General features: G+C 39.4%; 3 protein-coding genes across 8 annotated transcripts in view; 1 reads left to right on the top strand and 2 right to left on the bottom strand.

Annotated features, from left to right (window-relative positions):
- The window catches only part of LOC309700513 (protein shisa-like-2A), an 18,538-nt gene extending 10,667 nt beyond the window's left edge, over nt 1–7,871 (bottom strand). The window contains exon 1 of one of the 2 annotated variants that reach the window (XM_082524088.1): nt 7,657–7,871. In XM_082524088.1, coding sequence (XP_082380214.1) covers nt 7,657–7,742 — 86 coding nt within the window. In that variant the 5' untranslated portion in view covers nt 7,743–7,871. Of the gene's footprint in view, nt 1–7,206 lie in introns of both variants that reach the window. The other variant, XM_082524087.1, reaches the window with a different exon arrangement.
- Nucleotides 7,872–29,425: 21,554 nt separating this feature from the next.
- Nucleotides 29,426–87,799, top strand: slc1a7b (solute carrier family 1 member 7b). Of its 5 annotated transcripts, XM_082524080.1 has the most exons (12): nt 50,652–50,861; nt 50,983–51,002; nt 51,144–51,223; nt 54,851–55,066; nt 66,599–66,641; nt 66,742–66,973; nt 67,089–67,188; nt 76,335–76,568; nt 77,431–77,625; nt 80,576–80,710; nt 80,826–80,925; nt 82,517–87,799. In XM_082524080.1, the coding sequence occupies exons 3-12, from the start codon at nt 51,180–51,182 to the stop codon at nt 82,775–82,777; spliced, it is 1,560 nt and encodes a 519-aa protein (XP_082380206.1). In that variant the 5' UTR covers nt 50,652–50,861; nt 50,983–51,002; nt 51,144–51,179; the 3' UTR covers nt 82,778–87,799. The 5 variants fall into 5 exon arrangements, with proteins under 5 accessions (XP_082380205.1, XP_082380208.1, XP_082380207.1 ...); XM_082524079.1 differs by lacking the exons at nt 50,652–50,861; nt 50,983–51,002 and adding an exon at nt 29,426–29,784; XM_082524082.1 differs by lacking the exons at nt 50,652–50,861; nt 50,983–51,002 and adding an exon at nt 49,287–49,325.
- A 108-nt stretch (nt 87,800–87,907) lies between these two features.
- Nucleotides 87,908–105,108, bottom strand: podn (podocan). Its single transcript, XM_082524085.1, is given in 12 exon segments — nt 87,908–88,489; nt 95,134–95,282; nt 95,952–96,395; nt 96,533–96,746; nt 96,894–97,009; nt 99,692–99,848; nt 99,934–100,043; nt 100,984–101,048; nt 103,259–103,352; nt 103,440–103,720; nt 105,061–105,088; nt 105,091–105,108. Coding segments are annotated over 12 exon segments (1,797 nt in total). The 5' UTR covers nt 105,094–105,108; the 3' UTR covers nt 87,908–88,353.
- Nucleotides 105,109–115,771: the final 10,663 nt, after the last annotated feature.

Genomic DNA, 115,771 nt, shown 5'->3' with positions numbered 1-115,771 from the left:
CTTATGTGCTGCACAATAATGTTTAATATTTAGTATTTACTGTCATATTCCCATATATCATTGTGATGTTGTTTATTCTATTACTCTTGTTCTCTTCTGCTTATTTTCTTTTTTCTTTCTCAACAGGTGATCCAGGTGATTGATATATGCATTTTTTATTTCTTTTTTTTTTTCCTGCTCATTCTGTTGGTTTTTGTCTTTTGCCCTTCTCCCCCGTCCCTCTTCTCAGCTGTTTCTCTTTCCCTCTTTCTTTCTCCCCTTCTTTCCCCCAGTCAAGTCTGTCCCGTATTCAGCAAGTGAAAATAAAATAAACAATAAAAGGTGAATCAAATGGACCATTACGGCAAGGCTGGGATGGTCAATTTGGTAAAGTACAGTGGGGCAAAAAAGTATTTAGTCAGCCACCGATTGTGCAAGTTCCCCCACCTAAAATGATGACAGAGGTCAGTAATTTGCACCAGAGGTACACTTCAACTGTGAGAGACAGACTGTGAAAAAAAAAATCCATGAATCCACATGGTAGGATTTGTAAAGAATTTATTCATAAATCAGGGTGGAAAATAAGTATTTGGTCAATAACAAAAATACAACTCAATACTTTGTAACATAACCTTTGTTGGCAATAACAGAGGTCAAACGTTTACTATAGGTCTTTACCAGGTTTGCACACACAGTAGCTGGTATTTTGGCCCATTCCTCCATGCAGATCTTCTCGAGAGCAGTGATGTTTTGGGCTGTCGCCGAGCAACACGGACTTTCAACTCCCGCCACAGATTTTCTATGGGGTTGAGGTCTGGAGACTGGCTAGGCCACTCCAGGACTTTCAAATGCTTCTTACGGAGCCACTCCTTTGTTGCCCGGGCGGTGTGTTTTGGATCATTGTCATGTTGGAAGACCCAGCCTCGTTTCATCTTCAAAGTTCTCACTGATGGAAGGAGGTTTTGGCTCAAAATCTCACGATACATGGCCCCATTCATTCTGTCCTTAACACGGATCAGTCGTCCTGTCCCCTTGGCAGAAAAACAGCCCCATAGCATGATGTTTCCACCCCCATGCTTCACAGTAGGTATGGTGTTCTTGGGATGCAACTCAGTATTCTTCTTCCTCCAAACACGACGAGTTGAGTTTATACCAAAAAGTTCTACTTTGGTTTCATCTGACCACATGACATTCTCCCAATCCTCTGCTGTATCATCCATGTGCTCTCTGGCAAACTTCAGACGGGCCTGGACATGCACTGGCTTCAGCAGCGGAACACGTCTGGCACTGCGGGATTTGATTCCCTGCCGTTGTAGTGTGTTACTGATGGTGACCTTTGTTACTTTGGTCCCAGCTCTCTGCAGGTCATTCACCAGGTCCCCCCGTGTGGTTCTGGGATCTTTGCTCACCGTTCTCATGGTCATTTTGACCCCACGGGATGAGATCTTGCGTGGAGCCCCAGATCGAGGGAGATTATCAGTGGTCTTGTATGTCTTCCATTTTCTGATGATTGCTCCCACAGTTGATTTTTTCACACCAAGCTGCTTGCCTATTGTAGATTCACTCTTCCCAGTCTGGTGCAGGTCTACAATACTTTTCCTGGTGTCCTTCGAAAGCTCTTTGGTCTTGGCCATGGCGGAGTTTGGAGTCTGACTGTTTGAGGCTGTGGACAGGTGTCTTTTATACAGATGATGAGTTCAAACAGGTGCCATTCATACAAGTAACGAGTGGGGGACAGAAAACCTTCTTACAGAAGACGTTACAGGTCTGTGAGAGCCAGAGATCTTCCTTGTTTGAGGTGACCAAATACTTATTTTCCACCCTGATTTACGTATAAATTCTTTACAAATCCTACCATGTGGATTCATGGATTTTTTTTTCACATTCTGTCTCTCACAGTTGAAGTGTACCTCTGGTGCAAATTACTGACCTCTGTCATCATTTTAAGTGGGGGAACTTGCACAATCGGTGGCTGACTAAATACTTTTTTGCCCCACTGTAAATCTGTTGGGCATCTTTCTTTGCCTTTAGACAACAATTCTGATGGCAAAAGAGCCAAACGGGACAGGCAAAAAAAAAGAAAAAAAAGAAAAGAAAAACCAATAATAGCCTCCCCATGTCATGACTGAGGGTCTAAGACCCTGAGTTTTACATTTTTAGACTTCTTATCTTGCACTCCAGTGGACTTCAGGTAGCATGAATGAATCATTTGGCTTCAATGCTATGGTTCATAACTCTTACACTACTGACATATCCCATAATTTTTTTCAATGCTCCTTAAGTAAATCAATGTTGTCCCTTTTGTCTTTTCTATTTGTGCTCTACTTCCAGTAGTACAGGATGTTTTTCTTTTCCTTCTTCTTAATGCATTCTGTTAAGGACTTATTGAACCTATTATTAAACCTATTGCATTAAACCTATGAGACACAAGCAGAGTGAAAAAAGGACTAATTCTGAGAAACAGCAAATGCAATAAAATTCACTAATTCAGAATACATGTAGCCTCTGCTTATGCACGCTATAAAGCAGTGACTCTGAATCTCAAACTTAACCTCACAGCACTGTTAATATCAGTACCATGGTTAATAATAATGGATTGGATTTCTATAGCAGTTTTTAAGGCACCCAAAGCACTTTACAATGCCACTATTCATTCACTCTCACACACTGGTGGAGGCGAGCTACAGTTGTAGCCACAGCTGCCCTGGGGCAGACTGACAGAAGTGAGGCTGCCATATTGCGCCTCACACCAGTAGGCGGTAGGGTAAAGTGTCTTGCCCAAGAACACAACGACCAGGACACAGAGCCCAGGGATCCAACCGGCGACCTTCCGGTTAAGGATGCGCGTCCCAACCCCCTGAGCCACGGTCGCCCCTGGTTAAAACCAGTTATGAGGTTACTGAGGTCTGGACCTCACAATTAAAGTTTCTGCAGTAAAAACTGCCGTGAGGCGTTGACTTTGATGGAAAATATGACCTTATAGCTCATGAAAATCAGAAATACAATGTCTTAAATTATGAGAATAATTCCTTAAGATCATAAGACCAAAATGTCCAACATCAGAAATGTATATGCATTTATACAGGCAATACTTCGCTTGGGCTTCTTTTTCACAAATTATTTGTGGCAGTTCTGAGGTGTTACTGAACCTCAGGTTAAATTGATAAGGTACCAGCCTTCAGCTCGTCTACATTTATGAGTCAGGTGTTTTTCATCTTCCTTTTAACAATACCCCACAGAGAATCTGTCACGGCTGCACAGCAGTCGTGTGGTGAATTGAGAAAAGGATCCAAGATGCAGGTACCGGCTGGGGTGCGAGTGAAAATTTATTTGCAGAGGTGATAAAGTGACAAAACAGGAAGAGCAGAGCGGGGAGTAAACAAACCTAAACTGGGAAAACTAAAGAACAAAACTTAAACCAGACACTCACGGGAGGAGGAGCGAAATGCACAAAGAGAGACGCAGAATGAATACCAGGTAACAGAATAATGCAGACTGACATGGCGTTAAACAGACAACGCGACAGAGAGCACAGGAAAACACAGGGCTTAAATACACGGGGAGTAATCAGGGAATGGGCCACAGGAGGGAGACACAGCTGGGAGCAATTAGGCTAACGAGACAGGGGAGAGGTAAAACTGAACACACTGACATGAGACATGAACTTTCAGAATAAAACAGGAAACTAACAGACACAGAGAACCAGACCGGACACTGAACTTGACAGGCAGACTCATGAGCAGACACAATAACACCATGGACAGACAGAGGGAACACAGAGAAGTGGAAGCAGGCAGGCAAAGAACAGAAACCTAACAAATGGCAAAATCACAACAGAATACACACTCTGAATGAACAAAAGCATAAGGAACACAAAACACTGAGTCCTCAGACTCAGGACCATGACAGAATCGAAAGGGTTCAGGTCCTGCTACTTGGCTGGCCATGCACAAGCACAGTAATAACATGGTCAGCAATGGCTGGAAATGTCACACTGGACTTCAAACAGCTTAGATTCAGTGCCTTTTCCTCCAGACTCTAGGATTTCCAAATTTAATCAGCCTGCCCAAATTCTTGAATAGATTTTTCTTGACAATTCTCAAGGCTGCGGCCTTTCCTGTAGCTTTTGTACATTTTCCTACCAACGTTCCATTAATGTGTTTCAATACAGCACTCCACAAACAGCTAGCCTTTTCAGCAATGACCTTCTGTGGCTTACCCCCCGCCCCCACCCCTGTAGAGCGTGTCAGTGAGCATTAAATAATTAACTGAAAGATTCTAATGTTTACCTCTGCCGATCCATAGAAGCCTCACCCACCTTTTGTCCAAACTGTCTGTTTATTAGTAGCAGCCAGTCAGAGTAAGGCCTTAAAGGGGGGAGGAGCTAAAATGGCTCATTGCAGACAAACGTCGAACGGAAAGGCAGCATCAAACCCAAGAGTGCAAGAAGGAAAATGTGGAGTTGAAAATTAGCATCATATGTCCCCTTTAAGTTTGTTTTTATTTATGTTAGTTAATGGCGTAGCAGGAACTCACAAAATGTGTGGGATTGCACGTGTTGCCCACCCACCAGGCTCTAGCAGCAAATCACCACTGGAAGGTGGCAGTGACATTTTATTTAATATTTGGGAGATGCATTTTCCATGTTAATGTAAAATGTATTAATGCAAAATCCACATGTTAAACCCGGTTTTGATGCAGAGTCAAATAGAAATAATAATTTTTTTTAAAAAAGAGCTGCCTCTAACGCAAGGATGTCAAACTCTTTTTGCACAGTGGCCCACATACAGCTCACTTTGATCTTAGGTGGGCTGGACTTAAGATCAAAGGGAAACTCCCCTTTCTCTCGGTGTACGGAGGTTTAACTGCACTTTAATCTCTGAGACATCGCAATATAAGAAAAAGAAGTCAACAGAAGTGCGGTGTCAACTGTATGATAAAGAAATGCTGTTTTAGTTGATAAAATTAATCTGTCTGTGCAACTCTTTGGGCTTCAACTGAAATCAATGTGTAGAGAAAAGGTTCTGGTAGTTCATTTATTGAAGCAAATGATTTATGTAAATATTTATATATTTTATTTATTTATTTGTTTCAATTTGAATACACTGTAAACAATGTCTATTGTTTTTTGTTAATTGTTAATCTATTACTTTATTACTGTTGGTGTGTATAAATGGAAAGTGTTTGTCAGCAGAACAAGCTGTAAAATTTATGAAAATATTGTTAAAAATGTATGCCCTCCTTCACGTTTTCCAAAGATGTCCAGCGGGCATCTTGCCCAGGCTTTTTCTGGCCCCCAGGCCTTTACGTTTGACACCTCTTCTCAAAACTTTTCTTTTTCAACTGAAACACGTCTTTAAAAAACACCTTTGGATGTGCCCCTCGAAACCTGAAAAGGTGCCTCTCAGTTGGAAACACTGTTTATGCAGAACATTTATAGTTAATTAACACATTACATAATTAATTGCAGCATCATGAAAATGCCAGTATATGTATATATGCAGTGTATGCAGGCAGAATGTGAGAACTGATGAAAACCACCATCTTTCCTAATTAACATTTTACTTTACTGTCTGAGAATCCAGAGTATAGAATGTACTTGAAGTAAAAAATAAAAATAAAAAAAATCACAGAATAGAAGCCTGATTATTATTCTCTGTTCTCTCCCCCACACTAAAGACTACAAGAACATTTACTACATTCTCATATGAAGGAACAAGATGTCCTAAACATTCGATTTTTGCACCTGAGCAGCAGAGTATGCGAGTTATGCTCTCTGTTTCCTGCATGATGATATGAATGCATACTCTGTGGCTTAAAAGTGTTAAAGCACCAGTGTTTCACTGAAATTCTTATTACATATAATGACATATAATGATGCAGAGTAGCCATATGGTGTCCGCTGTTGGCTAGTTTCACTGACCTTAACTCCCACAGACATGAAAGCATGGATAGATTTTACACATACACAGCTACTGAGATTTTTGTGCGGAACAGGTGATGTTGCACTCTCTTTTGATGATGTTCTTTTCCAAGGTTTAGGTATGTGAATCTCCCCACTGTTGAACAATGGAGGATAATGTAATATTTTACTGTCAAATATTTTAAAAAAGGAAATAGAAAAATAATGGGCTATGAAATATGTTACATTAATTTTGAGAACAAAATAAGAACATAATCACAAATCTTAAATACCCAAAATAGGAAAACTGAAACATGACAATATGGCCCCTCTACATCCCTACTGGCATTGCAAGAGTGTCTAGGTGCTTGGGCTTAATTGACAATTGTCCACAACTTGAATTGCCTATGGCAACTTAATATGGCCACCATGCCATGCCAGTCATGCTCTCTTGGTTGCAGTTGACACAAAGCCCCTGTTTTCCTCCGGGGTCAGCATCCATTTTATGTTGTGGCTTATGAGTCATAACACAAATTGCAGAAATGATCCAATTATGTATAATAACCCTGGGGGCAAATTTTGGTTTAACCATATCTCTTGAACATCAAGCATAGAGGGGCCCCTGAGCACAAAAAACAAAACAAACAAACAAACAAACTCAACAGTTCTAATTTACTGTTTTAGAAGTTACATCAGATTTGAACATTTACACTTTTTTTTCTTATATTTTTATTTCCGTGTTTCTGATTTCAGTTTCAATTTATTTACTTTAAATGATTAATTACAGTATGCGCGTGCATGCCTGAGAGCAGCGCATAAGTCATTAATTTATCTTCCATCATTTGCTTGCTTGTTTGTGGTACACCTTCATAATTTCCTCTGCACCGTATTGCAGTTAAAACTTCAGATTCATTGAAATTCGTCTCTGCGCTATTAAATTGTTCTAAAGGTTACCCGTGTTCTCTGTCTCAAAACTCCCTCTAGTCTATAGTCTCTCATTATAACAGCCAATTACCATGATTGGAGTTAAACAGACACGAGACGCAAAATGTCATCAGCAAGTTGGCTCTTAAATACAAAGCACTAATAGGAACACTAAATGATTCTGCGCTTTACAACCCATCCACGCGTTTACCTTATATTTCCCTCTGCTGTTCTGTTTAATCCAAGAGATGCCAGAAAACTGGCATCGCATGCTTCCTGCTCTCACTGCGCTCTGGAGATTGCCTGATACATGTTGATTTACATCAATGTCATGTACCATCTATAAATCGGAAAATTCTATGAAACACTCATCAGTGATTTAAGAGTTTACATGCTCTTACCTCAGCCACCACATGTATCCATATTCGTAAGGGAAAAAGCTGTTGGGGTCAGCGCAGCAGTACTTCAAGTCACTGAACCCGCAGCAGTAGAGTGCCGTGGTGTCACCGTCCGCTTTCGGACACGTGAAGTTCTCCACGAGCACGTTTTCTTCGGTGTAGTAACTCTCGCAGTCCGAACTCATGTCAGACGTAAACTGCGCGCACTCGGAGAGCCAGATGCGCGGTGATTAAAACCCGGTTTCATTCCGTCCATTTCCCACTGCCGCAACTTCTCATCACCGTCAAACAGTGTGATCCAGAAGCTGTACCGCACTCACACTCCCTCTCTATCTCCCCCACCCTGTCGTCATGGTACACAGTACATTCGTATAATCCGATCCCCGATATCTTTAACTAATCTATGTTAATGATCAACTACATTACCTAAATGATACATTTGGATAGATTTACCTAATTAAGTTGCAGTATGCATTCAGGAAGCAGGCAGCTGTTGACCACATATAAAGACAATTCAAAGCTGAGGGCTCTGCCCTCATGGCACAGGTGACAATCAAGTGCGCCAAGCACGTGCCAGATGCATGTCTCTTGTCATCTTGCGACCATAAGCACAGTGGTGGGCTAGGTGAATTGGAAACAATGCATTAATGTGGCAATCATGACCAATCTCCTTCTTACGGCTTTCCTGGTCTGGAAATGCCGTGTGAAAGCGTTTTACATCAAATTAAATCTATCGTTTAATCATTTTAACATGAAAGTAAAGCACGATAGCGCTACGATACCAAAACTCTTCTGTAAAAGTGCTAAAGAGACCAAGGTCACAGGGGCGCCTCCAGAATTTTGTTTATAGGCGTGCAGATATGGGGGCCCCTACAAATATTATGGTGGTTTAATAAAAATGGAATTTCCAGTTTTATTATGCTGCTGTCAAATATAGGTTACTTGAAAAATGTGGAAAAAAAGAGAAAAATAAAATAATTATCCATCTAGTTTATTTCCTGCTATTAAAATTGATATCATTATAAAAGTCACCTTTAATAATGCAAAATTGTATCGAACATTTAATATTTTAAAACTGAAGTGCTGACTTGTGTGTTACCCAGCTGGAAGCAGCCATTATGAGCTGGTAAACTGTGGTCATAATAGGATGCACATGGTTACAACAACACTGAGACTGTGCCCTTCAAACCATGATTAATTGCAATTAAGGGACGTCAAAGTGTGCAGAAAAAAAAAATTCCCCACATCACAATCAGCGGCCTGGATTGTTGACCCCGGGCGGGTCCATGGATTGATGCTGTTGTCTGTGTTGTCAAGCCTACTATCTGCAGCAGTCTTTAAAAGTCCATTTTTATTTAGCCTCTGCCCACTGCAGACTCAGGCTTCTGTTTGTGGCTGACATAGTCTTTTGTTTTTTAAGCCCATGCTTCACAAGACTGGATGGATTTTGCATGTGGAGAACCTTTTCTGTTCAGCACTTTTGTAAAGTGAACTTACCTTTCTGTCAGCTCCAACCAGTCTGGGCATATCTCCAATGACCTCTGTCACCTTTTCTTTTCTTGACAATCCACAAAACTGATGATTTTAGGCATAACACACCATACAAAATTGTCACTGTTACGTCATTGCTTCCCAGTGGTCTCTTGTTTTACTATGTGTTATATTTGAACCTGCCTTTTGTCTCACTTTTTGTCTCTTCAAATTTCAGCAGATCTGTATGAGCCATGACTAAAATGTTGGTTCATTCTGTCACACTGATGATCCCTTATAAAAATCTCCATGACTTGAAAAAAAATGGAAGGACTGCAGTCCCACTCTACATCTTGAGTTGATTTAAATGCTGTTACTATCTATCCTCTTCACTTCTTCACTCTGAATGGAGACATGAGAGACAGCAAGTGATTTCTTTCACAGCTACAAGCTTCTTTACCTGGCATTCAGAGGGCACTTGGTGCACTCATCCTAATCATCAAGCCCTCACATTGTTCTGAATTGACATGACACACATGTCACACATCAGTCCATTTACTCCATTATTTATCTAATTCAGAGTCATGGGAGCCGTAATTGGACTTAAGACAGAAATGCTCTCACATACACATCTATGGTCAATTTAGAAAAATCACAAATTAGCGTAACAAGCATATCTTTGGAGAGTGGGAAGAAGCCGAAGACAGAGCACATGCCGGCACAGGGACAACATGCAAACTCAACACAGCAACGTCCAAGCTAGATTCAAACCCAAGACCTGCTGATGTAAGGCAACTGTCACATCTGCACTGAATAAAAAAGGAAAACCACTCCAATGCTCCAGCTCAGTCACTTTAGTCTGTTTTTCCTCCTCGTCGAGCAGAACAATCCTTTAGAAATCAAGTCAAACGCTTCACCTTTAAATACATTTGACTGATTAAATTAATCATTAATACACATTGTAAAGTTTATTTGTACAATTTCCTGAAGCCTGGTATCAGATCTAGGAAATAATATTTTATAGGTACACTTCTAGATGAGTTACCAGACCATTGGACAGTGTTTTGGAAAAATTATAGGAATAGAACTTTATGTAAGCTTCATATTTTTGTGATCAACATTTTTTGTTTGTTTTTTTAACATTAGTGACCAAATGCTAAATGAACACTCCTGTGATAAACCTTTAATACAGTAAAACTCACATTATCTTGAGGCGTTTGCCTTCAAAATGATTGGAAAGGCACGAACATGGTCAAGAGGTGCATTTATTTGTTTTACCCTCAGACTTTTATACAAGCCAACTGATTTTGGGAGAGGACTCATCCACTCTTTGCCATTAGAAAGACTGCAGTTTTATGAAACTTCTCCATTGGCTTTATTTTTAAACAGAATTTCTAAATCCATCTTTTGTGTTGAGTCTTTTCTATGAACCCAGCAGTTATTGAAGATCTCTGTAGGGAGAACCTGTTGTATGGGCGACCAACTCAGCTGCACTTATCAATTAATGGGCAGACAGAAGGTTGACAAGAAAAAGTATATAAAACCCACTCAAAGTCTGCCAAACATTATTTCAAGGACTCAAAACACAGACACACACACAAAGAACTATGCGCGTCAAGCACAGCATACTGGCAACATGTGTTATGGGGGCTTTTCTCTGTGGTAGGTACAGACAGATTGTTCAGAATTAAGAGACAAATACTGGAAGAAAACTAACTTTAAAAACATGCTCCAAAACAGCAAGGTTCACTCTTTATCACAACAGAGACAGGTCTCTGTTTCTACTTGTTAAGATGTGCATGGAATTAAATCCAGATATAAAACTAAAAAAGAAGAAGCAGGAGGACAGAAAAAGCACATCTTTTTAAGATTGATATGAAATCTACTATGAGGAGTCCGTAAGGATAAAGACAAACTAAATCCAACTAAGTTCTTAATCATTTAACAAACACAAAAGAGGGCTTAACAAAAAGCTAACAGGAGTGAGGAGAAGAACAGGATGATTTATACATATGAGAGTAATCAGGGAAATAGAGACAGCAGGGTAAGGAGACAGCTGCATTTAATCAAGACCACTTGTTTGCAAAAGAGTGAGCCCCCTGGTGGGCTGCGAAGTTACTGTAGGTGGGCCACAGTACTAACAGGAATTCAGTTTAAAATGACTCACATGTACGTACAGTGAGATATTTATCTACTATTAATATATGTATTGATTGATATAAAACTTAAACAAAAACTGTTAAAATTTGTGATATTACTCATTACTCCGATTCTAAATTTGCTGCTGTTATATTGAGGTTTGTGTGTAGTAACAGATGGGTCACATAGTGGCCTGGGTAGCATTAGCAATTTATAGCCAACAGCCTGTGTTGTTTATGTTTTTTGAATAAAAAAGGCAAAACATCAGTTTCACTTGTCTTTTAATTAGAGTGAAGATTTAAGACTGGGTGGGCCGCTTGGGACTTTCTGGTTCTTGAGTGGCCCACAGCACTCTTGACTTTGGGGATGGCTGATCTAAACAATGGGACAGGAAGCAAAACACATAAAATTCAAAGAGAAATGATTGATAATACTGATTGCTTCTTTTATATCACATTTCTTCTCTGCTTGAGCACCCAAAGTGATTCATACTAAAAGCCATTTTCACTCATACAAATACTTTCTTCCATTCCCAAGTGTTTTCTATCTAACATTACCACTGTGATGAGAAACTAGGCATTCAGTGCTCGAGGATACTTGAGCAACACCTGTGGTAGGTACAGACTGGAACAGACTGGCATAGAACCACTAACCTTCTGATTAGTGACTCTACCTTCTGAGCCACGGCCACGCTGATACCAAATAAGGAAATGCTGAAACATCAAATTTACATACAGGATAATGCTCAAACTGAACAGAGGGCAAAGAATACTATAGAACTACTGAAAAAATCTGAACCTAACAAAAAGCAAAACTGTGAACAAAGAATTTTGAAGCATTTTGAACAGCTTGCAGGTGTCATATTAGATCACAGCCAACTTATAAAGACATGCAATAGTCTAAACGAGAGGAAATAAAAGTGTGTATTACTCTCAAAGTCATGTGGTAGGAGGAAGGCTCTGACCTTAGTGAGGAGCCTTAGTTGAAAGAAGTTTGTCTTAACTACAGAGCTAATCTGTTTATTAAATTTTAAAGCACGGTCAAAAATCACGATTCCTTGCAACTGGATGACAGAAAGAGGCTAAGAGACTGTTTTGATGAGAGTTGTTATACAAATGTGTCTAGCCTACATTACAATAGAAGATCTCTTAAGATTTTTTGGACCTAAATAAAAGGAAAGATCCTGTCAAATTCAAGAGCACTGCATTCCTGAATATATGCTCCTCTGAAGTAACAATCTCAGTGAAACACTCATTAAATGACTTTTAACTCGATCAACTGGTCAAACTTTATGGATTTTTCTATATTTTCTTTTACTGACATAGTGTGATAATTAGCTTTAAGAGTTTTAAATAATGAGTCAGCACATGTACAAGTAATGCCTTTGAGCCAAAATGGGTTTGGTTTTTTTGCTACTCTTGGCACACAGCAGCCCAGTTTCCTAGCGTTTAAGTCTTTTGTTTTCAAGAGGCAGCCAATCAGAAGAAAGCTGAACTAAAAGGAGAGGTGTCATAAAGAAAAATGAGCTGAAGCTACTTGTTTCAAACAGGAGAAGTGTACAGCTTCCCAAAGGTCCATTATAGTACAAACAAGGGCTGCAACTAACTGCAAGAGAACCCCCACAAGACTAAAATATGTAAAGTAAAAAGGAACGGCATGAACTAAACTAACAACAATCAGTCATTATCAAAGACAATGGTTAATAAATAAAAAACAAAAATACATTTTAATTTGAATGATATCAGCACTTGCAGCTTGTAGACAGCTTGTACCTCTCAGAGGGTAAAAGCTACCTCAGCTTCTTGTTCTACACTTGTGAATGACTGCAAAGTTGATTTGAAACATGCCAGACAAGGTAATGAAAGACGGTGAAAGACTAGATCGTCTCAGGGTTTAAAAATAAGTGAAAGAACTTTAAAATCAATTGGCAGCCAACCAACTAACAAAGGACATCGACTGTGTAAATAGTGCTCTCTAGTCTGTTGTGAACCTGTAAATAAAATTTTGCCGCTGTTCTGCTTTATCTGAGAATTTTACTACATCCAAGCTCTGATGTCTAAAATACGTTTGAAAGGGCATTGATTGGTCTTATGTCACGAGGACCCAGGCGCATAAAGCATTGGATCAAAATATGATGTACTGCCAGTGCTAATGGTAAAGGTTCAGAGAAAAGCCAAGGCTTTTAAGCAATGATGACATTTTCTTTATTTATTTTTGTTGTGCATTTGGCTTTATGTATGTAAACTAGTCAGCTACTCTGACCCTGCCACAGCACTCTGTGCAACAGTCTGCTAGTATTATACCATCATTTTGTTTCAAACTTGGTTTCAGTTTGCATTTTCATGCTTTAGCTCATGGAAAATTATTGTGTAAGAGTAGGCAAACAGCATAATTATAGTCTTTGACATAACATCACGTCCTCAGTCTTCAAATAACCTTTGTGAATAGATGAGACCTCAGTAGCGTATAAAAATATTCAGTTTCCTACACTGTTTAGTTCAAATCAGTAACGCTCACCTCAAAATCCTAAAACTGGTTATCATGCAGGAACGTTTACATAAGTCATGGAAATGTGAATAAAGTACTTAATGAATTAATAACGTTACCATATAGAGAGCAAATCAGTGAGAGGGTCGGATAACATTTTGTGGCAGTATTCATAACACTGATCATCCTGATGGGGGCACCATACCTAAAGGGCAAAATTTTGCATCCATGTGCTGACACAGTCGAAGTGGATAAGCTTGATGGTGTTTAGTGTTTTGATGTTAAAGAAATTCACTGTTATAAAAATAAAAGAAAGAGAATCACCGGTTTTGTTATAACGTAAATGAGGATACATGCTGCAGGCTTAGAGCATGTTTCACTTATTTTCAAGCATTCATAGAGTTCTTTTCCTTGCCTTTCTCTTCATGGCAGTCATTAGATGGGTTTGACTTTGAACTGGTTTATTGTGCGCAGTATCAAGCAATGAGGGACTACAAAACTCAGTGAGGGCTTTCTTTGAGAAAATGTTGCAATATTTACATTTTTCACCTTCAAAGGGGATTTTAATTTATTCTGACCTTCCTTCCACAAAGACTATGTTGTTACATTTAGATTTGATAAATTCTGAATTTTTTTTATTATTCTCCTCATAAAACAGTGTTCAAGACAAACTTTAGTTAATTAAGTTCACCAAATAACATCAGAAAACTCTTCTTTGTGTATTTCTCCCCTCAAAATCATGCTCACTCAACTTAGTTTCCCTTCATAGTATCCCCACGGTTGTTCACACCTGACCACCAGTGGTTTTGCTCTCATCAGTGGGATCATTGTTCATTTTAAAAGTGGACAATGACCTGAACCACTTCAACTATCAGTAGTTATCAGTCCCATATACAGTTTCACCCCCCTCCTCATTCTAGCAGGTTCTATGGGCTGTAGTAATTCACTGTAATCAATAATTAGAAAAAGGAGCAGCACAGTGGCTGTGTGAAGGAGTGCAAGCGGAAGTTTATGACGAGCTAAATAACCAGGGCTGCACATAAGTGGTCCGCAGGTGCGCATTTGCTGTCAAAATAAAAAAACGCGCACAAGGGTTAGGGTTAAATTTAAAAACTGTACTTTTGAGTTAAAATATATATTTATAATTTTAATAAATGACAAATTAAAAAGGCATGAACATTTTTTTGTATCGAAAAAATATCGAACCGTGACACCAAAGTATCGAACCGAACCGAACCGTGAATTTTGTGTATCGTTGCACCCCTAATATATATATATATATATATATATATATATATATATATATATATATATATATATATATATATATATATATATATATATATTCATTTTGGTGTCACGGTTCGATATTTTTTCGATACAAAAAAATGTTCATGCCTTTTTCATTTGTCATTTATTTGTAATTTAATGTTGCTGAAACAACAAAGTAATAAAAAAAATAAATCTATCTGATCAAGAAATCACTCATCTTTGGAAAAGAGAGTTTATTACAGAGAAATGGCTCTTTCCAAAATAAAAGCTATACTATACGCTTCTTCTGGGCTATATTCTCAGCAGCATATTAAACATATCAGGTCCCCATAAGGAGAATCATGTGCTAATGGCTGTCTAAATGACTCGGGTAAAGTTTGTAGCATGCGTGCTTGTTGTTTTTGTCGGCTTCCACGTGTCTTTGCACTAGGATGATGTCGGTGTAAATGTGCAGTCATATTCGTTGTGTTCCCACTAGTGCTGTCAGCGTTAATCTCGTTGAAATGACCTTAACGCCACAACACGGCAAATCTCCGTTAACGAGCTACCGCGGATCGCCCAGTGCGTGGGGCTGGATGGCCAACACGTTAACGAGCTAACTGCGCTAACGCAGTAGTTCCCACCCATGTAATTGAGCATTGCATGGCACATCCGACATACTGTTTTACTTTTGTCCATGACGCGCTTACCTTCAGGGTCATACGTCACATGAAAACCAAACTAGTTCCAAATGCCAGATCTGAATGAGGGTGGGGGAGGTTCAATTTGCCATGTTGCAAGGAGAGCTTAACTTCTGTCTCCTAGCTTGCCCTGCGCTCAGTGAATGTGCGTTCGACTACTCCGCCTAGGCTGCACTGTCGAGCGCAGATCCACTGAGCGCTCAACACAGACAGCATCGTCAGAAGGAAAGTTGATAAAATAAATTAAAAATTTTGTATTGTTCGATAAATATGCATACCGAACCGAAAGCACTGTATCGAACGGTTCAATATTGATATGAGTATCGTTGCACCCCTAATATATATATATATATATATATATATATATATATATATATATATATATATATATATATAACAAAATAATGAACATTGGAATGTGCACCTACTTGTATAGTACACTACTGAGGAGTATACTATAGACTATAGTATATATACAAGTCTATACAACAGTTTCACATTTCACTCACTGACTGTTTGTTCTGTATGTTCACTCCACAGACTCTATGTACAAGATGGACATTTTAGCCATTATGAGGTAACTAACTGGTTCATGGACATTACCCTCTTTTTTGAGAGGCCAGAAGTGATCAGATTTGGATGTATGAATGGTAGCAAATGTGGAGATTGACTCACTTTTGGAGTCGGCCTTAAGTGGCTGAATAACCCCAAATTTTTTGGCATTTCATTTTTCAGCACCAGCAGTTGCTGCTTGCTTCACTTGTTATGTTACAACACTTAAAGTGGATTATCATGCTCTGCTACACACTTCACCAATGGATGGGAACAAATACAACTTCTTTTTATCTGTGTTTTATGACGACTAAATAACATCATACTTTATTATTTAAAAAAAAAAGCCACAGTACAGATGTCTTCCTGCTCCTCCTCATCATTCCGACAACATCTTGCTCACAAAGTGACTCACTTCTGGTTTCTTGTGGCTTGAGAAGTTCAAGGAATGACACAGTGACACACGAATGCCCCGCTGCTTATAATTATTTTGGAACTTTTGTCTGAATCACATTTTGTTTGTCTTTTTCTGACTTAGTGTTCTGCTTTTTGTGACCTGGCTGTAGCTGTGGTTCTTGTCACAGTCCTGGCTCAAATACTGTGATTAAGTAGTGGAGAGAACAATAAGTTATAAATAAGACAAAAACTAATTTATTTTCAAAGAGATATAATAAAATACACTGTAGTAATTCAGTTTGAGCTTGTATGGATATGTGGCAGTTTATATAAGGAACAGAAGAAACTGAAAATCTTGTTGCTGAGTGAAAAGGAGACTGCAGGAATACAGGAGTTTTTACAGCTGAGCATGCAGGTGCAAAGGTGTAGTTCATGTAACACTCTGATGAACAGCTGCAGAATAAAGCACAGCAATAGAAAGACATGGACGATAGCTATGGGGTGTTGTATTCTACATTGTAATTCATCTCTGATCCTCCTTTGTCTGCAACTAGAAGCTGTATTTAGCTGTCGTCTTTGAGTATTTCACATGATATTTTATGTGTCACAGTAATTGTTACATAATGTTTAATGTGCTGTAAAAATGTGGAGGAGGAACATATGTGTCATTCCTTTTTGACTGTATGTTAACATTTACATCACAGCTTCTTTCGTTTTAAAAAGATTATATGACAGTGGCATTCACGAGGACATTGTGTCATTTAGTGGAAAAAATAAATTAATGCACTTGCAGTGGTATCAGATCTGTATGTGCACACACCTTATCTGAGCACACTGTTCTTCAGGCGTATTATCTTCTTTGTTCTCAGTGACCATTATTTGGTGCTTCTAAAGTGCTGTTCGTAATCATCCTGGCAAGCAGAAGGATGATGCACCATTTCTTGACAGATTAGTGTGGAAACTGTTTACAGCTACTGAAAAGCAAAGCCCATGTGTCCAGTGTTGGTCAAGTGACTTGAAAAAAGTAATCAGTAACTAATTACGATTACTCCCCCAAAAAAGTAATCCCGTTACTTTACTGATTACTTATTTTTGAAAGTAATTAATTACTTAGTTACTTAGTTACTTTTTAAAAACACGATTTACAACCTGAATAGGTGATAAAGCGATAGATCTTTCAGCCCAATTCTACTTTTTCTACATAATCCATCATACAAAATGTAATCAAATGGAAAAGTCTCTTTTTAAAACTTGTTTTATTAGTTTTAACTTTATGCATCAAGCAAAAATGTAATTATATGCAACATTTTCTGACTTGAAGAAATTTGTTTAACATTTAAACTTATTTTCTGCACATTCCAGCAAAAAATATTTTTTTGTGTGTATTTACAATCACTCTTTCAAATAGATGCAAGTAAAACAGCAGAAAATAAATAACATCAAAGACTAGCGGTCCTGTTGCTCTATTTTCACCTGTAAAGCAGGAGTAGGGTAGGCGGAGGTGTGCTCTGGTGCAGGTGTGCCGCAGCGGTCAGTTGAAGAATCTGCGAGTTTCTCTGTGAGTTTCCCATTATGTGGTAGTGCACTCCCGGTGCTTGCTTGGAAGTTTAGGGGGTTTTTTCGCTTTAAAAAGAAGTTTTATTCCCACGCACAACAGACACTAATGTTTTTGTCACTTTTTATGGAATCAAACTCAAAGTAAGGTCAGTACTTCCAAGCTTTAAACGTTGCACGCTCATACTCTCTCCCGCACTCGATATATTATCCATTGTTGATCTGCACACAGCTGTTGTCACGAACGTCGCACTCGCTTACGTCATTGTCATGAGACATTCTCGCAAAAAAATCACGGTTTTAGTAACACAGTAACGCAGCGTTCCTACGGGAAAGTAACGGTAATCTAATTACCGTTTTTGCAATAGTAAAACTTGTTACCTGAAAAAAGTAATCAGATTACAGTAACGCGTTACTGCCCATCTCTGCATGTGTCTTAAAACTACATTTTTTCTAATGGCAAAAAGGAAGTTCAATTTTATAGTTTAGGTGAAAATGACCCTACTTCACGCTTGATTTAAGACTTTCCAGGTCAGTTCAAGCTCTCAGTCGCTACAGTAGGGCCGAGTTTTACTGGACACAACATGATGTAAGTCATAGTCCCATTAGAGTCAGAGAACACAAAAAGCAGAGGACGATTTAGAATGGGGATACTTAGTGATTACCAAGTCACTAGTCTGGTTTCTGAGTCAGATTAACTCAGTAGTCAACACATCCCATTTCAAAACACTAAGGTGGAAACGACAGATGACAAACATGGTGTCAATTATTTGTATACAGTTCATGTTGGATGACAAACAAGAAGAGACAGCTAAAGAGGACGTTTTTGACTTACAGACCCTTAGAAAACAATAGAAGAAAAAGTGGAAAACTGAACTAAGCAACAAAAAAAGGGCTTTTCCCTTTCCCTGCGTACAATAAACCTATCTGTACGCAGCAATAACATTACAGAGGATTTTGAAGCAGGTTCAGGTGTTTTTACTGGTTTGGTTAGTATGAAATGGTAAATGGCCTGTATTTGTATAGCACTTTACTAGTCCCTAAGGACCCCAAAGCGCTTTACACATTCAGTCATCCACCCATTCAAACACTGGTGATGGCAAGCTACATTGTAGGCACAGCCACCCTGGGGCACACTGACAGAGGCGAGGCTGCCGAACACTGGTGCCACCGGGCCCTCTGACCACCATCAGTAGGCAACAGATGAAGTGTCTTGCCCAAACCAAGGACACAACGACTGAGACTATCCCAGCCGGGGCTCGAACCAGCAACCTTCCGATTACAAGGCGAACTCCCAACTCTTAAGCCACGATGCAATACTGTATATGCTAGTTAAAAAAAAAAAAAAACTCAAATTTTACCTTGTGCAATACATTTTCAGACTTTGCGTTAAATCCATTTCTCAGTACATCATTTTAATCTCTTCGAAAACTTCTATCAGATGCAAGAAGGGAACGGGAGATCGACAGATGGATTGGTGCTGCGACTGCAGTGATGCAGACGCTGTACGGGTCCATTGTGGTGAACAAAGAGCTGAGTGTAAAAGCGATCTATGTCCCTCACCTATGGTCACAAGCTGTGGGTAGTGACCGAAAGTACAAGATCATGGATACAAGTGGCAGAAAAGAACTTCCTCCAAAGGGTGGCTGTCTTCTCCCGCAGAGATAGGGTGAGGAGTTCTGCCATCTGGGAGGGGCTCAGAGTGGAGCCGCTGCTCCTCCACATCAAAAGAAGCCAGTTGAGGTGGTTCGGGCATCTGACAAGGATGCCTCCTGGGCGCCTCCTGGGTGAGGTGTTCTGGGCATGTCCCACCAGGAGGAGACCCTGAGGCAGACCCAGGACACGCTGGAGAGATTATATCTCTCAGCTGGCCTGAGAATGCCTTGGTGTTCCCCAAGACAAGCTGGAGGAGGTGGCCGGGGAGAGGGAGGTCTGGTCTTCTCAGCTTAGGCTGCTGCCCCTGTGACCTGGCCCCAAATAAGTGGAAAAGGATGGATATGTTTTCATTTGATTTAACTCATTGTTCATCTCAGAATTTTTGCTTTCTGTTTACTGCGTTCTCAAGCTAGTGGCTTCATCTACAAAAAGTGTATGCACAACACTCTCATCATTGCTACCTCCATCACAACTCCATCTCTGATCTGTTGTTGGTGATCATCTGACTGAAATGAAGAACTCCAGCCTGTATTTTTGCCATCCTTGCTGCAACACCCTGCCCTGTGACTGTTTCAGATCCAGAGACTTATGCAGTCTATGCACAAAGCTTTCAGAGAGGGCCATACCGTGTATTAAGCATCTTGTATAAACATATGTTATAGTGATGTTGTATAAAATCTCTTTGCAAACTTGGATTTCTCTATTTTTTTTTTTTAAATGGTATTTGTCAAGAGCTTGGGTTCCGGACATAGTGATGACTATTGAGTGAGCATGTCAGCAAGCCAGTGCCAGACTGAGGAGCTCTCAAGAGAAAAAAAAAGCACTCATCCAACACTTTTATTGAGGGTACGTAATATTTGTCATTGTGAAAGTTGCATTTAATAGCGTGCTGATAAATTATGGTCACATTTGAAAGCAGACGTGAACACCTTCTGATAGACAAGTTGCTACCATATAGGACTGCAGGGTCCTTGTTTGGTTTCAAGAGATGGCCGTGGGTTAAAAGGCTCAGCTCAAGCCTTCAAAACAGAGGTTAACAAATGTCTTAGTGGGCATTTTTATATACAGCCACTGGATACATTAAGCTGTTCATCAAAAAAGTCCCTTTGGCATTCAAGGAGAATCTGAAAGTTATCACTAATTTGAAGAAAATGGAAACAGACTGAGAAGGACTCTTTTAGTCTGCAAGCCTGTGAAATGGTGGGGAGGACAGAGCTGTCCATCATCTGGTGTGCAGATGACAGACGCCTAAATGACAGATGCCTAATGAGCCTCAGCAGAGCACAATGGGAGCCTGGCTTAATAAGAAAAAAAATAAAAAAAATCATGACTGAGCCCAGTTTGAATCCAAACTGTGTCACTCTGCCCCCGTCATCAAAATCAAAATGCTCATATAATTTTTGATTGGCTAGAAATGGGCATGCAATCAGAACATTTAAGATTAAAATGTCCTTTTACTGTTTATTGATCCTTGTAAAGCCATTCGGGCATCAAGCATAAATAAATTGTGACCTACAGTCAAAATCTGAGAGTGTCTTCCAGTCTCAGATTATTTCATCTGCACAGAGAAGAAGCCTGCCAGAGGGATAAAGCCCTGCACACTCATTGGCTGCAGCTCTGAGGTAAAGGGCAAGTGAAGGTAGCTAAACTACAACTTCAATACCACCCCCATTCTGGTGACATCATGCTGTCCTCACCGCTATGTTACGTAAACACAGAGCAATCCTGTCAAAGCAGCCACGTCATATAAATTATTTTACAGACATTTTTACAGCAATAAACGCCAGTGGTTGTGTTGTAATTGGTGCATTTTGGTTGAATTAGAGCTGAGTGAGCAATGCCATTTGGGTTTTTAATGAATGAATGCATGTCAGCTTCTGGGAGGTTGTCTAATCCTGTGTAATCCCTGCCTGATGAAACCAGATAGAGTGGAAATATTGGCAAAAAAGGGGGGATTAGTGACCATGGAGTCTGGCAAAACATGTGATTCCAGCATGAGCACATACTTTACTCACACATATGGAGCTCTTCCCTGGCACACATAGACAACACGCCAAATTCATTCATGAGCCTTCATGTGTTCCACAAATAAGAAAGGAGGGGAAATGAGTCTAGTTATGCATAAACACTGCATCTCTTCTCATCTGCAACATTTTTTTCCCATAAGGTTCTTCATCACGGTGTACCCACGAGGAATGTACAGCAAAATAGGGAGAATTCAGCTGGCAGCTGATTCTGTGTGCCCTGACTACCGCACACATGGCCACGTCATGAGGACAGACTGTGACGGACAAAGCGACCTGAATCACTCAAGCTTTGGGCCAACAAAAAAATTAAAACTCCTACCGGGGGGAAATAAATAAATTAAAACAAATCTCTGCAGCAGACAGAAGTTTGGGGCTGGAGTTGTGCAAACACACAGCGGGAGTGTGTCTTCAAAGCGAGAGCAAATTCCATTCAAAGCAATTCCATGCTGCCTTTTAGATACATAACCCAGAAACGGCAGCACTGAGGTCATCCTGAGGTGATTTTTAAAAGAAAGATGTCACATTTTGAAAAAAATATACCAAGACAGAGAAGAAGATACGTTGTTACTGCTCTGTTACGATTACTAAATTACATTTAGACTTTAATACTGTCTTTTTAAGGAATTATGTTTATATAGCATGCTTCTTACAGTGCAACTGATTAAGCAAAAAACAACAATTTGGTTAATTTAGTTGTAAAACAATTGAGACAACAATTATACAAAAATAAGCTAAAATGCTTCTTGTTCGATTACTGCCGGCAGCCTGGATTTCCAACAGCTTTGTAAGAATAATGTTACGAGAGTGGAGGACCTGGAGCCTCAGGTAAACCAACACTATATAACTATCTGAAAATCTATTCTAATAGCGGGCAATGTAATGAAGCCGCAATACATGTATTTTTGTTTTGACTGATGTAAGCAGAGAGGCAAACTAAGCCTTTTAGACTATCACATTATTTTAAATGACTGCACATTCAAAATCATTTATCTGTGAACACTGGCTTGATTTAACTTCTTCGTTTCTCAGTACAAGTATAGGTAAGAAAACTAAGTGGGCTCTTAGCTCAGCGAATAGCTCTGTTAAAAAGCTAATTTATCAGATTGTACCCTTTTCTGTATAAAATACACCAAACCTTGACCAAAGCACTGCACCGTAAAAAAAAAATCCTAAAAAAGCAGTAATATTCCAGCAGCTGGGGCGCCAAAATAATACCATAAAATAACAGAAAATAACTTTCTGAAATACGGTTATTTTCAGTAATGACAATACAGTTTGTTGCCCTAATTTTACATGGGATTTTAAACATTAAATTAGGTACATTTTAATGCGATTAAACAATGAAATTACCTATAATCAAGATCAATGAATGCAGCAATATGAATAATAATACTTAAATGTACAGAAATATACATTTAACAGTTGGTTTAAATAATAACGGATTGCATTCATATCGCGCTTTTTGAGACCCTCAAAGCGCTTTACAATTCCCCTCTGGCCATCGCCAGCAGGTGAAGAGTCTTGCCTAAAGACATAATGACCGAGAGTGTCCGAGCCGGGGCTCGACCCGGCAACCTTCTGATTGCAAGGCGAACTGCCAACACTTGAGCCACGATTGCCCTAAATAACAACAATAATAATAATTATTATTTGATGTAAAAAAAGTTTATAAGAATCATTTTATATATTTTTCCAAAGCATTACATTTGAATTTAACAGTTCAATCTTTCAAATAACGGACAAATATTTGTGAAATTATGATACATTTGTGAAAGTATTTTAACAATCTAAATATGCATATGTACAGACAGATGCATTTAAAAAACAAGAAAATTATGTTTTATTACATTTACAGTGATTTTATGTTAATTTACATTTGAAATGTAAAATCAGTCTATTTATGTGAATTTAATGATATTCTAGAAGAACAGTACAAAACTGTAAAATACACAGCACATTTTACAGTGTGTCGTGCTTGTACATTGTATGCATCATCTATCACTGTTCATGGCTGCCTTCTTATGTGTTTAAATTTTAGCTTTTATTATCACAAAGTTATCAGAGTTCTCCTCTTACTAGAAACGGATGGGTGTGTCACCAAAACCAATAAAAAATAAGGCTTACTGCTCTTCGTTACTTTCAAGTAACGAGACTGCTATTTCACACAGCTGCAGCTTTCTGGATCAACACCAGTTAACAGTAAAAATGTTCTTTACTGGACACCAGAACACTTTTAACATTTAACCTTACTGACAAACTGTCACAATACACCTTAGTCAACCACCTTCTATCTCTAAAAGTGCTTTGTTGTTTGAACAGGAAACAAATTATTTTCAAATTAATCACTTGCACTTCTGAACCAGACACCCAGTGGATTAGCTGTTGCCAGTTTCCCTCCCAAGTGACAAAATAATTAACTAACCAGTGGCCAAAACACTTAATCTCTGCACATACAGTAAACTACATGGAATGAGTTATTATTCCTGAGTGATTTTTGTCATATTCCTTAATCCCAACTCTGTGTTAAAGGTCAGGTGTATTGGGCAGGCATATAGCACCCACAGGTAATGGAAATGGGATACTTACCAAATGTGACAAATGTGACCAGTCCCATATCTTTTCCATACAACGTTCATTATTGGCTAAGATTCCTACCTTTACAGGGTCTTTTGTAAGCTGCAGTCCTCTGAGATAAAACATAATTTTATCACATAATTGAAATTACAGAATATTCTTTGAGAACAAAAGAAGTTTCCGCTCTGTCTGGAATCTGGTACAATTTTGTTTGATTCAGCCTGAGCAGACTACAGAAGGTGAACTGCAGTTTTTGATTATAGAAATAGTTGAATACAGCTTTATATTTTAAGAAAAGCTTGGCAAAAATTTACTATGGAAGAATTGTGCATGTGGCTACCCAGCTCCGTTAAACCTCCACAATAGAGAGTAACATCACTTTAGTGGTACCATACCTTTGTAGGGTAAAGTCCAAAATATCAAAAAATAAGCTTAAGCCCCAAAGCTCATTATCCATGGCCTCTTTGAATGCGCTTTGTTCTGTAGAATAAAATGAAAACACAAACAGGATGCTCGGAAATGAGTCATCCCAAATTATGGGACAGAAGTCAATAGCAATTAACCTGTCACCATAATGTTGTATAAATGCATTAATCCCATTTCATTTCCCACTGAATTATGCTTCCTGACTAGTAATTTTATGCAACTGGTGTTTGACCCACATCACTCACATACATCGATGGATTAACTGAAGTCGACTACATACCCAAAGTTATTTATAAATAGCTTCTTGAGTATGTGATAGACAAACAGAAAATCTATATTTTTATACCTATTTATTTAGAGCCAGATCTATATATATCTAGATCTATATGTAAATAGCAGCATGGTGGTGCAGCTCCATATGACGACATGTTTGACAAAAAAGCATATGACAAAACAATGTTGTAAATTTTGAAATTGTATGTTACAAAAATAAAATACACAGATCAGGCATGTTAACAGTTTATGTTTATTCAGACAAAGACCAAATAAGACAAATCCTGATGTTTATCCCAAACTGTGGAATCACACTTACAATAATTAAAAATGAGACAAACGACTCATTCTGTCATCATCAGTGCATCAAAACATTTCTGGAATCTGAAAAGACGCTTTATTAATTGAATTTTATTCTAGTTCTCTCAAATCTGTCAGCTTTAACGCTGACAGGAAGGACTTCCTGCTGTCAGGTGTGTCACTACCAATCTTTAATGATCTCTTCCTGTCACTTAAAACTCAGATCGTTAATTGTGGCTGATACGAAGCATTCATAGTTTCCAACTTGTTTCTTGAAACTAATTAGTGCCTTGGCTGTATATGCTATACCTTCATTGCTATTAAAGAAAGATAGAATATTTTTTTTATTATGTCTGTGAAGGTTCTCAGTCATCCAGGTCATCGTAGTCAAAGGAGCTTGATTTTTTTAAATTAATTTCTATAATTTCTATTTCTATACATACAGTTACAGTGGTGATTTTATACATCAAACATGGCAGGATTTTAAATGTGAAGTAAAGTAAGTAAAATAATAATAATAACAACAACAACAACAGGTTTGAGGGTGCTCTTAATGCTTTGTTTCCAACAGTTTTTTTCTCATGGCTCTGTGTGATGTAAAGAGACTGGAGATCCTTCAGCCAATTTCAACTTGAAAAGCCAGAGCAAGAGGCATCTGATAAACACCTGTCAAGGTTACTTTTATTCCCCATAACCTTAAAACACACTTAAATACAGAAGAAACACATGCATATAGTTGTGAATATGCAAAACATCAAAGACCTTTATATATTTCTTGACCTTCGTGCTCTCAGAGCAGAACTGGCTAACAAGCTCTTTTACCTTCAGCAAACTGTACTTGGCCTTTTTATGGTACAACAGTTCCACATTGTGTGTTTTTAATCTGCCACCTTGGAAACCTTCAGTCTAGCCTCTGCTACCCTGTACTCAGAAAAACAAAAACACTTCAGTTCTTTTTCCCACTGTAGCAGTGGTACTAAATCTCTAATGTGCTTGTAAATGAGGTTGTATTTGCAACACGAATGCATTCAGTTCCAACAGAGCATAGCAAAACTATTTCTCCTTTTTTGCGGCATGAAATCATGGTGCATTGAACAGACCTTTGTGCCGTGCAAGTGCTAGATCTAGGTGAGCGCCATCCTTTGTGTGCCACCTTTTTAATATGAGCTGACAAAGTAAGTCACATAACCAATGAGAGAAAATGTTCATTCAAAGTGTCATTCAAACCAACATTCGGCAGTAAAACTTTTTATTTTTTAACAAGCCACAGGTGAGCTAAGCTGCAGATTGATTTCCCCCAGCAAGCCTCTGATGAGTCGTTTAAATCCACCTGATTATCATCTCAATGCTGCTTCAGAGGAAATGTATAACTCGTGGAAATGCAGCTGTTAGTAAAATTGACTGAGACATGACCAGTGTCACACATCTGCTTATTGATGGCCTAGAAATGCAGCAGAGAATCAGAAATATTTCTCCTTCTTTTGTTTATGAATCTAAACTTTCTGATTATTTCCAGGTTTACGTAAAAATATGACAGACCTATTTAAATGACAGATATACTATACCATGAAGTACTTCATCTGCAAAGCACGGACACAGTTACATAAACTGCCCTTGGTTTGTCTGCCTGCTAGACCTATTCACCAGTTCTATAGTCATCCTAGTCACTTGTTTTTCTCATTGAATTTTGAATTTGAATGATGACCAGAGAAGCAAACCAACAACACAATAAGCAGCTCTTCAGATTATCACCTTCAGTGAAAGCAGACAGGGCCAAAGTCACAATAGTGTGACTTTTTCAATCAAGTTATCCCTTCAGAGAGGGTTGTATTAAATAGAAATAATCAAAAATATACCCCGATTTTAAAATAGGATAGAAGTGCTCCATGTACTTGCATGAGAAGAGTGAAGATGACAGCCAAGTCGGAAAACTTGAGGAGATAATAGCTGAACATGACCTCTGTATGAACTTGAATTATATGCCTCATTTAACTGTTTCTCACAATTCATTCTGTGCTTCACCAGAAGTTGCCTGGCATGGCTCGAGAGATAAAAAAGAGGTTAGAAATTAATTTCACTTGAATTGTAATTTAATGAGGGGTATATAGTATATATTCAGAATGTATTATATATGAAAGAATGAGATGTGGATTTTAAACAAAATAGTTTCTCTTTGTTCTTAATCATGTCAAAGTAATTTTTTCTAAGAGAAGGTTAAGTAGCAAATCGCAGCTGTTATCCTGAGGATTAGACTATCACACCTGATCCTGCTCCCAAGGTCATCTTCTTCTTTGTTTCATTTCCTTTTTGCTTTCCTTTTACTTTTGTTCTGACTCACTCACCTCACTTGGTTTTGGTAAAGTCTTCACTTCCTGTCCTTGTGTGTTTCACTCCACTGTGATCGCCTGCTTTGCTTTAGGTATCTCTTCTTGGTACAACACCTTCTTTAGTGTGCACGCTTTGTCTATGTTAACATCTCGCTTCAATTTCTACACTTGCTTGCATCTTTTCTTTACTTCTTGTTTCCTTCCAACAGGCAGGTAATGAAGAAATGTCTTTTTATTTTCTTAAATATCCAAACACATATATAATATATAATATGTCAAACACAAGCAATGGTAGAAAAACAAATTAAGTATACCCTCTTTAGAGCTTAAGGTTTTACTTATCAGGACAAGAAAAAAAAATAAAATGAGGTAAATATAACCTCAGATAAGCTACAAAACATGACTTATCACATGATATAATTATTTATTTAACAAAAACTAAGCTAAAAGCAGTGCGTGAAAAACTAATTACACCCCTTCTGCTCTCAGGAAATTAAGTAACTAGCGACAAGAGCTGATAATCAAATGCACTTGATTAAATGCTCATCGGCATCTAAAGTGTGAAACCTCTATAAAAGCAGATGTTTTGGCAGTTTTCTGAGCTCCAGCATTCAGGTGTGCGTTAAAACAATGCCAAGGAGAAAAGAGATCAGTAGTGATTTTAAGAAGCAAGTGCTGCAGCCCATCAGTCTGTGAAGGCCTATAAGATCATTTCCAAACAATTTAGTCCACGATTCTCCAGTGAGAATGATTATTAATAAGTGGAAAACATTCAAGACAAATATGTCTCAACTCTACAGGCCTCATTTAGCATCTTAGAAGTAACATACAGTTAAGAGGAAACTGAATACGTATGATGTGGTATGTTTGGAAAGGTTGCCAGGAGAAAGCCTATTCTCTCTAAAAAGGAACGTGGCAGCATGGCTAAGAGTGGCAAAGCTGTATCTGAAGAAACCAGAAGACATCAGGACAGATGAGATTGGGTGGCTGTGGCTGAGGTGGTAGAGCAGATCAGCTACTGATCGCAAGGTCGGTGGTTCGATCCTTGGCTTCCCCAGTCTGCATGTCAAGTATCCTTGGGCAAGATACTAACCCAAATTGTCCTCCGATGCGTTCATCGGAGTGTGAATGCAGGTTAGTTTGCACTTGTGTATAGAAGTGGGTGTGAATGGGTGAATGAGGCATGTTGTATAGAGGAGAGTAGAAAAGCGCTATATAAGAATCACTCCATTTACCATATGTCCTACCAGCTGCCAAGTAGGGTGTTGGAGGGCTGATGATTTGGGCAGTCGCTGAGTTGAACCATAAACTCCACTGTTTACAAAAGTATTCTAGAGTCGAATATGAGGCCATCTGTCGGTCTGCTAAAACTAGGCCAAAGCTGGGTCATGAAACAGGACAATAATCCAAAGCACAGCAGAACAGAATGACTGAAGAATCAAGATGTTCCAATGGACCAGTCAGACGTCCAGACCTAAACCTGACTGAGATGCTTAAGACCTTAAGAGAGTGGTATATAAATGGATGCCCACAAACCTCAGGGAACTGAAATAACATTGTTAGATGATATGAGAGATTAGTGTAGTTCATTTACTGACACAAATGGCACAAATGCCCAAATAGTGAAAATTGTTAATTAAAACATCTTCATTGAATTTGTTTAAGGTTGAGGAAGATCTTATTTGGGTATAGTAAAATGGTGACAAGGTTTGGAAGCAAATTGTCCAAAATCCTGTATGAGCATTGTTCTTGGTGATACTGGGTTGCAAACCCCAGGATCATCATGAATTCTGCTTTGCTGATTTAGCCAACATAAAGTTTTCAAAAAGCAGTTCTATGACCACTGTGTGTGAGACATATCCCCCTGTTTTCTCAGAGGGTCCGTAAGGTTACTCTGCTAACCTTTGTCAAATTGTTCATGGACTTTTAATCCAGCTTCAGACCTATTTAATACAGTTGCACTATAACAGGATTGGGAATCTTTAACCCCCTGTGACATGGTTGCCAGCTGTTCCCACCCACTCACAGTGGGTCAGCCCACACAGGGATGCTGATGGGTGGGGCAGGATGGGAGGACATGCCTGGAAAGTGAGAGGATCCTCTTAGCTTAGTGCAGATTGCTGCAGCGTAAAGACAAGAGGAATGCTGAGCCCAAAGGTGCTTTAAAACGTCGCAGAGGAGTGGATATTTTGCATAGATTTTCTTCATTCATTTTATATTTTTCCTTCATTCTTACACCTGGAGTTTAAAGCTTTGGTTGGGCCATATTTATGGATTGCTGAGAGGACAGACGACAGGTGACTCACAATGGCCATGGCTTTGGATGCAGTGTGGGTGAGGGTGAAGAATGTTTGCAAGCAGAACGGGCTCCTCATCATGTCAGTGATGGCTGTGGTCATTGGATGTCTTTTGGGTTTCTTCCTGAGGACACGGCGTCTCACGGAGCAGGTCAGTGTGTCTCCTCCCCTTGACCCAGTGTGATGTCATGCAGAGAGAATCCTGTATGTATACTCAGTACAAAGACATAAGGTTGCTGTTTTCATCAAATTGAGAAAATGATGCTTATATTAGCCATGTAAAGCATTATTATTCATACCAATATTTTCCCAGTTTTATTGAAGTTCAGCCTTTAACCCTAAACTGCATATTGGCTAAGTGATAAAGTGCTTACCCTTGTACTGTTTAATAAAGGCTGTCATCAAAAACTAAAAATCGTCTGAATTTTCAGAAAACAGACCTTATTTCCAGGAAACCTACTGCATTCATAACAATATCAAATAATAACAATTTGAAAGCGATCGCAATAATTCCCACAGGAGAATGAAAAACCCTCTGGTTGCATTTGATAAAATTGTACTACACTCTCTGCAATAATGAGGATTATAATGCATTGCAGGAAGTAGTTGTGTGTATTGCTAGAATGGTGAGGAAACAGGCAATAACAAAGCGAGTAAGACTGGCTAGCCAGGAGTTTAGTGTATAGCGAGATAATAACCTGAAACACTGGATGGAAAGACCAGCAGTATCCATATTTAAATTCCTAAGTTTATTGGGGAAGAGCTGGAAAAACATTGTGGAAGCAAATCAGTCAGAGGCTTCAGCAAAAGTGTTATTGTAAAATTTTCAAAAGAAATGATGCGTTTGTTTTTCTGCTAAATGAGTGAAAAGTTATATTAGCACACTCTTGATGGTACTCCTGCTTTAATGTGTCTTTGCACTGATTTTACATTTGCTTCTGTCTGGATAGAGTGTAACTGTTTTGGGTAGAGATGTCTCCTAAACACATGCAGGAGCAATAAAGTTCCTTTTTGAAAAGAGCACAGCAAGAAGAATACACTCACCAAATGGATGGGTGATTGTTCCTGTTCAAAGTGGCTGTGCAAGTTGTGGGTCTTAGCTTTCCTAAGAACTGCTCATTCATACAACACGAGTGACTAAAGTAGTTTTTTTCCACCATAAATTAAAGGTAAAAACATGCATGAAACTGAATAAAAACAAGAAAGAAAAGCACTGTGTACTCATCTAGCTACCTTCCTAAGCAGTACTTTGAGATTTAGACCATTAGTGTTGAAATCTTTTGGATGAATGAATAAAAATTGAATTCTACTGAGCTGTGATTGATAAATTTGGGTGGAAACGCCTTGGGAATGCATTCATGTCTCTGGAGTGTGTGTGTGTGTGTGGGGGGGGGGAGTGATCCACTCCTTGCACACTGCTTTGAAGCTGAAAGTTACCTAATTAGTAGGCAATTGTCTATTCTATATTCAGCATACATGTCAGTCACTGGTACATGGTGATGTTATTGGTAGTCATTTCAAGGTCTCACCTGAAAGTCGAGAAATGTTTATCTTGGATGGCAGCAGTTATTTAACCTGTACCAGGTTCAATCGCCGAACATCATTCAGTTTCTGGTATCTGAGAATACTATTACTGAGAATTGCTTCCAGTGTGGGTGCAGCTTTAATTTGTGTTACAGAACCTTGTTTTTTACTCACTCATTGCCCCTCAGATTTGTCCTGTGAACTATCAGTTCTAGCTTCATCCAGCTATATACGCCTTACACGTGAATATCATCTTTTCATTTCTACCCTGTACTGCAGCTGACTCAGAGAGGAGAGACACACAAAACACAAAACACAAAACACAAAACGATGCACTTAGCTCTGCATCACTTCTACTGAAGGGGAAACTTTTAGCTGCCACTATAATAAAAGGAATAAGTATAGTAAGCAAAATCTGTTTACTTGTTCATATATCAAACCATAGTCGTGTGCATTAAAATTTGCTGATTGCCAGTGACTCCCAAAAGCAAATATGAGCCCTCTGAATTTAACATTTAACAAGTAGCCATAAATGGATAAGAAGCTGCAGTCCAAATATTAGGTAGCAGAAGCTAACTCATAACATAGGGCCAGCTAGATGCCTACAAATAAAATACCAGAAATTCACTAACTGAAGTGCAGCCCTCCTGGTCTGTTGGCACAGTTAACTGCACAGCAGATCATATTATTTTCTCAGATATTTTACTCCTTTCAAGGCTCCAAAGCGCTCCAAAATGAACAAGGTCGAGAGATTTAGTTCAGTGGCTCATATCGCCTGAGGTAAAGCATAGCAGACAGAAAGTGATTGGCCTGCAGTCTCCTGTGTCAGCATCCACCTGCTACTCAAAGTACCATACATATGTATGATTATGTATGATGTATAGCTTAAAGCCATATCAAAATTTAACCTGGTTATATTAATATTCATCTTCGCTCTCAGGAGCTTAGTGCATTCCAGCACGGTACTCTGGTAGGATGCTACTTGTGCAACTTGTGCTCACTACAGACTGCTGACTATTCTATAGTCATCTGTTAGTGTTGAAGCGATTGGGAGCGATCGCAACTCAGCCAAGAAGTGGCAGGCCACGTAAAATCACAGGGCGACCTTCAAACTTCACGTGACCTTCCGATCAGCTCGAGAAGAGTGCGTAGAGAGCTTCATGGAGTGGGCCGAGCAGTTGCATCTAAACCAAACGTCAGTTGCAGTGGTGCGCTCTCAGAGATGTGCTCTCTGAAATGACGAATCACACTTTTCTGTCTGGCAATCCATTGGATTAGTCTGGATTTGGCAGTTGCCAGGAGAATGGTATTTGTCTGACTGCATTGTGCCAAGTCTAAAGTTTGATGGTGGAGGCATTACAGCATTGGCTTGTTTTTCACGAGCTGCCCTCAGTCACCTTAGTTCCAGTAAAAGAAACTCTTAATGCTTCAGCATAACAAGACATTTTTGGCAATTTCATGCTCCCAACTTTGTGGGACCAGTTTGGGGATGGACCCTTCCTGTTCCAACATGACTGCACACCAGTGCACAAAATAATGTCCATAAAGACATGGATGATTATCCAACATCGGTGTCTGACCTCACAAATGTCATTCTGGAAAAATGGACAAAAATTTCAACGCGCTCCTAAACTTGGTGGAAATCCTTTCCCAGAAGAGTTGAAGCTGTTATAGCTGCAAAGGGTGAGCTGACATCATATTAAACCCCATGGATTAAGAATGTGATGTCACTCAAGTTCATATGCATGTGAAGGCAGATAAGCAAATACTTGGCAAAGGCAATACAGTGTCTCTCGCTTACTCTAAATTTCTAAATAACACCACATACTACATAAACACTGGCCATTTGAACCCCTTTACAGTTGTTTTTCTGGTGATGCTGTGCTGTTACTATATAAGAGAATTTAAACCAAAAGAGAAAACAATAACTTAGTTGCTATATTTATTATATCCCTCGTGCAGAGGAAGTATTTGTGTTCCTGTGTGTGTGTATTCATGTTTGTTGTCATTAATTTATTAAAGCATGTACAGGAAACCTAAGCATTCATTTACAGTAAAGTTGCTTCGGTCAACAAGCAGCTTTAATGGGATCCGTAAACAAAATGCAGCCTTTTTCTTTCCCATCAGCCTTCTGTCTAAAGCTCTGTCAAATTCTCAAATAGACCTAAAAATAGCTTGTGGCTCCTTTACTCTCACAATAGGGGATTACAATCCAATCAAATAAATGCTTTCTCTAATTGTACATCAAATAAAAGTGCCTGTCAGTGGGGCTCATCGCAACCTACACAGAAGACATTTATGTTTCAAGGCAGATTATCTGTTTCTGCTCTGAACCCCCAAACACAGATCCTCTCTGTGTTTGGGGGTTCAGGGCATAAACAGGAAGTACAGCTAATCGTTTTAAGTGTGTTTTTGTGTTTGTCTGTGTGTATGTGAGATAAGACTTAGCTTGTTTCGGGGAGCAGGGGGATTGGACTGTGCAGCAGAAAAATGAAAAAAGAAGAAAAAACAAAAACAAAGATAATATTCAAAGGAATTAAAATCTGAAGAGAAGAGACATCCTAACATTTTTTAGCACAGGAATATATGAAGTACAAGTGTAGGACTGGGTACTGGGTGGGTGACTAGATTACAGTATAATGGAAGTCTGTAGAAGCAGCCCATTAGTTGCAAATTTCACAGTTAGACTGACAAAGAATGTAAAAATAACTCAAGATTATTTCTGTGATGAGATCGCAACAGACAGATGCACAAATACCTGGTGGAGCTGGTGATTGTCATCGGGAAAATATTTTGCCACAGGGACACACACACTGGAAATATTTCTCAGAGATTTTGATCCATATTGACATGAAAGCAGAGTTGCTGCAGATTGTATATCAAAGCCATGATGTGAATCCCTTGTTTCACCACATCTCAAAGATGCTCTGGTGACTGCAGAGGCCATTTGAATACAGTGCAGTCATGTTCAAGATTCCAGTTTGAGGTGACTGGAGGTTTGTGATATGGTTCATTATTCTGCTGAAAGCAGCTGTGGTCAGAAAGGGCTGGACATGGTCAGCAACAAGGCTCAGTGCACTATTTGTACTAAAGGGCCCAAAATGTGCCAATAAACACACAACATTACATCATAACCAGCCTGAACCACTGATACGAGGCAGGTTGGATTGAGGCTGTCATGTTGTTTATGCCAAAGTGTGACAATCTTACAATCCAAACGTTGCTGCAGAAAATGAGAATCATTAAACCAGGTGACATTTTCTCTAACTTCCTACTACAAACTTTTGTTGAGCCTGTGTGAATTGTGGTCTCAGTTTCCTGTTCTTGTCTGACACCTGGTGTGGTCTTCAGCTGCTGCAGATGCATAGATAGATAGACTTTATCATTCAGACTTCATTCATACACCATTCAGTGCACATCAAAACTACTCAAACTTCTCAAAAATACTGAGACTAGGCCGTCTGCCAGTAACAGCCGTATTCTAAGTCACTTAAATTATCTTATGCTCTAATGCTTTGTCTGAAGTTCATCAGGTCATCTTGGCCATGCCTGCATTCCTAAATGCACTGAGTCACCGTGATCTGATTGGCTGATTAAATATTTGCATTAATGAGCTTTTGAAGAGGTGTACCTAATAAAGTGGCTCTTGTATATTTTTGACTGAAGCATTGATTACCTACACTTTTTTTTCAGAGTGACTGAAAGCCCCAAGGTGAAGCAGCTAAACTCGAATAGTCTGTTTTCCATACTTTTCAAATTAATTCAGCTCAGTTTTATTTCTATAGCACGATGTTATAAAAGCAGCTGCCTCAAAGCCTTTTATATTGCAGAAGAAAAACAACATTAGAGAAAACCCCTGTTTCATACTGAAAGAGGAAAACTATTTCTGCATATTTGATGTGAGAATGAATTAGTAAAGACCACAAAGTCAGATTCGGGTTTGCGTTTCTCTGGGTTTTTTGCACTTTTGTCTTTCCTCTTTGCTTCATAAACAGCAAAGAGGCAGATTAGAAATTTGAAGGAATGGCAGCACAAGTCACTAGCTGGAATCAAACTGCAGCTGTGGTGCTGGGCATTTTCACATCTCAAGGTGTCAAGGTATTGTCATTTTGTTCAATGAATCTGGTTGCAGCCAGTGTGGTATGTGTATTTTAAAATGACCTTAATGCAAACAGAAGAAGAATATTTATCAAATAAAAAGTATGACCAGTGTAGTTATGATCTTGCTGTCACTCATTTGGTTGCTTCAAAGATGGTAGCCAAGTCTGAGACTGGTCACGGTCACATGCCATCTTCAAAGTAACTTTGTAACTTGTGATAAAGTGGCAATTAGACAGAGTCAGCCTGCTGTTTATTTGTGTTTGAATGGAGTTAGGCAGGCAATTACATGCACTCCTTTGTCTGATTAAGTGTGATAAATCTGTTGCAAGTCTACTGCAAATCTGTTACCCTCTACATACGGATAAAAAAAACCCTCACAATAAAGAACATCACATTGTGTTCTGTAGGAAAGACTAATTCTGATTGGTTGCAATATGTTGGTTATCTTTCTGCAAGTGCAACAAATTAAATTATAAATTGTAACTATTTGCAAGCCTTCAAGTCGCCTCCCACTAGGCAACCTGTGCAATCACTTTGCAACTGAAAGTGCTGGTCCAGAGGGTGAGGGTAAACAAAAGGAAGAGTGAAGTGTAAATAAGACAAACAGACAGAATGAGAGAGAAACAGGACTAAACAAAGAGCAGAACTAATAGGAGCAGGTGAAACTGATGACAGCAATAAGATTTTTGAATTTTTGAAATAAAACTGGGGAAAAAGTGAAGGAAAAACAAGCAGGGAAGCAGACAGGGAAGCACTGAAGGGAAACTGAGGTATTAGAAATACAAGGAGTCCATTATGGTACAAGCACCATGACATAAGATGTCCTTTGGCGCCAGAGATAACAGTTCTATTAAATAAGAAATAATGTTCAGCAGGTCTGACATGATGACATAAGCTGTGGAAATAATATCATTTCTTGGCAGAAAGCTTTACAAGTTCTGGAACCTATATTTTCAGTTATCCCACCAATAATGCCTCTCTTTGAAGCTTCCAGAACCTACAGCTTTCAAACTCACAGCTCACATTTTGTAAAGTAACTTTTCCAATCCCATATACATATATATATATATACACTCAACAAAAATATAAACGCAACACCTTTGTTACTGCTCCCATTCCCCATGGGATGGACGTAGAGACCTAAAATTCATTCCAGATACACAATATAACCATCCCTCCCAAACAGTGGTCACAAATCAGTCCAAATGTGTGGTAGTGGGCACATCTGCTATATTGAGATAATCCATCCCACCTCACAGGTGTGCCACATCAGGATGCTGATCTGACATCATGAGTAGTGCACAGGTGTACCTCAGACTGCCCACAACAAAAGGCCACCCTGGAATGTGCAGTTTTTTGCGCTATTGGGGGTCTGGGGACCCAGAACCGGTCAGTATCTGGTGTGACCACCATTTGCCTCATGCAGTGCAACACATCGTCGCATGGAGTCTATCAGATTGTCAATTGTGGCCTGTGGAATGTTGGTCCACTCCACGTCAATGGCTGTGCGAGGTTGTTGGATATTCGTGGGAACTGGTACACGCTGTCGTATACGCCGGTCAAGCACATCCCGAACATGCTCAATGGGTGACATGTCCGGTGAGTATGCTGGCCATGCAAGAACTGGGACATTCCCAGCTGCCATCTGCCCTGAACAATGTGAACCATGATTCATCTGTGAAGCGCACACCTCTCCAACGTGCCAGACGCCATCGAATGTGAGCATTTTCCCACACAAGTCTGTTACGGCGACGAGCTGGAGTCAGGTCAAGACCCCGATGAGGACGACGGGCATGCAGTTGAGCGTCCCTGAGACGGTTTCTGACAGTTTGTGCAGAAATTGTTTGGTTGTGCAAACCAATTGTTCCAGCAGCTGTCTGGGTGGCTGGTCTCAGACGATCTTGGAGGTGAACCTGCTGGATGTGGAGGTCCTGGGCTGGTGTGGTTACACGAGGTCTGCGGTTGTGAGGCCGGTTGGATGTGCTGCCATATTCTCTGAAACGCCTGTGGAGACGGCTTATGGTTGAGAAATGAACATTCAATGCACGGGCGACAGATCTGGTTGACATTCCTGCTGTCAGCATGCCAATTGCACGCTCCCTCATTGCTTGTGGCATCTGTGGCATTTTGCTGTGAGACAAAACTGCACATTCCAGGGTGGCCTTTTGTTGTGGGCAGTCTGAGGTACACCTGTGCACTACTCATGATGTCAGATCAGCATCCTGATGTGGCACACCTGTGAGGTGGGATGGATTATCTCAATATAGCAGATGTGCCCACTACCACACATTTGGACTGATTTGTGACCACTGTTTGGGAGGGATGGTTATATTGTGTATCTGGAATGAATTTTAGGTCTCTACGTCCATCCCATGGGGAATGGGAGCAGTAACAAAAGTGTTGCGTTTATATTTTTGTTGAGTGTATATATATATATATAAAAACACCCAGCACGCCCCTGCGGGCGGTTTATCCTTCAAGCTCGGGTCCTCTACCAGAGGCCTGGGAGCTTGAGGGTCCTGCGCAGTATCTTAGCTGTTCCCAGGACTGCGCTCTTCTGGACAGAGATCTCCGATGTTGTTCCCGGGATCTGCTGGAGCCACTCGCCTAGCTTGGGAGTCACCGCACCTAGTGCTCCGATTACCACGGGGACCACCGTTACCTTCACCCTCCACATCCTCTCGAGCTCTTCTCTGAGCCCTTGGTATTTCTCCAGCTTCTCGTGTTCCTTCTTCCTGATATTGCTGTCATTCGGAACCGCTACATCGATCACTACGGCCGTCTTCTTCTGTTTGTCTACCACCACTATGTCTGGTTGGTTAGCCACCACCATTTTGTCCGTCTGTATCTGGAAGTCCCACAGGATCTTAGCTCGGTCATTCTCCACCACCCTTGGGGGCATCTCCCATTTTGACCTCGGGACTTCCAGGTTATACTCGGCACAGATGTTCCTGTACACTATGCCGGCCACTTGGTTATGGCGTTCCATGTATGCCTTGCCTGCTAGCATCTTGCACCCTGCTGTTATGTGCTGGATTGTCTCTGGGGCATCTTTACACAGCCTGCACCTGGGGTCTTGCCTGGTGTGATAGACCCCAGCCTCTATGGATCTTGTGCTCAGAGCTTGTTCTTGTGCTGCCATGATTAGTGCCTCTGTGCTGTCTTTCAGTCCAGCTTTGTCCAGCCACTGGTAGGATTTCTGGATATCAGCCACCTCCTCTATCTGCCGGTGGTACATACCGTGCAGGGGCCTGTCCTTCCATGATGGTTCCTCGTCTCCCTCCTCTTTCTTGGGTTTCTGCTGCCTGAGGTATTCACTGAGCACTCGGTCAGTTGGGGCCATCTTCCCAATGTATTCTTGGATGTTCGTTGTCTCATCCTGGACTGTGGTGCTGACACTCACCAGTCCCCGGCCCCCTTCCTTCCGCTTAGCGTACAGCCTCAGGGTGCTGAAGAAGGGACTGCTCTCACAGCTAGAAGGGACTGCTCTCACAGCTAGAGATTGACGAGGTACAACACAAATGCTACGGCAAGGAGGAGTCAGGACGCCAGGTCAGGGGGGAGATATCATCGCCCCCACCCAAGATTGGGTACATAGCCCCAAGTGCGATAGGAGAAGGACCGTTGAGTGCGAGAGGAACTGACCTGAAAAATAGGATCATGGCCAAGCTTGAAACCTGGATCCCCCGTAGCCGGTTACCAAGATTACGTGAAGTACCCTCAGAAGGTCTGCTAGATGATGTTAATGCAGCACTACGGACAATACCTACAACCACGATTACCGACACTAACAAGCTGATCTACAATACGGCAGCAGTGATCAGTGAGATGCTTGGCTACAAGTTGAACAGCCACAAGGGGCAGTACCCTCCATGGAGAAGGAGGCTAGAGGACAAGATCAAAGTAGCACGGAGGGAGGTTAGCCAACTAACGGAGTTGCAGAAAGGTGCGACAAAGAAGGTGCATAAGAAATACAGCAAGCTGTCCATATCTGAGGCCTTGGAAACTGCCAAGCAAAGACTCATAGCCTTGGCCAGCCGCTTGAGGAGGTACACCAGAGAGATAGAAGGCAGGAGAATAAACCAGCTGTTCTCCACAGAACCAGCAATGGTGTACTCTCAGTGGCAAGGGAACAATAAGAGAACAGCACCACCAAGGCTGGAGACGGAGCAATACTGGAAGGGCATATGGGAGAAGGACGCAACCCATAACGGCAATGCTCAGTGGCTAGTGGATCTGAGGGCAGACCACAGCGACCTCCCTGAACAGGGTCCAGTAACCATCACAGTGGCAGATATCCAAGAAAGGGTCTCCAGTATGAAGAGTTGGACAGCACCAGGGCCCGACATGGTTCACGCCTACTGGCTAAAGAAGCTGACTGCACTCCACGAGCGTCTGGCAGCACAAATGAACCAGCTGCTAGTTAACGAGAGACACCCAGAATGGCTAACCGAAGGTCGGACGGTCCTGATCCCCAAGGACCCCAAGAAGGGACCGGTCCCCTCCAACTACCGACCAATAACCTGTCTCAGTACTACATGGAAGCTCCTGTCAGGCATCATATCGGCTAAGATGAACAGGCACATGGGTCAATACATGAGCGGGACACAGAAAGGAATTGGCAAGAATACCAGAGGCGCAAAACACCAGCTACTGGTAGACAGAACAGTCAGCCGAGACTGCAAGACCAGACTGACCAACCTGTGCACTGCCTGGATTGATTACAAGAAGGCCTATGACTTAATGCCCCACAGCTGGATACTGGAATGCCTAGAATTGTACAAGATCAATGGGACCCTAAGAGCCTTCATCAGGAACTCAATAGGGATGTGGCGTACAACACTAGAGGCCAACTCCAAGCCCATAGCACAAGTCACCATCAAGTGCGGGATCTACCAAGGAGATGCTCTGTCCCCACTGCTGTTCTGCATAGGCCTGAACCCCCTCAGTGAGATCATTAACAAGGCTGGCTATGGATACCGACTACGGAACGGAGCAGTTGTCAGCCACCTCCTGTACATGGATGACATCAAGCTGTATGCCAAGAGTGAACGAGACATCGATTCACTGATCCACACTACCAGGCTATACAGCAATGACATTGGAATGTCGTTCGGACTGGAGAAGTGTAGTCGGATGGTAACAAAGAGAGGGAAGGTAGTCAGAACTGAGGGGATTGAACTACCAGAAGGCAACATTGCAGACATAGAGGACAGTTACAAGTACCTGGGGATCCCGCAGGCGAATGGGAACCATGAAGAGACCGCTAGAAAAGCTGCAACCACCAAGTACCTGCAGAGGGTCAGGCAAGTCCTGAGGAGTCAGCTGAATGGTAAGAATAAGATCCGGGCCATCAACACGTACGCCCTGCCTGTGGTCAGGTACCCTGCTGGGGGTAATAGGCTGGCCAAAGGAGGAGATAGAAGCCACTGACATATATATATATATATATATATATATATATATATATATATATATATATATATATATATATATATATATATATATATATGCAACATAGCTGTATTACAAAACATAAACAACATGTTTGGTATATATAACTATAACGAACTTTTCTCAGTGATGCTGTTTATTGTACTCTAATGCTTCATTGTGTCACACTTGGTTGGTGAACCTTGTCAAATTGTACTGCCCAGTTCACTGCACACGCACACACACATGCAGGCATACGCACATTGACCCTTAATGCCTGAGTGCAAGATGAGCAGAGCTGCAACAGACCTTCTCTGCTGGTCGTATGCAAGTGCTAATCCTGCTCTTACACAGCAAACTAAGCTCTCTCTGCTTAACAGAAAAGCGCTTTAGCTATCATAATGCATCCACTTCGCCCTGCAGACCCTCAGTCCACTGTCTGTACACCTCCCCCCTGACACCATCCCTACATTCATCAACTCTGTGCAAAACATGACTTTCATAAGTTGATGGATAGTGTACTGGCATTTTTAGCTTCTTAGCATGCTGGACGCCTCTTGTTCACCACACCTTTGCAGCATTTTCTTTTTTGTGACAACTTAGACAGTTTTTGCTTTTAAAATAATAAGAGACTAACTTTGCACTTTGCACAGCCTGGAAGTATAAATAAGACTGGAACAACATTTACAAGAATCAATCAAGCAAGCAACTGCCAATTTTGTTGCTAAACCAAAATTTAAAAAGAAAAAAAAGTTCGATCTGAAGTAAAAGAAAAAAAAACTGCAGTAACTATGACATTATTACATATCAATGGGTCACCGAACACACATCTGCAAAAACCTTTATTCATGTCAACACCTTTTATGTTTTGTGACAAAATATGAGAAAAAAACTCATATATACAGTAACGGACATTTTGATCGTGCACAAACACAGACACACACACACGGTTACACACACAGCCTTACAAGGTGAAAATTAAACTAACAATGCAATTGTGTTTAGTAACAATACAGTTATTCTGAATGGAAAATCCTTGACCTTCATTAATATTTCAAGGAAGCTTGAATTATTTATGAAAATGTGTCTTTCCAAAAACAATTCTCTAGTTTTGCTCTCTGCTCAGTGTCTTGGGTGTGAGGTGCATCCTCTCTCAGAGTTACAGTTTTATTTTTATTGTTTTGTTTTTTAATGAAAAACTGTTGGTATGAGTTGTGGGTAGAGACCAAAAGCATTATGGGGTCAGGAACTTGGTTATTCAGGAGGGCTTAGAGTGGGGCCATTGCTTCTGATCGAAGAGAGCCAGTGGAGTTAATTCAGGCATCTGATGAGCGTGCCTCCTGGACGCCTCTTAGTTGAGGCTAGGCTCAGACACAGGATGCTGGAGAAATTGCATCTCTCCACTGGTTTGGGAATCCCTCAGTCTGTCCTCAGAAGTGCTGGAAGAGGTAAGCATGGAGAGGGAGGTTTTGGCTAAGACCACTGCCTGTGCGATCTACATCCAGATGAGCATTTTAAAATGGATGAATGGACTTCTGCAGCCAGACTGTTTACTGAACATAACTCACAATGCAGGAATGTCAGAAACAAAAAAAGAAAAAGGAAGATTTTTCCTTTTTGGTCCTTGAAGTCAATAAAACTGCAGCAATTTGTGTCACATAGAGTGACGTCAGCAACTTTCCACAGCAGTTGGTCTGCCAGCTAGAAGCTAATGCTGCTTCATACAACTCAAATAAGGGAATTAAATATATATAGTTAACTACTGCTAATCAATTGCTACACACTGTCTGCATGTACTGTATGAACTCCCAGTTTACCTATGAAAACATATAGAAGTAAAGAATAAATCATTGAGTTTTCCATTCTAAAGGTGACATCACAGTGACTTTCTTATGGTAACGGTTTTCTTCTGTTTGTTTGTTTTTTTCTTTTTGTTACTCCCCCTTTTATTTATGACACATCCGTAGTCCATATAATTATTGCCTCAAAGTTGGACTAATTTAAAATTTTATTATAAGAATGTCCCTTTAGTTCTTTGAAAAACCTCCAGCTGATCCAAAGTGTTGCAGAGGGAAGGTTAACATGAAGTACAAAGAGAGATGGAATGTTTAAGAAATCAGATTTTTTCAGTGCTCATCTTAAGGTATTTTTAAAGCCTCTTTAAAGAAACACCCCACTGTGTAGCACTTCTCTCCTCAGTTCCACACACCAAACAGAAACTGTTTAATCTCATACAAAAAGTGCAGGGACCACATTTTTGTGTGCAATCAATGCGGTAAGATACTTTACTGAAAATGACTAGGTTGGTTTAACAAAATGATAAGCAATGACACCATATCAAGATCAAAACAATAAAGAGCAAGCCCACAGTTGCAAATCAGCAGCAGGAGAGTCTATGACCAGTGAATAGTATGAATAGCATAATGAAGTTGCATTTAGAGGTTGGGACACAGCATGATGGATGACTCAGACAGCACAGCAGTGTGGATTTTGCGACATACCTCAGATGCTAAAAGCAGCGATAAAGTATAGAACAACAACAAAAACAAAGTGAACAATATATTGATATTTATCTTTATAAATTCATAAATGCTGTGATATGGGATTCAGCTGCACTTCCACACTATACTCAGATAGCTTGACTCCTGTCCTCTTTCAGCAATAACCCCCCTCAGTGAACTCCCTCTGTTATCCCTGGAAAACAATATTACACTTCCATGCCAGCGCCATTCATTTCTCTTTTTACTAGTTGTATTTTGGACAGTTTAAAATATTTTCAGACCTTTATTCCTCCAAATATTTTTTAAAAGAAACAAATTAATTCCTTTAACAAACAACTATGATGAATTTCAATCTGGCTAATGGTATTTATAGATCATTAAGACTGACTCTCAGAATTATTATTCTCTACTCAAACTCTTATCTAATAATGTTTGCAAAGAGGCGCTTGATCTAAGTTATATTTTTGAGTTCGACTTGTACCCCTGTTCCCCAAATTACTAAAGAAGTGCTGTTTTACTCAAATGAGACATTAATATGGTGTGTGTTTAATTTGGTTGGTTAGATATCAAGTTGTGTTGCTTTTTGAATGCTTTTAATATAAATAACTTTGTATCTTTGGGTCTGATCATGATTAGGGAATTAGGTGGTGATAAGTCTGGACCAAGGCTAACTCACAAACACAATCATATTGCCAGGGGATCTAGGGGCTCAGATCACTGCAGCGCTGTACTGGAGCCTGTGTATTCCTGTCAATTTGCCTCCCTGTATAAATAATTCCTGTAAAATGCTCTCCTTGTATCATCCCACCAATTTCTAGTGGGATTAGCTCAGGACACCGACTGTTTTTAAAGCCACCACATCTGTTTGCTTGGGGTCACTGCCCTGTTTTCAGCCTATCTGTGAAAATGTGCACCGCCACAGCTCTTCTAGATTTTTTTGTGAGTGACTAAATGTATAACATCCAACAATCAACACAAAAGACCATGATTGCTATTGGCAAGGAGTCTTCACAACTGAACGCTTGCAACCTTTCATTTTATATGGATACCTCGTAAACAAAGAGCTGCATTTTTACACATTGAAAGAAACAAATTATTGTTTAACTGTTTCTGGTCTCTACCAACTCCTAAAGAAAATATGTGGCTGAATGTTAGGCTGAGAGTAGTGAGAATGAATTAAAAGACTAAAGCTATACAAAAAAATGTAAAAACAAAAAAACATAAAAGTAAAATAGTAAACTGAAGTTTTGCAGGGAAGAAAATTGTCTACGCTGTGATTACAGATATTGTGCCTGTAATAAAAATGTGTAATCACCACACTGAAAAGCATTGCTGATTGAGGAAATCATGTTTGGCTGGTTTACGTAATTTATTGATTACAGAGATTGTTTGTCCACGTCAACAGTCTCTCTCACAAAAGGAGCTCCACAAGGTCCTGCACACACGATTTCAGATAAGTGGAGGATAATGAATGGATGGACAGACAGACAAGTCGATTTTGAACAAATAAATACAAATACAATAAAAATAAGCCCATCTCCACACAGTAGTCTAAATAAGGTAGAGAACAGTAACAGATTTTTCACATGTAAATGGCCTGTATTTATATAGCGCTTTACTAGTCCCTAAGGACCCCAAAGCGCTTTACATATCCAGTCATCCACCCATTCACACACACATTCACACACTGGTGATGGCAAGCTACATTGTAGCCACAGCCACCCTGGGGCGCACTGACAGAGGCGAGGCTGCCGGACACTGGCGCCACCGGGCCCTCTGACCACCACCAGTAGGCAACGGGTGAAGTGTCTTGCCCAAGGACACAACGACCGAGACTGTCCAAGCCGGGGCTCGAACCGGCAACCTTCCGATTACAAGGCGAACTCCCAACTCTTGAGCCACGATCGCCCCATGTGACATTTCCAGCAAATTTTGTCAGCTATTGTCACACCCACAAATTGAGTTTTATGCACTTTTTCTAAGCCAACCCCTCTATTTGTACCTGAACTTAATTATTTGTTTAATGGCTACAATATACCATTCACATTTAACTGACCTGGCGGTTGTCATTTGGATAGATGGATGGATGGACTTACATAAACTTAAAGGGCCTTTAATTCATGTTCATATGTGATTAGGTGTCATGTTATTAAAAATTGATATTTATTTGAATTCATGAATTATTATTTATTATTTAGAATAAACATATTTTTATATTATATTATTATTATTTTTCTATTATATCAAATTATTATTTTTAGAAACAGGAGCAAGCAACATAAGACTTCACAGGAACATAACAGAAGCTTTGACAAAGGGAAAAGAGGATTATTATACACAGAGTAAACACTGGGCGAACAAAACAAAGGTGGAAGTATTGACAATCTAACAGACAGAGCTTAAAAGCCAAAAGAAATCCAGATTATACACAGTAAACTCTGTGGTGCTCATGCTCTAATAATACATCCGGTGGTTCTGAATCCAGCACAGCACCTCTAAGGACTCACTTTTTTCAATTACCATTTGTATTTTCTAACTTCAAAATTGAAGCCTCAATCACATGTTTAACATTAAAATAAATAAACGATACACCTTGTTCATCTTGTTTTTAGTATGTGAAAACGTTATAACACCTTCATTATTAATAAAGGGCATTAACCAATTAATTTAACACAAGATAAAACCACCCTCTATTTATGATGGGATGAGAAGAGAATAAAGAAAACGTAAAAAACATAAATACTTTTATGTAAGGTCTTGTGTAGCACATATTCAATTGATCTTTATATTCTGGTGCATGAAGTGTAATTATATTTTAAATTGCATGATCCTGGTTCAGAGCTTTGAAACTGCACTGCGCCCGTAGAGACCACTTGGGAGGAAAGAAGCTTTGTCAAGCAACTGATCCACTGCCAGTTTCATTTTGGAGATATGCGCTCTGGCTGCATGGGATGGAAACAGCACAGCTGATAGAGAACAGCTGTCCGCTGTTGCACTGGACAGAGGCCAGTGTTAAGCCTGGTGGACTCACAAACACACAAAACCCCACAGGATCTGCCGACAAACTCCCCAAAACTTGCATATTAGATTTACCTCTCTGTGCTTAGCCATGACTCTCACCTCTTTTCCTGTTGAAATATTCCTTCCACCTACGCCAGTCTCTATTGAGTAATAGAGTCTGTGAGAGGAATGAACAACAAGGTCTACTTTACACACCAGTGATGTTGCTTTGGGAGTTTCTTAAAGTCAATCAGAAGGGATTTCTTTCCATAAAACTGAGTAATAGTCAGTTGAACTCCACTTTCACAGTAGGTGTTGATTTTGTGATTTGTGAAAGATTTTTAAAAAATGCTTTTTTTGAAATATAAGTGTCTTTGATTAGACACTTAAGTTTAAAACTACTCTTTCTATCGACTCATCAGTCGTACTGTTATTGAAAGTATCTGCATGTAATGATGCATGAGATGGTTATGAATAATTTTTTCTCTATTGGTTATATTTTTATTTGTGAAGAAACTTGTGAGCTCATTACTAGTTAAGGTTCAAGGAAAGTTTGGCTCAGCAGACTGATTCTGGCTACAGTGTTGAAAAGAAAACTGGGGTTGCTCTTATTTTCTTCACTAATGAAAAGTAAGATGTCATTTTAGGAGGGCTTTTATATAGAGCAATAAACTATTTTTCCAGGTTAAATGAAGATCTTCTAAATTAATGAGATACCATTTCCTCTCTAACTTTTGGGTTATCTGCTATAAGGTGCACATTAGAGAGTTATACCAGGAAGTCAAGTACTTGTGATTTGAGGCTTTCTTTTTCAGAAGCGCCACAGTATCCAGAGTCATGCACAATGTCGATGTGACACCATTAACAAGATAATCGACCTCTGTGGGAGTAGCAGCTCTGCACTGTGTTGACACAATAAGTGGAGGAAAAATATGCTTAAATGTAATTACTGCGCTTTCAGAAAGACGTCTACAGTAATGAAATGTATTACCCACTATTGAGTAATCCATTATTGTAAATTTAAGTGTTATTAAGAAGTAATCAGACAAAAGAGGGTTTTCAGGGAACACTGCATAAATGTTCAGTTCCTATGTCACATGTCAGAACAAGATCCAGGGTGTGATTGAAGTGGTGGGTGGGTTCTTTTACATTTTGAGCCAATTAAGTTTAATAATAGGTTAAATGTTTCTTTTGATCTTTCTTGTTGCCATCACTGTGCAGCACTATGATGAGTTGGGCATTTTCTGAATTGAATGAATGAATGATATTAAATCTTATAAAAATACAAAACAAACATGATCTTATTGCTTTCCAGTGTATTGTTTTTGTAAGTGCATTCATTGTAATCATTAAGAAACATGTCAGAGAAATCTCCTGTGATGGGTCCATTACAGTACAGGTTTAAAAAAAACAAAAAAAACACCAAAAACCAAGCTAAATTTATATAGGTAGTCCTGTATTCATCTAGAGAACATGCAGAAAGTAAATTTGGTAGAGTTGAGACATGGGGCAACAATGCAGAGCTGAAATGAAAGGCCTGCTTAAGTGAAAATAAAGGGAAAGCACAAGAGACAGAAGACTTACAAAATAAATCTGGAAGCAACAAAACACAGAAGCAAAACTAATACATGACTGAACATGGAGAAACACAAAGGAGGCTACAATCAACAAGGAAATCCAAATTCAAAAAATAGAGGACAACAAAGGTCAAACAAGAAAGCGACTACATGTTTTCTATTGACCGTTTTCTATTGACCAACTGGGGTAATTTCTGAATAAAATGAAATCTGAACATATGCAGTGAAAAGCAGGGAAATGTAAGCTGTTGTAGGTCAAAAGCTGGTATGTCATCCATGTTAATACACTGTCCATATGTGTAAGCCCGCTCTGCTGCAGCAGTTTTTTTCCATCTGATTTAACAAATCTCTGTTTAATGCTTAACAACTTCTCATGTAAACATCAAAGAAATGCAACACCAGTGAAAGGTAACAGTGAGATTTTTCTTTTTCTGGACCACTTTAACATCACATTTTCCATCCATGCGATAAATTGATAGCCTGGTACTCCCACGACAGGCTTTCAATTTATCGCAGGTCATGAACTTACAGTTGTTCCAGTATGTTATAATAAACTGCCAGTTAGGGGGGAAAATCTGTATATACAAATGAAAGCAATAGAAGATCTGAGGCTTTGTGGGATTTACAACCTTGATAAAATACTCATCACCTACCTTGTTCCAACTGGAATTACAAAATCACTGCTTTTGTGACAGCCAGGGACATAATTTCATCTCAAGGCTAAAGTCAACATCAAAGTCAATCGGCCTTGGCAACACAATTGCCTTTTTTTGCTTTTTAAACACTTTTAACAATTTGTTAATTCACCCTGTTAATTTTTTTCCCACTTATTCAGTCAGGAATGAATCTGAATTAAAAAGAAATGACTAACTGTGTGGCACTCCCTCCTCAATGACGGAGAAATTGTTAGCGATTTTCAATAAGGATTGATACTTTGTTTGTAATTCTAAAGTTCAGTATGTAGCCCACTGAATTGAAACAAAAAAGAAGCAGCACTGCAGTAAATGTCCAAAATGTTTGATATGTCAGTGATGGTAGCTCCAGCTAGCTGGGTTTTAAACGCTAGCATCAGAGCTACCAGGGTTATAGTTTGCCTAGTTGTGGCACAGAGCCAGTTTTATGAATAAGAGAGCTAGCTTTCTGCTACAGCTGTTAATATTAATGTACAGAATTTCTTTATGGATACTTTAATATGATTAGGTTATGATTAGTGTTGTTGTTAGGCCCACCCAGTAAAGTATCTGTGCCCCCTTAGCTGAATTCTATTAATAATAAAAGTTGCATTAATTCATATAGTTTGTTAATGAAAACCTTAAATAGCCATATTAGTAAAAAGTCATAGCTGTGCAAGTTTTTCAGTGCTTCTGTAGCAGTCCTGGTAAAAGAAGAAGACAGAGTGGATAGGCCAATAACAGTCAGACTGCTTCTAATGTCTCTTTGAAACCAAAAATACCTCAGTCGTCAGTTTGTGCAACTACTTTTAAAGCATGGAGGTACTGAAAAACTGCGAAACAAGTAGAAATGTGCTGAGGAGATTCTGTGTTCACAATTAGCTGGTGAGTTCATTGATCCACTTTCAGAAAAAATGTTTCTCCTTTTTGTTTCCTGCTTTCCCATATGGAAAAGAAATAGTAAAAACTTATATGTGACTCATGAAAGTGGCCACTTTCTCATTACTTTCATATATTGTTTTAGTAAGTATCCAAAACATACAAGTTTCATTATATAATTTTTCAAGGGATCTTATATCTGTTTTCACGCTTGTATGCTTTTCATACAAGTTTCACACAAGACAGATACAAACTTTATAAGATTTATATATATCTTTTCCATATGGGTTGCCTCTGCAATCTAAGACAGGTATTTTTAGACTGTTTAAAATTGTGGCTACATTATTTTATGGGTGTACTGTGCATGTATGGTTATAATTGTGCATAGCATGACTTGAGCCAAGTGACCACCTGTCGACTTCATATGGTCTGCTGCTAAACCTGGGTTAAAGTCTAAAGAAGGGAGAAAATATTCACATATTCAAATCTTGGTTTTCAGTTACAACTGCTATGAAATGATCGCATTTGTTACGCTCTCCTCTTTTAGCCAATTACTGAACCTAAAGACAATACCTGAAGAACCCTTTTCTCTATACTGACATAAGCTTGTAGATGATGTGGTGGCTCTTAACACTTTCTCCAGCTTCTCTTTCACCAATTCACCTCCATCTTTCCATCATACAAGCTCCCATGTTCTTTCTCTCATTCTTTGTGTTTATTGTCAGCGTGCTTCACCAAGTAGAGTGAATTTCAACCAGCATACACCTGCTCCTTGAGAGGATTCAAAAATAGAACATTTGATCCGTGAGTGCTGGATTTGTTTCCCATCTTTTGAGATTTGAGTCTCTAAATGATGCCCAAGCTTGGGCTCTGAGGCACATACTGTTTTGTTACTTAGTATGTATTGCTACAATTTTACAGAAACAAACCACTTTTAAATACAGGTTGCTACGTGATACTGTGAGCCACCGTTATTCTGCTGCAACCAGCCCTCATCTAAGGGTGTTACATCTATCCTTTAGATGAAATGATCTCTTTTTCTCAAATTCCACACATTGTTACTGTTGTGAAAATCAAAATTTCAAATACCATTTTGCTTGTTAAACTTAGCATAAGGACAAAAAAATGTTGTTTTCTATTTCTGCAAGTCTTGTGATATTTTGTTTCTCAACCTGGCAGAGGTGTGGGAAGGACAGTGATGAATCAAAAGATTTTCTGTACTAGGAAATCTACAATATTTAAGTGTAATTCAGCATCACATTTTTTATAATGGCTTGTGCTGGATGTGCATTTTCTTCCTGTATGATGGTGGATGTTAAGAATGCTGGGAGTGACCAGGAGGGACAGGATTAGAAAGGAGAACATAAGGAGGGAATGCTGAGGCTGAGGTGCTTGGAGACAACATTGGAGACACAAGGCTAGGACAGTTTGGAGAACACGCAGAGGAAGAAGGCTGAAGATGGAGCTGCCAGGCAGCAGTAAAAGAGCATGTAGTGAAGGATGACATTCAGAGAGTTGGTGTGACAGAGTGCAAGAGATAGGGTGAGATGAAGGTGTTTACAATGCAGATTAAACATGTACCCATTTATTAGCAAAGAAGAAAAATAGGAAAATAGTCAGAGTCTCATTTCTGTCCATGAAACTGAATTTTTTTTTATAACAGACATCTAAACTCTTCAAAAGGTAATTCATTATGTGTCACTGTCATGCCCTGCTCCTGTTCATTATTTCTTTTTAAGTAACATAAGGTCCTTTTCAAAAATCTGTGTGATAGACTTCCTAAAATTACCCGTGACCATTATTTCTCTTCTCTTACCCTGACAGGAGGTGAAGTACTTTCAGTTTCCTGGTGAGCTACTAATGAGGATGCTGAAGATGCTGATTCTCCCACTCGTCGTGTCCAGGTACCTGCACGTCAGTACAGCTCTAACACAATGACCCAAATCACTACTTAACTTAGCATATCTAAAGTTTCCAGTAATGTATTCAGTCGGTTATTAAGACATACATACATTTACATTCTGCTGGTTTGGGATAATTGACATTGGAATCAAGTTTGACAAAATATGTGAATCTAAAATAAAATAAAAATAAAATGATATATGTACTTAATTTTAAGTCCATGTGAATAGAAAAAATAGAAAAATAATGTGATCAGCTGCTTGCCTGTACTGCAAGTACAATAAACTGACAGTATTGTTTGCCTTTGATTCCTAGCTCCATTTGCGCTTGATCCATCGATTGAACAGTTCATCTCTGTTTCTTTGTTAGCTCATCGAGTATCCGGTCGTTAAGTCTCCTTAGCCGTGTCTGGGCCTAAACTCCGCTGCAGGTCCATATATCAAACGATCACTATGGCATTACTGAGAGTTGAAAAACTGTCTAAAGTCTTTCATCTTTAATAAAATGATCAGCGTTCTGCTCTACCAGGTGTAACAATTGAGTTTACCATCCAGGCATCCATGAAAACAGAATTTATGACATTTAACAGAGTTAGAAGTTAGCAGGAAGTTAGCTCACTAGCTTCTATCTAAATACAATATAGCATGTCCTGACTGCGGGGTTTTTGAAACAAATTAAAACGTACAGCTCTGTTATCACTTCCAACATAAATGAAGACAGAAAACTAAACAGCAGTGACGTTTGTAGGGTTACTGAAGTTTGGCTAGCTGGTATATAATGATGTGCTACGTGACCGCTAGCGACACAGCTATGTTAGCATAATATAAACAAGCTAACTTTTTTTCCACTCGATAAAACTTAACGTGAGTGTTCTCGGTGGTCAGGAACAAATGTAATCACATGGCAGGATGCTGTAAAAGGACCAAACTTCAGCCAGGAGAACAACTGAGATAATCCATCCACAATACGAGGTTAGTCATTCATATACTGCTGCATGGGCTGGGCTGTAGTTACATCCTAAGGTTTTAAAAACTGAGCTTAAATAAATGATTAGCGGTAATAAAAGCCGAGGGAGGTCAACAGTGATCACTGACTGTTTTAGGAGCTTTTTGAGATCAAATAGAAGAAAATACATAACATTAAACATGTTAACAACACAAAAGCCATATTAAACGCTACTACTTTAGACCCGGAAGTAGGATTCGTCACGTCATCACTTAACGACCGGATAAACACCAAAGCTCTCACAATGTGTTCTCACACAGTGCCTGCTTATTGCTTCTCTTTATCTTAGCTCCGTAATATTAGCCACTATTAAAATATAAACCAAAGATCAAGGTCAGAAGTCTGGAGGGGTGGTAGTAGCACAGGTTTATAAACCTCACTGCTTTTTTTGTCATGTCCTTTTTAGATTTGTTTTCACCAGCTTGTCACTTTGAATGTGGACGCTAAAAGCTGTCTGGTCGGTTTAGAAAGTCATTGTGGTTTGGGTTAAAGCACACTCTTTCACACCAGTAACCTTCATGTTGAAAAATTATGTGTTGGAAGTGGGCCCATCTTACTATCATAACACAGAGATAAGCCTGTGGTTTTGAAAAAAAGTACATTATTTTATCCACTGAGAGTGAAAACTTTGTTTCTCTCCACAGAAAAGCCCTCTTTAGACTCATGTCCATAAAAATTCTCCTTTTTTAAAATGTCAGTGTGCTGCCTGCACATCTTTACAGTTTGTTTCATCTGCTCCATCTTATCTAAACTTATCTCTATTGGAGCTTTGCTCATGAATCTGTTTATATACCAGTAAAATTACTAACAAACATCCCATGTAAGGAAATGCTGTTTATTATTCAACATAAAACTAGCTCACTGAATAAGATTTTGCATGGAAAAAATACATTTTAAAAGCATCCATTTATTTTCTTATTTACTGAGAAATACAAAACGTTTCTTCATTAATCTTGTTTTGAGAATTTGTATGTAGTTTAATCTTTGGTTTTGATGATGGTTCTTTAAAGATTTGTCTCATTGCATTTCTCTTTTGTTTGCTTTCACAGATGAAACTAACATTTTTACTTTGAGGAATTTACTTTGAACATTCAGTATGTAGGATATGTCTAAATGATCACCGTCCTATTCAGTAGCTTTTGGAGCTTCCGTCATTGTTTTAAGGGGAAATGAAACTGGGAAACAAACCACAGCTTCCTGCATTTGAGTCCAGTGTTTTAACTAGCCATCCAACCACCTGATGCTCTTCTCCTATGTGTCCTTTGCTCTTTGCTGTCCGAATACTTTTTTTTTGTGTTGCGTGTTGTTACTAGATCAAAATGTACTCGCATGTAACGTGGAAAAAATGTCACAGAAAAATATTAGAATTTTTTTTAATACTACCAGTGGCACCACTGCCAAAGCTTAATTTTTATGTATTTACCAATAATAGCTTTCAAACTTCTGAAGTGCTTTTTATTGTTATTCACTCTTAGAAACGTAACAAAATAATATAAATTAAAAACTAAAATGGTAACATTTATGAAACACAAAATTTGTGCTGCTGCTAAAACTTTGGAGTTTGAATAAATTCATATTCGGAATATAAATACCTTGTGTACTCCTAGTTCGAAGGAAATATCTGAAAAGTCTGTCTGTTCACAGCATGCAATATGAAAGTATATTAATAGAAAGCTTAGTGGGAGAGAAAAGTGTGGTAGGAAAAGGTGCACAAGCAACAGGGATAACTGCAGCCTTGAGAGGATTGTCATGAAAAGTTATATTTTATTAAGTCCTAAATGAATTCAGATATTTAAAAGAAGACTTTCGAGCACTTTGTGCTTCCATTTGCTGAGAAGATTTATGGAGCAGCTGATTTTCTTTTCCACAGGACTTAGGATCTGTCCACGCCACCAAAACTACTACCAAATTCTTTACTGACGATGTTATTGCTGTGCTTGATTGGCCAAGCTGTGGTTTATTGCCAAGAAGATAATAAAAAAAATACCCAACCCAACAAAGTACAGACAAACTGAATGTTGCAATCAAAGCAACCTGGGCTTCAGTAACACCTGAGCAGCGCCACAATCTGATAACCTCTATGCCACACCAGAGTATTATTTTGAATTTACCAATCGGTCCATCCATCCAATTTCTTGCACTTATCCAATTCAGGGTCACAGGGGGAATGGAACCCAGCTACCATAGGGGCAGGGCACACCCTGTCTGTCAAAGGGCTAAAACAGTGACACAGACCACATTCACACTCACAGTCACATCTATGGGCAAATTAGAATCCCCAATTAACGCGACCCCACCAACTGAATGACTGGGCTGTGTTAGGAAGCTGGAGAGTACCCGGAGAGAACCCACACAGACATGCTAACTCCACACAGAAAGTCACAGCCAGATGGTGAATTCAAACCCATGAATGAACCATCGATCATCCAGGACCCTCACAGAACATTTTTGTTCTATGTACATATACTATTTGTGGCAAGAAAGAGCAAGTTATGTTGCATACCATTACAATTTTGATTGGTGGAATATTTAATCAGTGTTAGAAACGAGTATACAAATCCAGGTAACTCAGAGGTGGAAAGGTTAAAATGCATTCAGTCCAAACTTCTTGTTTTTTCTTTCAGTTTGATGTCGGGACTGGCAGCTCTCGATGCAAAATGTTCCAGTCGCCTCGGTCTGATCACAGTATCGTATTACCTGTGGACCACCTTTGTGGCTGTGATCGTGGGGATCATCATGGTCTCCATCATCCACCCAGGAGGTGCAGCCCAAAAAGAGGACTCTGAGGACAGCAGCAAACCCATCATGAGTTCTGCAGATGCACTCCTGGACCTGATCCGGTGAGATTAGAACATTTGTCCAAGTTTTCTGAAGAATTATCTCCAGGCCATGAATTACACACAAATGCGACTTTGACTCATTTGATGGCAGTAGAAAGCACATACTGCTACAGTATGTGCTTTGTATGTGCTGAATTTAGCGTGTGCTGTGTGAGATGGCCAACAAAGGTGCGTTGGCTATCTCATGGATTGGAGATTATATATTGGAATTTCAGGAGCAGGACCAGGCCACCAAACACGCTCATTATGGATGTCATCTGTATATAGGTTCCCCCAGTTCTGCAAGCTGTTCATTCTCGTTTACGTGTCCCACCCTCCCTCCTTGTTCTCAATTCTTTAACTTCTTCACTCCTATGGGGATCTGCCAGGCCTGGGAGCTGTCGTCAGTCCCCTTCCAGGCCTTTCCCAAGCCGCAGCTCAGTTCATGTCCAAGCATTCACCTTTACCTACTAAAACGGTGACGTTGGCCCAGCTAGTGAATTTCTGTTCAGTTTAACCAGTGATTTAAGAATGAGGTTTGTTCTGTGGTCTTTACTTCATTCATGTAAACAAAGAGTCAAACTGAGTCAACACAGGCAGAGAAATCTCAACTTTTAGCATGGATACCAGACTCAAAAATACTGGCAAGATAGTGGAGGATAGGTACTCCAGGTCTTTTCTTTGAATCTTTCTCACAAACATGTAAACACCTGCCAAAATAATCAAAAGTTCCATTGCTGTAGTTCAAACTTCACCGTCTGTCTCGACAGCAGTGTTTTGACATGATGACACACACCCTGAAAACAGGTATATAGATTTTTTTTTTAATAAAATAGCGTGGCAAGTTTCAAAAGTACGTTATTTCTTGGCGATTACTTTGAGCTAATAATTTAACCCACAATGGGTCGGTTAATGCTCCTCTCAGCTAGCGAAATTGCTTCTTTAATCATCAGAACAGATTTTATAACATAATTGGGAAATGGCTTTTACCGAGATCACCTTTTAACATGATAAACTTGCATTAGGTAACATAATGTGCCGGGGAACGGTGGCTGCTGAAAATGGGGCTCTGTACACCTACATAGATAATCCATTAAGAATCACAAAGTATTTATTTTACTTGTCATTTTTTTACATCATAAATAAAGAAATAGGAAATGTGCTTTTCTTTCAAAACTTGCAGATTTTAAAGTGACCCTAAACTAAGGGTAAGTAGGTGATGGTGTGTTTGTAGAGCAGACACAATCCTGACCGCACCCTAGTTTTTCAGGCTGTTCGGATTTGTAACAAATCCCGAGAGAGGATTAAACATATTGGTTGTCTTAAACTATTCAGTTCCCGTATTCTGGGATGACTTCATTGTTGACTAAAAACCATTTAATCTTCTTTAATAGAAGATGGTACTCAGTTTCTCATAAGCAGTATCTGTAAACAGGACTATTAACTGTCACCTGGCGTGTCTCTGTATCTGTTTGGTTTTCTAATCCAAGCATCTGATTTCAGGCTGTTTATTTGGATGGTGAGTCTGAAGCCAGTAATCAGAGCAGTGACCTTAAAAACTCTGTCAGTAAAAACTAACTAATGGAAGTGTGGCATGTGTTTGAGTTTTTGGAGTTGAAGTCTGCAGTTCCACAGTTTGACATTCAAATACAATACTATAGTCCTTAGTGCTTTTGTGTAAACTATATTGAAATCTATTTTAGACATTAAAAATACTGTATCGTATTCTGTTTTATTCGAGATATTTCCTTTATGTCAAGTTGTCTGCAGCCAGTAAAATTAATAGAATTAAACAGACAGATAATAATAGAAAAAAATGTCCATATTGCCATGTTATTTTGACATTTTTGACAAAACAAAACTCACATGTACGTAGTCTAACCAATCCAATATTACATTTAGAATAGAATAGAATAGAATAGAATAGCCTTTATTGTCATTGTACAGAGTACAACGAAATTGGAGTGCCACTCCCTTGGTGCAAGTTTCAATAATAAATATAAATGTAAAATATAAAAAGTACAAAAAAACAATCGTAAGTACTCAAACAATAGTATGTACAATATATACAGAATAGCAGCATTAATATAATGACAGTGACGGTATGGAATAGGTTCAATTGTTTTTGTGCTTATTTACTACGGTGATAGCTCTGGGAAAGAAGCTATCTCTGAATCTGTTTGTCCTGGTTTTATGTGACCTGTACCGTCGGCCTGACGGTAATAGTTCAAACAGTTGGTTGCTGGGGTGAGAGTGGTCCTTGATGATATTGCCAGCTCTGCTGAGGTACCGAGAGTTTGCAGTGACCTCCAGGCTGGGCAGAGAGCAGCCAGTGATCTTCTGGGCTGTGTTGATGACCCTCTGCAGTACTTTCCTGTCTGCAGCTGAGCACCCTGCATACCATGTTGTTATGCCGTACGTTAGGATGCTCTCTATGGTGGCTCTGTAAAATGTCACCAGCAGCCTCTCCTCCAGGTTGTTCCTCCTGAGCACTCTCAGAAAGTGGAGACGCTGCTGGGCCTTTTTAACCACCGCTGTAGTATTTGCAGTCCAGGAGAGGTCATCAGATATCTGCACGCCCAGAAACCTCATGGAGTGTACCCTCTCCACACAGCTCCCGTGAATGTAAAGTGGGGCCGGGTCTGCTCTGCCCTTCCTGAAGTCCAAGATAAGTTCTTTAGTTTTCGTGGTGTTCAGTTGGAGGTTGTTAACTGAACACCACTCAGTCAGTCTGTTGACCTCATCTCTGTAGTCCGACTCATCCCCCCTTGAGATGAGTCCAATCACTGTGGTGTCATCCGCGAACTTTATGATGGTGTTTGAGAGATGGGTAGGGGAGCAGTCAGATGTGTAGAGCGTAAACAGGAGGGGACTCAAAACACATCCTTGTGGAGACCCGGTGCTGAGTGTGATGGTGCTGGACCGGTGGGGTCCGAGTCTGACAGACTGTGGTCTATTTGTCAGGAAGTCCTTGATCCAGAGGCAGATGGGGGTGGAGAGTCCCAGGTGAGACAGTTTCTGGACCAGGATCTCCGGGATGATATGATTGAATGCTGAGCTGAAGTCCAGAAAGAGCATTCTCACATAGCTTCCTCGGTGCTCCAGGTGACTCAGCGCAGTGTGGAGCGCTATGGTGATAGCGTCCTCGGTGGAACGATTTGTCCTGTAGGCAAATTGGTGGGGGTCCAGAGTGGGAGGCAGACCGGCCCTGATGTGCTGACAGACCAGTCTCTCAAAGCACTTCATCACTACAGGCGTAAGTGTAAGTGTCCTGACTAGAGATGGACCGATCCGATATTACGTATCGGTATCGGTCCGATACTGACCTAAATTACTGGATCGGATATCGGAGAAAAATAAAAAATGTAATCCGATCCATTAAATATCACGAAAGCACCTCGCAAAACTTGCAACACGCCGTAACTCACCTCAGAACGTTAGCAGTCGGAGCAGTATGCATCACGTGATAGAGCGGCTGTGGCATGCCGGACCTGTCGGTGGTCTGGATAGCATGTGGAGCTTCGCTAGCAACCCGGCATTTCATCTCCGACAAAGTTATCCCCGAGAGAAGTAAAGCAAGTGTGTAAGTCCATCTCTGAATGTTTGTAAAGCATTCCTGCGTTAAGCTTAACAAGCGACTGCCTCTCGCTCTCCGGCTGCTACTTCAATCGTGAAACTGCTTAAATGATCAGCTGATCGGCTTTTCTGTCGCGAGTCCGTGTCTCTTGTTTGTTTTTGGCCCACTTTGCACCAGAAAGAGGAAACCAGCGGCTGAACAACAGAAGCACGTTTAAGCTTGATAAGCTGTTGTTAGAATGTATTTAATATTACTTTCTACTCGAGGATCTTTTCTACGTAGCTGACGCTGGTAACTGTGCAGGGGCGGATCTAGCAAAGTTTAGCCAGGGGGGCCGATAGGGCATGAACAGGGAAAAGGGGGCACAAAGACATACTTTTCTTTCTTATTCTCATTTAAAATGTCGAGCTTTTAATAAATAATTATCTGACACCCAAAGTTTTAATTTGATGTAAAATGAATAGAAGTCAATTACTGTATATAGTGACTATTAAGTCTAATATATACCCTAGTAAGCTATAGTACTTTTTACTTTGGGAAGGTACCATCTGTGCAGTCTGCAATTTTGTTGAAGAAAGATGTTGAATCTATTTAATATTTCTTGAAAAATAATTGATTTCTGTGCATTTTTTTTCACACTGCATCAAATTAAGGTTGATTACGTCGATTAAGCATCATGAGGTGGAGCGTGAGGGGTGGTTCCTTATTTTTTATTTATTTATTTTTGTTGTTGCTGGGAGTTGGAACCCTATTAGTTAGGTTGCTTAATATTTACGCTAAGTACTCTTTAAAATACCAGAATAGGGAGGATGGTGTAGGTCTAAGTTTATTAGATTGATCAGTATTGCTGAACTATGAAATATTTTTTTTTGCATACAGGTATAACAGAATAGCTTTAGTGTAGTTGTTGTTTTAAACTTGAGTATGAACTTGCAGACTTGCAAAATGCAGCAAGATATTTTAAAAAACAGTTTTGTTGATTAAAAAACACTATATCGGATTCATATCGGTATCGGCAGATATCCAAATTTATGATATCGGTATCGGTATCGGACATAAAAAAGTGGTATCGTGCCATCTCTAGTCCTGACAGGACAAGACTCAGCAGTCCACCTGCATCTTAAGGACAAAGATCACTCTTTCGAGGATGTCAATGTTCACATTTTGGACAGAGAGGACAGATGGTTTGAAAGAGGAGTGAAAGAAGCCATCTATGTCCACTGTGAGCGACCATCTTTGAACAGAGGCGGTGGTTTACGACGCCAACTGTCTGCCATCTATAATCCAGTTTTGAGTTCCCTCCCCAGACGCCTTAACGCCCACTCACATCCTGGGCCATCTGACCTCAGGAATTCGCATGATAAGGTGGGGCCAGGTTTCACAAAGAGCTCACCTGAAACTCTGGCTGATTGGGACCCACACCCAGTTTCACACCTTGGCTCAGGCGATTAGAGGATCATCAGGGGGTCCTTTTGTCCCTCTGTGGGGAGACACTCCCACTAGGTTTAAATCTGGGACTCTCCACCATTTGACCTTAGAACTGAAGAAGCTTCTCGGATGAGAGGTGAAACGTCTTCAAGCAACTTAAAGAAGTCCAGATGCTTTTCTTTGCAAGCTCCTTTGACATTAATGATGAATCAAATTATTTACTGTAGTTGAATCCAACATAATTTATTTAAGTTGATCCAACCCATGCAAATTACGTTAGTCCCACAAAAATACTTAATGCTGACAGAAAGCCATTTATTAATGTGAGAATCCTTCCCGTGATTATTTTAAGATCATTTTTTGGAGTGTTCAACAAAGTCTAGAGTTTGGATAACTAAAAAATTAATGGATTTATAAAAACTTTTACAGTTGTCACTCCATCCATCCTCTTATCTTTATTAGGTTCGTGGGGGGGCTGGAGGCTATCCCAGATGTTATAGGGCAAAAGGCAGGGTACACCCTGGACAAGTCGCCAAGTCTATCCCAGGGCTAACACAGAGAGACAATCAACCATTTGCACTCACATTCACACTTATCTGTAATTTAAAATCACCAATTAATCTGACCCCACTAACTACCTGTCTTTGGACTGTTGGAATAAACCAGAGTACCCAGAGTGTCAAGAACTAAGGTTCACATGCAAAGATGGGGCCGAATACGAAATTCGCGGGAACTATGTATAGATTTATTTCTTTAACATAAACGATCAGGAACCACCAAGGAAACAAGAATATAACTCAAGCCGAGGAAATCGGGAACTGAAATGCCCTGGGAAGCTGTGATTGAGACCGTGGGAAGAATCAGAGTTGGGGGAGGGTGTCCGTGGGAAAAATCCTAGGAGCGAGAGTTCTCTCGCACACAGAACAGGCAGGACGACAGGCAGCGAATGTCTTCAACTGCCGGATGGCGACCGGGGCACAAGTGTGTAATATTAACACGGGTCAAAGAATACTTGAATAAACTCAGAGCTTAGGAGAGCCAAGTTACCACCAAGAGTGACTAACAGACTGGCATGGAGGAGCTGTCCGTGCTGGGTGAAATAGTCCTCCTGCAATTGCCTGGGATGGAATACAGGTGCAATGCCGGTGCCTGACCCGAGGACATGGTCACCCAAACACTCCCCGGATACTGTTCTCACGGACCATGACACAGAGAGAACCCACGCAAGCACGGGGAGAACACACAAACACACAGAAACAGTGCTATGCATGATTTTTAACTGTGGGGGGAAACCAGAATACCCAGAGAGAAACCACTGCAAACTAGTCAGAACGTGGATTTGAACCCAGGACCTTCTTACTGTGAAGCAACAGCACTAACCACCATGCCAACAATCTAGGAAATACAGGAAAGCTATGATTTCCTGTATTTGATGCAGACTTTTTTTGTTTTTGTCCTTGACAGGTTAATCCACAATAAATAGCAATAGCATGCACGTGGTGTGTGTGTAGTTGTCTGCCTCTTATAACTCCAGTGATTTTCCTGCAGTTTGAAATCTTGTGCGATCTTGTGAATTTCATGAGTTCAGCAACTAACCACTCTCACTAGATTGTATCTTGTCATCTCAACAAGAACAAATTAAGTTGTTGAATTACATACAGATCCTTCATGATTTAATTACATTCATAGAAACATGAAATTATTGTGTTCAAATTACAAGTTGGACTTTTTAATGTAACAACCACCCAATTTACTTTTTTCGGTATACCAAAAAAAGTAGAGGTGGCTGCTCGACTTGACTGAGATGGATGCCTTCCTGAAACCACGATCCAAAGAGCGTGAGACTGAAACCCGTGCAGTGTCGCGGGATTTAACATTGCTATATTATTGACTTACTTCACTTGAACATGATATGAAGAATTTAATGCATATCATGTAGTTTCTACACTATACTTTAAAGCATGAGGCATTTGTGTTAAATACACGCAAGATGCTTACGTAAATCTAAGAGCTGGCCAATCCCTTTTTTTCAGTGTAACCATCACCCCACCAAGCTGTCAATCAGCACTAAAAGAAAAGTAGGAAAGCTATGATTACAAGGCTTGATACAGAATTTTCTTTATTTTTTTGTCCTTGACAGGTGTGTGTATGCTTTTCAGCCTCTTATAACCCCAGTGGTTTGAAATCTCATATGACCTTGTGAATTTTCACGAGTCAAGGCAAATACCTACTCTTCCTAGATTGTCATGTCATCTCAACAAGAATAAATAAAGTCACTGAATTTTATGCAGATCCTGCATGAATTAATTACATTTACCATAGAAACATGAAATTATTTTGTTCAAATTAAAGTTAGACTCCTGTAGATGTAACAACCACTCAATTTCATTTTTTTTGAGTGTATCATTATGTCCTATTCTAAATTTCTAGAAAATACATGGCAGACCATTGGAGTGCATCTCGTTTGAGGTTTCTAACATTAGCAGCCTTCTTTTGAAATTTAAACTCTCCCCTTGATTTTAAAGTGAAGCCTGCGCTATTCATAGTGTATCAGTAATTCAAATGCAATTTCATTTTGTCAAATGTGCAAGTAATTAAAATTCTAAGTAAGGGCTGAGGTAAAGTTATGTTTTTTGGGATTATTATTATTATTATCAGACCTGATCAGACCTGAACATTAAGCGTGGTGTCTGTCTGGCAAAAGCATTGTTTTTCAAGTTACTTTTTGGAAAGCCAACCCCATGCTTGCATGAGAAGAAAGTTTAGCTTGAGCAACCAAAGGCAATTGGAAAGGGTTAAGGTGAGGTTTTGGTCAAGGTTTAAAAAAAACTGATGAAAATGAAACAGGATTATTACTCTAAACAACTTGAAAATGATGTGAGTTCAAGCTTCCCAAGTCGGTGCTTCCAACTTCTGAATTGCACAACTTCACCAACCGCAGGCAAACAATTCAATTTAGTTTGTTTAGATGAGAGCATAAATATCACTGCTTTGTATCAGACAACAGCCAAGGGTTTTTTTTACCCTGAAGTCATAATATGATATTCTTGTTTTTATTACGCACACTGTGTTCCAGCGTAAAAACCCAAGTTCAATTTGTTAATCTAATATTGATTTCAAAAATAGGAATGTAAATGTTTTAGAAAAAAATGCTTGTTAGTACATAGTTTAATAAAGTGATAATCTTTAGTTGAGAGAACTTGGGTTTTTCACTTGCCAAGGAAACCGAGCCCACTGCATGTGTAGAAAGGAGACAGAGGAGTGGCTCAGTAATAATAATGAAAGTTGCAGATTTGCCTTTCCTGTTTTGCTCTTCTTTGTTTTATTTTTGTTTTTGTTTTGTATGATGTTTTTTTTTTACTCATCTGTTGGCCTAAAAACAACCTTGCAGTTCATTCAAAATTATTCATGTTTTGAAAACAAGTGGGGAGTGACGAAAAGATCTCACTATTGCCAAAGCTTCAAATGGAAACATTTTGTCTGAACATGAAACACTGCCGGGTTTGACTAAACAGAGTATGAGTATGAATTTCTCTATATTAAGCATACGTGTAGGTTGAAAAACTACAATAATATACTGCAGTATCACTTTGTGTGAACCTTTTAACAAGAGAACATGCGATTCCTTAATTTTCTTTTTAAAGAGTTTTGAAGCCGATTTTGTAAGTTTTCTTTTTAGTTTGTGAATAGTTATGTTTGTGAATAACACATGCACGATGTGTTTTTTTGTTTTGGTCACAGAACACTGGATCGTCTCTACAGGGTGGGCCATTTATATGGATACACCGTAATAAAATGGGAATGGTTGGTGATATTAAAGTCCTGTTTGTGGCACATTAGTATATGTGAGGGGGCAAAATCCTCAAGATGGGTGGTGACCATGGTGGCCATTTAGAAGTCGGCCATCTTGGATACAACTTTTGTTTTTTCAATAGGAAGAGGGCCATGTGACACATCAAACTTATTGGTAATGTCACAAGAAAAACAATGGTGTGCTTGGTTTCAACGTAACTTTAGTCTTTCATGAGTTATTTACAAGTTTCTGACCACTTATAAAATGTGTTCCATGTGCTGCCCATTGTGTTAGATTGTCAATGCAACCCTCTTCTCCCACTCTTCACACACTGATAGCAACACCGCAGGAGAAATGCCAGCACAGGCATCCAGTATCCGTAGTTTCAGGTGCTGCACATCTCGTATCTTCACACCATAGACAATTGCCTTCAGATGACCCCAAAGATAAAAGTCTAAGGGGGTCAGATCGGGAGACCTTGGGGGCCATTCAACTGGCCCACGGCGACCAATCCACTTTCCAGAAAACTGTTCATCTAGGAATGCTCGGACCTGGCACCCATAATGCGGTGGTGCACCATCTTGCTGGAAGAACTCAGGGAACGTGCCAGCTTCAGTGCATAAAGAGGGAAACACATCAATTTCAAATATCCAGTGGCCTTGATGTTTCCATTGATGAAGAATGGACCCACTATCGTTGTACCCCATATACCACACCAAACCATCACTTTTGTTGTTCCAACAGTCTTGGAGGGATCCATCCAATGTGGGTTAGTGTCAGACCAATAGCGGTGGTTTTGTTTGTTAACTTCACCATTCACATAAAAGTTTGCCTCATCACTGAACAAAATCTTCTGCGTGAACTGAGGGTCCTGTTCCAATTTTTGTTTTGCCCATTCTGCAAATTCTGTGTGCCGATCTGGGTCATCCTCGATGAGATGCTGCAGTAGCTGGAGTTTGTAAGGGTGCCATTTGTGAGTAGCTAATATCCGCCGAAGGGATGTTCGACTAATGCCGCTCTCCAGTGACATGTGGCGAGCGCTACGCTGTGGGCTCTTGCTGAATGAAGCTAGGACAGCGACTGATGTTTCTTCATTAGTGACAGTTTTCTTGCGTCCACATTTTGGCAAATCCAACACTGAACCAGTTTCACGAAACTTAGCAAGCAGTTTGCTAACTGTAGCATGGGAGATGGGTGGTCTTGTAGGGTGTCTTGCATTGAAATCTGCTGCAATGATCCGGTTACTGCGTTCACAGATATCAACACAATTTCGACCTGCTCCTAACGTGTTAACCTCTTCGACATGTCAATGGCTGTGAACAAAGAGAAACTTGTAAATAACTCATGAAAGAATAAAGTTACATTGAAACCAAGCCCACCATTGTTTTTCTTGTGACATTACCAATAAGTTTGATGTGTCACATGGCCCTCTTCCTATTGAAAAAACAAAAGTTGTATCCAAGATGGCCGACTTCTAAATGGCCAACATGGTCACCACCCATCTTCAGGAGTTTGCCTCCTCACATATACTAATGTGCCACAAACAGGACTTTAATATCACCAACCATTCCCATGTTAGTACGGTGTATCCATATAAATGGCCCACCCTGTATATCCGCTCTATATTTGATGAAGTGTGGGATTCCCTCAGGGTGTCCTTCAGAGGGTGCTTCAGGGGTACATTATTGTGGGCTGTGCTGTCCTTGTACAGCTACAGTGAGACCTTGGCTCTAAGCTCAGCCAAGGGGTAGAGGGTGTCAATTCGGTTGTCGCAGGTTCTAACAGATGATGTGGTTCTATTTGCTTTTTTTAGTGGTGACCTCCAGTATTCACTTTGCAGCAGAACGTGAAGCAGCGGGAATGACAATAAACCAATTAATCAAGTCTGAGGCTATGGTTCTCGTTTGGGGTGCCAACTCTGGGGATGAGATACTGCCCCAAGTGATGGAGCTCAAGCATCTCAGGATCTTGTTCACAAGTGTGGGTAGGGTAGTCTGCAATGACAAAGATGCTGAGCTGATTTTTCAAAAAGAAAAGAGCCCTGAGTGTGAAAGTGAAGCTGATGATTTATCATTCAATCTGGTAGAGCACAAATAAATAAGATCACAGATACAATCAGCAGAAATGGGTTTCTTCCAAAGGGTGTTTGGGGTTTCCCTTAACAACAGGTCCTCCACATCAAAAAGAGTTGACTGAGCTGCTTTTGACGATGGCTTGTTGACCTGGAGATGGAGGCGAAGTGTTTTGGATATGTCCTCCTGGGAAAAATCCATGGGGCAAACTCTGGACACGTTGGAGAGAACAGTTCTCTTGACTTGTTTGGGAAAGCCTTTGCACCTTCTTGTAAGGAAGAGGTCATTGGTGAGAGGGATAATCAGCAGAAAATGGACGGATGAAATAATTATGTCTCCTGAGACTCCCTATCTTGGAAAAATTTCATGGTTTTATTTTCTCCATTACAGGCATCTGGCCTTCATTATTGCACAGTTTCAAAACGATGATAATTTTGTCCTTGGAATCAAGGACTAAATCACCCTAAAACATCTTCTCAGTATCTGACTCCATAAGAAAAGAGGAATGGATTAATATAGAAGAGAGTTCCTTTATGCAGATATTTCCAAAATAAGGTCACAGGAGGTCTACTGAGTTTGGTGTCTGTATGTATGCACTGCATTGGTCAGCTCAATTTTTTATTAGCTGGCATTGTGTTCAACCTTTTAGAACGATTCATTAAATGTATGCGCTTGCCTTGCAGCAACATGTTTCCAGCAAATCTGGTCCAGGCCACATTTCAGCAGGTATGACCTCTGATGACACAAACTGCAGTTTCAGATACAAAGGTTTACATTTTGTAGGACTTCTTTTATAAGAACAACTCTTTCTGTTCCTTGGCAACAGTATCGAACAAGCAGCGATTACATAATGAAGCCCAGACCGACAGTGCGTCAGGCCCAGTCAGAGTCCACCACACGGCGGGCACTCGTCTACGGTATTCAGGATGACAACGGAACCGACATCCAGAACTTTGCTCTTGACCTGACTCCGCCCCCTGATGTTCTCATACAGACACGAGAAGGAACAAGTGATGGAATGAACGTCCTTGGAATTGTTATTTTTTCAGCCACCATGGGTAAAAAAAATGCATTGTTCTTATCTGACATTTCTTGAATACATCTTGCCTGAAATAAAGAAATTTAAATGATTTTATCCATCATTGTTTCAGAGGTTTTTCTTTGTTTTCACAGGTATTATGTTAGGAAGGATGGGGCCAAATGGCAGTGCCTTGGTAAACTTCTGCCAGAGCCTGAATGAAGCTGTCCTTAGGATTGTCGCCATTGTTATATGGTAATTGTAAAGTATTATTTTTTCTACTTGAAAAAGCTATGAATGAAAGAATTTTCTAAGAAACATAACCAGCATCAGCCGTTTAGACAAGAACTCTACGTATTATCATCAGAATCAGGTTGAGACATGGTTACCTTTCTTTCACTTTCTTTATTGGATGATTCAAAGTGAGAATGAGTCTGAGTGCAAATAGCAAATTATTATTAGGGGAGACCGGGGATAGTTGTAACATTTTTGACATTTCTGTCTGTAATTTGGAGCTCGTTTAAGGTAGTGGATTCAAAATGTAATGCAAAGTATTTACATGTCTCTGCTATTAAATAGTGCAGCTATTTTCTCTGCAGCACAATTACCCATTGCATGGTATGGCCTCAAACACAAAGAGTGAAATGTTACAATTAACCCCATAGTCTGGGTTAGTTGTAACATATCCTGGGGTGAAATGTAACACAATGAAATAAGGGTACTAACAAAACATTAACATGTAATCTTTGTTTATTCAACACATGAATGCACTTAGAGCCATTTATGTAGCTGTGTGTGTGTGTGACAGAATGCAGAAATCTAGCTTTTGAACATATTCCAACCCCCCAAAAAAGACAAATTATGGAATTTTCTGCAACTGAATATTTCATTAATTTTGGTTGGTCTTCCTTGAGTTTGGCCTCATTGGTTCAGTGGGCATTATAACCTACAGCTCTTGCACCAACTTTGAACATAACAATGAAGCTGAAAAAATGTTGTTCACCAGCATCGCAATTCCATTACTTTTTATCATACCTTGGTGTGGTTTGCAAAGTGCTTCAGAAAGATGAGGAAATCTGTTTCTTGCACCCATCCTGATTTATTTCCACTACCAGTACTTCCTACTGGTCCATCTCTGACACAGTGGTCTGCATAATGTATGTGTGGGAACACAAACAGTGGAGGAATTGTGTTGCCAATGGCATTAACCACATATACAAAAGCGACCAGTGAACCTCTCTCTGCTGATGTCGTTGCCCCAACTTGTTTAATATAAGTTAAAGTAATAGTGTGGTAAGTTGCAACATCTGCATTATTGTTACAACTGACCCAGACTGTTGCTGTTACAACTGACCCAGACTCCTATAGCCATGAACTAGCTAACATTACAGCCAACGGCTAAAACATTAGCACTAAAGACCTACACAGAATATATCCCCATAGACATACAAATAACATAATTTAAGTTTGATGACTTTAACTGCAAAGCAGATAATGCTATTAGAAATTGAAATAAAGTAGAAAAAATTACTTTTTGGTATACAAATTACTTTTTTTCATGTTAAATTGTCTGTGTTTGACAAAATGTGCTGATTTTTCACATGTGATAGCAGAACTGAGATGGGCATGCACAGGATGAGTCACATCATTTGAAACTTAGCCCTGATTGGAGAAATTGGAAGTGTTACAACTGACCCACGTTACAACTATCCCCGGTCTCCCCTACCTAATTACAAAGGAATATCCAAGTAAATCATTTTCAGAGAAACTGTTCTATTAAAAAGAATCGTGACGAACCTGAACTGCCTTATAGTCAGGATGTTATTGTTTGGAGGATCTTATTCTGTGATTAGAAAGTGTTTATAGAGCCACAGCATCTTATACAGTTCCAATCAAAAGTTTACAGTTTTTTACAGTCGCTAACAAGCGCCTACCCATACTTCAGATACTTTTTCTAAACTCTTAACACAGACCCACACCTACAAAACACAATTGGCCAAATGGATAATATCCTTCCCAAAAATACACTTTGTTAAATATATACTAACTCTTCATTTCAAAATTAGAACACATCTTTCTCTGCACACACTAACTGTACAAAAACACTATAAATCTGACTCAAAATGAAATTAGTCTGTCAAAGAATAACACTTGTTTTCACTTCACAAGGTACATGCAGTCAATCAAAGTACACCAGGTTTCAAAATACTGGCTATCATTGACATTACAAAAACTGCATAGACTTTTATGTTTCAGTTTCACAGGTATTTGCATGCGAAACATGCAATCCACCATATTGACACCAGAAATGTCTTGGTTGGTAACTGTATGTCCACATGTACAGTAATGTTCACATTCAAAAGCATTCCAGTAAAAAGCAAACAAGTTTTTGTTTCTTTACTGTTTACCACAGGAGGTACAGTAGAAACACGGTATGATAGGACAGAGAAAGTTTTACAGTATTGCTTACAGTGAACAAAATATCCATGAAACACACAAGAGCATTCTGAACAAAAAAACAACAGCAAAAAGCCAAGATAAAAAGGGGGGGAGGGGGAGGGGGGCTAAAAAAAAGCATAAGATTTGCATCTAATCTCTGCGATCTTCAGGGTTAGGCCACATGTTTTCATCAACATCACATCTGATGTTATCCAAGTCGATGCACCTGGGATGAAACCGCCTGGTATGTCGGATCCACCGACATATCATTGCAGAAGCAGAGGTTTTTATACTGTATCTAAGGTTTGGAATATTGTTTTTGCTATTGTGGGATGTTGTGTGTTAACATTCGTAGATACTACAAAAACAGTTCATGATTTTGCTGGGAGGTATAGCTTGTCTGTTAAGAAAATGTAAGCATTGTGGAAATGTGTTCACTGACTGCATATTGGGTGAACACGACATGAAATGTGTGAATGGTATGGCCACAACAGACCGATGCTGTGCTAATTGTGTTTAGAGTTTTGCAAATGTGACAACTGTTTGGACAAACGCTTGTTAGCGACTGTAAAAAACTGTAAGACCACTTGAAAAAAATGGCAAAAAATCACATTTTGCATGGTTAGAGCTTTAACGTGCAAGTAGAAGAAATGGGAGTGTGACAAGACTTTTTTTTAAGTATGCAATTTATTGAAAACAACACTTAAGTTGAAACAGGCTGATTTACAGCTGATCAAAAGTTTAGGATCCCCCCCCCCCCCAAAAAAAACAAACAAAAAAAACAAACAAAACAAACCCAAAAAAAAAAAAGATATCAAAGTTCCAAACATGAACTCCGTAACGAGTAGTTCCACCGTTATTGTTGATCAAACAACAGAATTAGAATGACAACAACGGATTTTGAACTAAATTAACAGAATTAGAATGACAAGAATGGAATTTGAATGAAAAGAACTGAATTAGAATGAAATTAACAAAATTTGAATGAGAAAAACAGAATTAGAATGACAAGAACGGAATTTGAATGAAAAGAACTGGATTAGAAGGAAAACAATGGCTTTTGAACGAAAACAACAGAATTAGAATGACAAGAACAGAATTTGAATGAAAACACCGGAATTTGAAAGAAAACAACAACATTTGAATGAAAAGAACTGGGCCCTGTGCTTCGTACGTCGCTTACTACATCCAAGATCAAATGAAACATCCAAGACCAAATCATCGCGCTAACTCTGAGCTCGCTATTCCGGTTCCCCGAACACACCTGTTGTTGACGATTAGTATAGCTGGATGAAGTAATGTGAGATCACTGGGTGGCCCAACAGGGGCTACGCATCGATAGTAGAAACATTGATCGGCAACCCTTGTCATTGCGATCGTTGGCAAGTAAAATCGACGATGCACTGTGGAAATCTTTCCTGCCTGTGGCCATCTCCCTGTACAACGCATCCACTTAACACACTGTTTGCTGCTACAACTACACATGTTTCTTTTCCAAATATTTATTTATAAGTGACTTATGTATGTATGTATGTATATATATGTATATATTGTACTATTCTTAGTTAGCGTATTGTCTGTCTTGTCTTAATGTTGGTTTAAAATGGAGCACTGTAACAAAAAATAATTTCCCCCAGGGATCAATAAAGTATTCTGATTCTGATTCTGATTGATTACACCCCGGCCTAGGCAACCGGAGTGCAACACGAAAAAAAGTAAAAATAAAGAAAAAAAACACACACACAAAAAACCCCACTAAAGCTCACCACCAAAATCCCAAAACGAAAGTATCGACAAATCTATTTACAGCTATTTACAACAAACTATTTATTTACAACAAAACACCAAACTATTTACAACACGGGGGAGATCGCGACCATGACACACTGAAACACAGGGTTTAAATACATAGAGGGAGCAATCAGGAAAATGGACAACAGGAGGGAAACACAGCTGGGGCAACTCAGAACTGACGAGACAGGGAAACGTAAACTGAAAAGACTAAGATAACACAGACTTTCAAAGTAAAACAGGAAACACATAACAGTCACGCCAAAAACAACACACTGACAACACCGAAACGTAACAGTTCCCCCCACCCAAAAATCAAACATTTAACACCAAGTGAAAAGTTTGATCCAGACAGACGAAGCCGATGAAGGCTGGAGCGGTCCCACTGACCCTCCAGCAGACGATGAAGGCTGGAGCGGTCCCACGGACTCTCCAGCGAAGGCGGATGAAGGCTGGAGCGGTCCCATGGACCCTCCAGCGACGACAAAGGCTGGGGCGGTCCCACCGACCCTCCCCTCAGCGAAGGCAGACGAAGCTGATGAAGGCTGGAGCGGTCCCACGGACCCTCCAGCAGACGACGAAGGCTGGAGCGGTCCCACCGACCCTCCAGCAAAGGCGGATGAAGGCTGGAGCGGTCCCACGGACCCTCCAGCGACGACAAAGGCTGGGGCGGTCCCACGGACCCTCCAGCAGACGACGAAGGCTGGAGCGGTCCCTCGGACCCTCCAGCGAAGGCGGATGAAGGCTGGAGCGGTCCCTTGGACCCTCCAGCGGAAACGGACAGCTGAAGCGAAGGCAGACGAAGATGATGAAGGCTGGAGCGGTCCCACTGACCCTCCAGCAGACGACGAAGGCTGGAGCGGTCCCTCGGACCCTCCAGCGAAGGCGGATGAAGGCTGGAGCAGTCCCACGGACCCTCCAGCGAAGGCGGATGAAGGCTGGAGCGGTCCCTCGGACCCTTCAGCGAAGGCGAATGAAGGCTGGAGCGGCCCCACTGACCCTCCAGCAGACGACGGAGGCTGGAGCGGTCCCACGGACCCTCCAGCAGACGACGAAGGCTGGAGCGGTCCCACGGACCATCCAGCGAAGGCGAATGAAGGCTGGAGCGGCCCCACTGACCCTCCAGCAGACGACGGAGGCTGGAGCGGTCCCACGGACCCTCCAGCGAAGGCGAATGAAGGCTGGAGCGGTCCCACGGACCCTCCAGCAGACGACAAAGGCTGGGGCAGTCCCCGGACCCCCCAGCGAAGGCAATCCCGGACGAGCCCCCATATGTTACACCCCGGCCTAGGCAACCGGAGTGCAACACGAAAAAAAGTAAAAATAAAGAAAAAAAAACACACACAAAAAACCCCACTAAAGCTCACCACCAAAATCCCAAAACGAAAGTATCGACAAATCTATTTACAGCTATTTACAACAAACTATTTATTTACAACAAAACACCAAACTATTTACAACACGGGGGAGATCGCGACCATGACACACTGAAACACAGGGTTTAAATACATAGAGGGAGCAATCAGGAAAATGGACAACAGGAGGGAAACACAGCTGGGGCAACTCAGAACTGACGAGACAGGGAAACGTAAGCTGAAAAGACTAAGATAACACAGACTTTCAAAGTAAAACAGGAAACACATAACAGTCACGCCAAAAACAACACACTGACAACACCGAAACGTAACAAACCCTTTGATTGGTCGGCGAAAATGTCGAAGGAGCGCGCTCGGTATTTTTCGGCAGCAGAGCAAGAACTCTTGAGTGAGGGATTTCAGGAGTTTCAGAGTTTAATTAAAACGCAAGGGAACACTGCAAAGGCTGCAAAAGCAAGGAGAGAGGGCTGGCAGAAAGTTGCTGACAAATCAAACTCGTAAGTAATTCAATAATAACAATAATAATGGAGTGGATTTATATAGCGCTGTTCAAGGCACCCAAAGCGCTTTACAATGCCACTATTCATTCACTCTCACATTCACACACTGGTGGAGGCAGCTACGGTTGTAGCCACAGCTGCCCTGGGGCAGACTGACAGAAGCCAGGCTGCCATATTGCGCCATCGGCCCCTCTGGCCAACAGCAGTAGGCGGTAGGGTAGATTTATCATATTACACCATATTATCCAATATTATATTACATTATATCATATTACATTATATTATATTATATCCCCTTTCACATTAGAGCCACAACAGGACCCACTAGAACATGGGAACAGGTAAAAGTGAAATATAAGAATATTCTACAGAATGGTAGTATTTATCACTTATATTGCTTGTCGTCTCTTGGAAAGAGACCCTGGAATACTCTGTTTGTTTGTTCATAACAGCAACCAAGAAAAGGGCAGAGCACAAAAAGACAGGTGGTGGTCCTGCACCCCCTCGTCAACAAGTTGGTTAAGTGAATAATACCCTCACGGGAAAATCGATATCTCTCTATGAGCACACTGTCGCGCTGAGCTAAAGGATCCTGTCTGTCCCGCAATATACGCTGAATTCTGAGGACTCTCCTTATCAATCTTGCACCTTCCGCAATGGGTTGCTCGCGTAAACGGACAGGATATGACTGCGACAGACTTCCCAAATCCACCTTCGCTTTTATAGCCGTGGTCTCTCATCTTGATTACACGAAGTAATTTACAATTACTACTCTGAAATATGAATTACATCTGTAATAATCACATACATGTAATAGAATGTTAATAGTACATTTCCCTTTTTTAGGGAATGACCTGTATGTATCTGTGTGAAATCAATAAAAGGATCAAGTGCTGCATTATCTTTAGTTACATTGATGTTATTTATTTATGGTGAAACAGTGGAAAAATATCGCTGTTGCTTTCGTATGAATGACGCGGGCATACCTGCGTGGCCGCGATCTAATCCTGTTTACATAAAGTAAACCTGCTCCCCAGCAGGTTTACGCTTACGGCTCTGTTGCTATGACAGCAAGTCCCGGATGGGCTTCGGGGAACCGAACGATCCAGGATCACGCGAAATCGTCAACAATCTCATCCAGCTAACTCACTTAGCGCGGTACGAAGAACAGGCCCCTGGAATAGAATGAGAACAACGGAATTTGAATGAGAACAACAGAATTTGAATGAAAACAACAGAATTAGAATGAAAACAACAGAATTTGAATAAAAAGAACTGAACTAGAATGGAAACAACAAAATTTGAATGAAAAAACAGGATTAGAATGAAGAGAATGGAATTTGAATGAAAATAACAGAATTAGAATGACAAAAACAGAATTTCAATGAAAACACCCAAAGTTGAAAGAAATCAACAAAATTTGAATGAAAACAGCAAAACTAGAGTGAAAATAACATAATTAGAATGAAAACAACAGAATTAGAATGAAAACAACAAAATTTGAATGAAAAAACTGGTTTAGAATGAAGAGAACAGAATTTCAATGAGAACAGCAGAATTAGAATAACAAGAACGGAAGTTGAATGAAAGCACTGGAATTTGAAAGAAAACAACAAAATTTGAATGAAAACAACAACATTTGAATGAAAAGAACTGGACTAGAATGAAAAGAACTGATTTTGAACAAAAACAACAGAATTAGAATGACAAGGATAGAATTTGAATGAAAACATGGGGATTAGAATGAAGAATTTGAATGAAAAGAACTGAGTTTGAATGAAAAGAAAAGTTTTAGGATGAAAACAACGGAATTGGAATGAAAAGAAAAGAATTAGAATGACAACAACGGATTTTGAACTAAATTAACAGAATTAGAATAACAAGAACGGAATTTGAATGAAAACAGAAATTTGAATGAAAACAACAGAATTAGAATGAAAAGAACTGAACTAGAATTGAAACAACAACATTTGAATGAAAAAACAGGATTAGAATGAAGAGAATGGAATTTGAATGAAAACACCAGAAGTTGAAAGAAATCAACCAAATTTGAATGAAAACAACAGAACTAGAGTGAAAATAACATAATTTCAATGAAAAAACTCGCACGTAGAAAACATCTCAGGTGGGATCTGCTTGTCATGCAAGTAACGTTGGAAACCATCAGAACCATTAAGGTTACATTTTTTTCTCATCAGAGAATAAAACTTTCTTCCACCTTTCAATGTCCCATGATTGGAGCTCTCTTGCAAAATCCAAACGGTCAGTTCTGTGGCATTCAAGGAGACGAAGCATTTAAAGCTGTTTTTAAAGCCCTTCGGTCTCAGATGCCCTCTGATGGCTATGGGGCTGCAGTCAGAACCAATAATGGCCTTAATTTGGGTCAAGGATCGTCCAGTGTCTTGATGGACAGCCAATTGGATCCTCCGGCTCAGTGCTGGATAAATTTTGGGGGGTCTTCCAGAATCATTTAAAAAATTCGAAATGACTGTCTGTGTGTGAGAAACTCTGCTTATGCTCAACTCTGTTAGTTCAACATCAGAATGTCATGACAGTGTGACTACCTGACAGAAAATGACAATGAATCCAAATTTTTGCATAGATTTGGGCTTGTAAAGGCATGTGGTACTAAACTTTTGATCAGCTGTTAAACAGCTGTTAAACTGTTTCAGTTTAAGCATTCTTTTCAATGAATTGAATACTCAAAAAATGTTTTGTCTCACTCCCATTCCTTCTTGTTGCATGTTAAAGCTCTATGCTATATTTGGAACCTTGTTAAGATCGAACCATGCAAAATATAATTTTTTGCCATTTTTCAAGTGGTCTTATACTTTTGATCGGGACTGTATATGCACATTAATAAATATTAAAAATGTGTCAATCTAATATCTACACATTAAGTAGGATTAATTCCACCATTATAATCTGGTCATTTATCCTAGTATATTATGTTATGTGTATGCAGGTATATTGTAATTTAATAGTTTTTTCAGAGAAAGAAAAAATAAAGGATTTAGTCTTAGACAATCCTGTCACTCTTACTTTTAAAGCTCAATTGCTAAAACTAACTAGCTCCTTCTTGTCTAGATTTCTTGTCTGGTTGTCATTCAGCTGACTGATGGTTGGACAGACTGCACGCATATGTTCACATGCCCCTAATCTAATTATTTTTTTTAAAAGGACATTGGTGTTTCTTAGTGTAAAACTCTGTGTATGGCTTCTTTTCTCCCACCATCTCATAAAATCTAAGACTTATAACTGTCATTTTGACACTTGATTGTCTTCATCTCCTCAGGTATTTTCCATTTGGTATTGTTTTCCTGGTGGCTGGAAAGATCCTGGAAATGAGTGATCCCTCAGCCATGGGGAAGAAGCTCGGTTTCTATGCCATCACTGTGGTGTTTGGTTTGGTGCTGCACGGCTTGTTTATCCTGCCTGCTATGTACTTCTTCATCACCAAAAAGAGTCCCATTGTTTACATACGGGGAATCCTGCAAGCCCTGCTCATTGCACTGGCAACCTCCTCCAGGTAAAGAAACTTATTATAGAGAGAATGAATGCGTTACAAAAGGAAAACATCAGTAACTCATTTTATCATCTCATATGTGAGTCAAAATAAAACATCCCCGAGTCTTAACAACACTTATTCTTTTCTTCCTTTTTACTGGAACCTTTACTGTGAAAAATCTCAAAGGGCTGTTGGCTGATCAGAAAACATCTGGTGTGTGGGAAGAGAGGGAAAAGTAAAAGAGCATTCCACGTGTCTTTAAACAGACTCCACTGATGCTTGTGTATCATGTGTGCATGCTGACAGATCATATTCTATAACAAAAACAGGCTTTAGTTTTAATTTAGATGACCATGTCAGTGTTTTTGCATGTATTTGGCAGACATTGTGTTTGCTGTGGTAGATCTGTGACTGCCTTCATTTGTATCTCGTGTGTAAACGAATGAAAACAAGTTGTAGGTAGGGAAGCTCTAAAGTGAAAAACACAACAGTATACTTTAGAAAATGCACCTCAACAATATGTGATTTGACATAAACTGGTTAAACCTCTCCAAAAGCACTGCTATGGTCTATTAATGTTTTCTATTCTATTTTCTATTCAGTTTTAAACAAATCATTCCTTGTTGCATACGCAGACTGACAAAGACGGAGTTCTTCTGAGGTCTTTGGGGTCAGATTGGCTTCATCACGCATGCATGTGTTTGCTAGACTCAGATTAGTAAAAAGCATCTGCTGCATGCTGTCATGCAAAGCATTATTATTCTTAGTCAGCATGAATGAACAGATTGTGTTTGTTTGCATGCATACCTGAGAGAAATTAGGAGGCTTCATATTTATTTTTTTTATTAGCTGTCCTCTCTGTCTTTTTCTTCGTTTTCCTCAGCTCAGCCACTTTGCCTATAACCTTCAAGTGCCTCTTAGAGAACAACCACATTGACCGTCGCATCATCCGTTTCGTGCTACCCGTGGGTGCAACCATCAATATGGACGGCACCGCTCTCTATGAGGCTGTTGCAGCAATATTCATTGCACAAGTTAATAATTATGAGCTGGACTTCGGTCAGATCATCACCATCAGGTCAGTAAACCTTTTTTAAATGTAATTTTAATTGACTTTATTTATTTTGACAAAGCCATGTAAGTATCATTGAATATTTTTAGTCATACATATGCTTTACATTAATCACGCTGGAAGTCCTGTTCTGATCAGAGGGCTGCACTAACTCAGAGCAAGCATCACCTTCTGTGTCAAACTTAACCACCTTTCATGTCAAGGATCATCTCTGGTGGTTAGACCTCGGTGTCAGGCTTAATGACCGAACAGCAGGTTTCAATTGAAGGGCTTGCAGTGTCCAAAACAGAAGGTATTTATCTTGCAGTGCACCACGAATTTGTTCAGGAGGTGGTGAGGAGATTTAGTGTACCATCCTGCGTTTTCTGAGGAAAAACATTCGCTACAAACCACCTGAACTGTGATACGTAAAATCGTGTTTTACGTATCACACAACACACTGAAGATGCAGGAGTGGGTTTTTTTGCCACATCAACACAATGCTCATCACCACAACACCCTGTTCATCAGATTTGTCTCTCAGGGACTTATTTTCCTTTCACAAAATAAAATTCAAGTTGAAGAGTTTCAATTTTAGACAGTTGTCAGCAGCTGAAATCTGTTTATAATGCTGCTTTATGTTTTTGTGTTGAAGCTGAAAAAATGTTTGAAAGCCCATCCCAGTGATTCACTGTTGCAGCAGAGAGCTGCTCAAGCACAGCAATGGATGCACGTAAAAGAATGGCTCATCATGCTGATCATCACAGAGACTCAAGCTCGAGAAAGAATACGCTGATGAATGTATTATTGTGCCTGCTGGTGTGAATGACAGCCAGACCTCAGGCTTCGCCGAAGTGAGAGGCTGCAACTTCTGAAGGGACTTTTTAAATAGATTGTTCCAGCGTAATTCATCAACCACATCAAACTATGGGCTAAAAACTAAGCTCAGTAGCCACACATGTAGTTTTAATTGTCTGTCATATCAGACTACTATGTGTAAAATGATGCTCACAGTGAACATTGCTGTTGGATAGTTGGTTTTGGAGCTTTATAAGGGAAATGTAGACTTCTACCAACAAATCTATTGAAGCATACTGATGCCTTCAAGATTAAAACAAAAAAAGAAGAAGAAGATAAAATAAGTTTCCCTTTAACCACTACTTATAAACACTATTTCTGTGTAGGAAACAACATCTACTGGTGCTGAACATGCAGAGGAGCTTGCTGGAAGACAGATGTGGAAAAATAAATCACAGAAAACAAACAAGGGCTTATAACAGACGGAAATAAATAAAAATAACAAATAAATGGCTTGCTGGCATTCCTTGAGATAATAAATATAATAAATGAGATGTAGTAAACCAACACTCTAATACATTTTCTCAGTCAAGTGTCTCATTTCCCTGTGGACTCTGCTGGTGATAAGAAACAAGTACTACAGAGAACTACAGGCTCCCATGGTCTGGTTGACAAAATGCTGATGGAGGATACTGTCTTTCTGAGATTCTTTAGAAAAAGCAAAGAAAAGTAGAACTTTTCTCAAATTCAGTATTAGTGTAAGAGGCTGGCCCTGCAGATGCTTTCTTCCTGTTTAAGGAATCTTTGAGCTTCTCTCATTCCTCTAATTTCTACACTTCTAAAACATATGGAGGACAGAGGAGAGAAGAGGCTTCTGTAGGAACTATAACCAAGGATGCACAGATGTATCTTTTGCTGAAGTGTCTTTACCTTCAACTCTTTCACATTGTGTAATGTTGTGAAAATAATTAAAAGTGGCTGTAAAGAAAAAAATAAAAAATGCCATGGGCACTGTTACCCCTGTGTACACCTATATATGGGCTATAATAAAATTATTTATGACGCAGGTGTATAATACATCATGTTTAATTGGTTTTCATTGCTTTAAAATGAGGCTCCAAATGCCTGTTTCCTTGACTCCTCGCTCCTTGTGTTGTCTCATTGCCTCCTCTGCTCAGATCTGTGGTAGAAGGAACTAACATGTGAAAACTGAAAACTTTGTAAATCTCTGCATGAGAACCAGTTTTTCCATAAAATTAGAAAAATTGACAAGTGGAGGACAAAGGAAGGCTGTCATTAGCCAGAGTACGCTTTTATAGATGTAGTATAAACATGACAGCTTATCACTTATCACTGAAGAGCCACGTGGCCTCAATAAACCAGTATATTCCCGTGATATCATGGTTGAGTTTCTGACCCTAACTCCCATTTCATCATTTCACCCCAGACTGTGGTGTAGTGAGTTGTGGGATCATCTCTTCGTCAAACTCTGGAGCTGCACCAGATATCCGATGTGCCAACATTTTACACCAGATAAGAGGCTTCCCAATTAGACAGTTGCCTTAGAGACATTATTAACATTATTGTGTACTTTTGGGGCCAGGCTCACCTTGAGATATAATCCACAAAACAAATTAGGCAAGAAGAGTCTTTAATTTACTTTAAAGTATTTGCATTCAGCACAAAAATGAACTAAACACAACAAATCCTGATGAACAAAAATAGATGGAAAAATGAATTAGAACCACCACATATGGGGGGGAAAACAATCAGTAAAAGTATGTGAGAATATCGGGACTATATTTGAAGTTAAAATTCCACAACAGTTGATGTCATGGACCAATACCTCTGTCACAGAAACATCTTCTTTCAGCTGCTCCCTTCAGGGGTCTCCACAGTGGATGATCTGACTCCGTCTCACCCTTTGTCTAGCTTCCTCTTCTCTAACACTAACCCTCTGGGTTACTCAGGGAGTCTGGTTGGCATAAATGCAAATTGAAAGCATTCTTTGTCACTTTAGGGGTTTATTTGGACAAAGAAGCAGTTTTTAAAGTAGAGCTGTTCTGCTTTGCCATATTTTCTGTCACACGTGTACTGTTTCAGCAGAAGAAGTCGTCCACTTTATATTTGTCATCAGCTTTTTTACTTTAATTAACTTCACCTCCCATCTCTCCAACAGCATCACTGCTACTGCAGCCAGCATAGGTGCAGCAGGAATACCACAAGCTGGGCTGGTCACCATGGTGATAGTGCTAACATCTGTTGGTCTGCCAACTGACGACATCACTCTCATCATTGCAGTAGACTGGGCATTGTAAGTTGCATATCACTTCTAAAATGTATTAAAGATCCAAACCGACAACAGCTCTACTGACTCGATTTCTATCGGTCCAAATAAAAAGTGTCTTAAATGTCTTCTTCTTTTACAGAGACAGATTTCGCACCATGGTCAATGTAATGGGGGATGCTTTGGCCACAGGCATCATGGCACACATCTGCAGAAAAGACTTCATGAAAGAGGGAGATGGGGTGAGTTTTAATGACAATATGTTTCAAAGGACTTGGGTAATTGGGGTGATTGAGCCCATAGTTTGCTTCTTGGGGCTGAAAACGTTATTAGTTCTGTTTCACGCATTTTTAGAGATTTGGCTAAGTAGTAGGCATTTAGAAGAAACTGAAGATTTAAGTGTGTATTTACTATAATTTTAGGTTTAGCCCCTCCCTACTTTCATCAAATCATTTGCAATCCTTTAGACAGCAATTACAACCCCAGTTCCAAAACGTTGACATGGTGTATAAAATGCAAATAAGACAGAATGAAATGATTCACAAGATTCCCATAAACCTTTAAGCTGAGAAAAGTGAGCAGCACTAAAAAGAAACAGCTGGAGGAACATTTTGCATCTAATTGGGTTAACTGGCAACTGATCAGTGCCATTGGGTATAAAGAGAGAATCTTAGAGAGTTTCTCAGAAGTAAAGAAGGGCAGAGGCTCCCTAATCTGCAAAATAATGCATGTAGAAATGTGAGAATATCTCATCATCTGCAGCACATAATAAAAATCTAATATTCAAAGTCAGAATATTCAGAATCTGGGGACAGGTCTGAAAATGAGTAGTGGATGACTATGATTTTCAGGACCTGGGGCAGCACTTCATTAAAAACAGACATGATTAATACTACATAGGCTTAGGAACACTTCCAGAAATCACTCTCTAAACACAATTCAACATGCCATTCACAAATGTAGGTTAAAGCTGTATCATGCAAAGATGAAGGCGCATGTGAACATGATCAGAATAGCCAATTCTGATGGTGCCTTTCCAGATGTGAAAGCATCTGGAAAGGCACCATCAATGCTGAAAGGTATGTAAAGGTCTTAGAGCAATATATCCTCCCGTCCAGACACTCCATGCCTTTCACCAGTTGAAAGCATGTGGAATTCAGTAAAAGGACTGGATGTTAGAGTCCCTGATATTGCATTGCTTTATATGGAGAGAATCTTGAGGGGTGGCTGTTATGAGGAAAGGCAGCCCAGAAACTTTACCAGCAGCACACATCGTTGTGTGCCTCAACATTTTTATTTTTTTCATTGGGGTTGTAATTGAACAGTACAAAACTGCAGTGACTAATAATGAAATCTGATTTGTTAGTTGTTGTTGATGTTAGTTGACTGACTGATGCTCTGTGCAGGACGCGCCCCGCCTCTCATCCTATCACAGCTTCAGTCACCCTGAGTTTGACAAGTGGTTTAGAAAACTGATACAATAATTCAAAAATACTTCTATTGAAGGTAATTGGGGTTTAAATGGCTTCCAAATCTTTTGTGCACGTTTTACACAACATACAAAGATTTTGGAGACTGAGCTAAAAAAAAAAAATTGCACACAATTGATGAACATTTAAATAATGGGAAAAAATAATCTAATAATTTCATTATTTATTTTTGCCATTGGAAAAATGTATTTGTTAAAAACTAAAATGTATTACAACCACAAGAAGTGGCACTTCAATAGCCTTGGATCATTTTTCCTTTTCAACCTTTGGTTTCCTTAACAAAGAGAACCTTCTGAGCACTCCAGATTTTTTCAAGTAGTCCCATATATTATCCAATCTACAGGTACCTTTGATCTGTGAGACCAAAACAGCAATGAGCACCCCTCCTGTGATGAACTGCCACACCAACAATGGCAACTGCCGACCCCCTCCTTTAGGGGTCAAACACCAGTTCATCCCTCCTGAAGTGGCTCAACTCATACAACTGGAGGAGGGCGTTCGGCCGCTTTCAGACAGGAAGAAACCTCCAATTCCTCCGAGACATCTGAAGAAGAGCAAAGAACACTGCACTATAGATATGAATGGCCTTGAGACCAATGTATAGCCTCCTCTTGCAGTTTGAATGGTTCTCTGTAAGTTATGCTGAAAGGAGCGCAGCAGCAAAGGACACCCGTGCAGGCAGAAGGACAATACAGATGAGCTCATCTAGCTCCACAAAAACCTTTTAAAGCAAAGCAGTTGCAAAAGACTCCACAATAGCGCATTTACAGTGGAATTTATGGCAACACAAGGACAATGATACGATTTCTATTATAAAATTTGTCCTTGGTCCTGTACCTGCTATTACTTGCATTGATTCAATAATTTTTATTTGATATATACATTTTTTATGACTTTTTGTTTTTGTTTTGTTTTTTGACAATGTATTTTTTTGTACTGCTGTACTGCAAGCAGCCAGCTGTTTGCATTATAAAAGATGAGACAGGATGTCTGCTTGGAGCTAAATGATCAGGAGGCAAAGTGAAATGCACACATTTTTTAAGTTTGCCTTAACAAAGCTGGTGGTGCTAGGCTGATGGTTATTATGGGACAAGAGGAAGTTGAGTGAACTGAATTTGTACCCACCCCTGTAGTGATGTTATAACTTTGATATGTGTTTAAAACAGAGATTAGAACTGTTTTATGTGTTTGAACAGCCTCAGGATCATTTGATTTAATTAAGCTTTCTGGCATATTAGCAGCCTGAAAACATCCACTAGTAATTTAATTAAATGTTTGTCAGTTGACTTGATATCAAACAGAAATTGGCACATTTCAATAAAACATTAAGTTACTAACCAGCTCTTCCATTTCTGCTGTGTTAGTTGGTTATTTTTTTCTCATTTATGTAGTGAGCCAATAAAGCACTGGGGGAGCTTCCTCCTGTCAATACCCAACCTAAATTATTTCACCCAATCCCAACTCCAGTAGAAGAAGGGGATGGAAAACTACATGCCTTGTTCCATCTGGAAACGCATCTAAAAGTTGAGCTATTTAAAGGAGTTCAATAGTCAGATTTGGGTAACTTATGCTACAATTAAATTAATCCGACTATAACACTCATGTAAAAAAAATGTTTTTGTAAAGTGACCTATATAAGTGTATCACTCACACTGGTTAGCAGCGTTGGGAAGGTTACTTTTAAAATGTATTCCACTACAGATTACAGAATACATGCCCCAAAATGTATTCTGTAACGTATTCCGTTACGTTACTTAATGACAGTAACGTATTCTGAATACTTTGGATTACTTAATATATTATCATGCTTTTTACAACTACGTGAATGTACTATTGCTGTGTGATTTATTACTATTACCGAAGGTCCGCGACTCCGAACTGTAGTAAAGGGACCTCTGACTAATACGGCGGGTTCATGTCGGGCTCTCTCTCACCCAGGAGGCACACAGTCGCAGAGAGAGAGCGCGCTGCCGCCTGGAACAACAGAACATAGCTGTCAAACAAACCCAAACAACCCGTGACAATATGAAACAGGAAAGTACCGCAGTGTAATCCATTTATTTCAACAAAGTAACTGTATTCTAAATACCACCTTTTTAAATGGTAACTGTAATGGAATACAGTTACTCATATTTTGTATTTTAAATACGTAATGGCGGTACATGTATTCCGTTACTCCCCAACACTGCTGGTTAGTGACACACCCCACCACCACAGCTGTCTATTCCACGACTACTGGAGGTTACTGGCTGTTACTGGGTGACAGCCAGTAGGGAGCAAACACTTGCTAATTCACCACAGGGAGATGAAACTTGAATAAGTGAAAGAAATCAGTCAGAGACATCTTTGAATGGAAATTAAGATCGTAATATGTTGCACGGGCCTGGATATTCACGCCATTTTCCTTCTCTAAAATATCTATATAACAACTGCAAAGACAGTCTAAGTTGCAACTAACTAGCAACAAACACCCTGACCGACTGTTCATGTCATTTTACTCTAGTTAATAATAAGCTACTTTCATAAACCTCTTAGAACAGCACCATCTCCTTCTTCTTTTTTTTATTTATTGACATATCGTCTTACATTGAAACTGCTGGAAAATTGTGAACTATAGTTTCTTTCCACTGGCTTTGTCAGCAAACATATCACATATGTGCATGCGTAATACTTGACACAGGCACCATGATTTTACCAATTGCTTTGTGGACTGCTTGGTACCGTTTGAGATGGTGATATAACTGAAGATTTGACAAACTCACTCAAAGGGTATCTCAAACCTAACACAACCTAACGCCCATTTTACTCTATATGGGAACGCAAATTTAAAATAAAGAATACTTGCATTCATTTGGAACGTTTTTACTTGGGTCATAAATCAATGTCTATACAGTCATACTTCTTTCAGCAACTCAGAGGCATGGCCGCCTGCAGGCTATTGGAAAGAATCTAGATTTAATGCACATTTGCAGAAAAAGCATAGAGCACATGCTATTTATAAATTACCATTGCAGTTTTGCCGCTCCAGAAAGAGAATTTCCATCATGATCCAAAATTATAATTATTAAGAACATTTTCTTACTGTACATTTCAATTTTGTCATATAAAGGCAGAAATGTACTCTTCCAAATAGTATGTTTTCATCTGTTTTGTCATTCCATTAATAATTTTTCTCAGCTCTTTACACAGTAAATACCAGAGAATTCAGAGCATACAGACTGAGATGTGTTTTTCTCTGGCTAGTGTCCTGCCTTTTTTTATAATACTGAACAGATCTGCTATAGCTCCACACAGAGCAGTGACACTGCCATGTGTGGGAGAAGCTGCAGAAACAGCGAACAGATTTCAGCCTTTTCAAATAATTTATTCTTGTGTTTTTGACTGTCTATGTATGACAATATTGCATTCATATCAATAAAGTGAGATTTTATGCTGAAATATGTATCCTGTTAGAAAACATGAATGAACTAAAGGGTCAGTAAAATCAGCACTGGTTGAAGCTCCGGTTTTGTTGATAGAATTAAAATATTTCATTCGCAAGCAAATGTTATTAATCATAGTGGAAAATAATATGTATATTTACCTTCACTGCAGGTAAATCACTGCTTTTCAAGATTATTGCTATTATTAAACCAACTCGCTGGTAAAACATTACGATTTATCCAAACTGTTTAGTAATAGCAGAAAAAATCGTTATAATTTTTATCTTAAATTATCTGATCTGAAATTTCCCACTTGTGGGACTAATAAAAGTATCTTATCTTATCTTATCTTATCTTATCTTACCACTCATTATGAGTTTAGTTAACTTATTTTTTGTTAAACAGCATGAAGGTAAGATGTCTATTTACAAGTGACGTATATTGATAATTGATGGCAGCAAATATGTTCTGAGTGGACAGAATCAATTACCAGTCTCCTGTTCACTTTATGTTTCTGACATTATACTAAAATTTGGCTGTAATTCATCTAAAGGACGCTCTTAAGATAGTCCTTAATATGAAGGAGTGAATAAACCTTAACACGTAAAACAAGAAAATATTTTTTGCAGATAAAATATCAGTTTTATGTCTTTTTTTTTCTTACAGGAAAGACTTACTAGTCTACTAGTAGAGTCATTGCTAATGGGTACAAATTTGTCTTTTAAGGACTTATTGGACTCTGACAGAACTTCTGTCTTTCACCTCCTTTTTAGCACCCCATTTCTAAAAGATACACTAGAAAAACCAGAGTATAATTAAATCATAAAAAACAGTAAAGATTTATGTCTGGTGTTTTTGGACTAATAATAACAATAACAACAATAATAAAAATCTCCCATTTTTTAAGCCTGCCTACAGTTCTGCACATCTGCAAGTTGCTTTGCAACCCTCGTCCACTCCACCTACTCTTTTCAAGTTGTGTATGATCGATGTCACCAGAGATGGGCAGTAACGCGTTACTTGTAACGTGTCACTGTAATCTGATTACTTTTTTCAAGTAACGAGTAAAGTAAGGGATTACTATTGCAAAAACGGTAATTAGATTACCGTTACTTTGTCATAGGAACACTGCGTTACTAAAACCGTGATTTTTTTTGCAAGAATGTCTCATGACAGTGACGTAAGCGAGTGCGTCGTTCATGACAACAGCTGTGTGCAGATCAACAATGGATCATATATCGAGTGTAGGAGAGAGTATGAGCGTGCAGCGTTTAAAGCGTGGAAGTACTGACCTTACTTTGAGTTTGATTTCATAAAAAGTGACAAAAACATTAGTGTCCGTTGTGCGTGGGAAGAAAACTTCTTTTTACACCGAAATCCCCCCCCCCAAACAAGCTCCGAGTGCGCAACGATGTAATGGGAAATTCACAGAGAAACTCGTGGATTCTTCAACTGACCGCTGCGGCACACCTGCACCAGAGCACACCTCCGCCTACGTCACTCCTGCTATACAGGTGAAAATAGAGCAACAGGACCGCTGAGTCTTTGACTTTATTTATTTTCTGCTGTGTTTTACTTGCATCTATTTGAAAGAGTGAGTGTAAAAACAAAAAATATTTTATTTCATGTGCTGGAATGTGCAGAAAATAGGTTTAAATGTTAAACTAATTTAGCTAACGTAGCGTTTCCTGTAAGCCTCTTGTCCATTAACATTTAGTGGTTCACTTTGGAGTTTCTAACAGGTGGCTATATCGTGTCCAGATGATTCAGAGGAGGAAGCTTTCTTGCAGAAAACTGATTTTGCAAATGTTTTATGAGGAAGCAAAATGCAACACATTCAACACATTTTCGGTTGTAAAATGGAATGTAAACTTTTGATTGTTTACCAGAAAACTCCACAGGGGGCTTTTGTGTTCTCTCCCAGATTGGTAAACTCTGACAGAAACAAAAGGAAGCAATTACAGAATGCAAATCTAGTGAACGACTCAAACGCTGATGAATAAATATATTTGATATTATGGTGATGAAATGCAGCTTTAAAGCTTTCCCATTGTTGCTATTCATTCTTTCTCTACCATTTTAAAAATAAACGCTTGAGATTTTTTAAATGTTTTAGATCTTCTGTGTTATTCCTAAAACTTCAATTACTTATGTAAAAACTAAGCTCTACGTTCAGAATAATGACATTAAATTGCAGCCTTTTTTGAGAATACTTGTAGCCAGGTTTGATTCAACAGTTTCTGTGGCTTTGTTGGTTTCATTGGAAATCGTGTACTTATATTGGCACTTTTGTTTCAAATGTTTTCACAGTATTGTAAGTAAAATCACTCTTTTTTTAATGCAATGAGCCAAGGCAGGCGACTTTGAAGGAAAAGAGGCTGAGAAAGCAGAGAAAGACACACACAGTGGGAGCAGAATTTTTCACTCTGCTTACATTCTTTGTATCGATTCAGAAACATTTACATGGGAAGGTTCACATTAGATTTTGCCAATAAATCTTTGAGGGTAATGCACAGAAACAATAAAATGATCAAAGACAAAAATAATTAAAGGTCAGATATAAAGATATGCATTAATAACCAGCCCAAAAAAATGGAAACATCAGTAACCCCATCCGGTTTCCTGCACCAGAAATATGTGACGCTGCCACGATACAAAAATGAACCTGGGAAATAATATTCACAGGTACATTCCCCATTTAAAAACCCTTTCTGTCTTTGATGCAATGCAGTCCAATTATAGTCCGATCAACCCAGGTCTAGTCTTGCTCCTCTTCGATCTCCTCTTTTTGAATGGGGAGGTCAGGGTTTCCTGCACCGGTGTCCAGCACCTGCAAGTTGGACAGGTATTTGAAGGAACTCTCATCTACGGCGTCCACAGACAGGGGGTTAAACCTTAAATTAAAAAAACAAGAAGAACAAAAACAAAACCAGATAGTTAATTGAAGTAGTCTTTTAATTACAAATTTTAAAGGCTCAAAGCAAAAAAAACAAAACAATGATCAACAGTCACATCTATAAAAATCTGTACAGCTGAGCATTGAGCAGAAGAATGTATGCTACGTATGCTACCCATTCTCTTATTTTAACACCGTCAAGCTCACAGGTGTCCACTGACTTTTATCTAAAACCATGTCTAATGCATATGGAATTTATTGCATTGATCACTGAAAATATTTGCATATGTTGTTCATAAAGTTTAAAAGTTAATTCACTAATAAATATACACAAAGGTCGCCCTTCCACTTCAACAACAGACACAAGCATTCCAGCAGCTTTAAATCGACTCGCGCGAAAGACTCCCAGCTGCAAAGGGATTTGGGTGGAAATAAAAAAAAATTCTTTTAAAGAGACAAAAAAGTCAAATGTGCCAGCAGCTGACACTAAAAACACGATGAGCCTGGAAGGGTTTAGGACTTGTAAACACTGGCTGTAAAGCAGCCAGCTTGAGGTTATATTTGAAATGAAATCGAACAAAAGCCATGAAAGAGCATGTCGGGAACCTCTTTCTTCTTGACTGACCGCTGTTTTAGCTGCAGGGCTCATGGGTATTAGCCTGCACTCTGTGGAATAAACCAAAGAGGAAAAATTTGCTGAATGCACACAAGTTAGCGGAGATGGGGAGATTAGATACCCCGCTGCAGTACTCTGCAAAATGAAACTGAGTCAGAATTTTCAACACATAGCAAATTTTACTGATTAGTAACAGACTAGAGAACAACATTGTTTCTGAAAATGGTTTATTTTTGTGAAGTAAAATCTATTCAGTTAGCATACATATTTTTTTAAATGATGAAAAGGGAAAAATCTAACAATGCAAATTAGCTTTAAAGTGTTGGATCAAAATTTAGTCTCATAAACACACTGCAGCTGGAGCCAAAAATCTCACATTTGGACTCTTCAGATCAAAAGTCCAGATTTCCTCTGGTCTTTTCAGCGACTCAACCATGAAGAACTGATTTCACATAGTCTGCTCATTTCTGGTTGAGATGTGTCTGTAGCATGACCTCTGTAAAGCATTAATGTGGCCTCTAATCTCAGGAGCTTTTAAGTGCTGATTTTTAAGGCTGGCGACTCTAATAACACTTTCCTTTCATTTGATGTTTTTATGACTAATGTTGAAGAAACTATAAAAGTTCAGAGTTTCAGAGAAAATTCAGAAATACCAGATCCAGATATGGAGGGTGTTTTGACTGCACTGTCTTTAAACAGTAGAATAAATTAAAATATGTTATACGGGGTGTATATGAGGTGATCCAATCTATTGTAATTTCCTTGCATGTTCTTTAGGAAACTGCCTATGCAGTAATTATGAACAATAATGCTGCGTCTGAAACTGAACATCTGGTATGAAATCAGTATCAGATGTACACACTACACACCTTTTGTATGATGTTCCTCTAAAGAACAGCTGGTAATTAATTTGACACTTGATAATTCAGGCTTTTATTTCAAACTTAATAATATTTTTTCTGAAAAAGATTTAATGATGATGAAGATATTTTTGTTCTAGGATCAGTGTACATTTTTTTTAGAAAGGTTATTTAACAGGGGGGAAAAACAAACATTACTGTGCATTTAAAAATGAGTGCAAAATAGTGTTGATATATTGCATTTTGGGTTAGGGTTTTTGTTTTTTGTTTGTTTGTTTTTTGCAAAATGGCTCAATAAAGCCCAGATAATGTTTTGGTCAAAGAGGATTTTAAAAAAACTCAAGACAAAGACATCACATTCATGTTGTAGCCACACAAGGATCAAAGCTTTTCATGTATTGTGGATTGTTACAGCTGCCCTTTGTCTTGCCAAGAACTCAGTTTCATTTAGCTGTTAAGCACAGCTCATAATCTTATCAAATGTTTCCATTTTTGGACTTTATCTATTGTTATCTTTATTTTCATTGACATACAAATTTGAGATGTGCGCAAACAGATGATTATACTCTGCTGTCCTCTCTAGCCTGCATAGAAATATTAGTCAGTAAATGATTCATATTATATCAAAACTTGAGAAATGTTGGCTCTTGATGATAAGATGTTAAAGAGGCTTGGCAGACGGCAGAACCTGTCTCTTTGCAGCAGGAGGTTGCAAACAAGTTGCACAGTAAGACAAATGACAGCCATGTAAAGAAACATCGGTCTGTGGTAATATTTTCTAGGACAGGAGTGTCAAACCTGCCAGAAAGTCTAATCCATACCACTGCAAAATCTAAAAACTGCAGCCTGTCATCAATTACTCCATGTTTTATATCTCCATTATTATAAAATATTTTTACTGGTTCAGCCGACTTGAGGTCAAAGTGGGCTGCGTGTGGCACATGAACTAAAAAGAGTTTGACACCTCTGTCCTAGAAAATGGGCAGATGTATGTAGGCTGTTAGAGTGAAGTGCCACTCGACTGGATCAATCTGTAACCACATCCTACACAAGTGCAGACACGTTAACCTGCAAGCAACCTGCAATTCCCCAAACCAATCAGACGCTGTGTGAGTGTGCTGTCGACACAGCAGTATTTAAGATATGAACTGGTTATCGATGAATGTGATTAACACTTTCAACTGACTGGAATTTTTGCACAAACAATGTTTGACACGATGTTCAGTTTTCTCACTGCTGCTGTTTAGTAATTTTATTTTTTCATGTTTTTCTTCATGTTTTCATTTTCTTTATTTTTTATAGTTCTGTTTTGTTTTGTCTTTTACTATAAGTTGGCTGTGCATATTAAAGGCTTTTTTTTTCTTGTCCTGTCCAGCAGTTTAACGTCGGAATTGTTGTCTGAAGGCCAAAAAATGCCCAGCAAATTTACTTTCACAGGTGTAGCATTACGATATTCACTATAATGGTCCACCTGGTCGTCATATTTTACTAGAACTTTTTTTTTTTTTTGGATTATTACAACCATAACAGACAAGACTGGGGGACAGAAACAAAAAAAGAAAGAAAATAAAGAAATGTAACAGAAAGAGAAGGAGAGAAAAATAAAGGGGAAGAAGAGGGATGAAGAGAGAAAGGAACCTGCCAGGTGCCCGACAGAGGCAGGGAGCCTCTGGCGGCAAAACAGCACACACCTAAACATTCAAACCCCGGACACCGAAGACCACCAATGGCGGCAGGTGGGGGCACCAGCCACTGGCATGGATTGTGGCGTCGGGAAATAGGCCCCACACCTGGTCCCCCAGGCCTGGCATGTTCTAAGAGAGAGGGAGAGTCTAAGACCTGACTTGACACATAGACAAACAGTCATACACAGGTCTTGATGCATGCTCAATCATCCAGGTAAGTAAATCTCCAAAAGTTTATTCTGTTCATCTGGACGTAACGTTTTCAGTGGGAGAAATGTTTCATCACTCATCCAAGTGGCTTCCCCAATCTTATAAACAGTACATTTGCATAATGACTGAAACTAGCACCAATCACTGGCCCACCCAACCCCACTGCAGAGGAAAGACTACACCCAACCCCAACCCAACATTCAGTCAACTCCCAGACTACATAAAACAATAGACACCCAGGTTGAGCCCATCCTCCACCTCTGGTAGATCCCCCCTCCTGCAGAGTGATCTCCTCAAAAGTATAGAGCACCTGCAAAACATGGTAAAAACCTCCCTGCCAGCTAAAGGGGCCTCCAGTTCCACCAATGCACCGAATCCTCCTGGGCCAGGGACAGGCCCCAATGCACGCACCAACCCAACTTCCACTAGATGATGGAGCCAATCAAAGGAGCTCAGAGAGATTGGCCTGATGCAGTGGCAGAAGCTGTCTCAAGACTGATATGATCCGACAAATGGTCTCTATATTGGTTTTAAGGTCTCTAAGATTATTTTCATTTGTCGAGTTCATAAGGACAGTCTTCTTAGTGATGGATAAGGTGCCGAGGTGTTCATCTCCATAGTAACATCATCTAGGCTGCCCAAAAAGCAAACTAAAGGGGAGGCTCGAATGTTACATTTTATACACTTTGATAAGTCTTCACATATCCGGCACCAAAACCTCTGAACTGGTGGACAGAACCAAAGAGTGTTGATGTAATTGTCAGGTGTATTGCCTTGACGGTGTGACCATGGTGCACTCTATGTAGTATTTTGTATTTTATTAATTGTAGATTGGGGTTTCTAATCATTTTAGAGGTTTTTAAACATGTCTGATACCAGAAGTTGTGGTCAAAGCTGGCTGATAGATCCGCCCCCCATTTCACAATAGGAAGGGATAATGACTCATCTGTTTTCAACAGTGTTTTGTATATTTTAGATAAGAATTGTAATTGATTTAATTAGGTGAAAATTCCTTTATCAATATAGACTATAATTTGTTGGTCTAAAAATCTACTCTTGTTAATCCCATATTGTAATACTAATATGTCAAATGAAATTAAATTTATTCATTGAAATATATATTCCAAGAACTCAATTCCTTTACCTGCAATCTTTGAAGTCTAGCATATAATTTTTTTGTAAGATGTCAGAGTTGTTCCAGATAGGTTAAGATTATATATTAATATATATATTCATATTATATTAATGCTTAATCTTAATATGTATGCTTTTAAAGCATACAAGTCATTTGAGCTAATGAATATTAGGCCCGAAATCTCTACATTATTACATAGTGCCTATTCTATGTCTAGCCGCGGCTCATTTGGAGGCTATGTTTTAACAATCTTGAGATGTATTGTAGCGTGTTGGCTAAGAAGTAGTTGTGAAAGTTAGGCAGATGTAGTCCTCCTCTTGGTCCTATGTAGAGCCAAGTCTAAAACCGCGGCCTTGCCCCAACTTTTTAACCAATCATGTTAACATTCTGTTTTTATGACAAATAATAAAAAGTGTTTACTGCCTGGATTTGGTGCTCTTTTGTTCGTTCGGTTTGCTGAATGGAGGAAGAGACGCGGCATCATTATTAATCTAAACCTTCAAAAGCTTATTAAATAGAGGAAAACAAATACTTTGAGTTTGGATGAACCCAACAGTTTCAAAAACCAAAGTTGCAAATAAAAAGTTCCACTTAACTCTATAAATGCTTTTTCTGTATCTAGAGACAATTATGTAGTTTGTTTTTACTGCAAGAACAGTCTATTAAATTAAGTAAGCTACGTGTATTTATTAATGAATGCCTCCCTGTTATTAAACAAGTTTGGTCAGGAAGTGTTATGAGGGGTGCTATCTTCTCTAATCTTTTTCAGAGGGCTTTGTAGATTATTTTAAGGTCAATATTAAAAAGGGATATTGGATGAAAGCTGATGGGAAATACAGTGTCTTTGCCTGGTTTCAGGCTTGACTGGCTGATAATTTTGGAATGGTTATGTTATCAAGAAACTGATCAACTTCATCTTCCGATGGGTTTACCTCTGGTGAATATAAAGTTTTTTTTAAAGTCCCTGAATGTGTTGTTTATTCTTTCAGGATCATAAACTGTATTCCCAGTTAAGTCTTTCACTGGAAATACAGGGAATATTTTGTTTCTTGTTAAAATTTTTGCAGTGGAAGTCTTTGCAGTAGAAATATTCTTTTTTTTTTTTTTAATCCAAATTTGATTTAATTCTAGTTTTGCTTTACGTATTTTGCTCAACATTTCCTGTTCCAGCGAGGACACACAGGCTTCTCCTAAGGATTTAATGTTTTTCTCTAATTCATGAATACGTTTGTTTTCTCTTTTCATCCCTGACTCCAAGAAAGCAGATGCTGATGTTCCAGGCAGGCCATTATTGTGTAAATATGAAGCCCACTCGTTTTTAAAATATTTAATAAAATCTTCATCTTTAAGTAATGATGAATTAAATCTCCAGTTTGTGGCAGAATGAACTTGATGAAATAATTCAGACGAGAGTAAGAGTGATGGACATGTGAGAAGAAAGTATATTCCCGACATGCAGGTGTTTTAAGTTCATCTGCAGCTGTGGCAGATCTATGAGTCTCTTGTAGTAAGACAACGTTTTTTTTTAAGCTGGTTAAATATCTTCTACTTTAAAGTCGTTCTTCTATTGCACGAGTATCCTACCCCCAGTGAAGATCAATGCATTTGGAAAACAGATTTGTGCTTGAAGGCCTATGCTTGAACATGTAATGCAATAAAACAGCTTTTGCAAACAAGTGTTTAAGAGTTTAATTCATCCTGGTGGTCCCTGTGCAGAGAACAGGTGACATCAGCAGTAACGGGGCCATTTCAATGGTTTAAGAGTGTGGAAGAGGCTTGTTAGCAAAACTGAGTATAAAGCAGATCTAGTACTTCTAGATGCTTCTGCTTCTTCTGTTCAGTTTTTATTGTTTAGAGCTGAAGTTTAATTACATCAATATGACTCACTTTTTATTATTTTTTGATCTCTAATTTACAGGTTTGAGCAGCTGGAAGTAAATGCATATTTTAATCCATAAAGAAAATTGTTTATCCACAGAAGCTGTTGTTATTCGTGTTGATCTTAAAGTATTTACTGGCTAAATTGGGTAAAAGGGTTTAAAGTTGTCTATTTGGGGTTAAAGAAATAAAAAAATCAGGGCATGAAAATATACAGCTAAAGACTAAATATATTTACTTTACTTGTGAGTCCCTTACCGGAGGAAGATGCCTTTGATGTTGGGAGTGCCTTCAAAAGCTGAACCATGAATACTGGAGATGCGGTTGTTTTGCAGGTATATGTATTCCAGAGACTCGGGTAGGTCAGCGGGGATGTGTGTCATTAGGTTACCAGACAGGTCCAGCGTCTAAAAATTAAAGATGCATAATTAATAACAAACCTCCTGGAAAATTTAGTCTGTATCAAACCATTAGCCCTACTTATCTGGAATGAATGATTCTGGGAATGAATGATTCATTCCCAGAATCATTACTTTCAAATTTTGCATTGCAGGTTTCTGCCATTGCTGGCAGTGTTATTGTGCTGCCTTATATTTTGGCGAAGACTACAGCAAGCATATTGTCTTGTAAAAATTGTGATGGAAAAATTGTTATACAACAATCTATTTAGGATCATTGAATGGTTTTTGCCAGCTGCAGCAATTCCTTAGATTTTTGACTGGGGTTATATCCCAGTAAATATTTCCATTTTTGTCAACGTCAAGTTTTAAATAGAAAGTTCCCATTGATAATGTTACTGTAAATGTAAACGTAAACAATATGACCAGTCTTGACTTTTAATTTTATAACATCTAAATCCCTAATGTCCAACCAATAGCCACTTTGCTTGGTATAAAAAAATTCTATGTTTGCCCTTTTCTGCACCATACCAAACTGTCATTTAGTGAAAGATCAGGGAGGAACCTAGTACTAAACCTTTATAAAGTTCCTAAATATTCAGATTCATGCTGTATACAAACATCATTGCCAAGCTTTTTTTTTTCAGTGACTATCCCACTTGTGTCACTTCCACTCACTGTGAGCGCAGTGAGCTCCATCCAGGCTCCCTGGTAGACTGAGTTCAGTTTCAGCTGGTTATTACTCAGGATCAGCTTTCGTAACTTCTCCATCTTTGTCAGCGTACCATCTGGTATAGAGTTGATCAGGTTGTTCTTGATTTCGAGCACGTGCAGACTGCGAGGAAGGCCCCTGGGCATTGAGGTAAGGCTGTTCCCCGACAGGTCCAGGGTTTCCAGCAGACGTAGCTTCCTAAAAGCCTCACGTTGCATCTTGGGGCTGGTAAGCTTATTGTAGCTGAGGTTGAGTTCTATCAGCGTGTACAACAAGGTTAAGTCGTTGCGGCCAATTTCAGAAATAGAGTTATGGAGCAGCATTAAGGTCTTTGCTCGCCGAGGCAAGCCTCTGGGAACACGCTCCAGCAAATTGTTGTGCATGTGAAGAGTGTGCAGCTTTTTCAAGCCCTAGTGAAAAGCAAATTTAAGATTTCAAATGGGTGATCCACTGTTGCATAATGTTCATTGCCATGCTGTTGTACAAATTACTCCTTCCAACTTGTCCTTACAATTTAAATTGGATCATTTATATCATCCATATTTACCTGGAAGGCAGCTGGGTGGATAGAACGGGAACGAAGTTTGTTATTGTGGAGGAGCAGGTATTCAAGATTTCGGGCTGACGTTAGAGCATCTCCAGGGATACTGCGGATGTCGTTCTTCTCCAAGTGTAGCAGCACAAGACTGCGAGGGAGACCCTTTGGGACAACGCTGAGGTTGTTATTTGACAAATCCAAACACTCAAGGCTGCTGAGTTGGCTAGAAGCAAAGAAAAGGAAGGATATGATGTTGTCTTTGTAGAGAATTTGCCCTTGAAAGGATAGTTTTGATATTTACACAGCTGGCAATGGCAAGATGTTGAAATCTGTTTATTGATAAACTTCATGAGTGAAGATTTTTGTCCACCTGAAAGTCTCATTGTCCATGCCCTCATTGCTGAGAAGGTTGTTCTGAAGATATAATTCTCTGAGATTGGGCAAGCTGTCAAAAGCTCCTGCTGGGATTTTCTCCAGCTTGTTTCTCTGTAACAAAAGAATATTAACATTGTTAATGTAAGGTGGAATCACAAAGTTCAGCAACTGCACCCACAAAAAGAAGAAATCATAGCTGGGTTAAATTTGGCCAACCTCCCTTGATAGGTAGAGCCTTTTGGTTACCTGCACCACTTCAAGTGCTGCTTTTGATGCAATTTTCTGAAAGTAGTGTTCTGTCTATCTGCACTGCAGATGTACTGAGACTGGATCTGCTTAAAGATGAGAGCAAACATCAAGTTCTTTTTTCAAAATGACCTGATTTTATAGTCAAGGATTGTCTGGAATGGAAAGCTGGAGACCAAGGAGAAGTTCTTAATCAAAACGTCCAGTGTCAAAGTTCAAAAGAGGCACACCAGGAGCGCTTGTTTTTTTGTGACATTTACTAAGTTTTTCACTATGATATCCTCTCCCTGGGACGGTCAACACAGAATTGCACTGTGACATTGTGTGGGATGTAGTATAGGCAACATTGTAAACTGGAAAACAGTTTGTTGAAAACAGACATGCGCAACACAATTTTTGCTCACCTCCTGCTCTTTTTGCCTGAATTTGACTCCTGCTACTTCAAGTTAAAGGGTCGCTGGTTGAAACATGGGAAAAAATGTCTGTAGCCAGGTACACACAAAAATACACATGAATATATATACTACCTGTCAAAAGTTTTATAACACCCCAATTACCAATTTTTTATTGGAAATGACGCAGTTTAATGTCTCATTGCACTCTGAAATGAAAGAAAAGTACAAATAAGAAATTGGAGTTAAAAAAAAACGTATGCAATCAATTTATAGACAAAAATGTATTCTAAACTTTTGACCCTTCAAAGTAGCCACCTTTGGCAGATATAACAGCTGAACACACCCGTGGCCTTCTTTCTACAACAGAAATCAAATATTCTTCAGAAAGTTCTTCCCATATCTGTTGCCAACGTTCCCATAAATGTGTGGCACTTGTAGACTGCTTTGCTTTCACACTTCTGTCCAGTTCATGCCAGACCAGCTCGATGGGGTTTAATACCAGAGATTGTACTGGCCACTTCATATTTTCAAGCTTACCATCTTCTTCTTTTTACCTCAGGCATGGCTTGGACTTGTTTTGGGTCATTATCTTGCTGCAGGATGAACCCCTGACCAACTAGGCACATACCAGTAGGTACTGCATGGCGCTGCAGAATGCAGTGGTAGATTTTGGGTCGGGAAGCTTCACACTCTATACAAGTCTTCCAGTCCTCAGTAGTCCAATGGTGCCGTTTCATGGTCCAGGCAAGTCTCTTTGTCTTATTCTGTGATCTTAGCAATGGCTTTCTTTCGGCAACGTGTCCTGTCAAACTCACAGCACAAAGTCTTCTCTTCACAGCTGAAGCTGAGACTTGCTTACTATGACCACTATTAAGCTGTGCTTGAAGCTGTTGCACAGTGAGCCCCCTATCACGCAAGCTGTTAACTCTCCGAAACTTGACGTCTGCTTCAGGTGTGGCTCTGGGTCTGCCAGACCTCTTCCTGTCAGAGTTTGCCCCAGGTTCTGAGTGCCTTTTCATGGTGAAGATGGCGGCGCGCACAGACGCAGCGGCCCGGAGCTCCTACACTTTTGCACTTTTGGTGGTACTGTGTATTATTTCACACAGTCTGGGGTTACTTCAATACAACAGAGATGATCTACTCTCTTCCCCCTCCTGCCCCCCCCTCTTTCTTAAATAGATAACTATCATATCTGATATCATATCTCACAGTACAATAATATTGAATGGGTTGTATTGTTGTATTTCTGTCATGTTTCTCAGGTCTTTGTCTGAATTTCTACGAACATTATTGCTAAGGATTGTCTTATTGCATTGGAGTCACACTGGGTTAAATATGTACACTTGGGTTTTAAGGGGTATTTATTATTTTCTTCTCTTTTTTTTGGGTTGTATGGAAGCCCCAAACGCAATTTCATTGTTCTTGACAATGACAATAAATAAATACTACTACTACTACTGAAGGAAACTGTACTTACTGACACCTTAACTTTCTTTGCAATTTCTCTGTAGGAAAGACCTACACGTCTGTCTTCCATTGTTAATTGCCTTTTTTATTACCATTTTAGTAGCAACACACACACTACTGTCTGCAGTACAATACTGTTCAACTGATGCTCACAAGGGTATGGTACCACAGTGTTTTCCAACACTGGGGTTCTAAGTGATCAAGAAAAGTTGGAACATTTGTAGGAATTACTAGGCTTGGTCAACCTCCATTGCTGCAGAACAGCTTTAAATTGTTAACCCATTTTGTGTTCCCTGAAAAAGGCTTTTTTGTACAGTTCTGAAATGTACATTAATTTTCCGTTTTAGGTAACCTTACCTTTTTTTATAACCCCTGGCATTTCACCACTTACCTTTGTACCATTTCAAGATATTAATTGGACTTGAATAACTTGAACTGCAATAAATAACTGAAAAAATTGGGGTGTACTAAAACTTTTGACCAGTAGTGTATGTGCACATACCATAGATATGTAAAGCACTTGAAATGTTGCAGTGATGCCCAAGGTGACTACCTACAGGCCAAATTTAATTCTGCATTTTTATGTACAAAGCTTTAGTTTAGGATTACATCTGTACATTTATGAATTATGAATTAAACAAACATCTTAAACCCACTACTGTCCAAGTATAATGCGATGTTAAACCTTCAGATGAAGACGGTAAAGAGTCGGAGGCAGGTTCTTGGGAACAACCCTCAAGAAGTTGCTAGACATGGTTAGGATCTCCAGGTTGTCAGAAGCATTGAACATATGTTCAGGGAGACCTGCATCAGTCAGCTTGTTGTTATGGAGATACACAGACCTGGGGACCACGACCATGAGACATGTGTTAACTGAGTAACTAAAGGAATCTGGGGTAAATTTACACAAACATGCACATCTCTTACCTCAGTTTTGGCTTATGACCAAATGTATATGGAAAGATCCTTGTAAGCTGATTAGCAGCGAAATCAGCACTGACCAAAGAGGGGGGCAGGACCTTTGGTGCTAAGGTGAGCTGCAAGCACAAAAAACCATGACGGGATATGATGTTGAGCATTTTTAATTAAACTATCAAGCGATATTCACAAACCCCTGACCACGATAAGGTGGCAATTCATGGAGGGGCTACCCCAAATTAATATGACACAATTATTAGTGTGCTAACAAGAAAACACACTTAAGATAATGATCACAGATCTCACTAAATATTTTACTATGCTTTGAAGATTAAACGATCATTTCTATTTATTTTATGCTTTTAACATCTTTCCCGGTCATGTTGTTCTATGGAGCTATTGCACTTGAAATGACAAGCCCTGCAAAATTATATCCATACAGTATATATTGGGACAACTACAGCAACGGGAAATCTCTAAAAAATAGAGATATGGCATATCTGAAAATGTTCATGTGCATAGTGTTTGGTCCTATGGGTTGTTCTGTAAGGCTCTGTAATTCTATTTTTTGATACAAGGACTTATTGAATACTTATTTGTTTTGACACAGGCATGCTGTCATCCCAAATATGTGTGGCATAAAAGCCATGTTTTCCTCATTTTTGTCATCCCCTGCTAAAAACTAACACTACAGTGTACACAATAACAGGAAATTGAAAAATGAGAGAAGCATCACTGAGATTAGATGTTCATTTATGGATTAAAGTAGCATCGGTGTCTTTAAAGATTAGCGAGAATTTAAAAATCCTCTATTCTTTTCGGATCCTATGTTGTGAGGGCACAAATAAATCCATCCTTTTTCTCTTGTTCCCTGTGACTGAAAGGTCAGTAACATTTTAGCTCCAAACAGATGGCACAGCCATACTGGAAGAGATCACAAGCATAAGCTTGTACACACTATATGAGCAGCAACTATACAACCTCCCTCTGTTAGCTGACACTGTCAGTCAAGCAGAACACAGCTGAGAGAAATATCTAAACTCCCGCTGTATGACTCACCTTGTTATTTGCCAAGTATAAATAAGCCAGTTGTTCGAGCATCTCAAACCCTTCATCTTCAAGGCCTGTTGAAAAGAAACAAGGATTTTTGACACATTGTTCTTGACTTACACCCTTTAACAGAATAAAACATATTTACCAGACCTGTATCACTTATCAGTTTTGGCACTGGTCCCAAAATTGACCAGAGGATTGTAGATTTTAGAAGAAATGGTATTAGTTGCAGGTTTATCGATCATAAGATTGTGGCTTATGTCCTGTTTGGACCTTTGTGCTTTGCAGTTTTGGGGGGGTTTGTACACTCATTGTTTACTTTCACATTCACCCACTTGTTAGGCACTACAAACCAGTTCATTAGGGTTTGGAAAAGACTGTGGTCTTTCTTTTTGATAAATTATCATTTTAGAGAGACTCCCTAATTACATGACATCAGCAACTTTGACAAAATGGTGCTATTTTTGCCTTGGGAATCAAGAATATCCTGTTTTGTTTCAAATTGATGTATGTTTATGAAAGCTGGAGGTGTATGCACAATTAAAATCCTTTGAACTTGCTGAATTTTCTACCAGTTTGTAAGCAGTTTGGGATTTCTGCTTGAATTTTGTGTTTTTCCACGGGCCACCGTGACAGACTATTAATTAAGTAGGAAAAGGTTCAGGCACCCAAGAGGATGGTTAATCATTTTAAGTAAGTAAATGAATATTTTCTGATAGTTAGTTTGAAAATGTGTTAAAATATTTTGATCAAAACAAACACTTTTGTTAGACAGATACCACATGGTAACCCGGATCTTTTCCATTGTGGCACTTTGATCTTACATTTACCAAAAAGGGTTCCATTACGGCAACATTTTTTATTCAACATTAGCAATAAAAACAGAAGCCAGCTGCTAGCACAGAAAAACCATTTAAGCTGTCTGTTCATCTTAACAGCAGCATGATCCAGAATAATATTAACCAATATTTATGGAGTTAGACCAATGAGACCATCACAGGAGAATACAGAGGCTGAGCCAGTAGGAGCAAACAGTGGGCAGGTGTGACGTTTGTTTTTTTTGTCTCTGTTGGCAGTGCAAAGTAAAAACTGAGCAGACAGCAGCAGGAAGGTTGCTAGAGTATTAAAGTTACACTGTGACAGAACAAAAACCCTAACGTTAGCTAACTGTAGCTACTTGACATAGTCAAACAGCATTTTGTTAGCAGTGTCTGAATAACAGTAAGGACCACATCTCCATCCAGCTGATCTAAGTGAAATTGGTAAGTTTACAATTAATTGCCCCTTGGGGATAAATAAAGTCTCTCTGATTGTGATTTTGATTCTGACATCTTTAATATTCTGCAGCTGTAAGCATCTAATCAGTTATTTATCTGGCATGCTAAATGTAGAAGTGCTCTTTTTCCTATAATTGTTTGTTCAAGTGTTCAACAACTGAAGATGCAGGATTTGTGTTATCTCTTTATCACTTGTAAGATAAGGAGCAGTTCCTCTCCAGCTTTCTCCAGCGTAATTTTCGGTCTTTCTCTTTTTTTTTCTGAGGATAATATGGCAGATATCTATAAATTACATGGCTTGCTGCGTGGTACAGCTGCCACGTACAGCCAGTACAAGAAGTTTGTGCTTCATGTTTGGTAAGTAAAGTTACTGTATTTTATTAGTTGCTTACTTAGCAATAAGTAGCAAATGTGTGTCCAATACACCTGAACAGTTTATTAATTCAGCTTGCTAGCATTAGCCGATAACTTAGCACACCATCTTACTGTGCACCAGAACCTTGACATGACAGTCTAAAACCAGCTTTATGGTCCCTATAAGACAGTAAGCTTTTCCAACTTTGCAAAACTTGTTCTAGATCAAGGCTAAGACTTTTCGATCAAAGGAAAACTGATTCTTATGTTCCCATTAATTGTTCTTTATTTCATGAATGTGCCTCTCAGCCGCGAGGACCAGTTATTAGAGGAAATGAACAAAACAACTGCATTTCCTCTGCTGCATTCAGGTTTATTTTGAAGGTATTTTGGTACCATAAATAGTTAGTCAAATTATAGATACTTAAACCAAGGCCAGACTAACTACTAATCAAAAATTGCAGACAGGCAAAAGCTCTAATTTCTACAAAATGGGTCAACACAGATCGACATCTGAGAATGAAAAACACAAAAAACAAAAGGAATTCGACAGGGCCTCAGAAAACAACCTCAAAAACATGTCTTGTAAGCTGTTCCCACTTTGAACAGCAGGTTCCTGCTGAGTGTTTAGATTGTGTGACAGTGTTTACCATCTGAGGTGAGCCAGTTATTCTGAAGATTAAGAGTCTCAAGCTGATGCAGATGGGAAATATGCTCGACCGTTATCTCCTCGATCTTGTTGTTCTAGCATCAGAAAACACAACACAGATTGTAAATGCAGGACTCCAAACTTTGGTTTTGTGTTGGTATTTATGGGAGTACATGAAAGACCTGTAGAGAGAGCTGGCGGGTTTTTTCCGACAGCTTAGCAGGGAACTCGATGAGGTTGACTCCGGGGCAGTCCACTACCCTCTCTGCTGTACAGCTGCAATCCTGCGGACAGATTTCCGGCTCAGATTTCGTCACCTCTGTTGCAGTTTCTGTTTCCTCTGTTGGCTCTTCCTCCTCCTCTTCCTCTGGTTCAACAGAGGCCTGGCACTGCACCAACACCCAGGCCAAGAGCAGCACACTCAGGGCGTGCAGGATGGAATGCTTGAGAAAGGCCATCTCTCCTGTTGCACAAGAACATGGATAGTAAAGTTATAAACATCAGGTCAGTGAGTATTTTTTTCCTGGAAACAGGACCTCACACGCTACAGTCTTTGGCTATTAAAACAGTCAAACATGGTTACAATAAAAATACTGTCTTAATTCAGCTAGATGTGCCATGCCATGTATTTTGTTCTTTATTGTTCTTTGTTCACTTTAGTTTACTAGATTTCCCCTCGTGCTTGTACCCCCTTTGTCCCCCTCCACGTATCTGTGAGTCCCCACGCCTCGTTCCTCCTCCTCGTGTTTTATTTCATGTTTTCCCCAGCCTGTTATGTCTCTGCTCTCCCCGTGTTCTCTCCTCCCCTCCTGTCTGCACCTCTGTGTACTTCCTGTTTTACTTTGACAGTCTCCTGTCAGTATGAACCTAAACTGGGAGATTCAAAAGGAACTGCCTCATGAGGAAACACACGGACGGGCACACAGTCATGAGGGAGACGGGGACATAAATACACAGAGGATTAACGAGAGACATGGGAACACACGGGGAACACAGCTGACACAGATAATCATAACGAGACAGGGCCTTTAACTTCTGTCAGCAATAAAGCTGTATTTTCTATTTCCATTTTCAATTTAATTGGATAGAATTTATTTATATAATTTATATTAAAAAAAAACATTTACTTATATAATGACAAAAATTAAAATAAATACTAAAGTTGAAGTTGAGCAGCCCTTGTAACAGTTGGGAGGAAAAACTTTCCTTTCCACGTGTGACCCAGTTGTAATCGCAGTTCATTGACCAGTCAGGTTTGAGCAGAAATTGGTTGCATGCAGGTAAACAGTCTGTGTGGAGAGCAAAAAGAGGAGTCCAACTGCCAAAATATGATGTCAAAAACCACTGGCTGTTGTCTGAAAACAGTTTAAATATATCTGCATTCATAAACACCATGCACCACCATGATCATCATCTTGATCTGAGAAACTGGCCTGCTCACATGCACTCCATGAATCGACTTTGAGTTTTTAGGGTGACGTAATCAGATTCTTGACACCACTACAAAGAAGCAGTTGTTATATTGTGAGGAAAGAAAACAACAGGCCAGCAACTCTATAAATCCATACCTGCAAATTTACCATCCAGTCCAGGAGAGAAACAACTTGTGAATTCATAGATTCAAACTTGTTTTTTCAAGTAGCAGATTGTTTTGTGGTCTATTCCAGGTCACTAAATAAACTACACTGTGAGAGTTAAATCTCTGCCATCATCACACATTCTCTGGTTTTGTTTTGACTGCATCATTTCAAAGCTCTGGAAAAAGATATCAACAGCTGAAGAGAAAAGAAATTGCTTTCTTACTGTATGTTTCCTGTATTGAACACCTCTTGACATTTCTTCCTGGTGAGAGACAACTGGCAACCTGACTGATCCTAAGTGAATGACTAAAAGATAAGAAAAAGAGCCCTGCTTCAAGAAGGTGTGATGACTATATATGATACATAAGCTGAAAGGGGACTGTAGATTTTAACACCAAAATACAATTAAAAGTAAGAAGTACGTTCAGTGTGTAAAACAGCTGTATAATTGCGCAGCTGTTTGCAGCCTCTGTTGCAGCACACAGGGGCTGCTGAAATGCATAAAAAGAATACTGGGAATCTGTGTGCACAGTTTGTTAAAGCAAGCAGAAAAGCATCTCTGCAGAGCAGAACATGGCTGTTTCTCAATCAGTGGGATTTCCACCACCAGTGTGGTTGGCTTATGTTGGCTTAACCCTAACACAAACACATGTAATGGTTGTGGAAAGCCATCTCATATTCTGCAGAGACTTCTACTTAAGTTTAGTAGAAAACTCTGGTTCGTAACCTTTTTAGCTCGGGTAGGATTTTAACGAATGTCTATCTTTAAGTCAGCTATTTTCTAATTAGACGTGCTGACTAGTAAACAGAACCAGCTGGGAAGTCAGAAACAGTTTGGAGAGGGCAGTCATTTTGAAAACAATACTCACTGCACGAACTATCTTTCTATTGTATTACCTAAATCAGTGGTGTCGAACTCCAGGCCTCGAGGGCCGGTGTCCTGCAAGTTTTAGATCTCACCCTGGGTCAACACACCTGAATCAAATGATTAGTTCATTACCAGGCCTCTGGAGAACTTCAAGACATGTTGAGGAGGTCATTTAGCCATTTAAATCAGCTGTGTTGGATCAAGGACACATCTAAAACCTGCAGGACACCGGCCCTCGAGGCCTGGAGTTCAACATTTGTGATCTAAATCAAGCCTGTAGCTGTGACTTCACTGGCCAACAGGCTCTCACAGGACACTAATTAGTACAGCTACAAACATGAAGTTTACAGCAAGGTTTAGTTATTATTGTGATCTGGAAAAATTTGCAAAATTCCTTCTGCCTCGTAGGTTTGATCCAGAATAATATATCTTCATAATTAAGGAATGCGTTGTTTTTAAAAAGTTGTGGAGATACTTGTGTTTTACAGAGGATGAATCCCAATGACTTTGTGTTCTTCAAACCTTTGCACTGATTACCATGAAATTTGGTTAAGAAGTCCACGTTCCCCTCTGGATGACCAACAATAACTGTCGCTCATCAAAAGCTTCAGACTGGGTTTAGAGCAAAAATGTGGGACAAAAACTCTACTTTACAAACCAGAGATATGGAATTTGTATAGTGTGTGCATTTGTCAAGCAGCGAGTCATTCTACAATGTGCCTGTGAAGCACATTGTAGAATGACTTTTGATCAGTTATTTAAGAATGATAAATGTTATTCTTTTTAAGAACAAGTTCTCAAAGAGTAAAATTGCGGCTCTGTGCTTTATGCTAAGATATAGGGAAATTAAAAGAGACATTTTTTTTCTTCTTTTTTCTGTGAAGTTAATCTGGTTGAATGCTTTTCAGGTCTGACCTGAAGTAAACAATTCAATTAGCCACCTGGAATGGTCATTGTGTTAGCTTGCTTTAGAGATTTCCATCCAGGACAACTTGCAATCTGACCTAATTTTCCTTAGTTTATTAGATTCTTTCCTCGGCCATGGTGCCAGCAGCTAAATAGTAAAAATTTCCAAGCGTGTCTGCACTTGTCAGATCATCTCTCTTCCAAAGTTGGAAATATGTTCTGGAAAATTACTTGGGCTAATTAAGAAGCAAGGTCAGTCTGTGGTGAATTGTGTAAGAGATTCTTCAATCAATCCCAAATCATTGTGCAATGCCGACGTATTCTAAGTTTATCTGTCGTTTTTCACACATGTACAAGACATTGGTGCACATAATGTGATTCATCACTGTTGCTTTCAAATGCTGGCCTCAATTCATCAATTTGCACATTGTATTTCTGTCATGGTCCCTGGTCTGGTTCCAGGGGTTTTGAGTTGCTTTGGCGTTTTGGGATCCTTGTTTATTATAATTTTAATTTCAGCTTAATTTCATTATGATTCTAAAACCTTGTTTTTAGTTCTAGTTACTGTTTTCTAATTATTGAGTTCTGAGTTATGTCTGCACTTGATTATAGTTATATTATTTATTTGTTTGATGATTCAAAACAAAAAAAAGAATACTTCAAGATCCATTTTGAAGACTCTTGATTGTATGTATCACGTGAGGTCACATACTATTTTAATATTAGCTATACTGCTCACACTGACCTTACAAAAACTGGATTTAAATACTTTGTTTCTTATAAATGAAACAAGATACAACGCTAACACTATGAAACTGCGCCCTCTGATGTCATTTAAAAAGTTATATGTATTTATCTGCAAGCACTCTTTAGTCCTTGTATTATGTGTCTCACCTGAAAGCAAGATCATTTCAATAATATTAGTAATAATAATAATAATAATAATAATGACAATTTAGCTTTTTTTGTTAAACTTCCTCCTTCTGTCTTGTCTTTATGTGTTCAGCTCTGATGTTTTTCATCCATGTTTCAGCATCTCTGATTTTTAATTATGATTGTCGTTCCTTTCCTGTTTTCTTCTGTTTAACTATTTTAATCTTGTTTTGGGGTTTAGTTCTGCCTGTTGATTGTCTTGATTATGTTGAGCTCTGTCTTGCTCCTAACCTGTCTCCACTTCCCTACTCTGCACTGCGTGTGGTAATAGTCCCATCTTCCCTTTGTCCTTTGACAGTGCATCTGCTTATCTAGCATATTCCCTGTTTGGTCTGAATTCATCAGTAAGCCTTTGGATTTCTGCTTTATGGTCATTGTGGACTTTGTTATTTCTGTCTTTGTGTGACTTTCTCCTCGTGTCATCCTCTGAAAACATACTGGGGTTTTCAACTCTGCACTTTTTAGCTAAAAGATCTGCATAGGAAAGCAGGGTTTTTAGCATGACTGGTCTCCCCTGACATTACCTGTCTGTGATATTTTATCTGACAGAAATCTATGGCTAAAATCAGGTTCCTGGCTAAAAATGTGTACTATATTTGAGTTAATGAAAGATCAATTAACACAACTAATTGACAATGCAAAGTTATGCTGGTGATTTTCCTTTGTTTCTGGGTAAAAACAAATTTTCATACACATTTCTTTCTATACAAGCATATTATTATTGTTGTTATACCTGGCAAAGTATAACCACTTCATTTGAAACATATAAGACAGATAATCAGACTGCACTGACTGAACCTGTAGTGTCCAGATGTGGGTCTTACATCATCCCAATGTTTTTAACTGCATACTACTGTTGTTTTTTCATGCATATAAACAATCTTTATAACTTCATTACAAAGGTTGGTATTTTCAAGATGAAGGAATGTACAAAGAAAAAATCTACACATCAATAAGAAGCTGATTTTATTACAGCAACATGATGTTCAGCTTTGGGTTTAACAGCTGAACATTCAAAACATATCATGCTATGGTACGAAGAGTAAAATGCACTTATAATAAACGTTTACATGAGATGTGCCACTTTGTCAGTTTTGTTGATTATTTTTGTAAACAGTCAGATGGTGAATCAGTATGAATTATGGGATGGCATTATTGTTAAATGTGTTCTCTGCAGAAGGAGTCAATAATGTATGCAATGAAGAGAGGAGAGGAGAAAAACTCTGCACTCTAAAAAGAACAGGGTAAAATGGTTTAGGTTTGCAAAGCTACATCTGAGCAAACCACAAGACTTCTAGAACAATGTCCTTTGGACAAATGAGACCATAGTGGACATGTTTAGTCATAACGCACAGTGCCACATTTGGCAACCACCAAACACAACAAATCTGCACAAACACATACCAACTATCAGGCACAGTAATGGAGGGGTGAAGATTTAGACTTGTTTTATACCCGCGGGGCCTAGGCATCTTGTGGTCATTGAGTCATCAATGAACTCCTCTGCATGCCGAAGTAATTTAAAGAGTCAATTCTAGATAAGCTTGTGCAAGCACAATGAGCCTGAGCACAGCAAATCTACAACATGGCTAAAAAAGAGAAGAATTGAGGTGTTGCAGTGACCCAGAAGTCCTGACCTCAACCTGACTAACATGTTATGGTGGGACCTTAACTCTACATAAATGAACTGAAGCAACATCGTAAAGAAGAGAGTGCCAGAATTGGATGATGTGAGAGACTGATAAAGTCATACAGAAAACTATTACTTCGAGTGACTGGTAAACTTTCTAAGCAAAACTGACTATTAGACCACACCTCTGGATTTAGGCATTGGAGTCTTGAGACAACATTTCCATCAACAGGCCAAACTGAGCTATATAACTTAACTAAAAGTTAAGCTAGAGTGGGAGTACATTATACATGCTTCCTTTCCAGTGGCCAACAGGGACTGACTTCTGTAATTTATAAAAACATTCAGTTTTACAGAGGTCTATCAGAAAGTAGCCCACATGCTCACCTGTAACCTCAGTAAACACTTTTTATCTCTAAATTCATAGCTTCAAGTCTTATTGAGTACAATGTCAAGTTAATGTTGTAAATTACAATCGCCATGAAAGACCAAAAAGACACTAAGCACAGCAGTTAGATAATCCCCATGTGCCATGATGTTTTATGTCAAAAGGCTAAGATGGCAACAATAAACACAGTCAACTTGAGGCTTCATAATGGAACTGTCCTAACACATGGCTATGTCCATCTTTTATATACAGTCTATACTTTAATCCAAACTTATTGTGTTGAATGATTATTCAAAAACCAAACAACCCTTTCAGATAAAAAATATATTTTTGACATTTAGATACAAGTAGGCTGTTAAATACTGCAAGAAACAAAAAAGAAAGGAATCATTTAACAGTGCATCACAATCCATTATATTTTTAAAGCAATTTCATGGCTAGCATTAATATAAAATGCATCCTTCCACAACCCTTTCAATCCACTAACACTGAATCCTGACGCACCATTCTGTCTAAAACAAATGAAACTGTGTTATGTACGCACCAGGTCAACAAGAAAAGAGAGACAACTCTGTGTCTGAAACTTCAATCTTCACCAACTGCACGGTCTAGTTGGGAAAAGAACATTTATCACCCATGACAGCTTGATCTTGTTTCATTTCAAATAGTTTTTCAGAAGAACCCCGAAAAATGCAACAAAAAAAACCTCAAACAAAAAACACATCGTGTGGTCTAATCGCTATAGGTCAGCACTGCTTACATGACACTTGTGCTTTGATAAAGCCAGGGAAAATTATCCTTCTAATCATCTCCTCTAATGCTGGCAGAGATACTCCACTCAAGGCAACTCTCAAGGTACAGGTATAAAAGCCATTTATCAGAGGAGCTCTTTCTGCTCGTCACTCCACAGTATCTATCAGAGGAACAGCAGTGCACACACGCAGAAAACTCACAGTACAGCATGCACACACCCACAGCAAAATGCACTTTGTACGATGTCGACAACAGCCAGAATCAAAACATCAGAGCATCCAGGGGTTAAAGAGGAGTTTAAAGCAATCGAGAAGTTGACAACACTATGGTACCTTATTATTTAGAGACTTGAAGTGAGAACAGCCTTTAGATACTATGCATTTAAAATGTAATTATCTTGTTTTCATGCTGTTTAGCTCGTTCTCAGCAGAGGCTGTAAAGTAGTTTGACTGTGCAGATTGTCTAAAATGCAGATACCAGAATGGTCATGCATGGATGAATGACACTCAAAGCTCAGTCTAAGCTCATATAAATGCAACAGCCACCCATAAAACATGCGGCAGTAAAGTCTACAAAGTAAAATGATGGTCTCCTGCTTTACTTTACCCCTTCCGAACAATGTTAGCTGAAACGCACTGAAGTCTGACTTCCAGTTCAAACACAGGCTGTCCCATAGTAGGCTTGGAGTCACACAGCCACTCCAGATACCCTCCAGATGTGAGAGCGAAGTGGGAGTGGGAGAGGGAAAGTTAAGGGAAAGACAGCCAGGCAAGAGTGAAAAAGGAAAGGAGTGAGTAAGAGAGACAGCTCTGACCTGACAGGGAGCCAAAAACACAAATTCTTTCCTTTTTTCTCATATTTTTTCCCCATGTTTCCCTCGTTTTCTCCTCACAGCATGCCATTTCAGTTTAAATGTAATAACTTTGTGCTTTGTTAACTTCTGGTAAATTTGTGTCTGGATTTGACAACAACTAACAAACTTAAACTGTAAAGCAGTGATTATACATTCAGTGTATAAAAAAAAAAAAAATCTTGGATGCACTTGCTCAATCAGTCTAGTTCTCCAGGGCACGCTGATTTGTAAACCAGTGTAGTGCAGACTGCTGATAAGAGCTGCTAAAATAGCTATGAAAATCCAATCTGTTTACAGCGGTGTGCTCTCAGATAGCTTTCATTTGGGAGACAGACAGATTAGTCATCTGAAAATAAATTAAAAAGTGGAAGAACAGCATGCCAAAAAGGAGTGACAGGATATGATCTAATATCCCATGTGTTTCCACACTTTTCAACAAGCACCTCCTACAGTAGTGTGTGAACATCTGCTACCATTAAGGTGCATCAGCACAGTTAATCTGAATATAATTTACATGGCTTTGGGGATGATTTGATGCCAAATTATTGTCTTTTTTTATTATTTTGATTATGTGAGTGAGCAAGTTAATCTTTATTCACACAATTGCCTTTGTGTGTGTGTTTGGAAGAAAACTTAAGGTTTTGAAGTTTTGATGGTTAAAAACAAGCTCAAATAATCGCTAAATGATTTCTTGAATATGAAGAAGAGTTCATTGTAATCCAATGACATCAAATCTCTATACGGTAGAGCACCTTTGGGATGTGGTTGAATGGAACAAATCTGCTGCAAGTGTTTGGTAATATTGTGTTAGTATGGACCAGCATCTCTGAGGAATGTTTCCAGCATCTTGCTGAATCTATGCCATAATTCATTAGGGCAGTTCTGTGGAAAAAACAGCCCCTGACCCCAACCACAGCAGAATTAAGACTCATCAGTCCAGGCAATGTTTTTTCAATCTCCTCGTCTAACTTTGGTGAGCCTAAGTGAACTTTAGCCTCTGTTTCTTGTTTCCTCAGCTAACAGGTCTGGCACCTGGCCGTGGTCTTCTGTTCCTCTTGTCCATCAGCTTCAAGGTTCAACAGAGTGTGTTCAGAGATGCTCTTCTTCATACCCTTGTATATAGAGAGTGGTTATTTGACTTACCCTTGCCTTCCTTTCCTTGAAGCAATCCGACCAGTTTCCTCTGACCTCAGACATAAACAAAGCATTTTTGTCCAAAATAAATGCCAATCACTAGGTATTTTTTTCTTTTTCAGAACATTTTCTTTTTTTCTTAAACTCTACAGATGGTTATGCAGGAAAATCCCAACACATCAGCAGTTTCAGAAATACTCAGACTAGCCCATCTGGCACCAGCAACAATGCCACATTCAAAGTCACTCATATGACCTTTCTTATCCATTCTGTTGCTTGGTTTGAAGACCTCACTTTAAAAAGGAGAGATTGTTTGGGAAAACTGAAAATGACAGGACTGGAACATTCACTTTAACTTTTAGAAAGTAGTTGGTATGGATCTGTTAACTTTTAGGCTCTTTCAAGGATATTTGGTACTAATTGAGGTTATTTATACCTGTAAATATAACAAAAATAGTCTCCATTACATAGACGTGAATCATGTCACATTCGTTCTGGGCTAATTTTTTAAAAATGACATGAACGCTTACACAACTGTCCAGATCACCCTTAATTCACCTTACATTTTGGCATTGCCTAACAGACTTCACAATATGAATCTAGGAAGGCTATTTGTGCTGGAACTGCAGATGCTGAGTGCAGACAAGAATAAAGGCAGTGATGAATGCTCACGCTGCACTGAAAGATACCGGGCTTCTTGTGGTTGTAGCAAACTTGATGTGGTCTGGGAGTCTCACTTACTGATCACATGAGTTGCTGATTTCAAGATAAAAAAAAGGGGGGGGGGGGGGGGGGGGCAGAATTGGGTTTACAGCCTCGAATCTGCTCTCGAAATCGGCGAAAACACACTCTGGTCCATGTTCTAGTTATTACTCATCACATTATTTGGCAGGCTGATTTTCCCTCAGATGGGCTCCGGTCGCTGGGACATAATTTTATGTAATTTTCCACTAGTGCAGTGAAACATGTTCAGTCTTCTAAACAATGTCCCTTTCAACAGATGCATTTTATGGCTCTTTGAACAAGTTGTAGGGTAAGATTATAAAGGCATCTTGGGACATATACTCTGATGAACATTAGTAAGCCTGCTGCATTTAATTGTGGACGCATTCAAACACATTCAGCATGTTTTGTTTATAAATTGCAGCTGGGAAACTGTGATTGCTCTTTTTTGTATACAGCTGAGATCCCATCTGCATTCTTTTAAACATAACTTTTATTAGGATAACACCCTCAATCCAAAGAGATTTTTAAGGTGTTCCACAAAAAATAAGGGATTCAAGTCCCACCGACACAAGTGTCCACTGAAGCTGCTTTGGACCATTAAAAGCAATTCTAATTCTCAAGAATGAGAATTATTACATCATGTAGTTTTTATCAAATACACCAATCACCACTTTATTTTTTGGTGTTGTGGTGGTGATAGTGGTGATGCTGAAGGTTTAAAACACCCTGCTCTTTCCAAACAAACCTAGGAGAGCTTTTTGAAAACATACTGTTCTTGCAGCAGATAATTATTTTCCAGGACATTAATGGCCCATATACAAGCTGTGTTGCGTAACTGGTACAAAGTAGCAAACATTTTATTCAGGTCAGGGTCACAGTGACCACAGAGCAAGCAGAGACATCATGGAATATAATTTATAGCTTTATGTGATGCACTCACAGATTTAGGACTGCATGCACATAAAGTTGGAAAACCAACAAATGTCATCCACAGAGATCGTGACAGAGACAACAGGGCTCACCATGACAGTGGCCATTTTGACTGTATGTGCTGGGTGTCACATGTAATCTCTTGAAGAAGAAAAAAGAGGATGGGGGGCTAAGTCAACAGCATACAACTAAGGCTAGGTATGGATGGATGCAAGTTGGTGCTAATAATTAAAAAAAATATTATGTACTTGTTAGCACTAATTGAATTTGCAGATAATTGAGAGATAATTGACTTGACTGGACAAGTTCAGCCACTTCAATAAGTTGAGGGGACATCTAGCAGACAGTTTGCAGTGTTACCATCTACCCTGTTAATGAGTCTTTGCAACCCCCTAAAATGAAACATTTAGTTCTTAAAGGTACAGTGTGTAAAATCTCACTGCTTGATGCCAGGAGATCAAGTGCATCATCACAGCTACGCTGCCCACGGTAGGCCAAACAACTCTGGCCTCCGTTCATCTGTAGTGAGTGTAGGCTGTCAGCCTGCTGTTAACTTCAGCTGGAGTCCATGTTCATTTACTCTGCAGGAGGCTCTGAAAAAGGAGCCGACGAGTCATTAAAGCTCACTTCTGTCTAATGTCAGCAATACTGAGGTGAGTTGTTGAGAACATCCTGTTTTTTGTTTTTTTGCTTTTAGGTGGCATTAGTAAAACTTTCTTTGAAGTGCAAATCGAATATTTTATTCTCTGGAATAAGCAGTTGTGACAAGATCGGGAATAAATGACATGTTTATTCTCATTTTTGTGTTGCACTGGCTATAGAGGAATTGACCCATCTTCAGATCTACCCAAAAGTGGCAACTTCAGGAACTCTGGTTTTTGTCATAATTGACTTTGCTCAGTTTTTTCCTCTGGGTTGCCACCTGAATGACATGTTTGATAAGAGCCTCCCTTCTTGATATATATCCATCCATTCTCTGCTATAGGGCTAACAAGCATGTCTTTGGACTGTGGGAGCCAGAAGTCAGAGTACCTGGACAGAACCCATGCAAATTCCACAGAGAAAGGCCAACACCGGCTAGTGGATTGTAATCCAGGGTGTTTTTGCACCATGTGAGGTGATGATGCCAACCACTGTGCCATTTACTACCACAGCTCAAAGTAAATACTAAGTGCACGATTTCTATAAAGACTACTGCAGGTTTTGCTGTAAAGACGTGATCACATGACAGTGAATTCACTAAGGCTACATTGTCAAACTTGGAGCAGAGCCACAACAAACTGTTCTTACAGTCTGAGCAGTGCTTTTCGTGCCAGGTTCCATCACCTTTCTTTGTAAGCTGGTAAAGTGCGTCGTAACTTTCCTCTCTTCTTTTAGCAAGAATTTTCTTTATCATTTTATTCACATTAATTAGGCCTTTAATTTACATAAATGTTTGCAAATAGTCTAAAATGTCTCAATTTCTTCACTGTAACACAACAGAAGAAACGACATTCTCTAAAAGCAATCATTACTGACCAATGAAATAACCCCAGTGTGACTGCAGAGTAAGACCTGAAAACTACACGAGCCAAGCCAAAGCTGCAGTGGAATCTGGGTCAGAGCTAGTTAACAGATTTGTCTTTCAGCCACGCTCATCCATCTACAAAGGAAAAAATACAGCGTGGCAGTCTGGAACCGGGTTGCTGCAGCACTGGAAAAGTACAGGGCCCTTCAAAGGGCACACGACCGACATTGACATCAAAGTACCGTGTAACAGTGGGACATTATTTTGCACAGTCACACTGATATAACCTCAGATAGCACCCCGAAA

The sequence above is a fragment of the Aulonocara stuartgranti genome (genome assembly GCF_965226115.1).
Source record: "Aulonocara stuartgranti genome assembly, chromosome: 23".
Lineage (NCBI taxonomy): Eukaryota > Metazoa > Chordata > Actinopteri > Cichliformes > Cichlidae > Aulonocara > Aulonocara stuartgranti.
The sequence above is the reverse complement of the archived record's forward strand: the minus strand, read 5'-3'. Positions and strand labels throughout refer to the sequence as shown.

Excerpts from the sequence above, each read along its gene's own strand:
- slc1a7b (XM_082524079.1), top strand. The coding sequence starts at position 29,644 with ATGGCCATGGCTTTGGATGCAGTGTGGGTGAGGGTGAAGAATGTTTGC. Across the intron at positions 51,224-54,850 it reads CTCCCACTCGTCGTGTCCAG|TTTGATGTCGGGACTGGCAG; the intron begins GTACCTGCACGT and ends TTTTTCTTTCAG. Across the intron at positions 67,189-76,334 it reads ATTGTCGCCATTGTTATATG|GTATTTTCCATTTGGTATTG; the intron begins GTAATTGTAAAG and ends TCATCTCCTCAG.